Source organism: Haliotis asinina, chromosome 11, assembly GCF_037392515.1.
Source record: "Haliotis asinina isolate JCU_RB_2024 chromosome 11, JCU_Hal_asi_v2, whole genome shotgun sequence".
Classification (NCBI taxonomy): Eukaryota; Metazoa; Mollusca; class Gastropoda; order Lepetellida; family Haliotidae; genus Haliotis; species Haliotis asinina.
The window spans coordinates 8,336,809-8,480,987 of record NC_090290.1 but is presented as its reverse complement, the minus strand read 5'-3'; the positions used below and the strand labels follow the sequence as shown (position 1 = coordinate 8,480,987).

Here is a 144,179-nt window from a genome sequence, read left to right as displayed (position 1 = left end):
CAAAGCCCTGTTTCACTAAATACTAATATGCAGGCTGTTGCAGTGAGAATTACTGTACATGTAGCGTTTACGCTATGCTCACTCTATATTTCGCCGTTTCGACATTTGCCAAAACTGATCTTCAAGCCCTGTATGACCAACTCCCGAAGCCCTGTATTATAATGGGAGATTTAAATGGGCACAACCCACTCTGGGGTAGTGTAAATACAAACACTACAGGCAAATTGTTGGAGGACTTTTGTTCTGACAATGACTTATGTATTTTTAATGATGGTTCCAACACATATTTACACCCTGGTACAGAAACCTATTCTGCTCTCGACTTGTCATTGACAAATTCGGAACTACAGAATGAATTCGAATGGTCAGTCCACGATGACCTCTGTGGAAGTGACCATTTTCCTACTATATTAAAAGCTGTAACCCCATCTGATGTTCGTCCATCATCACGACCGAATTTTAAAAAGGCTAACTGGGCTTTATATGAAACTCTGTGTGCTGAAAAACTTAAACCCGAACGTTTTATTGACGTTCCTGATGCTATTAAATCTTTTTCTGATGAACTGAATTCCATAGCTGATGAGTGTATACCAAAGTCCTCTGTAGTTCCACACATAAGAAAACCATGGTTCAACGATGACTGCAAACAAGCTAGGAAGGCAAGAAAAAGGCAGAACATTATTTCCGTCGCCATCCTATGGTGTATAATTTAAATAAATTTAAAATTTTAAATGCTAAAGAACGGCGTACTTTTAAACAGAACAAACGCCAATCTTGGCAAAATTATGTGTCCAAAATAAATTCTCGAACACCCATGTCCAAGGTATGGAACATGGTCCAGAAAATCAAAGGTAAAGGTACTAAATCTACTGTCCATCATCTTAAACATGGAGATCAATTGCTTACTGATAAATCAGATATTGCTAATAAACTAGGTGAAACCCTTGCTAAACACTCTTCCTCTTCAAATTATGTACCAACATTCCAGCAATATCAAAAACAAGAAGAAAAGAAAACTATTAATTTCAATTCTGATAATGGGGAAGATTATAATGAAACGTTTTCTATTCATGAGCTCCATACTGCTCTTGATCAAGCTCATGACACTGCTACAGGAGCTGATAACATACATTATCAACTCCTGAAGCACTTACCGGAATCCTTCCTAGAAACTCTTCTCAATATTTTTGATGATATTTGGACATCGGGTAACTTTCCTCCGTCATGGCGTGACGCAATAGTAGTACCAATACCTAAACCTGGACGTGATCATACGGATCCGTCCAATTATCGACCTATTTCACTAACTAGCTGTGTTTGCAAGACCATGGAACGCATGATAAATAATCGACTTGTTTGGTATTTGGAAACAAATAATCTTATCACAGATATACAGTGTGGTTTCCGTAAAAACAGAAGTACTGTCGATCACTTAGTGCGACTGGAATCACTTGTTAAAAACGCACTAATTAATAAACAACATGCTGTGTCTATCTTTTTTGATCTTCAAAAAGCATGACACAAACTGGAAACATGGTATTTTGAGGGATTTACATGACTTTGGTTTGCGAGGTCGTTTGCCCCAATTTATTGCCAACTTTTTAAACGACAGACAATTCCAGGTCCGTGTGGGTTCTACCCTGTCTGATCATTACAGTCAGGATCAGGGTGTTCCACAAGGCAGTATTTTATCTGTCACTCTTTTTAGCATCAAGATCAACAGTTTATCAAAAGTTTTAAACGATTCAATTGATGGATCGCTTTTCGTGGATGATTTTAATATTTCTTGCCGAGGTAAAAATATGCGTACTATTAAACAAAATAAATAAATGATGTCTTGAAAACGGCTTCAAATTTTCGAAGTCCAAAACTAATTGTATACATTTTTGCAGGACATATAAGCCACATAAGGACCCAGAACTATCTCTAGATGGCACTCCCATCAAAGTTGTAAAGGAGGCCAAGTTCTTGGGATTAATTTTTGACTCACATTTAACGTTTCTACCACATATCAAATCCCTCAAAACTAAATGTCTGAAGGCACATAACTTGTTGAAAGTCGTTTCAAATTCTAAATGGGGAGGGGACCAAGCTACCCTCCTGCAACTTTATCGATCACTGATCCGGTTAAAACTTGATTATGGCTCCATTGTATATGGTGGAGCCTGTAGAAGCAGCCTAAAACTTTTAGATTCTGTTGACCATCAAGGTCTAAGACTTTGTCTTGGCCCCTTTCGAACTTCACCTGTTGACAGCCTGTACGTTGAGGCCAATGAGCCATCTCTTGAGCAGCGACGTATCAAATTAGCTTTACAGTATGTAACAAAATTATATTCCAGTGAGTCAAACCCTACATATAACTGTGTTTTCAGTCCTCTGTTTTAGGACTTATACAATATGAAATCTTCGCTTGTACCGCTTCTTGGTTGAAGAATTAAACCATTCCTTGCTGCTACCGGCATTGAGCTGGAGAATATAGCTCCTTCCCGTCTTCTTTCTTCTTCTCCTTGGCAGTTGGTTAGGCCCCAAGTGGACCTAACATTGACCACATGTAAAAAATCAGAAACTAATGAATTACAGTATAAACAAGAATATAATGAATTGAAACATAAATATAGCAGTTATAAATCCTTATTTACAGATGGGTCCAAGGACGGTGGCGCAGTAGCTTGTGCCACTGTCATTGGATCGAGAACAATATCTTCTAGATCACCAGACAACAGTTCTATTTTTACCGCTGAGGCTAACGCCATATTAACAGCTCTTAAATATATTCAAAGACGCCATAAACATAAACAATATATAATCTATTCCGACTCTCTTTCTTGCCTTCAGGCGATAAAAAAATCTTTTTGTAAACATCCACTTTTAATAGAAATTATTGAATTATATAATGATCTTGCTACTGGCCAGTACGACATCGTCTTCTGTTGGTTACCCAGCCACGTTGGCATTTCCGGTAACGCAATGGCCGATCTTGCTGCTAAGAAAGCACTCAACAAATCTGTAGGTATAAATAAACTACATGAAGTAAAACCCTACATTGGTTATACATACTTGGGTTGTCAGTCCAGATTTGAAGAAGTCATTTTGCGACGATGTCGTATTGGCCATACCAGATACACTCATGCACCTTTAAAAGGTGAGGATCCTCCGTTTTGTATCCCTTGTGATGAAAGAGTCACGGTCAAGCATATCCTGCTTGACTGTGTTGAATTTATCCATCATGAGGGATAAGTATTTTTCTGTAAAAACTGTTAATGATCTTTTTAAGACAATCAGTGCTCATTTAATTATTGGTTTCTTAAAGGAAATTGATTTCTTGGCTGAATGATGAGTAATATGTTCTGTATATAAATGTATTTTAATGATTGGTAGTTTAGGTTAGGAACTAGAATTGTTAGTGGCTGTACCCTCAAAGGGTGTTGAAGTATTGTAAAATTATTGTCCTCCTGAGAGGGTACGTAAGTCCACAAACATTCCATGTAAATTTAAATCTACCAGGTTTTTAATCGTTGTATTCTTGTTGTTGTAATTTTGGCTAGCATATTGTACACTCGCCAGCAGCTGAAGGGATGGTGTAAATCCAACTAGGGTCCATGCAGGTAGCAAAGGTACTGTAAGTCCCCATGGTCCCTAGTTTGGTGATCTACCTTCAGTTGTTGGCGATCTATAGCCTGATTTTATAGTGTATTGTCCTAATGGTGATGTTGTTTTTAACTTTCCATGCTAGTTTTAATTCCATTTGTGATATTCTAGTTGTTTTACTGTCCTTCGTTGACAGGTTGTATAGTAGACATATAATTAATTTTGATATTAGATGTTCTCGTCACGATATGGCTGAGATATTGCCGATGTGACGTTAAATTTTAACTCACTCACTCACTCCTGTATTTTAAACGCTAACCATATGCTACCTGTTTCAGGCGAACGATTAACTTTGCTGTTGCATGTCTTTCAACATGCGTCTCTCATAAAGACATAGTCTGAGCATAATGCAATAGAGACTGGGACACATGAACATGCTGTACATCGATCTGCGCAATTGGGAACCGATGGCATGTGTCAACCAGCTTGGCGAGCCTGACCACCCGATTCCGTTATTCGCCTCTTACGACAAGCTTAGTCACCTTTTATGGCAAACATGGGTTGCTGAAGGCGTATTCTACCCCGAAACTTCATGGGTCATCAAGATGGAAGTGTAACGGAAAGAGAAATAAAACATCAGGATACTTGATCATTAAAAAGCACAGTAGTTATAGAACATCCACTGAGTGAGTGAGTGAGTTAATATTTAACGTCACATCGACAATATTTCAGCCATATCGTGGCGAGAACATTTAACAATGAAAAGGACAATATGTGTATTGTAAAAACTTTCAACGAAGGATAGTAAAACAACTAGAATATCACAATTACAATTAAAACTAGCGTGGAAAGTTCAAAGTAATGTCACTATTCGGACAATACAATATAAAAACAAGCTATAGCTTGCCAACAACTGAAGGCAGATCACCATACTAGGGACCATGGGAACTTACAGTACCTTTGCTTCCTGCATGGAACTAGCTGGATTTGCATCATCTCTTCAGAATTTAGCAATTTTGTCACATAGCCACATATTAAAAATACACATATACTACGATTAAAAACAATGGAAAGTCTAAATGCACTTGGAATGTTTTTGGACTTATGCACCCTCTCAGGAGGACGATAATTTTACAATACTTCAACACCCTTTGAGGGTACAGTCACTAACAATTCAAGGTGCTAATCCAAACTATCAATCATTAAAATACATCTACAGAACATATTACTCTTAGTTCAACAAAGAAATCAATTTCCTTTATAAGTTAATGTAAGCTAACTCTCTTAAATAGATCCTTAATTGTTTTAACTGTACAATACTTATCCCTTGTGATAGAGAATTCAACACAGTCAAGCAGGATATTCTTGACCATGACTCTCTCATCTCAAGCAATACAAAACGGAGGAACTCCACCTTTCAAAAAGTATGCATGAGTATATCGTGTATGGCCAATACGACATTGTCGTACAATAAACTCTTCAAATCTGGACTGACGGCCCAAGTAGGTGTAACCAATATACGGTTTTATTTCATGTAATTTATTCATACCTACTTGATACCCACTTATTCTGCATCAGATAACGGATCAACGTTCTAATGCAAGCTTTGTAATCTGAATATGGAATAAGAAGTGGTGTCACAGATTTGTTGAGTGCTGCTTTTGCAGCAAGATCGGCCATCACATTCCCAGAAATACCTACGTGACTGGGTAACTAACAAAAACAATGTCGTATTGGCCAGTAGCAAGACTATTATACAGTTCAATAATTTCAATTAAAAGTGGATGTTTACAAGAAATATTTTAATAGCCTGGAGGCAAGAAAGAGAGTCGGAATACATTATATACTGTTTATGTTTAGGATGTCTTTGAATATATTTAAGAGCCGTCAGTATGGCGTTAGCTTCAGCTGTGAAAATAGAGCTGTTGTCTGGTAATCTAAAAGATATTGTTCTGGATCCAATGACAGTGGCACAAGCCACTGCGCCACCGTCTGTTTTAATTTACCATGCTAGTTTTAATGCTACTGGATATATTCTGGTTGTTTTACTGTCCTTCCTTGGCGGTTTTATGAAATACATATAGTCTTTTTCATTGTTAAATATTCTCGTCACGATATGGCTGAAATATTGTCGATGTGACGTTAAATTTAACTTACTCCCTCACTGCATAAACGAACACTTACTCGAACTAGGAAGTATCGTCTGATTATACATAATGTCGGATACTTTAATGTCTCATCGCTTCAATACTTTTCAAACATTCGTTGTAACTGGCTTTTATGATGAAATTAATGCTTAATGCCTACTTCCGTGGTAAAAGAAGGGGGGAGGGGGGAAAGTAAGACAATGTTGCATTAAGATGTACATGTATAGCAGTGGATCTGTTATCTTCAGTACAATATACATACATTCCCTACTACCACAATCATATGCACACAACTGTGTTGCAATTCGGTCTGTAGAGATGTAGGATACGTCGGTTTTTAAAGAATGAGAATATAGAAAAAACTCTGCCGGAAACAAAAATGTATGTCGGTAATTCAGAGATGTTCGTATAATTCAGATGCCGGATTATCCAGAATCCACTGTAGATGTTTTCGTGCCGTTGCAACTGTAGATACATCGGTAAACACATACTTGGCCAAGTTTTTCTGCGTCGCCATCACAAGAAATAAGTATCCTAACGTCAGCTGTCACGGATCTGTTTAATAGGGTTCATTATCGTTTAATCATTGACTTTTTAAAAGAAATAGAGTTGACTGATAAATTTTGAACGATTTTTTGTGAATATCTAAATGTTGTTTCATAATCGGTAGGCAAAATCAGCAACTACGACAGTTAGAGGATGTATCCTCGGGGTTGAAGTACTGATTATCCTTTCGAGAGTGTACCTAATTCCCCAAAATTTAATTAGTTTAGCTCTACACACCTTTTATAGAATATTAGTTGTTTTATCATGGCTAAATATATGTACAATCGCCAATGTCTGAAGGGATGTAGACTAAGAACTGAAAAAGATAGCATAATGAAATGGAACAAGGGGACTTTCTTCATCTAAACTTTTTCGTGACGGGCTTTCGTGGACATGTTTGCCTCAGTGTCTGTACTCACTGATCTGCATCGGATCATGGATGCAAGTTATAGTTATACCTTTGTGTGGAATGAGAAGTGGTGTCGCAGATTTGTTGATCGTTGACTTAACAATCACATCGACCATGTCGCATTGTCTGTTAGCAAGATGACTATATAACTAAACGATTTCATGTTACAATTTTAGTTGGGAGAAGACAGGAAGGAGAGTCCGAAAAGATTATAAATTGTTTGTATGTAGGGTGTTTATTAACATATTCTAAGTCGGTTCATACGGGGCTCTCGTGCACAGTAGCAACCCCACGTAGTGCGTGTTGGGTAACGCGAATAGCTTTGGTCAACAGCCCCCAGTTATTGGCCGGAATAGGCGACCGAATTGAGTAACCTGTTTGCTGTGGGTTGCACCCGTGTGTCGGTGGAGGACAGGATTCATGTGTTTGAGGGCGAAAAAGCCAGTATTTAATTATCGAAATAGAGTTTGGTTGATGAATATATATACATATATATATTATTGCGGATAGTTCAAATTAGCAATATAGCTATAGACTGTTAGTGGATGTAAAACAAAAATGTAGTATTTGTGCTATTTTATGTCGTGGCGACATTTTCCTGCAATTGCCAGTGGCCGAAGGAATGGTTTATACGCGACTAGGATCAAAGTCCCCATGGTCCCTAGCATACTTCCTTCAGTTGCCGGTGATGTCCAGCTAGTGTTTATGCTGTTCTGTCCATAAATGTTCAATTTTATAGTTACATGGTAATTTTAGTTATGTTATTGTGATAATCTAGTTATTTAACTATCTTTCGTTGACAGTTTTTATTTTGTTTTATTTAATTTCTTTTTTTTTTGTTACATTTAATTGTGTTGATTTGGAATTCATAACTTTTGTACCGGGATGATATGGTTGAAATAATGAAGATGGTATTATAAGTCTAAATTCGCTCACACGCTCAAAAGTTACCAGGCGTTTTTTTTTTCTTTGAATTGTACAACAGAACATGACAGATAAACTGTTATGTTAAGCTGATGAATGAATTGGTAGACTGCACGCATTGACTGTTCAAAGATGCGTTCACTGAAACCCATGGAATCTTACTTGAAGTTTACCGAATATATTGCTTCGGCTAACAATGTATAGTATATATTATATACTACAAAAACTATGGGAACACCCTAGACTTCGACAGTCACATATTAAACATAAATGTAGTGTTTTCGTTTATAAGCAAAGATCCAACCTTTTGTATGCGTAATGGGCAAATGATGCAACATTTGTTGAGTGAAATGAAACACTGTCAAAACACCGAAATACAAAGGTGCTCAACAACAAGTTATTCAGTACAAGATGACATGGTTTTATTGTGCCCATAAATTAGATCTAGAGACCTCAGCCCCAGCCTCAGCGTGTCGCCCACGAAAAGGTCATTATGCTAACCTTAAACACGATGGCCTAGTTTCACTAGCGTTACGAACATAGCAGAGTTGCTTTCCGTCTTACTTCAGTCGTGAAACAACATCACAGTGCTCTGTGAAAGGAGAGGGGGTGCATGCAGTGAACTCATCCACTACCTACTGGATTGGTCGATTCGGTGTGTGTGTGTGTGGGGGCGGGGGGTTGTTGCAGATTTGAAAACGTGTTTTTTTTATCATTGCAGTAATAAAATAGCTCACGCAACAACTGCCAGTCGGAAAGTTGAAATTAAAACGTGCCTACAAACACATGATACAACTTTTACATATTTTAGTTTTATGTTGAAGGCTGAATTGCTTGTACTTGTGAAATCACTTAACCCTGTTTATCATGTCGATGAAATTCTGAAAACACATGGACATACTGTTCTCTGATTTCAATGCCATAGAATTAATATGGGTGAATTTGGAAAAAAATGGACTGGGTCCCAGAATTAGGATTTCAAAATTGCCTCTGTATAGAGGGCTTGCTAAAAACGGTTGTCATCTATTGGCCATAAGGAATGGTCAGACTGTTGCAGACATGTGATGGAAATTGAGGATCGTTACTGACACCGGGAAATTGCCCGAGGATGAAACGGTAAAACGTGTTATCGAACTTATCGTCTATACTGATGAGAGTGATGTCAGAGATATTGGTGACGAGTAGCAGATGCAAGCGCCTTACATGTGCCAAATTGCAAATAACCTGAGCAATCAAATTACTAAGCTTTGTTTATTTGATTTATTTATTAGTAGCCCCTTTTGAATTTACATAACCTTCTTTCATTCCCATCGAGGACAACACAGAAGCATTATCCATAACGTTTTCACACACACCGAGTCTGCCCTAGGACAGAAATGACCATTTAAGTGTGCTTTTTTGTATCGCTAAACTCACAAAAAATACCGGGTGTTGTATTGGGTTGTGTTGTGTATGGAAATCGTCAAAAATAGCAAATAGAATCCGTTCCAGTAGCGCGAGTACAGGCTTACACGCTTCACAGCATTTATCGTTGGTCTCTTAACGGTAAAATTGACTGCACCGCCATTCACATTCACGTGTTAAATAACAGGTCGGCAGTATTCTAGGTTCGTCTCAATGTAGTTACATGAGCTCAGTGTATTGGCGGTAAACAGTGTATGCTGTGTATCGGTCTGTGTTAACAATAGACACGGGACAAGCACACGCTGACAACAGATATCACAACTTATGATCTCTAGGAGTGTACTCTTTGTTGCTAGGTAGCAGTAGGTTACAGCAGCGCTATATCAACACATGTCTCACGACCTAGTACAAACATTTAAGGCTGCATAACATTTCCTTTCTGCCTTGCCGGGCTGCAATTGTTTCCCCACATCTCTCCTGCAGAGGACATGAGTTGATAAAATACAACGACTCCGACAACATGGCCTGCACCAACTGGTGACGCTAGAGCAACGAAGCTCATGTTAGGTTAACCTTTAAACCGGCATCAACTTAGCTTCAAGTTTATCCTAAAATTAATGCATTGTAGCAGTCTTGGTTGTATCAACGCAAAAAAATGGGTCAGCAATAAACATTGTTATTCGAACCATTTCGTGATGTATCTCCCTGCCTATTGGCAGTATACAATAGTGTTGTGACTTAACGTGTTCTGCTGAGAGGACGGATCTCAGAATGTTATTTCAATTTAATGACATATTTACCTCAGTTGCCTTCTTCCATCAGGACATTCCACAGGACAAAGTAGTCTTCCTGAGCAATATCTGTTACCCGTAACAGAAAGATATATAACACGTGCACAGTGCAGTGCAGCGTGATGCTGTGTTCCAGTCTTGGATTATGCCTGACAACCTGGTAGTGCATCCAGACTATATTAGTTCTCTCCACATTGATGGCATGTGGGAGCTGATCAACTTGTTCTGAATAGGTCCATTCAGGTTCTTCTTGTCGTAGTGCTTCATCCAGTGAGTGAGTGAGTAAGTGAGTGAGTGAGTGAGTGAGTGAGTTATTTAACGTCACATCGTCAATGTCTCAGCCATATCGTGACGAGAACATTTAGTACTGAAAAGGAATATATGTATAGTTTAAGAACATGTCAACGAAGGAGAGTAGAGCAACTAGAATATCACAACTGGGATTAATACTAGTATGGAAAGTTAAAACTGATATCACTATTCGGACAATACAATACAAAATCAGGCTATAGATTGCCAACAACTGAAGGCACATCACCATATTAGGGACCATGGGGAGTTACATGTACAGTACCTTTGCTACCTGCATGGACCCTAGTTGAATTTACATCATCCCTTCAGCTGTTTGCAATTTAGACACATCTAGCCAAAAATTTAAAAACCGCATTTGCTACGACTAAGAACAGTGGAAAGTTTAAATTTACTGTGAATGTATCTGGATTTGTACCCTCTCAGGAGGACAATAATTTTACAATACTTCAACACCCACTGAGGGTACAGCCACCAACAATTCAAGTTACTAATCCAAACTTCCAATAATTAAAATACATCTATTTACACAACATGGTATTAAAAATTCGACCAAAAAATCAATTTCTTTTAAAATACCAATAATTAAATGAGACCTAACGCTGGTAAAAAGATCCCTATTTGTTTTAACTGTAAAATACTTATCCCTTGTCATGGAGAATTCAACACAGTCAAGCAAAACATGCTTGACCGTGACTCTCTCAACACAAGGGATACAAAATGGAGGATCCTCACCTTTTTGCAGGTATGCATGAGTATATCGTGTATGACCAACACGACATCGTCTTAAAATAACCTCTTCAAACCTGGAATGACAGTTCAAGTAGGTGTAACCAATATACGGATTTATTTCATGTAATTTATTTATACCTACTTGAGTGTCCTACTTCTTCTGCATCAATCAGTGTATCGAATAAGAACTGGTGTAACAGATTTGTTTAGCGCTGCTTTGGCAGCAAGATCGGCCACTGCGTTACCGGAAATGCCCACGTGGCTGGGTAACCAACAGAAGACGATGTGATATTGGCCAGCAGCAAGAATATTATACAATTCAATAATTTCAACTAAAAGTGGATGTTTACAAGAAATATTGTCAATAGCCTAAAGGCAAGAAAGTGAGTGAGTTATAATTTAACGTCACATCGGCAATATTTCAGCCATATCGTGACGAGAATAAACATGATTATACAGAACATGTAGATATTATAAAACCCGTCATCAGAGTGCGGTAAAATAACAAGAGTATCACAATTCGAGTCTAAAACTAGCATATGAAGTTAAAACTACGGCACAATTTGGACAATACATAATATAAAAGTAGGCTATAGATCAACAACAACTGAAGGTAGATCACCATACTAGGAACCAAGGGGACTTATGTTACTATAGCAACCTCCATGGCCCCTGGCTGGATTTACACCATCCCCTCAGCTGCTGGCGATTGTAGGAAAATGTAGCCTAAATTTAAAATGACAAAAATATTACGTTTAAACAATTCGTCAGTTTAGATTTCACTTTGAAAGTTTGGGGACTTACGTGTCCTCTCAGGGGGACAATACTTTTACGCTACTTTAACCCCCTTTGAGGACACAGCCACTAACAATCGCAGTTGACAATTCTTACCACCATGGTTAAAATATCAACTTTCTATTTACAAAACATATTATTCAAAATTTATCTAATAATTCTATTTACTTTAAAAAATCAATGATTAAATCATAATTCACATTAAAAAGATCCTTCATTGTTTTGACATTAAAATATTTCTCCCTTGTGATTGCAAAATCAATACAGTCAAGCAAGATATGTTTGACCGTGATTCCTTCATCACAAGGGATACAAAACGGAGGATCCTCACCTTTAAGTATATATTCGTGAGTGTATCTAGTATGGCCAATAAGACATCGTCGCATAACAGCCTCCTCAAATCTTGATTGACAACCCAAGTAGGTGTAACCAATATAGGGTTTTATTTCATGTAATTTATTAATACCCACTTGGGTGTCCCACTTCTTCTGCATTAGATCACGGATATAAGATTTAATTGTAGCTTTATAGTCTGAGTATGGAATCAGAAGTGGTGTCACAGATTTGTTGAGTGCTGCCTTAGCAGCAAGATCGGCCATTGTGTTGCCAGAAATGCCAACGTGGTTTGGTAACCAACAAAAGACGATGTCGTATTGGCCAGTAGCAAGATCATTATATAACTCCATAATTTCTATTAAAAGTGGATGTTTTTAAGATACGTTTTTAATAGCCTGGAGACAAGAAAGAGAGTCAGAAAAGATTATATGCTGTTTATATTTAGGATGTTTTTGAATATATTTAAGAGCCGTTAGTATTGCGTTTGCTTCTGCTGTAAAAATAGAGCTATCATTGGGTATTCCAGAAGAGATTGTTCTGGATCCAATGACAGTGGCACAAGCTACTGCGCCACCATCCTTGGCCCCATCTGTAAATAAGGATTTGTATGTATTATGTTTATGTTTTAACTGAATAAATTCTGGTTTATATTGTAGTTCATTAGTATCTGATTTTTTAAACATCGTCAGTGTTAGGTCAACTTGAGGCCTCACCAATTGCCAAGGGGGAGAAGAAAAAAGCCGAGAAGGAGAAATATTCTTGCTGAATTCTTATCCCAAGAGGTGGAACAAGTGAAGGTTTGTTATTATACAAATCCTCATACGGAGGATGAAAAACGCAGTTATGAGCAGGATTGGATTCATTAGAATATAACTTTGTGACATATTGTAAAGACAATTTGATACGGCGAAGTTTTAAAGATGGTTCATCGGCCTCAACGTAGAGACTGTCAATGGGAGATGTTCTGAAAGATCCAAGACATAGCCTCAGACCTTGGTGATGTACAGAATCTAATAGCTTTAGGTTGCTTTTGCAGGCTCCACCATACACAATAGAACCGTAATCAAGTTTCGATCGAACCAGAGATCTATATAAGTGAAGGAGGGTAGTTTGGTCCCCTCCCCACTTTGAATTAGAAACAACTTTTAACAAATCGAGTGCCTTCAGACATTTGGCTTTGAGGTACTTAATGTGGGACAGAAAGGTTAGATGCGAGTCAAAGATGAGACCAAGAAATTTAGCCTCCTTCACAACTTTGATGGGTGTGCCATTTAATGATAATTCTGGGTCTTTATGGGGTTTGTATTTCCTACAAAAATGTATACAATTGGTTTTAGTTTTAGAAAATTTAAACCCGTTTTCCAGACACCATTTATGAATTTTGTGTAGACAAATTTGTAATTGTCTCTCAATAGTTCGCATATTTGTACCACGGCAAGAAATATTAAAATCATCCACAAATAATGATCCATCAATTGAATCACTTAAAACCTTTGAAAGGCTATTTATCTTAATACTAAATAGCGTGACAGACAAAATACTGCCTTGTGGGACACCCTGATCCTGATTATAATGATCAGACAGGGTTGAACCCACTCGGACTTGAAATTGCCTGTCGGTTAAAAACTGTGATATAAAGAGAGGCAAACGACCTCGCAAACCAAAATCATATAAATCCTTTAAAATGCCATGCTTCCACGTAGTATCGTATGCTTTCTCAAGATAAAAAAATATAGATACTGCGTGTTGTTTGGTGATAATAGCATTTTTGACAAATGATTCTAAACGTACTAAATGATCAATAGTACTTCTATTCTTCCGAAAACCACATTGAATATTTGTAATGAGGTTATTAGTTTCCAAATACCAAATTAATCTGTTATTTACCATTCGTTACATGGTTTTACAGACGCAGCTGGTTAAAGATATCGGTCTGTAATTTGATGGATCCGTGTGATCCTGGCCATGTTTTGGTATTGGCACTACAATGGCATTACGCCACGAAGGAAGAAAAAATATCAGACGTCCATATTTTGTCAAATATATCCAAAAGTGTGACCAGACATGGTTCAGGCAAGTGTTTCAATAGCTGGTAATGAATATTGTCATCACCTGCTACAGTATCATAAGCTTGATCAAGAGCCGTGTGGAGCTCATGTAACATAAACACTTCATTATAGTCTTCACCATTATTGGAATCAAAATTAACATTTGCCTTTTTCTGGTGTTTCTGATACCTCTGAAACCCAGGAACATAATTTGATGATGATGAGTTTTTGGCAAGAGTTTTGCAATGTCAGCTTTATTTGTTACTAATTTGTCACCATCTTTAAGATGATGAACTGCAGATTTTGAACCTTTGCCTTTTATGCGCTGAACCATGTTCCACACCTTCGACATGGGTGTACGTGAATTAATGTTTGAAACATAGTTCCTCCAAGATTGGCGCTTGTTTTACTTATACGTACGTCGTGCCTTAACACTAGTAATTTTAACATTGTTGAAGTTGTGAACAGTAGGATGTCTGCGAAAATATTTTTCTGCTTTCTTCCTACGTTTCCTTGCCTGTTTGCATTCGTCAGTAAACCATGGTTTACGAATATGAGGAGTTGCAGAGGAATTAGGAATGGTTTGATCAGCAATTTCATTCAGTTGTGTTGAGGACATCAAGATGGGATCTGGTACATTACTGAAATGATCAGGTGTTAATTTTTCAACGCATAATTGTTCATATAGAGGCCAATTTGCCTTAGTGAAATTCCACCGGTATGAAGGTGGAATGTCACCTGGTGTTGTAGATTTCAGGAGCGTAGGGAAGTGATCGCTTCCCCAAAGGTCATCATGTACAGACCATTCAAATTCATGGAGAATGTTCGACTCTGTGAGGGTTAGATCAAGTGCAGAGTACGTTCCAGTGGCTGGATGCAAGTAAGTATTGGAATCATCATTAAAACACATAAATCGGAAATAAAATCTTCAATTACCTTCCCTTTGTTGTTTGTGTTTGTACTACCCCATAGAGGGTTGTGCCCATTTAAGTCGCCCATAATGATGCATGGCTTTGGGAGCTGATCATACAAACTTTGAAGGTGAGTTTGACGAAGAACTGATGAAGATGGTACATACAGTGAGCACAAAGTAAGAGCAATGTGCAAGGTCAGCCGAATAGCAACAGCTTGAAGATTAGTATTCAGCGGAACGGCACTATGAACCATGTCCTGTCTGACCAGGATACTAGATCCTCCAGTAGCTTTGTCCCCATGGGGAGAAAATGATAACAACTATATTGTCTTAAGTTAAAAACATCAGTATGTTTAAGATACGTCTCCTGGAGACATAATGCTGAAGGTTTAAAGTCCTGTAACAATAGAAGAATCTCATTATAATTCTTCCTAAGTCCTCTGCAATTCCATTGTATTAGTGTATCCGTCATTTAGGATGTGTTATCGGTGAAAATTTACGACGCTTTTTCTTAGGAGAATGGCTCCGAGAGCGGGTTGTCAGAGGAGGTGACACCCCCATGTCATCTAAAAGATCAAATCTGTTTAAAAGTGACACAGGGCCTCTTTGTCCTTTCGGAAGACGGTCACTTGTATTTTGCTTCTTAGAGTAATCTACATTTACATGCTTCTTTTTGATAACCGGTGTAGTTTGAGTTTCAGAGGATTGTGACGTTTTTCGTGAGGATGAAACGGAAAGAAGATCCTGAATACTCATAGGTGTCTGAGCTGTCAGCCAAGTCAGGTTTGTGTGGCAATCAATAGCTTATGTTCTTTTCAGTTTTAATACGTTGGACACTCAGTTCAAACTGATATACCGGACACTCTTTAGAAGACGACATGTGAGATCCAGAACAATTTACACATTTGATTTCAGACGAACATGTGCTGCTGTCGTGATCTTTACCAGCACAGCGTGAACAAGAAGGTTGATTCTTACAAGTGTTCTGCCCATGGCCAAACTTCTGACAGTGAAAACATCTCAGTGGATTTGGAACATACATGTAAATGTTTATAGAGAAGCATCCAACTTTAATTGATTGAGGTAAACTGGGTGCATCAAACGTAAGCAAGTAAGTATTTGTGGGTACATATATTCCATCCTTTTTAAAACTGAATCGCTTAGCCTCGACCACTCCTTGCATACGCAACTGACTAACAATGTCGTCGGTTGACAGATCAACAAGACTCTTATGTCTGTCTCGGATGATTCCCTTGCTAAAATTTAAAGATTTGTGAGCATAGCATTTTACAGAGATATTTGCGAATGATTTTGCTTCCAGAATATTGGCCGCTTGCTCTCTCTTTAGACATTCTATGAGAATTGAGTGAGTGAGTTCATATTTATCGTCACAATATGAGAATTGAACCAGATCGAGTTTTAGTAACATTCTTGACAGCCCCAGCATTTCCTTGAATTGCTTTCTCTAGCAGAAAGGGAGAACAAGATGTTAACTTTTTCTCACTTGATTCAGCGACAATGAATCGAGGTCATGTGTTACGTTCAGAGTAACAGAGTCTGGTAATGACGTCAACCTCATCATCAATGTGATAACGTTTTTGCTTTTAGTGTTTTTTATTTGCCATGGTAACAGATTTGTGTTTCATCATCCTGGCTCCCCACCCACCACGGAGTGTTAACAAGGACGATGCCTAATGTCTGTTGGCCTCCAACAGGCGACACCAAGGATACCAAGAGGATATACTCAAGCAGTAGCATTATAGATATGTGCACCCGTGGCAAGCCACCTCCTTGTGGTGGGTGCTGCGTAACGCTAAGTGCTTGCCAACCCCCCCCGTTGTGGACCCGGGGGAATATTTGGTCCACCAACCTGTTGGCCGTGGGTTGCGCCCCTGTGTCGGTGGAGGACGGGATCCTGGTGGTTGAGGGCACTTGGACTAGGACCTTATGTTCCTGGTGCCTAACACAACCACTTTGGCCCTTACTTCACCTAGACGGGTGGTAGAACTGGCCCGGTTCTATCAATCGGCTGGTCACGCCATGCCCTGTGCATAGCATACTATTTGCACATATATATTTATGGGTATTGGTCCTTTTGATATTTAGCAAACAAATTTGATATATTTAATTGCCTATGGTACTATGCCAGGAGGCGGTGGCTCATGGGCGAATCTGGATATATAGACCTCTGAATTCCGTGCTCTTTGGAACTGTGTCACAGGCAGAACCAGCTTGACACATTTTCTTTAAGATATCGTGGCTTTTCAAGTCTGTATTTTCTGGAGTATAACAACCCTGTAGCCCTGGTACTGCAGTCTGGTTTCCACTGTATTACCGTCCTTGTTGACACGCGATGGCGGGTGGGGGGCAGGGTTGCCGAATTATATTTATCTACCATGGCTACTAACACTCCATCTGGCTCCGTCAAAACATCAAAACGCAGACATATGTCTTCTTCCTCTGATGAAGAGATAGCTTCATATGCCAAGGATTCCTGGCCAAGGTTTTTAGTGATAGAAAGTGCTGATAGGAGTCCTTTAAACATCAACCCTTTTGCCATCTCCAAGGGTATTCAAGGTATCTGCGGGGAGGTTAAAAATGTCACACGTCTCAGGAATGGTTCTCTCTTGATAGAATGTGTACGGAGGCAGCAGTCAGTCAATCTGCTAGGACTAAAACATTTTGTGAACAAACAGGTTGTTGTCTCGGAACATAAAACCCTGAACACTTGCAGAGGAATAGTTAGAGACAGGGCCCGCTGTCTCTCAGATATGACTGAAGAAGACATTTTGGCTTTATTGAAAGCGCAAGGAGTTACTGCTGTGAAACGTTTTATCAAGAAACAGGAATCAAATGTTATAAAAAGCAACACTTATCTTTTTACGTGTGGTCTGACTAATCTTCCAAAGTTCATTAAAGCCGGTTATTGCAATATTGGAGTGGAGATATATGTCCCAAATCCACTCCGGTGTTACAACTGCCAGAAGTTTGGACATGGTGCGAGGTCCTGTAGTGGTAGTCATGAGTGTACCGAATGTACCAATGCCATAAAGCGTGCTAACTGCAGTGGTGAGCATCTGGCGTCATCTAAGTCCTGCCCAAAATTCGAGTATGAAAGTAACATCCTCAAACTGAAATGTACACATAATATTTCATACTTTGAAGCTAAGAAATTAGTTCCTGCTCCAACAAGACCAAATACCAGCATAACGTATTCAGCCACTGTTTCTTCTCCTACACTAACTTCTGTTGTTAAACACACTTCTTCAGTTTCTTGTCAAACTGTGATATCTTGGGTCAATGAAGCTCAGTTAATGTTGGATGGCACAACTCAGACGTCACAAACATGTCAGCGCTCCTCAGCATCCCAGACTGAAGAGCCACAGACAGAAAAACTACCTGCGACTGTATCATCTCCAGATATTCAGGGTGCAGCTCATCTAACGAGTAAAGAAAAGAAAAAGTTAAAAAAGAAGACTAGGTCTCTTCAGCATATAGAATAGCCAGTGTCGGTTCAAAATGTATTTGAACCGCTTGCTATGGAGATCGCTCCTTCACACACAGGGTGTAGGAGTAGTGCTTCCGCGCACTCAGTTTCTACTGTTGAACCTCCATAAATGATTTTATGAACATAATACAATGGAATTGTAGGGGTCTTAGGAACAATTTAATGATGTTCAATTACTATCACAGGATTTCACACCATCAACCTTTTCTTTACAAGAGACATATCTCAAAAATGAGGATAAATTGGATATACGTCAGTACAACTCATATCACTCGTTTTCACCTCCGGGAAACAAAGCCACAGGTGGTGCATCCATTTTGATGAAACAGGGTGTCATTCATAGCCCTGTGCCTCTAAAATGCAACCTGCAAGCCGTCGCAGTTCGTCTTTCTTTACACATAACTTTCACTCTTTGCTCCTTGTACATATCCCCATCTTCTCCCATACAACAGTCCGATCTTCAGAATCTGTTTGACCAACTCCCGAGACCCTGTATCATCATGGGACCTAAATGGGCATAACCCTCTATGGGGAAGTAATACTATTAATGCCAGGGGGGAAATCCTAGAAGACTTTATTGCAGATAATAATTTATGCATATATAATGATGGATCAGGCACATATTTGCATCCTGGTACAGGCACGTACTCTGAACTTGATTTGTCGCTCTGCGACCCAAATGTTTATACTGAATTTGAATGGTCGGTCCATAACGATCTTTGTGGAAGTGACCATTTCCCCACAGTTCTCTCTGCTATAAATCCGACTGATGATCCACCGGCAACCAGGTGGAATTTTGCGAAGGCAAATTGGAATTTATTTAGGACACTTTGTACTGACGAATTAAAATCTGATTACTTTGTTAATGCTGTTGACCCTATTCGGTTGTTCTCTGATAAACTGAATCAAATAGCTGATGAAACTATTCCTAAGTCCTCTGCGACACCACACATTCGTAAACCATGGTTTACTGACGATTGCAAACAGGCCAGGAAGTGTAGGAAGAAAGCAGAGAAATACTTTCGCCGGCATCCTACCGTTCACAATTTAAATAACGTAAAAATAAATAGTGCCAAGGCTACACGTACGTTTCAGCAAAATAGGCGACAGTCTTGGAAGATCTTTGTTTCAAAGATCAATCCACGTACGCCTATGACGAAGGTGTGGAACATGATACAGAAAATTAAGGGTAAAGGTTCCAAATCTAGTGTTCATCATCTGAAAGATGGCTCCAATATAATAACCAATAAATCTGACATTGCAAATAAGTTGGGCGAAACTTTAGCTGCCCATTCTTCAGCATCTAATTATAATCCTCAGTTTCAAAAAATATAAAAATCAACAAGAAAAATTGAAACTTAATTTTAATTCTGACAATGGTGAAGATTATAATAAAGTATTTTCACTACATGAGCTTGATACTGCTTTAGCACAAGCTCATGATACAGCAACTGGAGCTGATAATATCCACTATCAGCTTTTAAAACATTTACCCAACTCATGTCTTGAACCACTTTTAAATATTTTTGATAATATTTGGACAACTGGACACTTTCCTCCGTCGTGGCGCAATGCCATTGTTGTTCCCATACCTAAGCCTGGCCGGGATCATACTGATCCATCAAACTATAGGCCTATTTCATTGACGAGTTGCGTTTGTAAAACCATGGAACGCATGGTCAATAATCGACTGGTGTGGTTTTTAGAAACGAATAATCTTATCACGAACTATTGACCATTTGGTTTGGTTGGAATCATTCGTTAAAAATTCCATTGTAAATAACCAACATGCTGTATCAATCTTTTTTGACCTGGAGAAAGCTTACGATACAACATGGAAACATGGTATTTTAAAAGATGTGCATGACTTTGGGTTGAGGGGCCATTTACCTAATTTTATATCTCAGTTTTTAGCAGACAGGCAATTTCAGGTTCAAGTGGGTACAACCCTGTCTGATCTTTACCATCCGGACCAGGGTGTTCCACAAGGCAGTATTTTGTCTGTTACATGAGGATCTATATAATAAAAAGTCTTCTCTGGTTCCGCCTTTGGGTGTAAGAGTGAAATCTTTCATATCTGCTGCTGGCATTGAGCTAGAATCTATAGCTCCTTCCCGTCTTCTTTCTTCTCCTCCTTGGCAGTTGGTTAGACCAGAAGTTGATCTAACACTGGCAAAATTTAAAAAAAAATCAGAAACAAATGACTTACAATATAAACAGGAATATAATCAATTAAAAAGTAAATATGGCAATTACAAATCCTTATTTACAGATGGGTCCAAGGACGGTGGCGCAGTAGCTTGTGCCACTGTCATTGGATCCAGAACAATAACTTCTAGGTTACCAGGCCACAGCTCTATTTTTATAGCTGAAGCTAACGCCATATTAACAGCTCTTAAATATATTCAAAGACATCCTAAATGTAAACAGTATATAATATATTCCGACTCTCTTTCTTGCCTTCAGGCTATTAAAAATATTTCTTGTAAACATCCACTTTTAATTGAAATTATTGAACTGTATAATGATCTTGCTACTGGCCAATGCGACATCGTCTTTTGTTGGTTACCCAGCCATGTCGGAATTTCAGGTAACACGATGGCCGATTTTGCTGCCAAGGCAGCACTCAACAAATTTGTGACACCACTTCTTATTCCATACTCAGATTATAAAACCACTATTAGGTCTTTTATCCGTGGTCTGATGCAAAAGAAGTGGGACACCCAGGTGGGCATAAATACATTACATGCAATAAAACCCTGTGTTGGTTATACCCACTTGGGTTGTCAGTCCAGAGTTGAGGAGGTCATCATGCGGCGATGTCGCATTGGCCACACAAGGTATACTCATGAATACCTATTGAAAGGTGAGGATCCTCCGTTCTGCATCCCTTGTGATGAAAGAATTACAGTCAAGCATATTTTGCTTGACTGTGTTGAGTATGCTATTTTAAATCACGAACTATGAAGGATCTTTTTAGTAACGTAAATTCTCATTTAATACTTGCATTTTTAAAAGAATTAGATTTGTTAAGTGATTTGTAAATAGATATATATTTTATGATTGGAAGTTTGAATTGGTAACTAAGATTGTTAGTGGCTGTATCCTCGAAGGGAGTTACAGTACTGTAAAATTATTGTCCCCCTAAGAGGATACGTAAGTCCCAAAACATTTGAAGTAGATTTGAACTTACCAGGATTTTTAGACGTAGTATTCCTGTCTTTTAAATTGTGGCTAGCATTTCTTACAATCGCCAACGGCTGAAGGGATGGTGTAAATCCAGCTGGGGTCCATGTAGGTAGCAAAGGTACTGTAAGTCCCCATGGTCCCTCGTGTGGTGATCTACCTTCGGTTGTTGGCGATCTATAGCCTGTTTGTATATTGCATCGTCTAAATAGTGATATTAGTTTTTATGTTCCACGCTAGTTTTATTTCAAATTGTGATAATCTAGTTGTTTTACTGTCCTTCGTTGACAGCTTTTTATAGTATACATATAGTCCTGTTCATTGTTAACTGTTCACGTCACGATATGGCTGCAATATTGCCGAGGTGACGTTAAATATTAACTCACTCACTCACTATAGATATGCACCACAAGATTGGCCCATGAGCCACCGCCCTTTGGGCATAAAAGTTCATGTAAACCAAATTATAGTTAAATAATATTATTTAAACCAAGGGCGCCAAGATCAAATTTTAAACAATTCCAAATCACAGTGTGCAAATTTAAACATAAATTCCATGCACAGGGCTTGGCGTGACCAGCCGATTGATTGAATCGGGCCCATTCAACCTCCCGTCTAGGTGAAGTCAGGACCAAAGTGGTGTGATGAGCAACAGGAACACGGTCACAGGCCCCTGTTACCCTCAACCACCAGGATCCCTTCCTCCACCGACACAGGGCCGCAACCCACGGCTAACGGGTTGGTAGACCAAATATCCCCCCGGGTCCACTACGGGGGTGTCGGCGAGCTCTTGGCGTTACCCAGCACCCACCACGAGGAGGTGGCTCGCCACGGGTGCCTAAAGGCAAGAAAGAGAGTCGGAAATAGATTATATACTGTTTATGTTTAGGGTGTCTTTATGTATATTTAAGAACCGTTAGTATGGCGTTAGCTTTAGCTGTGAAAATAGAACTGTTGTCTGGTAATCTAGAAGATATTGTGCTTCATCCAACCTTAGCTTGGAATGTTGTGCTCCTCATTGTTGATAGATTTTGTTCTAGAATGTTAGTTCAATGTAATGCGTAGCATGCAACGGCATTCATTCTTTCACTTCATACTTCGAGTCATATACCTATTAGAAACCCTCCCCAGTTTGTCCATATATGGGGATTATGTTTGTTGTCATAATGTTTGTACAATGCAATCAGTAACAAGATATTGGGGCTAACTGCAAAATAGCGGAAGCAGTTTCACGGACTACATTTTGGCCACCACAGAATAGCAAGTTCCACAATATTTATTACACACCTGGCTTGTAACTAGAGTCTCACCTCATTAGATCCTTATATCGTAGGTCTACATATGGTTTTATGTTTAGCTGAAAGATCGAAATCCCCGACAGTACTTTAGACATGTATACATTATTTTGCTCTCCATTGACGTCACCACGCCATTATCTGCCCTCATCGTAACGAAACGAGCTCGAGGTTACAGCCACTACCTCTTTAAGACCTCACTGGAAGATGCCATCAGTTAGCCGTGACTGTGAATTCAGACCACAAAACCCGTCGCTTTTCTGTTTATTTCTGGCTAGGTTAATTCATATGTATGTTACATTGGGCGTCTTAGATAAGGAATACAGTTCACCCTCACCCCCATTTATAGAGTTACAAATTAAGGACATTTTCCCCTGAACTATCGTAACGTTAAAGATCACAAATACTCTACGGGGAGCAAATGCATAAATCAGTCATTGACATCGCTATAAGTGAATCTTCGTCATCAAAACTGCTGATTGCGATCTGTAATTACCTTAAATCGACCTTCTTGACAACATATAGCACAATTCCTAACCGCAAACGAAATTTGCAGCGAAATCAGAGCGGCGCGTCAGCGTGACGTAACAGTAGCTATAGATATGAAGGTCTATGAAGAATTCATCTACATTGCGGGGTGGAGGGGGTGGGAGGGCTAACTATTTCGTTTACAGGTTTGTACAAACCTGAAATCACGACAGCTGTTGTGTAAATGAAAGCTATATGTTCTCACGATCATTTAGTTTTGTCTCCTGCTTTGCCTAGTTTTCGAGTTACAACCCTTCTTTTCATAGACGATTCTGTCAAAATAACTTGGTGTCGCTAGGTTGTAATCCGTGTTAGGTGGTATAAAATTACACGTCATTTGTCATCATTCACTTGATGCTCAGTTAATTTATAACAGGTATAATAATTAGTTGTAACTAAAATTAGTTTACCCGACAAAAGTTCCGAATTTGTGTCTGGATTGATCAAAGGATTAACCGATAACACGTTCATTGATTTAAATTCGCATTTAAATGGGAGATTTGAGAAAAGGTAGTGTTTATGTATGTACATTAACCAATCTATACTAATTTACACTCTGTCTGTGTCTATGTAGAAGCAACACCCTATAAAGGATTAACCACCAATACATTGATTGGATGCTCACTATTGGCTAAGTAACTTACGTTTTTAAAAGAATGACGCACATTATGCAATTAGTTGCAGGCGTGCTATCTTGGGTGACCAACGAGGCTATACAACAATGTGAAAAACCTGAAACGATACATCACGTTTTTTGTATATTAGACTGTTATAAGACACATCACTTGGGAAATCTGCAGATGAATTATACATCACTTTTTGCGAATATTCATGAATACATTCTTCGAACAAGGTAATATAACTTTAATTTTGATATTTGCATTTGGTTTTTATTAAGTTGTTGTAGCTTTCAACAGAATCATTGTTTTCGTCGTGAAGTGTAATGATGCTGACGACATACACTAGGGCGTGCGTGCGAATTATGATTCATATGGGCAAACTATAAAACGTTTAGATATTACATTCCTATTATACATTCGCAGATCGATTCTTTTTATTAAGTTTCAAAATGTATACAAGTATGATTATAAAGTAATTAAGATTATGTGACCAAATATAAAGACGCATATTGACGAATGTCTACATACTGGTGAGTGAACGGTACAACCGAAGTACATTTAGCAAGTGAAGAAATTATCACGCAGTATTTTCACTTCGACACCGACCTCGCTTAGGTTATGTTACATTTTGTGTCATGCAAACTCCTTTTGGTAATGATTCAAATACATATTTAACTACTAGCAGAAAGTAATATTTATTTTCTAACTTGATGAAAACAAACCATGATTTCATTAATTCAAATGGATTTGACTTCACGATTTTCGCACACACAAACACACAATTTAAGTGAGTGAGTGAGTTAACATTTAACGTCACATCGGCAGTATGTCAGCCATATCGTGACGAGAACATTTAATTCTGAAATGAACTATATGCCTATTATAAAACCTGTCGACGAAGGACAGTAAAACAACTAGAATATCACAGAGTAGAATATAAAACTAGTAACTATACCTAAAACAATTTATCTATAGAGGACAATACAAGATAGAAATGGGCTATAGATTGCTAACAACTGAAGGTAGATCTCCATACTAGGGACCATGGGGACTTACAGTACCTTGGCTACCTGCATGGACCCTAGCTGGATTTACATCATCCCCTCAGGAGTCAGCAATTCGGGAAATCTAGCCATTCAGTAAAAAGACATTTATTCTACGATTAAAAACATGGAAAGTTTGAATTTACTTTGAATGTTTGTGGACTTACGTACCCTCTCAGGAGGACAATAGTTTTACAATACTTCAACCCCCTTTGAGGATACAGCCACCAACAAGCACAGTTACGAATTTAAACTTCCGATAATAAAAATTATCTATTTACAATTCATTTAATAAATCTAATTCTTTTAAAAATCCAATAATTAAATGAGAACTGATATTAGTAAAAAGGTCCTTCATACTACGTGATTTAAAATAGGTATCCCTTGTGATGGAATATTCCACGCAGTCAAGCAAGACATGCTTGACCGTGATTCTTTCATCACAAGGGATACAAAACGGAGGATCCTCACCTTTCAAAAGGTATTTATGCGTATATCTGGTGTGACCAATACGATATCGTCGCATAATGACCTCTTCAAATCTGGACTGACAGCTCAAGTAGGTGTAACCAATATACGGTTTTATTTCATGTAATTTATTTATACCTACTTGGGTGTCCCACTTCTTTTGCATCAGATCACGTATATAAGTTCTAATATTCGCTTTGTAATCTGAGTATGGAATAAGAAGTGGTGTCACAGATTTGTTGAGTGCTGCCTTGGCAGCAAGATCGGCCATTGTGTTCCCTGAAATACCTACATGGCTGGGTAACCAACAGAAGACGATGTCGCATTGGCCAGTAGCAAGATTATTATACAATTCAATAATGTCAATTAAAAGTGGATGTTTACATGATAAATGTTTAATCGCCTGAAGACAAGAAAGAGAGTCTGAATAGATTATATATTGTTTACGTTTAGGGTGCCTTTGAATATATTTAAGAGCTGTTAATATGGCGTTATTTGGTAATCTAGAAGTTATTGTTCTGGATCCAATGACAGTAGCACAAGCAACTGCGCCACCGTCCTTGGACCCATCTGTAAATAAGGATTTATAGTTGTTATATTTATGTTTCAATTGATTATATTCTTGTTTATACTGTATTTCATTCGTTTCTGATTTTTTAAATGTGGTTAATGTTAGGTCAACCTGTGGTCGAACCAATTGCCAAGGAGGAGAAGAAAGAAGACGGGAAGGAGCTATATATTCCAGCTCAATGCCGGCTGAAGAAAGAAATGGTTTAATTCTTAAACCAAGAGGCGGAACATGAGATTTCTTTTTGTATACATCCTCATACAGAGAACTAAAAACACAGTTATATGCAGGGTTTGACTCACTAGAATATAATTTTGTTACATACTGTAAAGCTAGTTTTACACGTCGCTGCTCTAGAGATGGCTCATCAGCCTCAACGTACAGGCTGTCAACAGGTGAAGTTCGAAAGGAGCCAAGACAAAGTCTTAGACCTTGGTGATGAACAGAATCTAAAAGTTTTAGGTTGCTTCTACAGGCTCCACCATACACAATGGAGCCATAATCAAGTTTTGACCGGATCAGTGATCGATAGAGCTGCAGGAGGGTAGCTTGATCCCCTCCCCACCTAGAATTTGAAACGACTTTCAACAAGTCAAGTGCCTTCAGGCATTTAGTTTTGGGGGATTTGATATGTGGTAGAAACGCTAAATGCGAGTCAAAAATTATTCCCAAGAACTTGGCCTCCTTTACAACTTTTATGGGAGATCCATTTAGAAACAGTTCAGGATCTTTATGCGGTTTATATTTTCGACAAAAGTGTATACAATTAGTTTTGGATTTAGAAAATTTAAAGCCGTTTTCAAGACACCATTTATTTATTTTATTTAAGCACAACTGCAGTTGCCGTTCAATGGTATGCATATTTTTACCACGACAAGAAATATTAAAATCATCCACAAATAACGATCCATCAATTGAATCGTTTAAAACTTTTGATAAACTATTTATCCTGATGCTAAAAAGTGTGAGTGACAGAATACTGCCTTGTGGAACACCCTGATCCTGATTGTAATGATCAGACAGGGTAGAACCCACTCGAACTTGAAACTGTCTGTTATTTAAAAAGTTGGCAATAAATTGAGGCAAACGACCTCGCAAGCCGAAGTCATGTAAGTCTCTTAAAATACCATATTTCCAGGTTGTGTCATATGCCTTCTCAAGATCAAAAAAGATAGACACAGCATGTTGTTTATTTATCAGTGCATTTTTCACAAATGATTCCAGTCGCACTAAGTGATCGACAGTACTTCTGTTTTTACGGAAACCACACTGTATATCAGTTATAAGGTTATTTGTTTCCAAGTACCAAACAAGTCGATTATTTATCATGCGTTCCATGGTCTTGCAAACACTGCTAGCTAACGAAATCGGACGATAATTGGATGGATCGGTATGATCATGTCCAGGTTTAGGTATGGGTACTACTATGGCGTCACGCCATGATGAAGGAAAGTTACCCGATGTCCAAATATCATCAAAAATATTTAGGAGGGTTTCTAGGCAGGATTCTGGTAAGTGCTTCAGGAGTTCATAATGTATGTTATCAGCTCCTGTAGCAGTATCATGAGCTTGATCAAGAGCAATATGGAGCTCATGAATAGAAAAAGTTTCATTATAATCTTCCCCATTATCTGAGTTGAAATTAATAGTTTTCTTTTCTTGTTGTTTTTGTTTTCTCCTCCTTGGCAGTTGGTTAGACCAGAAGTTGATCTAACACTGGCAAAATTTTAAAAAAAATCAGAAACAAATGACTTACAATATAAACAGGAATATAATCAATTAAAAAGTAAATATGGCAATTACAAATCCTTATTTACAGATGGGTCCAAGGACGGTGGCGCAGTAGCTTGTGCCACTGTCATTGGATCCAGAACAATAACTTCTAGGTTACCAGGCCACAGCTCTATTTTTATAGCTGAAGCTAACGCCATATTAACAGCTCTTAAATATATTCAAATACATCCTAAATGTAAACAGTATATAATATATTCCGACTCTCTTTCTTGCCTTCAGGCTATTAAAAATATTTCTTGTAAACATCCACTTTTAATTGAAATTATTGAACTGTATAATGATCTTGCTACTGGCCAATGCGACATCGTCTTTTGTTGGTTACCCAGCCATGTCGGAATTTCAGGTAAGACGATGGCCGATTTTGCTGCCAAGGCAGCACTCAACAAATTTGTGACACCACTTCTTATTCCATACTCAGATTATAAAACCACTATTAGGTCTTTTATCCGTGGTCTGATGCAAAAGAAGTGGGACACCCAGGTGGGCATAAATACATTACATGCAATAAAACCCTGTGTTGGTTATACCCACTTGGGTTGTCAGTCCAGAGTTGAGGAGGTCATCATGCGGCGATGTCGCATTGGCCACACAAGGTATACTCATGAATACCTATTGAAAGGTGAGGATCCTCCGTTCTGCATCCCTTGTGATGAAAGAATTACAGTCAAGCATATTTTGCTTGACTGTGTTGAGTATGCTATTTTAAATCACGAACTATGAAGGATCTTTTTAGTAACGTAAATTCTCATTTAATACTTGCATTTTTAAAAGAATTAGATTTGTTAAGTGATTTGTAAATAGATATATATTTTATGATTGGAAGTTTGAATTGGTAACTAAGATTGTTAGTGGCTGTATCCTCGAAGGGAGTTACAGTACTGTAAAATTATTGTCCCCCTAAGAGGATACGTAAGTCCCAAAACATTTGAAGTAGATTTGAACTTACCAGGATTTTTAGACGTAGTATTCCTGTCTTTTAAATTGTGGCTAGCATTTCTTACAATCGCCAACGGCTGAAGGGATGGTGTAAATCCAGCTGGGGTCCATGTAGGTAGCAAAGGTACTGTAAGTCCCCATGGTCCCTCGTGTGGTGATCTACCTTCGGTTGTTGGCGATCTATAGCCTGTTTGTATATTGCATCGTCTAAATAGTGATATTAGTTTTTATGTTCCACGCTAGTTTTATTTCAAATTGTGATAATCTAGTTGTTTTACTGTCCTTCGTTGACAGCTTTTTATAGTATACATATAGTCCTGTTCATTGTTAACTGTTCACGTCACGATATGGCTGCAATATTGCCGAGGTGACGTTAAATATTAACTCACTCACTCACTATAGATATGCACCACAAGATTGGCCCATGAGCCACCGCCCTTTGGGCATAAAAGTTCATGTAAACCAAATTATAGTTAAATAATATTATTTAAACCAAGGGCGCCAAGATCAAATTTTAAACAATTCCAAATCACAGTGTGCAAATTTAAACATAAATTCCATGCACAGGGCTTGGCGTGACCAGCCGATTGATTGAATCGGGCCCATTCAACCTCCCGTCTAGGTGAAGTCAGGACCAAAGTGGTGTGATGAGCAACAGGAACACGGTCACAGGCCCCTGTTACCCTCAACCACCAGGATCCCTTCCTCCACCGACACAGGGCCGCAACCCACGGCTAACGGGTTGGTAGACCAAATATCCCCCCGGCTCTTGGCGTTACCCAGCACCCACCACGAGGAGGTGGCTCGCCACGGGTGCCTAAAGGCAAGAAAGAGAGTCGGAAATAGATTATATACTGTTTATGTTTAGGGTGTCTTTATGTATATTTAAGAACCGTTAGTATGGCGTTAGCTTTAGCTGTAAAAATAGAACTGTTGTCTGGTAATCTAGAAGATATTGTGCTTCATCCAACCTTAGCTTGGAATGTTGTGCTCCTCATTGTTGATAGATTTTGTTCTAGAATGTTAGTTCAATGTAATGCGTAGCATGCAACGGCATTCATTCTTTCACTTCATACTTCGAGTCATATACCTATTAGAAACCCTCCCCAGTTTGTCCATATATGGGGATTATGTTTGTTGTCATAATGTTTGTACAATGCAATCAGTAACAAGATATTGGGGCTAACTGCAAAATAGCGGAAGCAGTTTCACGGACTACATTTTGGCCACCACAGAATAGCAAGTTCCACAATATTTATTACACACCTGGCTTGTAACTAGAGTCTCACCTCATTAGATCCTTATATCGTAGGTCTACATATGGTTTTATGTTTAGCTGAAAGATCGAAATCCCCGACAGTACTTTAGACATGTATACATTATTTTGCTCTCCATTGACGTCACCACGCCATTATCTGCCCTCATCGTAACGAAACGAGCTCGAGGTTACAGCCACTACCTCTTTAAGACCTCACTGGAAGATGCCATCAGTTAGCCGTGACTGTGAATTCAGACCACAAAACCCGTCGCTTTTCTGTTTATTTCTGGCTAGGTTAATTCATATGTATGTTACATTGGGCGTCTTAGATAAGGAATACAGTTCACCCTCACCCCCATTTATAGAGTTACAAATTAAGGACATTTTCCCCTGAACTATCGTAACGTTAAAGATCACAAATACTCTACGGGGAGCAAATGCATAAATCAGTCATTGACATCGCTATAAGTGAATCTTCGTCATCAAAACTGCTGATTGCGATCTGTAATTACCTTAAATCGACCTTCTTGACAACATATAGCACAATTCCTAACCGCAAACGAAATTTGCAGCGAAATCAGAGCGGCGCGTCAGCGTGACGTAACAGTAGCTATAGATATGAAGGTCTATGAAGAATTCATCTACATTGCGGGGTGGAGGGGGTGGGAGGGCTAACTATTTCGTTTACAGGTTTGTACAAACCTGAAATCACGACAGCTGTTGTGTAAATGAAAGCTATATGTTCTCACGATCATTTAGTTTTGTCTCCTGCTTTGCCTAGTTTTCGAGTTACAACCCTTCTTTTCATAGACGATTCTGTCAAAATAACTTGGTGTCGCTAGGTTGTAATCCGTGTTAGGTGGTATAAAATTACACGTCATTTGTCATCATTCACTTGATGCTCAGTTAATTTATAACAGGTATAATAATTAGTTGTAACTAAAATTAGTTTACCCGACAAAAGTTCCGAATTTGTGTCTGGATTGATCAAAGGATTAACCGATAACACGTTCATTGATTTAAATTCGCATTTAAATGGGAGATTTGAGAAAAGGTAGTGTTTATGTATGTACATTAACCAATCTATACTAATTTACACTCTGTCTGTGTCTATGTAGAAGCAACACCCTATAAAGGATTAACCACCAATACATTGATTGGATGCTCACTATTGGCTAAGTAACTTACGTTTTTAAAAGAATGACGCACATTATGCAATTAGTTGCAGGCGTGCTATCTTGGGTGACCAACGAGGCTATACAACAATGTGAAAAACCTGAAACGATACATCACGTTTTTTGTATATTAGACTGTTATAAGACACATCACTTGGGAAATCTGCAGATGAATTATACATCACTTTTTGCGAATATTCATGAATACATTCTTCGAACAAGGTAATATAACTTTAATTTTGATATTTGCATTTGGTTTTTATTAAGTTGTTGTAGCTTTCAACAGAATCATTGTTTTCGTCGTGAAGTGTAATGATGCTGACGACATACACTAGGGCGTGCGTGCGAATTATGATTCATATGGGCAAACTATAAAACGTTTAGATATTACATTCCTATTATACATTCGCAGATCGATTCTTTTTATTAAGTTTCAAAATGTATACAAGTATGATTATAAAGTAATTAAGATTATGTGACCAAATATAAAGACGCATATTGACGAATGTCTACATACTGGTGAGTGAACGGTACAACCGAAGTACATTTAGCAAGTGAAGAAATTATCACGCAGTATTTTCACTTCGACACCGACCTCGCTTAGGTTATGTTACATTTTGTGTCATGCAAACTCCTTTTGGTAATGATTCAAATACATATTTAACTACTAGCAGAAAGTAATATTTATTTTCTAACTTGATGAAAACAAACCATGATTTCATTAATTCAAATGGATTTGACTTCACGATTTTCGCACACACAAACACACAATTTAAGTGAGTGAGTGAGTTAACATTTAACGTCACATCGGCAGTATGTCAGCCATATCGTGACGAGAACATTTAATTCTGAAATGAACTATATGCCTATTATAAAACCTGTCGACGAAGGACAGTAAAACAACTAGAATATCACAGAGTAGAATATAAAACTAGTAACTATACCTAAAACAATTTATCTATAGAGGACAATACAAGATAGAAATGGGCTATAGATTGCTAACAACTGAAGGTAGATCTCCATACTAGGGACCATGGGGACTTACAGTACCTTGGCTACCTGCATGGACCCTAGCTGGATTTACATCATCCCCTCAGGAGTCAGCAATTCGGGAAATCTAGCCATTCAGTAAAAAGACATTTATTCTACGATTAAAAACATGGAAAGTTTGAATTTACTTTGAATGTTTGTGGACTTACGTACCCTCTCAGGAGGACAATAGTTTTACAATACTTCAACCCCCTTTGAGGATACAGCCACCAACAAGCACAGTTACGAATTTAAACTTCCGATAATAAAAATTATCTATTTACAATTCATTTAATAAATCTAATTCTTTTAAAAATCCAATAATTAAATGAGAACTGATATTAGTAAAAAGGTCCTTCATACTACGTGATTTAAAATAGGTATCCCTTGTGATGGAATATTCCACGCAGTCAAGCAAGACATGCTTGACCGTGATTCTTTCATCACAAGGGATACAAAACGGAGGATCCTCACCTTTCAAAAGGTATTTATGCGTATATCTGGTGTGACCAATACGATATCGTCGCATAATGACCTCTTCAAATCTGGACTGACAGCTCAAGTAGGTGTAACCAATATACGGTTTTATTTCATGTAATTTATTTATACCTACTTGGGTGTCCCACTTCTTTTGCATCAGATCACGTATATAAGTTCTAATATTCGCTTTGTAATCTGAGTATGGAATAAGAAGTGGTGTCACAGATTTGTTGAGTGCTGCCTTGGCAACAAGATCGGCCATTGTGTTCCCTGAAATACCTACATGGCTGGGTAACCAACAGAAGACGATGTCGCATTGGCCAGTAGCAAGATTATTATACAATTCAATAATGTCAATTAAAAGTGGATGTTTACATGATAAATGTTTAATCGCCTGAAGACAAGAAAGAGAGTCTGAATAGATTATGTATTGTTTACGTTTAGGGTGCCTTTGAATATATTTAAGAGCTGTTAATATGGCGTTATTTGGTAATCTAGAAGTTATTGTTCTGGATCCAATGACAGTAGCACAAGCAACTGCGCCACCGTCCTTGGACCCATCTGTAAATAAGGATTTATAGTTGTTATATTTATGTTTCAATTGATTATATTCTTGTTTATACTGTATTTCATTCGTTTCTGATTTTTTAAATGTGGTTAATGTTAGGTCAACCTGTGGTCGAACCATTTGCCAAGGAGGAGAAGAAAGAAGACGGGAAGGAGCTATATATTCCAGCTCAATGCCGGCTGAAGAAAGAAATGGTTTAATTCTTAAACCAAGAGGCGGAACATGAGATTTCTTTTTGTATACATCCTCATACAGAGAACTAAAAACACAGTTATATGCAGGGTTTGACTCACTAGAATATAATTTTGTTACATACTGTAAAGCTAGTTTTACACGTCGCTGCTCTAGAGATGGCTCATCAGCCTCAACGTACAGGCTGTCAACAGGTGAAGTTCGAAAGGAGCCAAGACAAAGTCTTAGACCTTGGTGATGAACAGAATCTAAAAGTTTTAGGTTGCTTCTACAGGCTCCACCATACACAATGGAGCCATAATCAAGTTTTGACCGGATCAGTGATCGATAGAGCTGCAGGAGGGTAGCTTGATCCCCTCCCCACCTAGAATTTGAAACGACTTTCAACAAGTCAAGTGCCTTCAGGCATTTAGTTTTGGGGGATTTGATATGTGGTAGAAACGCTAAATGCGAGTCAAAAATTATTCCCAAGAACTTGGCCTCCTTTACAACTTTTATGGGAGATCCATTTAGAAACAGTTCAGGATCTTTATGCGGTTTATATTTTCGACAAAAGTGTATACAATTAGTTTTGGATTTAGAAAATTTAAAGCCGTTTTCAAGACACCATTTATTTATTTTATTTAAGCACAACTGCAGTTGCCGTTCAATGGTATGCATATTTTTACCACGACAAGAAATATTAAAATCATCCACAAATAACGATCCATCAATTGAATCGTTTAAAACTTTTGATAAACTATTTATCCTGATGCTAAAAAGTGTGAGTGACAGAATACTGCCTTGTGGAACACCCTGATCCTGATTGTAATGATCAGACAGGGTAGAACCCACTCGAACTTGAAACTGTCTGTTATTTAAAAAGTTGGCAATAAATTGAGGCAAACGACCTCGCAAGCCGAAGTCATGTAAGTCTCTTAAAATACCATATTTCCAGGTTGTGTCATATGCCTTCTCAAGATCAAAAAAGATAGACACAGCATGTTGTTTATTTATCAGTGCATTTTTCACAAATGATTCCAGTCGCACTAAGTGATCGACAGTACTTCTGTTTTTACGGAAACCACACTGTATATCAGTTATAAGGTTATTTGTTTCCAAGTACCAAACAAGTCGATTATTTATCATGCGTTCCATGGTCTTGCAAACACTGCTAGCTAACGAAATCGGACGATAATTGGATGGATCGGTATGATCATGTCCAGGTTTAGGTATGGGTACTACTATGGCGTCACGCCATGATGAGGGAAAGTTACCCGATGTCCAAATATCATCAAAAATATTTAGGAGGGTTTCTAGGCAGGATTCTGGTAAGTGCTTCAGGAGTTCATAATGTATGTTATCAGCTCCTGTAGCAGTATCATGAGCTTGATCAAGAGCAATATGGAGCTCATGAATAGAAAAAGTTTCATTATAATCTTCCCCATTATCTGAGTTGAAATTAATAGTTTTCTTTTCTTGTTGTTTTTGATACTGTTGGAATGTAGGTAAATAATTAGAAGAGGAAGAGTGTTTAGCAAGGGTTTCACCCAGTTTATTTGCGATATCTGATTTATCAGTAAGTACTTGATCTCCATGTTTAAGATGATTGACAGTAGATTTAGTACCTTTACCTTTAATTTTCTGGACCAAATTCCATACCTTGGACATGGGTGTCCGAGAATTTATTTTAGATACATAATTTTGCCAAGATTGGCGTTTGTTCTGTTTAAAAGTACGGCGTGCTTTAGCATTTAAAATTTTACATTTATTCAAATTATGCACCATAGGATGGCGACGGAAATGATGTTCTGCTTTTTTCCTTGCCTTCCTAGCTTGTTTGCAGTCATCGTTGAACCATGGTTTTCTTATGTGTTGAACTGCAGAGGACTTTCGTATACACTCATCAGCTATGGAGTTCAATTCATCAGAAAAACATTTAACAGCATCAGGAACGTCAAAAAAACGTTCAGGTTTAAGCTTTTCAGCACACAGTGTTTCATGTAAAGTCCAGTTAGCCTTTTTAAAATTCCGTCTTGATGATGGAGGAACATCAGATGGAATTACAGCTTTTAATATAGTAGGAAAATGGTCACTTCCACAGAGGTCATCGTGGACTGACCATTCGAATTCATTAAGTAGTTCTGAATTTGTGAGTGACAGGTCAAGAGCAGAATAGGTCCCTGTCCCAGGGTGTAAATACGTATTGGAGCCATCATTATAAATACATAAATCATTGTCAGAACAAAAGTCCTCCAACAACTTACCTTTAGTGTTTATATTTACACTACCCCAGAGAGGGTTGTGCCCATTTAAATATCCCATTATAATACAGGGCTTCGGGAGTTGGTCATAGAGAGCTTGCAGATCAGTTTTGGCAAACGCCGAAGACGGCGAAATATACAGCGAGCATAGCGTAAACGCTACATGTAAAGTAATTCTCACAGCAACAGCCTGCATATTAGTATTAAGTGATACAGGTCTTTGAATAACGTTTTGTCTGACTAGAACGGATGACCCGCCAGTGGCTCTATCACCCGGATGTGCAAAAGAATGATATGCATTAAAATGACGAAGGTCAAATGTATCTGTTTGCTTTAAATATGTCTCTTGGAGACATATTTGCTGAAGGTGTAAACTCTTGGACTAATAGCTGTAATTCATGTAAATTAGTCCTCAATCCTCTGCAGTTCCACTGTACAATATTACTGGAATAAACTATCTTTTGGGGGGATTTATTGGGGATCTACCCCATACTCTTTTGTAGGGCGACAAGCTATGTGCCCTAGAATGGACGTTTTCAGAAACGTCCATGTCTTCAAAAGACCCATACTTATTAAGCAATTGAATTTTATTTTGTGACCCTTTAGGAGCTCTGCCACTTTGTTGTTTTGAAGCATCAGGCTTAGGCTTAGATTTACCTTTAGCAGTTTGTTGTCTATCGGCTGAAGATTGAGATTCAGTGCGTGACTGCGAAGATGATTTATGATCAGAAGAAGACTTTGAGGTTCCAGGAAGTGATTCCTCAGTCTGGGATGACATAGCTGGGTATAGAAGTTGTGGAGAGTCACTGTTGACCCAAGTCAAGGTAGTTTGGCAGCTTGTAGATGATTTTGTTATTTTAGGGCTACGCACAGATGCTTTTGCTACTGTAGCATAACTTTCTGTAAGGTCAGATCTCTTTACCAGTTTTTTTGCTTCAGAAAAAGAGATATTTTGTGTATACTTTATTCTGTTTATTTCCATATCCTCTCTCCAGATTGGACACTGTTTCGATGAAGATGAATGGTCGCCTGAGCAGTTGGTGCATTTTTTAAAATCACTGTCACAATCTTCTGTTGTGTGTGTCTTCTCACCACAGTGAGCACACACAACAGACAATGTACAGGTAGATACACCGTGTCCATATTTCTGGCATTTAAAACACCTTAGAGGGTTGGGGATGTATGTCTCAACTTGGATGTTACAGTAACCTGCCTTCACTGACTTGGGAGCATTTGGAGAAGAAAAGGAAAACAGATAGGTATTTGTTTGGATTGTCTCATTACTTTTCCGTGTTGAAAAACGCTTTACATAAAGCACACCCTGATCTTTCATTTCGGATGCTATGTCAAGTTCTGACATATCAGCAAGCAACCGATCACGATCTCTGACAATACCTTTACTTGTGTTCAGGGTCTTGTGAGCAGAGACCGTGACCGGAATGCCCACAAAAGAATCAATACCCATCAGAATGGTTGCTTGCTGCTTTTTCCCACACTCAACGAGCAGGGCACCCGAACGTAAGCGTCTAAGATTCTTCACATCTCCAGCAATACCTTGAATACCCTTAGATACTGCAAAAGGGTTCAATTTTAATGGTGTCTTGTCAGGAGTTTCAATTACAAGGAAACGTGGCCAGTACTCAATCGATAAAGACGGTCTATGGTCAGTATCAACAGGATCAATTTCAAGTTGACGTTTTCATTTCTTGGGGGGGGGGGGGGGGGGGGGGGATTTCATAAGCCATGGGTAATGTAAATTGGTAATGTAAATTGTGATAATCTAGTTGTTTTACTGTAAATTGGAGCTCCCCACCCACCACGGAGTATCACAAAGGACAATGCTAAGGCAAGCGGGCCTCCAGCTTGCAACACCAAGGATACTCGGATGATATACTCAAGTAGCACAATTTAAGCACAAACTACGGGGTCCAGTGGAAATCTGTGCATAGTGACACCATCACCCGACAACAAGGAGAAATTGACGGCAACACAACAATTCGGCCTATCTTTTGTGACGTCGAGAAATCAGCAAAATGACGAGCTTCCTACACATGTTTTGTACAACTAACTGAAAATCGTTCCTTCTATGACGTCACTGCAGGGCTCTGGCGACAGAGTTACGTAACCTGTCTCTAGTTTCGTTTGCGGGCGAGAGAGAAGCAGAGCACTCTGCACTCGGTATTAATTAACAACAAGGTCTTTGGAGTTTTTTTTTGTTTTTTTTTAAAAAATGGTGTTCCCTTTGTGATTAACCAGAAGTCTTTCATGTGCAGTGGTAAAAAGTGTACAAAAATTGGATTTATTCGTTCTTTAAAGCACTCAGGCTATGGCGTCTTAGTAACTTTTAACTACAATAGTTTATGATCGTATAATGATTTACTAATTATTACACGTTCTAAGAGGATTTGCTAAAAGATTAAATGTGCCGACAGTACTTTATCAGGTGAGAAAGGACACCTTTTGCATGACGTTACACGGTATTGACGTCACTACATTCCCGTCTCTCCCCTCGCTATGAAACGTACGCTTTGTTATCAAGGCCATGATGCATGCCAGTTGTCCTGGCCTGGACCAGCCTCTTGCTCCTCAGCACCGAGTTTCTTGGTTTAATGTTGCTACACTGACTAACATCACTGGTCCAAACATCAACCGGACGTCAGAATACTGCCATGAGATTACACCGTTGTATGCTGATAGTGACACCATTGCATGGGCATTGTTGAAAGAACTCTTGCAATGCCTACATCCGAAGGAAGGCTTTCAAATGCATATTGTCGCAGAAAATAAACCAATGATGGAGAATATTGGCCAAGCTCCTCTGACAAGCGTTGTTACACTTCATAAAATATACGCTAAAATGCAAGTGCCACAAAAACTTGAGCAGCTGTATTCGTTGTCTGCAATTTCATTATGTGTTTTGTGATACGTTTCCACAGATCACATCAGTTGTTGGCGGTCTATAGTCCGTGTTTAATATCGTATCATCCTCTTTAATTACAATGTTTTAGTTTTCAATGCTAGTTGTATGCTCCTATCTTTGGTAGCCTAGTGTTTTTACAGTCACTTGATGACAGGTTTTTACATTTTCAATTTATTGTTTTCAATATTGGTTTTTACATTTTCAATTTATTGTTTTCAATATTGATATAAATTAAATTGTTCTCGTCACGATATCGCTGCAGTATTGCCGGTGTGATGATAAATTCTAACTCCCTCACTCCACGGATCACAACCAGATCTGTGTAGCTACACGTTTTCTGAACCAATATAAATCCAAAGGGACTGATCATTAGTGATTTTATGTTGCGATTGCAATGCTTATCACGTGTAAACCAAACGGCAGTGTGTAGACATTTTGAAGTTATTTCTTTGCACCATTTGTTATTCATTCTCATGTGTAAATAAATCTTAATCGTTTCCAAAATAATAATTTCATCAGGGTTCGACTCGGTGGTAACACACATTTTTGATGTAGTGACATGTATTCATAGCGTAGTCTTTTACAGTTACGTTTGTTAATAAAAACATGATCTGAGTGATGCACTGTCCATTCTAAAATTGTAAACAAAAAGTCACTGTATTCTGTCATCTGACAGGTCGAAAAACATGATTACATGGTATTTGATTCCCGGAAACTGCATTTCCCATTCTCTGTCGATTGACATGAGTGTAGAAACATCGCAAACGATTGTTTTGTTGTGCCATCGACACTGGTGACGTCTTTCAAATCTTATTGTGACGCAAAGTCCGAATGACGTCACAAATGAGCAGCTACAGATGCTACCATGGGAAGCAGCTGAAACGACCAACTGATGACACTTCACTGCTGTACCCCGTACTCGATGTAAACGAGTGCAGACAGTAAAACCCTTTGGTTTACTTTTTTTGTTTACAATGTCGATAAACATCATGTGTTGGCCAATTTCCGGGTGTTATTGAGTATTCCAAATGTATTCCTATGCTTCAAATACTCAATAATACCCGGAAATTGGCCAACAGATGTACATGATGTTTATCTCCTAATTAACCACCTAGAGAGTTAGATCCGTTTCTTTAAAAAAAAAACCCTACCAAATGAGAAATAACATGGTAAAGGAGCTCCGAGATACACGAAACAAATGGTTGGATTGTGTAATAGAAAATCATCAGACATGCTTGCCCGTTATTATCTTAACTAATCCTCACGTTTTAACATATATTCATGTGTACATCTGGTTGGGTCAGTACGACATCATCGTAAATTGACCTCTTGTGTGCATGAACGATGATAAGGGAATGCCTGTTCGAATTGGCTGATAGGAAGGTTCGTGATTCTGATTTTCTGATAGCAAGGGGCGTGAATCTGCTCGGTTAATCTCAATGAATAAGTCCCCCATTGTCCCTAGTATGGTGATCTGCCTTCAGTTGTTGGAGATCTATAGCCTGTTTTTATATTGTTTTGTCCAAATAGTGATATTAGTTTTAACTTTCCACAACAGTTGTAACTGTGATATTCTAGGTGTTTTACTGTCCTTTGACGACAGGCTTATTTCTGAAATACATATCTTCCATTTCAGTATTAAATGTTCTCGTCACGATATGGCTGAAATATTGCCGATGTGACGTTAAATATTTACTCACTCACTTTAACTTTCCATGGTAGTTTTAATGCTACTTACGATATTCTGGTTGTTTTACAGAGTGAGTGAGTTAATATTTAACGTCACATCGGCAGTATTGCAGCCATATCGTGACGAGAACATTCATAAAAAAGGAATCTATGTATATGATAAAAACCTGTCGACGACGGACAGTAAAACAACTAGAATATCACAATAAGAAATAAAACTATCACGAAAAGTTAAAACTAATATCCCTATCTCGACAAAACAATATAAAAACAGGCTATATAGATCACCAACAACTGAAGGTAGATCACCATACTAGGGGCCAGTACTTCTGCTACCTGCATGGTCCCTAGCTGGATTTACATCATCCTCTCAGTTGATGGTGATTGTATGCAAGATTAAAATGACAGAAATACTACGGTTAAGAAAAAGTGGAAGATCAAATTTGACTTCAAATGTTTTGGGACTTACGTACCCTCTCAGTAGGACAATGATTTTACAGTGCTTTCACCCCCCCTCGAGAATACAGCCACTAACACTCTAAGTTACTAATTCCCCTCAGCTGCTGGTGATTGTATGCAAGATTAGCCACAAATTAAAATGACACATATTCTACGGCTAAGACAAAATGGAAGATCAAATTTGACTTCACATGTTTTGGGAATTACGTACCCTCTCAGGAGGACAATAATTTTACTGTACTTTAACCCCCCTCGAGGATACAGCCACTAACACTCTAAGTTACTAATTCAAACTTCCAAGCATAAAATATTTATCTATTTAAAATCCATTTAGCAAATGTAATTCTTTTCAAAATGCAATAATTAAATGAGAACTAACATAATTAATAAGATCCTTCGAAGTTCGTGAATTAAAAAAATTATCCCATGTGATGGAATATTCAACACAGTCAAGCAGGACATCCTTGACTGTGATTCTTTCATCACAAGGGATACAAAACGGAGGATCTTCACCTTTTAATATATAATCGTGAGTATACCTCGTATGGCCAATGCAACATCGTCGCATAATGACCTCCTCAAATCTGGACTGACAACCCAAGTAAGTATAACCGATATAAGGTTTTATTTCATGTAATTTATTTATACCTATCTGGGTGTCCCACTTCTTCTGCATCAGATCACGGATTTAAGATCCTATTGTAGTTTTATAATCTAAATATGGAATAGGAAGTGGTGTCACAGATTTGTTGAGTGCTTCCTTAGAAACAAGATCGGCCATTGTGTTACCAGAAATGCCGACGTGACTAGGTAACAAACAAAGGACGATGTCGCACTGGCCAGTAGCAAGATTATTGTAAATTCCATAATTTCTATTAAAAGTGGATGTTTACAAGAAATATTTTTAATCGCCTGAAGGCAAGAAAGAGTCTAAATAGATCATATACTGTTTATGTTTAGGGTGTCTTTGTATGTATTTAAGAGCCGTTAGTATGGCGTTTGCATTAGCTGTAAAATAAAGCTATTATCTGGTAATCTAGAAGATATTGTTCTGGATCCAATGACAGTGGTACAAGCCACTTCACCACCGTCCTTGGACCCATCTGTAAATAAGGATTTATAATTGCTATATTTATGTTTCAATTGATGATATCCTTGTTTATATTGTAATTCATTCGTTTCTGACTATTTTAAATGTAGTTAATGTTAGGTCAACTTGTGATCTAACCATCTGCCATGGAGGAGAAGAAAGAAGACGGGAGGCAGCTATGTTTTCCAGCTGAATGCCGGCCGAAGAAAGAAATCGTTGAATTCTGTGTCCTAGAGGTGGGAGAAGAGAAAAAAATTCTGTTGTATAAATCCTCATAAAGTGGATTGAAGACACAGTTATGTGCAGGGTTAGATTCATTAGAGTGTAATTTAGTAATGTATTGTAAGGATATTTTAATACGACGTTGTGTAAGAGATGGTTCATCAGCCTCAATGTAAAGACTGGCAATAGGGGAAGTTCTGAAGGAACCAAGACAAAGTCTTAGACTTTAATGATGGACAGAATCTAATAGTTTCAGTTTGCTTTTGCAGGCTCTACCATATACGATGGAGCCATAATCAAGGTTTCAGCGGATCGTGATCTATATAAGTGAAGGAGGGTAGTCTGGTCTCCTCCCCACTTTGAATTAGAAACAACCTTTAATAAATCGAGTGCCTTCAAGCATTTGGCTTTTAGGGATTTAATATGGGGCGAAAAGGTCAAATGTGAATCGAAAGTAAGTCACACGAACTTAGCCTCCTTGACAACTTTGATAGGGGTGCCACTTAGACATAGTTCTGGATCTTTATGAGGTTTATATATACGGCAGACGTGTATACAATTGGTTTTGGATTTGGAAAATTTAAAGCCGTTTTCAAGACATCATTTATCTATTTTGTTCAAACACGTCTGAAGTTGTCATTCAATATTATACATATTTTTACCACGACAGGAAATATTAAAATCATCCACAAATAACGATCCATCTATTGAATCGTTTGAAACGTTTGATAAACTGTTGATCTTTATACTAAAAGGTGTGACTGATACAATACTTCCCTGTGGAACACCCTGATCCTGATTGTAATGATCATACAGGGTATAACCCACGGGGACTTGAAATTGTCTGTTATTTAAGAATTTGGCCATGAATTCAGGCAAACGACCTCGCAAACCGAAATCATGTAAATCTCTTAAAATGCCATATTTCCAGGTTGTGTCATATGCCTTCTCAAGATCAAAAATGATAGACACAGCGTGTTGTTTATTAGTCAGCGCGTTTTTAACAAATGGTTCTAAACGCACTGAATGATCGACAGTACTTCTGTTTTTCCGGAAACCACATTGTATATCTGTTATGAGGTTATTTGTTTCCAAGTACCAAACAAGTCGATTATTTATCATGCGTTCCATGGTCTTGCAAACACAGCCAATTAACGAAATCCGAAGATAATTGGATCCATCCGTATGATCACGTGCAGGTTTAGGTATTGGTACTACTATAGCATCACGCCATGAAGAAGGAAATTTCCCGGAAGTCCAAGTATCATCAAAAAATTGATAAGAGCGTCTCTAAACAGGTTTCTGGTATGTGCTTCAAGAGTTGATTATGTGTGTTATCAGCTCCTGTAGCAGAGTCATGAGCTTGATCAAGTGCAGTACGGAGTTCATGATTAGAAAACGTTTCATTATAATCTGCCCATTATCAGAATTGAAATTAATAGTTTTCCTTTTTTGTTGTTTTTGATACTGCTGAAATTTAGGTACATAATTAGAAGAGGAAGAATGTTGAGCATGGGTTTCGCCCAGTTTATTCGCAATATCTGATTTATCAGTAAGCAATAATTATTGATCTCCATGTTTAAGATGATGGACAGTAGATTTACTACCTTTACCTTTAATTTTCTGGAGCATGTTCCATACCTTGGACATGAGTGTCCGAGAATTTATTTTAGATACATAATTTTGCCAAGATTGGCGTTAGTTCTGTTTAAAAGTACGGCGTGCTTTAGCATTTAAAATTTTAAATGTATTTAAATGATGCAGCATTGGATGGCGACGGAAATAATTTTCCGCCTTTTTTCTTGCCCTCCTAGCTTGTTTGCACTCATCGTTGAAGCATAGTTGTGGAATAATAAGCATAATATGTGGAACTGCAGAGGTCATCGTCGACTGACCATTCGAATTCATTTAATAGTTCTGAAGTTGTGAGTGACAAGTCAAGAGCAGAATAGGTCCCTGTACCAGGGTGTAAATATGTGTTGGAACCATCATCATAAATTAATGAATCATTATCAGAACACAAGTTCTCCAACAATTTACCTTTAGTGTTTGTAGTTACACTACCCCAGAGTGGGTTGTGGCCATTTAAATCTCCCATTATAACACAGGGCTTCGGGAGTTGGTCCTATAGTGCTTGAAGATCAGTTTTGGCAAACGTCGAAGACGGCGAAATAGAGAGTATGGCGTAAATGCTACATGTAAAGTAATTCTCACTGCAACAGCCTGCATATTAGTATTAAGTGAAACGGGGCTTTGAATAATGTTTTGTCTGACTAGAATGGATGATCCGCCAGTGGCCCTATCACCCGGATGTGCAAAACAATGATATTCATTAAATTGACGAAGGTCAAATGTATCTGTTTGTTTCAAATAAGTCCCTTGGAGACATATCGCTGAAGGTGTAAAATCTTGAACTAATAGCTGTAGTTCAAGTAAATTAGTCCTCAATCCTCTGCAGTTCCACTGTTGGGGTTCTTCCCCACACTCTTTTGGAGGGCGACAAGCTGTGTGCAATAGAATGGACGTTTTCAGAAACGTCCATGTCTTCAAGAGACCCATATTTATTGAAAAATTGAATTCTCTTTTGTGACCCTTTAGGATCTCTGCCACTTTGTTGTTTTGAAGCATCAGGCTTTGGCTTCGGTTTACTTTTCACCGTTTGTTGACTATCAGCCCTCGATTGAGACTTTGAGTGTGATTGTGATGATGATTTATGATCAGAAGAAGACTTTGAGGTACTAGGAAGTGATTCCTCAGTCTGTGATGATATAGCAGGGTACAAAAGCTGTGGAGAATCGCAATTGATCCAAGTAAAGGTAGTTTGGCAGCCTGTGGTTGATGTTGCTTTAGAGCTATACCCCGATGATGTTTTTGCTACCGTGGGATAACTTTCTGGAAGATCAGATCTCTTTACCAGTTTTTTGGCTTCAGAAAAAGAGACATTTTGAGTGAATTTTATTTTATTGATCACCATTTGCTCTTTCCAGATTGGACACTATTTAGAAAATGAAGAATGGTCGCCTGAGCAATTGGTGCATTTTTTATAATCACTGTCACAATCTTCTGTTGTGTGTGTCTTCCCACCACAGTGAACACACACAACAGACAGTGTGGAGGTATTTACACCGTGTCCACATTTTTGGCATTTAAAACACCTTACCGGGTTGGGTATCAACTGGAATGTTACAGTAATCTGCCTTCACTGATTTGGGAGCATTTGGACATGAAAAAGTACGTATAACAGGTACGTATTCGTTTTAATGGTTTCGTTGTTTCTGAGAGTTGAAAAGTGCTTGACACAGAGCACACCTTGATCCTTCATTTCAGATCCTATATCAAGATCCGACATATCATCAAGCAATCGATCCCGATCTCTCACGATACCTTTGCTTGTGTTCAAGGTTTTATGTGGAGAGACCGTGACCGGAATGCCCACGAAAGATTTAATGTTAATGTTAAAGATTTAATCAGGTTGGTTGATTGTTGTCGTTTTCCGCATTCAATTAACAGTGCACCCGAAAGTAATCGTCGAATGTTCTTAACGTCCCCAGCAATACCTTGAATACCCTTAGATACTGCGAAAGGGTTCAGCTTTAATGGTGTCTTGTCTGGACCCTCAATAACAAGAAAACTTGGCCAATACTCAATAGAGACGGTCTGTGGTCAGTATCAACGGGATCAATTTCAGGTGGACGTTTTGTTTTTTGGGGGGTTATGTCATAAGCCATGGTTAGTGTAATATGGTTCATCATCCAAGCTCCCCATCCACCACGGAGTATCACAAGGACAGTGCTAAAGCAAACGGGCCTCCAGCTTGCAGCACCAAGGATACCCAGATGACATATTCCAGTAGAAGAATTATAAATAATTAGTGTACCAGATTGGCCCATGAGCCACCGCCTTCTGGCACAAGACTCTAGGCAAAGTTCATATGATCATAATTTGGATAATTCACAATCGAAAAAGTTACAGATCAACAGTAGTGCCAAAACCAAAATTCACAATAATTCCAAATCAAATTTGTGCAATGACGCATACATAGTCCATGCACAGGGCTTGGCATGACCAGCCGATTGGTTGAATCGGGCCAATTCAACCACCCGTCTAGGTGAAGTAGGGGTCGAAGTGATGTGTTGGTCAAATGGAACGCAGTTAAAAGCCCAGCTGCCCTCAACTACCAGGATCCTGTCCTCCACCGACACGGGAGGCAACCCACGGCAAACAGGTTGCCCAATTTAGTTGCCTCTTACGACAAGCAATGAGGTGTTGTGGACACATTCTGTCCCGGGTCCACACGGGAGAAGAGCACTTAGCGTTATCCAGCACCCACCAGAAGGTGGCTCTTCATGGGTGCCGGTTGTTTTACTGTCCTTCGTTGACAGGTTTTATGATATACATATAGTCCTTTTCAATATTTATGTTCTCGTCACGATATGGCTGAAAAATTGTCGATGTGACGTTAAATATTAACTCACTCACTCACTGAAAACATTGACGTCACGGTAAAAATAGATATCCGCAAGGTTCTAATTATTGTGATACCGTGGGCAAAATGGTGACAAAAGTACATATACTTTATACATTCTTACATGGAGTATTGAAGAGAATTACTCTTTACAAGAGTTACGTGTTTATAACATATACGCATTTGTAAAATGCGTATAGTCTGTGCATAGTTAGAAATTTGTGAAACTATTATTGTTCACATGAGAGTTAAATCAGCTGATATGGCGAGGTCGTGGGTAAATTCAGCAATATCTACAATGCAGTAAGGGGAATGCCCATGCTTGAAATAGATCACTATCACCTCTAAAGCTGCTGTGACGGAAATGAACCAACAGGACTCGTCAACTGTACAGGGGAGTTCAGGGAACAGTAAGGTTTAGATATAGTCATTAGTGCAAGCTTGACCTGACATGTCTCCCCACCACTTACTACACTGTTATGTCAATGGTTATGTAAATATACTACAAACGAAATGTATGGAATCACCTGAAGTGTATATCAAGTCTATGTCCCTCGTAATATTAATTATTTCACGACTGACATGCACTTGATATGGAATGCGAACGAGTTTTGTATCCTATTTGTTATCCACGTTCTAAAAATGAAAATATTGTTAAAATAAAGCAATATTTTGCTTTCCTATATAGAACCATGAAACGCGGATTAATTCATGATTTTGGTGATTGGAATGTCAACGGCTTCACTCCAGGAAAACGTACGCTGCGTAGAGGCAACGCATTTCCTATACGGCGGCTAATCACAAGAAAATAAACAAATTAAGACAGAATCAAGTCGTAATCAAACTTTAATTTTTTTCGGTTGGGGATTTGTTTTCAAAAGCAATAATGTAATTCATCAAAACAGTTGTGAAGTGTAAATATTTTGAACTTGACTGCGTGACCTAAATTTTGCCTGAACGTCAGTCGGTTATCATTGTCGGGATAGTCGTCATGTTGAGAAGTGTTCACATAGAAGAAGATTAATATTATAGGGAGCATTTAATTAGCATCGGCAAACTCAGCAGCAAAGATGAATATGAATAACAGGGAAATGTATGTCTCAAATAGTTGAGCTTAATGTTCTTCATCCGAGGACGAGTTACTGTAAATAATTCGGCGACGCTTTGCGCAGGATGCGTTCTCGTATCGGCTTGGAATTTCCACTTGTGGACATTCGATGAAGACTCCACCAAAAATTGGGTCTGAAAACACAGCCTACAACCTCGAACGAAGACGATTTCAAGCCTATTGTGTTCGGATTCTGGGACGTGCTTTTGACCCCTACATAAGAAACCGCGGGAGGCATGGCAGTGACAATATGTTTGTGCGGGAGGACGCGAATGGATGCGGCTGACAGTGGCAGTGATAGAGATACAAGAGTGCCGCTCGTCTTTTGATGTTGTGTGTTACTGTGCTACACTGTGTGTTACACGCAGAAGGTATTCAATCTCTTGATAACATTCAAAACTCTTCCAACCAATTGTCCGTCAATTTTGACGAAGTCAATAACTTTTATGGGCGACGCCATAATTGTTTACACTCATCAGAGGCCTTCTAGACGTATTTGTTTACGTATTTTTATAGATCACTTGAGTTATCATAGAATTGAAAATAATGCTAGTAACCACACTAAATGAAATAAATTTGATCTAACTCCATAGAATTATTATCGTTTTAAATGCTCGCTTGTGTGAAAACTTGAATGAAAATCATGAATGGAATGAGTGATGAAATTAGTACCAGTAATGTCAAAGTTGACTTATTAACCAATCAAATCACTCGAAGGTGTTATGACACATATGTGTCATAAGACTTTGTTATGAAACACTTTTACGAAGTACCACGTGGGTAATAAGTATATATATTTTATATATTACCCACGTAGTACTTCGTAAGGTTGTACTATATATATATATATATATATATATATATATATATATATATATATATATATATATATATATATATATATATATATATATGGTGAGGTCATTTAACCTAAGGTATATGCCACTTTGTGCGCGCTCAATTGACACTGTACACGAGATGTTAGGACTGAAGCAACTGGTTCAATAATCATTTAGTTGAAATGAACAGCGGACACCATCGGTGCTGAAACACTCCAGCACCATGTTTGATTACAACAACCAGACACAACAGCCTATTGTATGTGGAAGACATGCTTTCAATCCAGCTTTACTGATGTAAATATAGGTAGTATTGTTTTTAGTACGTGTATGTATTCCTACATGTACTGTTAGTGCTATTGAGTATACTTTGATGATAGTTTTTAAAACAATGTTTATCATGAATAATCATTCATGTGCACGTATGGTAATCACTGCATGCTAATAACTAAAGCCAAATATAGCCACACAGATTCTGATGGACTGAAACTTATGGAATATGGTTAAGGTGATTAATAGAAACGGAAATCAGTGGCAAACCTAATTAAATTAAGTAACTGAAACCAACTGAAAGTAAAGGATAGCGGACACCTTTGGAATCTGGGCAATTGAAACCAAGTGGAAACTTACAGGAATCTGGGCAACAGAAACACACTGGAGTGAGTGAGTGAGTTAATATTTTACGTCACATCGGCAATATCGCAGCCATATCGTGACGAGAACATTTAAATGAAATATATGCATGTGGTAAAATCTGTCAACGAAGGTCAGTAAAACAACTAGAATATCACAATTTCAATTAAAACTAGCATGGAAAGCGAACACTAATATCACTATTTAGACAATACGATACAAAAACAGACTCTACATCGCCAACAACTGAAGGTAAATCACCACACTAGGGACCATGGGGAAACCCACTGGAGCCTTACAGGAATCTGGGTAAAACCCACTGCAGCCTTACAGGAATCTGGGTAAAGGAAACCCACTGTAGCCTTACAGGAATCTGGGTAACAGAAACCCACTGGAGCCTTACAGGAATCTGAGTAAAGGAAACTCTCTGGAGCTCAACAGGAATCTGGATAATGGAAACACACTGGGGCCTTATAGGAATCTCGGCAACAGAAACACACTGGAGCCTTACAGGAATCTGGGTAACGGAAACCCACTGGAGCCTTACTGGAATCTGGGTAACAGAAACACACTTGAGCCATACCAGATTTTGGGTAACTTGTGACTTTCCGTTTTCCTGAAACTTAAAGGAAACCCACTGGAGCCTTACAGGAATCTAGGTAATGGAAACACACTGGAGCCCATACTGGAATCTTGGTAACGGAAACTCACTTGAGCCATACCAGATTGTGGGAACTTGTGAGGTTCCGGTGTCCTGAAACTTGAAGGAAACCTAACTGAAACTTAAGTTTCCATTTTGTGTCTGTTAGGTTTCCGGTGTCTGGAAACGAACTTATTTTTGTCGTGAATGTCAGTGGGTGAACGTTCGTTCTGAGATCTACGAGGTCTTCCACAAGTTCATGTAAATGACCAGATAACGATACGTTTGTTTGAAAGTAAAGTATCTGCACATAGTCGCCTTGAGTGTTCGTATTACACTCTTTGTGCGACGTAGTAGGTAATACCCTTGCTGGCTAAATATAATCTCACTTTCTTGTTCTCAAATTCACGACCTGTGTCAGATCTTTTAATTTGTGGTAGAACAGCACGAGAGAAGATCTTGTTCACACCTCAAAAACAGTGTCTGGTGTTTTATTCTTAAGGGGCCCCACTGGTAAAAAGCTTGAGTGAGTGAGTTAATATTTAACGTCACATTGGCAATATTTCAGGCATATTGTGACGAGAACATTCAACAATGAAAACGGCTATTGTGTACCTTATGAAACTTGTCAGTGAGTGAGTGAGTGAGTAAATATTTTATGTCACATCAGCAATATCTCAGCCATATCGTGACGAGAACATTCAACAATGAAAAAGGTCATAGATTAGATTATCGTTATTTCCTCCAAGTGTATGAAGATTATTACAAATTACAAGATTTTGCCAAGTTAAATATACAACGAATCAATAAACAGTTAATTGTACAGATATTTTAGAGTAGCAGATAGACATAAAGTCTATTACTAATAACATTACATTTTCCCACCCTGTCACATTTGACTTACCAAGTGTTGTACAAGATCCACCAAGCAAGTCAGCAATAATTACATCATCATCATTTTCCCAGAAATCAACAATATCAGATATTGGTAAAAAATCACATATCCTTTCAAACATTTCATTTCTCAAATCATTAAGATGTGTACAGGACATAATAACATGTTTAACAATACCACAGGCTACTATTCCGCATATACACTCTCTGAATTTAATCTTTTTACTGCCAATGTGAATAATATGAGATATTTTGTAAAATTTGGGCTGATTAATCTGGGCTAGCTCCCACAGTCTACTTGGATTAAAAGGTTCACGGATAAGGCAATATCTGGAGAGATCCTCTCTCACTACTATCTGATGACACAGCAAACTCTCATAAGCGTTACAGATTCTGGATTTGACAATATCATTCCATTTCGCTTTGGAGCATATAACGCCTGTTGTGATGTACGTATTAATTACGTCAGACAAACCATGTACAGGATAGGTGACGGGGATTTACCGATGGTCATACATCTGGATTCAAATAGACGGTGGAGAAATAATTGCTTAACAACATAGGCATTGTTTAGACGGCAGATTCTACCAAACATAGGCAAACAAGATTTTTCTATACACCCTTGAATTGGTAATTGACCCAGGGTATCTATAACCACAGGAGAAGCAGTGCGTTTGGGCAGGCCTTGTACCTTTCTACAGAAATAGAAACCTTTGCGTTGACTCCAACATCCCCGATTCTTTTGATGTTAATCTGCTCCAGACAGTGCAGCCGTATAAAGCACATGGTAAAATGACATTGTTCCAAATACGACCAGCACAAACAGGTTTGCGTGAACCATAACACATGCCAAGGTCATGATACATATTAACTAGTTTACGGGCTTTTTCACATGATGACATTGTTCTATCACATGATTTATTACGTGAAGACAGCTGAACTCCAGCATACGTAACAGACTGCATGAGAGGTATGGCAGCAGAACCAAGGTACAGACTAACTGGTGAAAGAGTGAGTGAGTGAGTTAACATTTAACGTCACATCGGCAGTATTGCAGCCATATCGTGACGAGAGCATTCTTAAAAAAAGAAATCTATGTATATGATAAAAACCTGTCGACGACGGACAGTAAAACAACTAGAATATCACAATAAGAAATAAAACTAGCGTGAAAAGTTATAACTAATATTCCTATTCAGACAATACAATATAAAAACAGGCTATATAGATCACCAACAACTGAAGATAGATCACCATACCAGGGGCCATGGGGACTTACAGTACTTCTGCTACCTGCATGGTCCCTAGCTGGATTTACATCATCCCCTCAGCTGCTGGTGATTGTATGCAAGATTAGCCACAAATTAAAATGACACATATTCTACGGCTAAGACAAAATGGAAGATCAAATTTGACTTCACATGTTTTGGGACTTACGTACCCTCTCAGGAGGACAATAATTTTACTGTACTTTAACCCCCCTCGTGGATACAGCCACTAACACTCTAAGTTACTAATTCAAACTTCCAAGCATAAAATATTTATCTATTTACAATTCTTTAAGCAAATCTAATTATTTTTAAAATACAATAATTAAATGAGAGCTAACAGAATTAAAAAGAGCCTTCAAAGTTCGTGAATTAAAATATTTATCCCTTGTGATGGAATATTCAACACAGTCAAGCAGGACATGCTTGACTGTGATTCTTTCATCACAAGGGATACAAAACGGAGGATCTTCACCTTTTAACAAGTACTCATGTGTATACCTCGTATGGCCAATGCGACATCGTCGCATAATGACCTCCTCAAATCTGGACTGACAACCCAAGTAAGTATAACCGATATAAGGTTTCATTTCATGTAATGTATTTATACCCACTTGGGTGTCCCACGTCTTCTGCATCAGATCACGGATATAAGATCTTATTGTAGCTTTATAATCTGAGTATGGAATAAGAAGTGGTGTCACAGATTTGTTGAGTGCTGCTTTGGCAGCAAGATCGGCCATTGTGTTCCCTGGAATGCCAACGTGACTAGGTAACCAACAAAGGACGATGTCGCACTGGCCAGTAGCAAGATTATTGTACAATTCCATAATTTCTATTAAAAGTGGATGTATACAAGAAATATGTTTAATCGCCTGAAGGCAAGAGAGAGAGTCTGAATAGATTATATACTGTTTATGTTTAGGGTGTCTTTGAATATATTTAAGAGCAGTTAATATAGCGTTTGCTTCTGCTGTAAAAATAGAACTATTATCTGGTAATCTAGAAGATATTGTTCTGGATCCAATGACAGTGGCACAAGCCACTGCTCCACCGTCCTTTGATCCATCTGTAAATAAGGATTTGTAATTACTATATTTATGTTTTAATTGATGATATTCTTGTTTATATTGTAAGTAATTAGTTTCTTATTTTTTAAATGAAGTTAATGTTAGGTCAACTTGTGGCCTAACCAACTGCCATGGAGGAGAAGAAAGGAGACGGGAGGGAGCTATGTTTTTCAGCTCAATGCCGGCCGAAGAAAGAAAGGGTTTAATTCTGTGTTCTAGAGGTGGAACAACAGAAGACCTCTTGTCATACAAATTTTCATAAAGAGGATTGAATACACAGTCATAGGCTGGGTTAGGTTTATTAGAATACAATTTAGTAATGTATTGTAAAGATAATTTTATACGGCGTTGTGAAAGAGATGATTCATCAGCCTCAACATAGAGACTTGCAACAGGTGAGGTTCTAAAAGATCCAAGACAAAGTCTTAGGCCTTGGTGATGGACAGAATCTAATAGTTTGAGGTTGCTCTTACAGGCTCCACCATATACAATGGAGCCATAATCAAGTTTAGATCGTACCAATGATCTGTATAAGTGAAGGAGGGTAACTTGATCCCCTCCCTACTTGGAACTGGAAACAACCTTTAACAAATCTAGTGCCTTCAGACATTTAGCTTTAAGGGATTTAATGTGTGGTAAGAACGTTAAATGAGAATCGAAAATTAAACCCAGGAACTTGGCCTCCTTTACAACTTTGATGGGAGTGCCATTTAAAGATAGTTCAGGGTCCTTATGCGGCTTATATTTTCTACAAAAATGTATGCAATTAGTTTTGGATTTAGAACATTTGAAGCCATTTTCGAGACATCATTTATTTATTTTGTTCAAACATAACTGCAGTTGTCTTTCAATAGTATGCATATTTTACCACGACAAGAAATATTAAAATCATCCACAAATAATGACCCATCAATTGAATCATTTAAAACCTTGGATAAACTGTTGATCTTAATACTAAACAAAGTGACAGACGAAATACTACCTTGAGGGACACCCTGATCCTGATTGTAATGATCAGACAGGGTAGAACCTACTCGGACTTGAAATTGCCTGTCTTTTAAAAACTCTGATATAAAAAGAGGCAAACGGCCTCTAAATCCAAATTCATCTAAATCCCTCAAAATACCATGCTTCCAGGTCGTATCATAAGCTTTCTCAAGATCAAAGAAAATTGTTACAGCATGTTGTTTATTTACTATTGCGTTTTTCACGAAGGATTCTAAGCGTACCAAATGATCAATGGTGCTGCGATTTTTCCTGAAACCACACTGAATATTTGTGATAAGATTATTGGTTTCAAGATACCAAACTAATCTATTACTCACCATACGTTCCATGGTTTTACAGACACAGCTAGTGAGAGATATCGGTCTGTAATTGGACGGATCTGTATGATCCCTGCCAGGTTTTGGTATTGGGACTACAATGGCATTACGCCACGAAGGAGGAAATGCTCCAGACGTCCATATTTTGTCAAAGATATCTAAAAGTGTGACCAGACATGGTTCAGGCAAATGTTTCAGTAGCTGATAATGAATATTGTCATCACCTGCTGCAGTGTCATGAGCTTGGTCAAGAGCTGTATATAACTCATGTAATGAGAAAACTTCATTATAATCTTCACCATTATTTGATTCGAAATTAAATTTTTGCTTTTCCTGTTGTTTCTGATATTTCTGAAACTCAGGGACATAATTTGCCGATGAAGAATTTTTGGCAAGTGTTTCACCAATGTTATTTGCAATATGAGACTTGTCAGTAATTAAATTATCACCATCTTTGAGATTTTGAACCTTTACCTTTAATTCTTTGAACCATGTTCCATACCTTGGACATTGGCGTGCGCGAATTAATCCTGGAAACTTAGTTCCTCCAAGATTGCCGTTTGTTTTGTTTGAAGTTCAGTACGACGGGCTTTCGCAATGAGGATTTTAAACTTATTCAAGTTGTGGACAGTTGGATGACAGCGGAAATAATTGTCAGGCTTTTTCCTCGCTTTTCTGGCTTGCCTACAACCAGAATTGAACCATGGTTTCCGTACATGTGGAGCAGTAGAAGACCGTGGTATATACTCATCAGCTATTTCATTTAAAGTGTCAGAAAAAAGCCGAATAGGATCAGTTACATCACTGAAACAATGCGGCCGTAGTTTAGCTGTGCATAACGTTTTAAATAACGACCAGTCTGCCTTGGAAAAATTCCATCTTGTATAAGATGGAGAATCAGATGGGTTAATTGCTGATAAGATAGTTGGAAAGTGGTCACTTCCACAGAGGTCATTGTGGACTGACCACTCAAATTCATTTAGTAAAGAAGGGTCTACAAGAGACAAATCCAGAGAAGAGTAGGTGCCAGTTGCAGGGTGCAGATAAGTGCTTGAATCATTATTGTATATACACAAGTCATTATTGGCTATAAAATCTTCCAGTATTTTACCTTTAGAGTTTGTATTTGTACCACCCCAAATCGGGTTATGTCCATTGAGATCACCCATTAAAATACAAGGTTTAGGAAGCTGGTCATAGAGAGCTTGAAGATCAGATTGCTGGAGTGCTGAAGAAGGTGAAATATATAAAGAGCATAGTGTAAAGGTAACGTGAAGAGTTAGTCTCACTGCAACAGCTTGGAGACTAGTTGTGAGTGTTACAGGACTATGGATAACATCCTGCTTTACAAAAATTGAAGACCCTCCAGTGGCCCTATCACCTGGAGGTGAAAAACAATTAGATGCAATTAACTGACGTAAATGAAAAGTGTCTGTCTCCTTCAGATAGGTTTCCTGGAGACAGAAAGCCGATGGTGTAAAATCCTGGACAAGCAGCTGTAACTCGTTGAAATTGGTCCTTAGGCCTCTACAGTTCCACTGTACAATATTTTTGGAATGGATTATCGTTTGGGCGGGTTGATTGGGAATCTACCCCGTACTTTTTTTGAGGGCAACAAGCTGTGCGCCCTTGACTGGACGGTTTCGGACACATCCATGTCCTCAAGTGATCCGTATTTGTTATAAAGCTTAATTTTGTTTGCAGACCCTTTTGGGGCTCTGCCACTTTGCTTTCCTGAAGAATCAGACATAGGTTTAGTTTTTCCTTTAGGAATTTGTTGGATATTTGACGAAGATTGAGACCTTGCAGGTGGCTGTGATGATGAATCATGATCCGAAGCTGGCCCTGATTGACTTTGCGACATGCGAGGAAGAAGCTCAGCGGTCTGAGTGGAAATAGCGGGTGAAAAAAACTCTGGGGAATCAGTGTGCACCCAAGTCAAGTTTGTTTGAGCAGCTGAAGAAGACTTAGATGCCTTAGAGGATGGTTCAGATGATGGTTTTGTTTTAGAAGCATATGTTTCTTGTGGGTCGCATCTTTGAACAAGTTGTTTCGCTTCGGCAAAGCTGATATTTTGAGTAAATTTTAGTTTGTTTATTTCCATCTGGTACTTCCAAATCGGACACTCTTTTGAGAAAGAGGAATGGTCTCCTGAACAATTGGTGCATTTTGCCTCAGAGAAAGAGGTAGATATTTTGAGTAAATTTTATTTCATTGATCTCCATTTGTTCTTTCCAGATTGGAAACTGTTTAGAAAATGAAGAATGGTCGCCTGAACAGTTGGTGCATTTTTTAAAATTCACTGTCACAATCTTCTGTTGTGTGGGTCTTCTCACCGCAGTGAGCACACACAACAGACAATGTGCAGGAATTTACACCGTGACCGTACTTTTGACACTTGAAGCATCTGAGTTGATTAGGAATAAAAGTTTCCACTTTGATGCGACAGTAGCCGGCCTTTATTGATTTTGGAGCCGTTGGAGTGGAAAATGAAAATAAATAGGTGTTGGTTTGTTGGATCTGGTTGTTTCTTCGGGTTGTGAATCGTTTGACAAATAACACATCGTGGTCCTTCATCTCAGCGGCAATGTCAATTTCCAGCATATCAGCAAATAGTCTATCACGGTGTCTCAGAATACCCTTACTAGTGTTAAGAGTACGGTGAGGAGAGACTGACACTGAAATGCCTACAAAAGATTTTGTTGAAAATAGATTTTGTTGCCTGTTGCCTCCTATTGCACTCAACACGCAAAGAACCTGTTCGTAAACGTCTAACGTTTCTTACATCACCTGCAATGCCCTGTATGCCTTTTGATACCGCAAAAGGGTTCAGCTTTAACGGAGTGTTGTCAGTGGTCTCAATTACAATAAACCGTGGCCAGTAGTCAATGGATGTGGCCAGTCCTTGGTCTTCAACATCAGGATCAGTAGTATCAAGAGGACGTTTTGGGTTTTTTTTAGGGGAGTTTCGTAATCCATGGTAAATTTATATTGTTTCATCATTCGAGCTCTCCATCCGCCACGGAGTATCACAAGGACAATGCTAAAAGCAGGCGGGTTTCCTGCCTGCAGCACCAAGGATACACGGATGATATACTCAAGCAGAGTAATAAAAAAGTAATTATTCCACTTGATTGGCCCATGAGCCACTGCCTTCGGGCATAGGACTCTAGGCAAGTTACGAAATGTGAATTGTACAATCGAAATGCAAATGAATCATCATGAAGCCAAGACAAAAAATTAAATATTTTCTCAAATTTGTGAAACAACATTTACATGTACAGGGCTTGTCATGACCAGCCGATTGGTTGAACCGGGCCCATTCAACCACCCGTCTAGGTGAAGTCATGGCCAAAGTGGTGTGTTGAGCAATAGGAGCAATGGTCCTGCTCCAATGCTCTCAACCACCAGGATCCCTTCCTCCACCGACACAGGGCCGCAGCCCACGGCAAACGGGTTGGTGGACCAAATATCCCCCCGGGTCCACTACGGGGGTGTCGGCGAGCTCTTGGCGTTACCCAGCACCCACCACGAGGAGGTGGCTCGCCACGAGTGCCACTGGTGAAAGAGATCTGTCTGTATTGAATATAAGCAAGGCGCTTTTGCTGACGTTATACTTCAACTTCCACTTCGCACCATAATCATAAACAACTTCAAGAAGAATTTGGGAATTACGTGGATTGCTGGAGGTTAAAATAGTATCGTCAGCAAGAAGAATACCTGGACAGTGTCCCCATGGAAGCTGGAGACCTAGCCCTGAGTTATCTAAACTCTGTATTAGATCTTTGAAGTATAGGCTGAATAACCAATCTGAAATCACTCTCCCCTGCCCTACACCTTGCCTAATTCTAAAGACATCAGACAGGAGACCAGCGTCGGAAACACATGATTGCATGGACAAGTACGACATTCGAAGTAGTCTCCACATTTTACCTCTTATCCCATGGTTATACGGTTTACGAAACAATCCAGCCAGCCAAACACGGTCAAAGGCCTTTTCATTATCGAGCAATACACAAAAGACTGGAAATTTTCTTTCTCTGTACTAAGATATGGTTTCTATCAAGGTCAGTGCGGCTGTATCAGCTCTAAGATTTTTCTGAAACCCAAACTGGAGGCGGTGTGGATAGTTACTTAGCTTAAGTGAAGCCCATCTTTCACGATTTCATCACTTGTAAATGGAGTATCCAATATCCAATATCTTGCTTGTTGTGAAAAATAGCAGAAATTTCCTCACAGACACCCTTTTCAAAGTCATGATCATAGTCGTCTAGTTCAGAAGGTGTTGCTAGTTTATTGAAATATTGTGTTACATATCTCTTGAGAAGTGCTGCTAATTTGAGATTCAAAAGTTAGGATTCTTATGTGCCCGTTTTTATTTTTCAATCGTTTGGATGTTCTAAAAAAGTCGTTTATGTCCAATTCAGCAGCATTATAAACTTCTTGTAGCTTTTCATTTTCAGATTTTTACTTAGATGTTCTAAACATTCTTCTGAACATAGACTTGTTTATATTATACATATTTAACATCATCTTTTGAGCGTGGTTTACCATTTTCTACCCAAGTCTTACGTTTTCTTCGCATATCAACATGAAGGGGTTTGATGTTGTCTCTTGGGGTTAAGATATGGTCGAAAAGACGTTACTGGAACGTTACTGGACGTTACAGCTGCTGCTAGAAGACACTGGATAATGTGCTCATTGTGTGCTTCAATACAGTCACTTACACATGAATAACTATCAAGGGTAAAATCTAGTTCACGGGAACAATTTTCTGTTTCAGAGCGGTAGAGAGTCTTTTCATCACAGCTTGCTTTACGCCAGTTCAGTCTACATCCACTAGAACGAGCCGGTTCAGGTAGTACATTGGAGGTCATCACAGGTAGGTGGTCCGATACTGAGAATGGAGCACTACAAAAATGACTTGGTTTCCAGAAACCTGGAAACCATCCGTAATGTGGGTAATTGCGGAATCCAGTTGGTAACTGAGTTTCCAACTAGATTCCATTTTGGAAATGTGATTTTCGTATTTCTGTAAATGGAAACCAAAATGAAACTAAGTTCGGGTGTTTCTTGTTGCTTTCCATGCCTGGAATTTGCAACTCACAGATCTCACTAAATGGAAACCAACATAAAAGTAGAAAATGTAGTTTCATGTTGGTTTCCATTGCGCTGTTTTGAACTAAGTAACATAAAATGTGTAATTGTTTACCATCCTGACATCCAGTTGGTAACCATTCAGTAAAACTGGGTGACCTAGTGTCCAAATAGAATCCATAATGGATACTCTAAGCTCCGGTGCTGGAAACTGACACAAAGCAATGGTCATGTGTTGGTTTCCATTCCTGACTGAAACTTAGCTTTCACGAGGTGTTATAATTCAATCTGAATGTGCCTGGGGAAGGAATAGTAGATTCGTATCATTGCTTAGATGAACAAGACAACAAAAGTAAATTGTTGACGCATCATTCTGTGGATATCACAATATTAAATGTGGCTTCAAACTGATGATACAAGAACAAACTATACACTTTTTCCCTTCACATTCTTGTTTATGCGTAATGTAATGAAGCATCATATTCCAACTACCATGCACTTCACAATAACCGTACTAAACATGCAAATGGTGAAAGGACGAATGGCTATAAATGACCTTTGCCCAGCTATGTGCGTGAGGCACACTTAGTTCCGTTTCTCTAGATTGGGATGAATGGGGCAAGTCCAGGTTTCGGTTGTCTGCTTTGTCAAATTGAGGATCAGACGCTTTCTTTATCTGAAAAGAAATAATAAAACAGTGATATCTATATACAAGAATAAAAGGTGAGTTGACTCTGCATAGAAACATTGCTCAAACTTTTATTATATATTAATTATAACTTATTGGATCATTGAGTTGAAACCTACAATAAACTCGTACATGGAAACCAACTGGATCCTGCTTGGAGGAGTTGGTAATGAAACGAACTGGAAACCATCCTGAAATGGTGCAGTTTCAGTTGCATGGAAACCACAATGAAACTATAGGAAACTCCCTGGAAACCAACTGGAAATGTTGGTTTCCATGACGTTTCTTCTCGGTTTCAGTGTTCCGGAAACCAGCTTATTTTTGCTGTGGAGCGTTGGTATCTATGCAGTGGGTTACCACACTACTCATGTTGTCCTCTCATGAATATTGACAGTTCCACTTTTGTTGCTGTCGGAGTACGCCATGTTGTCATGTAGAGGTATAACAGAAGAAAGATGTCTCTCGTTCACAGCTCGCCACAGATGTCTAGCACGTAGTTTCAACGCACTTTTTTGCCGTAGGTCAGCATTAAACTCTCCTATAATTATGGTTGTGCCAACCTGAGAATAAATGTCATACAGTGCCATGACGTCATTAAAAGCTTCTGTATAAGCACTATCTGGAACACTGGACGACGGGACGTGGGTACCCAGTAAGAATAAGCTTTGTGAGGTAAACTTGATTTCAACTGCTACTATCATGTCAGTCGGTGTGTCAATCTGTCGCATAGACTGACATATACCAGAGCGTATGAGGAAGCATACGCCGCCAGATCCACGTCGATTACCTTCATGTTGTTGTGAGCATTTAGAGAACACATTAAATCGTCGTTTATGGATTCACGGAAATGTTCATTATGCGATTGCAGCCAGTGTTCACATACAAAGACAAACTCACATTTTCTTACTTGTTCTGTAAGATACTTTGTTCCGTACATAACTCCTCACATTCCACGTAAGTAATTGGAAGGTCATGAGAAGGGAAGTCAATTTTATAAAAAATACCATGTTCATATTAGTCATGTCGACGTATAATCATTTCCGTGCCATTCTCTGCATGGAATCCATTCTCTGCATCTGACTCCATCTGGCCCAAACTTGCTGTTTTCAGTTATCTTTCTGGCATCGTCTTCAGATGCGTTGATACGGATGGTAAAGGTCGGGTTATATCCCTTCCAATGTTTCAGAAGCTGCATGTGGGTAATGGTAACGCCTCGTTGTTTTGCACAATCACAGATGGCATCTCGCACTGTTTCAAACTTTTCATCAGCGCTGACATATGATAACACTAGTCTCTTATTCTTCATTTTATCTGAACCACGAAATGCTCTTTTCCAGTGTGTATCGAAGACAACGCGACGTTGGAAGAACCCAGTTTCGCCTCTGTTCGAGCATGTTGATTACTTGCATGTACCTGGAGTGGAGGTGTCACGCTTAGTTTGACATCACTGTCTGAGGAAACAATAGGTTGGTCAGGGTGGACATCAATGTGTAAAAACTCGGGGTCGGGCTAGCAGATAATTGGACCATTGTTGCATATGCAGATGTAAGAATATCCAACTGTGATGATAAATGGTGATTTCCATCTAACTGGCGTTTCACTTCATCGGTTTTTGTTGCCCATGAAGCAATGAGTTCAAGCATGTCTGATGTGTATCTATCGTAGAACTTCTCAAGAGTCGTTTGTAGATATACTACTTTGCTTACGGTTTCTTCATGCATATTAATCATTCGTGTGAACATCATAGAGAGCACATCTTTACACTCTTTCGTACTTGATTTGTCTTTGTACAAATCGACCAGCTTCATCTCTGCTGTAAGTTATTCACACCCAATATTAAGTTCAACGAGGTCCTTGAACATTTCATGATATCTCACATCAGTAGATTGTGTATCATAAATAATGTCAGACGCATTCATCTTGGCACATACCTTGCTAATGCCCCCAAAATCAAAGACTGTTTATCCAGGTGTATCCAAATCACAAGTTCAGACAGTACTCACAAACATGTGCAGCATTGCGTTGATTCTCCAGTAGGCTTTGTGCATGTGGAGGTACGAGAGACGCGCAAAACAAGTCCGACCCCGACGGACGCTCAATTTCTTTTTAAAAAAAACAATGATTAAATGAGAACTAACTCTGGAAAAAGATCCTTGTAAGTTTTGACATTGAAATTTTTATCCCTTGTGATGGAGAATTCAACACAGTCAAGCAGGATATGCTTGACCGTGACTCTCTCATCACAAGGGATACAAAACGGAGGATCCTCACCTTTTAACAGGTGTGAATGAGTAAATCTAGTATGGCAAATACGACATCGTCTTTAAATAACCGGCACCCGTGGCGAGCCACCTCCTCGTGGTGGGTGCTGGGTAACGCCAAGAGCTCGCCGACACCCCCGTTATAGACCCTGGGGGATATTTGATCCACCAACCCGTTTGCCGTGGGTTGCGGCCCTGTGTCGGTGGAGGATGGGAGTCTGAAGGGTTGAGGGCACTGGGAGCCTGTGAACGCGTTCCCTTTGCTCAACACACCCCTTCGACCCTTACTTCACTCAGACGGTGGTTGAATGGGCCCGGTTCAACCAAGCCCTGTGCATGAAATCTATGTATATTCATCATTGCACAAGTATAATTTGACATTGATGTAATTTTGGTCTTGGCTTCATTTTGGAATTGAATTATGACGTTTAGAACTTTGCCTAGAGCCTTATGCCCAGAAGGCGATGGCTCATGGGCCAATCTGGTGGATCAATTATTCATAATTGTTCTACTGGAGTATATCATCCGGGTATACTTGGTGCAGCAGGCTGGAGGCCCGCTTGCTTTAGTATTGTCCTTGTGATACTCCGTGGTGGGTGGGGAGCTCGGATGATGAAACCTAAATAACTCACCATGGCTTACGAAACCCCCACTAAAAAGAGCAAACGCCCCCTTGAAAATGACCCTGTTGATGACCTCAGACCGTCTAAACACATTGACCACTGGCCACGTTTTATCGTCATCGAGCCCACAGATAATGCACCTTTAAAGTTAAACCCTTTCGCGGTGTCTAAAGGTATCCAAGGCATTGCCGGTGATATAAAGAACATTACAAAATTGCGTTCTCGTGCACTGTTGATCGAGTGCGCCAAAAGGCAACAGTCAACCAACGTTTTGAACATCGACACTTTCGTTGGCACTCCGGTTACCGTCACGGCCCATAAAACACTGAACACGAGTAAGGGAATCGTACGTGATTGAGATCGCTTGCTGGCAAAACATGTCTGAATTTGATATCGCTTCCGAAATGAAAAATCAGGGTGTATTATATGTCAAACGTTTCACAACCCGTAAAAACAACACAACTATTCAAAACTAATACCTATCTGCTTTCTTTCTCATCACCTACTGTTCCAACATCACTTAAAGCTGGATACTGCAATATCAGTGTGGAAAAGTACATTCCTTCGGTGTTTCAAATGCCAAAAGTTCGGCCACGGTGTCAATACTTGCACATTGTCTGTTGTGTGTGCTCACTGCAGTGAAAAGACACACACAACAGAGGATTGTGAAAGTAATGTCAAAAAATGTACCAACTGCTCAAGAGACCATTCCTCATTTTCTAAAGAGTGTCCTATTTGGAAATAGCAAATGGAGATAAACAGAATAAAGTTTACTCAAAATATCTCCTTTTCTGGGGTCAAAAAACTGGTAAAGAGATCTGATCTTTCAGAAAGTTATGCTACAGTAGCAAAAACATTATCGGAGTCTACCTCTAAACTTACAAAATCGTCCACAGGCAGTCCGACTACCTTGACATGGGTAAATTGCGATTCTCCACAGCTTTTGTACCCTGCCATACCATCTCAGACTGAGGATTCACTTCCTAGTACCTCAAAGTCTTCTTCTGATCACAAATCATCATCATCTCAGTCACACGCAAAGTCTCAATCGACAGCTGATAGTCAACAAACTGTGAAAAGCCAAAGCCTGATGCTTCAAAACAACAAAGTGGCAGAGCTCCTAAAGGGTCACAAAACAAAATTCAATTGTTTAATAAATACGGGTATCTTGAAGACATGGACGTTTCTGAAAACGTCCATTCATTCTAGGGCACATAGCTTGTCGCCCTCCAAAACAGTGTGGGGTAGATCACCAATAAATCCCCCCAAAAGATAGCTTATCCCAATAATACTGTACAGTGTAACTGCAGAGGATTAAGGACTTATTTACATGAATTACAGCTATTAGTCCAAGATTTCACACCTTCAGCGTTATGTCTCCAAGAGACATATTTGAAACAAACATATATATTTCACCTTCGTCATTTTAATGCATATCATTGTTTTTTACCTCCAGGTGATAGGGCCACTGGCGGATCATCCATTCTAGTCAGACAAAATGTTATTCAAGTGAGTGAGTGAGATAATATTTAGCCATATCGTGACGAGAACATTTAATACTGAAATGAAATGTATATCTATTATAAAACTTGTCAACGAGGGACAGTAAAACAACTAGAATATCACAGAGTAGAATATAAAACTAGTAACTATACCTAAAACAATTTATCTATAGAAGACAAGACAAGATAAAAATGGGCTATAGATTGCTAACAACTGAAGGTAGATCACCATACCTTTGCTGCCTGCATGGATCCTAGCTGGATTTAATCATCCCCTCAGTCGTCAGCAATTTGGGAAATCTAGCAATGCAAAAAAAAGACACTTATGCTACGATTAAAAACGTGGAAAGTTTGAATTTACTTTGAATGTTTGTGTTTGAATGTATCCACTCAGGAGGGCAATAGTTTTACAGTACTTCAACCCCCTCCAAAGATACAGCCACTAACAAGCACAATTATGAATTTAAACTTCCAATAATAAAGTATTTATCTATTTACAATTCAGTCAATAAATCTTTTTTTTAAAACAATGCAATGATTAAATGAGAGCTTGTGTTATTTGAAAGATCCTTCAGAGTTCGTAAATTACAATACTGATCCCTTGTCAAGGATATGTTTGACTGTGTTTCTTCCATCACAAGGGATAACGGAGGATTCTCACCTTTATGCAAATATTTATGTGTATATATTGTGTGGCCAATACCACATCGTCGCATGATGACCTCCTCAAATCTGGACTGACAACCCAAGTAGGTGTATTCAACATACGGTTTTATTTCATGTTATTTATTGATGCCTACTTGAGTGTCCCGCTTCTTCTGCATCTGATCACGGATATACGTTTTAATTCAAGCTTGGTAATCTGAACATGGAAGAAGAAGTGGTGTCACAGATTTGTTGAGTGCTGCCTTGGCAGCAAGATCGGCCGTCACCTTCCCAGAAATACCTACGTGACCGGGTAACCAACAGAAGACGATGTCGTATTGGCCAGTAGCAAGAGTATTATACAGTTCAATAATTTCAATTAAAAGTGGATGTTTACAAGAAACATTTTTAACAGCCTGAAGGCAAGACAGAGAGTCGGAATATATTAAATACTGTCTATGTTTCGGGTGTCTTTCAACATATTTAAGAGCCGTTAGTCTGGCGTTAGCTTTAGCTGCAAAAATAGAACTGTTGTCTGGTAATCTAGAAGATATTGTTCTGGATCCAATGACAGTAGCACAAGCAACTGCGCCACCGTCCTTGGACCCATCTGTAAATAAGGATTTGTAATTGTTATATGTATGTTTCAATTGATTATATTCTTGTTTATACTGCAATTCATTCCTTTCTGAGTTTTTAAATGTAGCTAATGTTAGGTCAACCTTTGGCCTAACCAACTGCCAAGGGGGAGAGGAAAGAAGATGGAAGGGAGCTATATTTTCCAGCTCAATACCACCAGCAGCAATAAACGGCTTTATTGTGAGCCCAAGAGGTGGAACACGAGAAGACTTTTTCCTATATAAATCCTCATAAAGAAGATTAAAGACACAGTTATATGGAGGATTAGATTCGTTAGAGTATAGTGTTGTGATAAATTGTAAAGATAATTCGATACGGCGTTGTGCAAGAGATGGTTCATCGGCCTCAACGTAAAGACTGTCAATAGGTGAAGTTCTGAAGGACCGAAGACAAAGTCTTAGACCTTGGTGATGGACAGGATCAAGAAGTTTATGAACTGCTTTTGCAGGCTCCACCATAGACGATGGAGCCATAATCAAGTTTAGAACGAACGAGTGATCGATATAGTTGGAGAAGGGTCGCTTGATGCCCTCCCCATTTTGAATTTGACACCACTTTCAACAAGTCAAGTGCTTTCAGGCATTTACTTTTAAGTGATTTAATATGTGGTAAAAACGTTCAATGTGAAAGAAAGATTAGACCCAAGAACTTGGCTTCCTTCACAACTTTAATGGGCGTGCCATCTAGAGACAGTTCAGGGTTTTTATGTGGTTTGTATTTACGACAAAAAAGTATGCAGTTAGTTTTCGACTAAAGAAATTTAAAGCCGTTTTCAAGACACCATTTATTAATCTTGTTTAAACACAACTGCAATTGTCGTTCAATGGTATGCATATTTTTACCACGACAAGAAATATTAAAATCATCCACAAATAACGATCCATCAATTGAATCGTTTAAAACTTTTGATAAACTGTTGATCTTGATGCTAAAAAGAGTGACAGACAAAATACTGCCTTGTGGAACACCCTGATCCTGATTGTAATGATCAACCAGGGTAGAACCCACACGGACCTGGAATTGTCTGTCATTTAAAAAAGCTAGCAATAAATTCAGGGAAACAACCACGCAACCCGAAGTCATGTAAATCTCTCAGAATGCCATATTTCCAGGTTGTGTCATATGCTTTTTCGAGATCAATAAAGATAGACACAGCGTGTTGTTTAATAATTAGTGCGTATTTAACAAATGATTCCAGTCGCACTAAGAGCTCGACAGTACTTCTGTTTTTACGGAAACCACATTGTATATCTGCTATGAGATTATTTGTTTCCAAGTACCAAACAAGTCGATTATTTATCATGCGTTCCATGGTCTTGCAAACACAGCTAGTTAATGAAATCGAACGATAATTGGATGGATCCGTATGATCACGTCCAGGTTTAGGCATTGGTACTACTATGGCATCACGCCATACCCAGTGTCGAAATATCATCAAAAATATTTAGGAGCGTTTCCAGACAGGATTCTGGTAAATGTTTCAGGAGTTGACAATGTATGTTATCAGCTCCTGTAGCAGTATCATGAGCTTGATCAAGAGCAGTATGGAGTTCATGAATAGAAAAACGATTCATTATAATCTTCCCCATTATCAGAATTGACATTAATATTTTTCTTTTCTTCTTTTTTTGATATTGCTGGAATGTTGATACATAATTTGAAGAGGAAGAGTGTTTAGGAAGGGTTTCACCTAGTTTATCCTCAATATCTGATTTATCAGTAAGTAATTGATCTCCATGTTTAAGATGATGGACATTAGATTTAGTACCTTTACCTTTGATTTTCTGGACCACGTTCCATACCTTGGACATGGGTGTCCGAAAATTTATTTTGGATACATAATTTTGCCAAGATTGGCGTTTGTTTTGTTTAAAAGTACGCCGCATTTTAGCATTTAAAATCTTAAATTTATTGAAACTATGCACCATAGGATGGCGACGGAAATAATGATATGCTGTTTTCCTTGCCTTCCTAGCTTGTTTCCAGTCATTGTTGAACCATGGTTTTCGTATGTGTGGAACTACAGAGGACTGTGGTATACACTCATCAGCTATGGAATTCAGTTCACCAGAAAAGCATTTAGTAGAATCAGGAACGTCAATAAAACGTTCAGGTTTGAGTTTTTCAGCACACAGTGTTTCATATAAAGCCCAGTTAGCCTTTTTAAAATTTCGTCTTGATGATGGAGGAATATCGGATGGATTTACAGATTTTAGTACAGTAGGAAAATGGTCACTTCCACAGAGGTCATCGTCGTCTGACCATTCGAATTCATATAGTAGTTCTGAATTTGTGAGTGACAAGTCAAGAGCAGAATAGGTCCTTGTCCCAGGGTGTAAATATGTGTTGGAACCATCATTATAAATACATAAATCATTGTCAGAACAAGTCCTCCAACAATGTAACTTTAGTGTTTGTAGTTACCCTGCCCCAGAGTGGATTGTCCCCATTTAAATCTCACATTGGAATACAGGGCTTCGGGAGTTCGTCATATAGAGCCTGAAGATCAGTTTTGACAAACGTCGTTCTAAAATGACGAAGGTCAAATGTATCTGTTTGTTTTAAATATGTCTCTTGGAGACATAACACTGATGGTGTAAAATCTTGGACTAATAGCTGTAATTCATGTAAATTAGTCCTTAATCCTCTGCAGTTCCACTGTACAATATTATTGGAGTAAACTATCTTTTATGGGGATTTATATGGGATCTACCCCACACTGTTTTGGAGGTCGACAAGCTATGTGCCTTAGAATGGACGTTTTCAGAAACGTCCATGTCTTCAAGAAACCCATGTTTATTACACAATTGGTTTTGTGACCCTTTAGGAGCTCTGCCAATTTGTTGTTTTGAAGCATCAGGCTTACTCGTCGGTTTACTTTTAACAGGTGGCTGACTATCAGCTGTCGATCGAGACTTTGAGTGTGACTGAGATGGTGATGATGATGATTTGTGATCGGAAGACGATTTTGATGAAGGAGGTACAGTCCTTTGTGTAGTCTGAACTGTATCTGTCTGTGTAGACTGTTCTGAGATAGACTGTGGAAGATCAGGTGAGATAGACTGAGGAATATCTGAATGTACCCATGTCAGGTCAGTCTGACATGAGCTTGACGAAGTTATTACTGGCGTAGTCGTTCCTTTTGATAAGGTTTCAGATGTTATTGTAACAGAGGCGTAAGTTTCAGTGTGCTCAGTAGATTGTACAATCTTTCTTGCTTCAGCAAAAGTGACGTTCCTGGAAAATTTGATTTTGTTAATTTCCATTTGCCTTTTCCAAATGGGACATTCTTTCGAAAAGGATGAATGATTTCCTGAACAGTTTGCACATTTTGTTGTGAATACTGTCACATTCTTCGGGTACATGTGTATTTTCAGCACAGTGAGCACATGTAACAGACAATGTGCAAGTATTAACACCATGTCCGTACTTTTGACACTTGGAGCAGCGCAGAGGATTTGGAATCTACAAGTCAACATTCAGATTGCATTATTTTTCCGTGTTGTGAAATAATCCATGATTATTGGTATACTGGTTCGTCATCTAATCTCCCCACCCACCACGGAGTATGACAAGGACAATGCTAAAGTAAGCAGGCCTCCAGCTTAAAGGAGCAAGCATACTCGGATGATATACTCCAGCAGGAGAATCAAAAGATTAATAATTCCACCAGATTGGCCCATGAGCCAACGCCTTGTGGGCATAAGACTCTAGGCAAAGGTCAGAACAACGTATTTCAACTTAAAAATGTTTTACACAATAACGCCAAGACCAAAGTACACCAATTCCACATGATATTTGTGCAATGATAAATATAAATATAATCCATGCACAGGGCTTGGCTTGACCAGCCGATTGGTTGAACCGGGCCCATTCAACCTCCCGTCTAGGTGAAGTCAGGGCTAAAGTGGTGTATTAGGCAATAGGAACATAGTTGCAGGCCCCTAATGCCCAACCACCAGGATCCCTTCCTCCACCGACCGTATTCCACTCATGTACGAGATCGGTTCATCAGGGTCACCCGTCTAAGGAAGAGAACTCAGGCAGCAAAAGTGAAAGCAGCCTTTAGTTCATGGGTCAAAGTGATCCGTGTCCAGCGATACGATTACTCACCATCATCGGGCTGGAATCCATTGCCGCGGCACATGAGTGGCAGATTTGATATGTCAACAACGCCAGCGACAATCATAGCCCTCACACAACAAAGGTGTGGTTCAGGACAGCATTAGCGTTCTTCAGCGAGCGTCTCTTTCCATTAATGTGGTTCCCATTGAAATTTCTGAGCCGACATTGGACGTAGGATTGCTGTCGGTAGATAGCCATTTACACGTGTACAGTTAGAACTGAGATTGGCGTTTGAGGGGAACCACGTGCCACGGGCATTCAGACTCTAGTGAAGTCATTGAGGCGAAGTTTGCTTAAGTTGGCTACACGCCCTGCTAAAGTGACCGTCATTTTTGCATTCAGGGTTGTCTCCATTTGACTGACTATGATCAATCTGAACCTTTTACAATTCAATGTCAGTAGCAACATCAATGGCTTCAGTTAGATTAATCAATCAGATTCCCATCTCTTTTCCACTAAGCACACGAGCAGCACGTCCCTTCCAATTAGCCAATCAGATGCACGTGACTTTCTATCAGCCATTTAGCATCACGCGCTAATATCTATTATAACGTGACGTCACTGGCTTCTGTTACATTGAGCAATCAGATTTACGCCCCTTCCGATCAGCCAATCAGGAACACGTTCCTTCCAATTAGCCAATCAGAAGCACGTCCTTTTCTGTCAGCCATTCAGAATCACGTCCATGCATAACTGGTATTTCCTTATATTAATTATAGCCAAAGCAGAGATAAACCAAAACCTTTGACTTAAAATGTTTGGCCACGTGGGCAAACGGACAATGCGTGTTGCTGACCACCAGATTGAGTAGTACATACTCGATTATGTACAGACCGACACAATATAGCTAGACAAGTGTGGCTATTGAAAAAGAAAAAAAACCCAGAAGTATAAACCAAATCAAGAATACGTATGTTTATTGTATCCAGAGTCAATTCAGATCCCTGCACTCGACATATGCAACATCACATCCTTTGGGATAATGTTTAATTTTGTTGTTAAACCACAGCTATCACTAATAGCGAGAGATGAAACCAGTGCTGTACCAGTGCAAGCTCATCTACAACTTCTATATTGTTGGTTAAATGTTTATGCAAAGGGTTCATTCAAACATCTGCAAAGTGCAGGGTACTGTTAATTAGTAACTTGAGAACTGTGATATTTCAATTTTCAATTTCATTCAACCAGACAGTTTATTTTTCTGCTAAATTTAATATAAAAACATACTTCCTATCATATCTCTATCTGTAATTAAGCACTTATGTTAATTTGTTATCACGAACACAAAATATATCTTTTTACGTATTCGCACCAGTGGATGCGGCTATTGTAGGCTGAAACGTGTGTAGATCATTGTTATCTCTATAATATTACTTTGTGTTCCTCATGAAATTACATATCTACTGCGCCGACATGTGTTAATCATATCCACAAACGTACTTGAGACTCACGACGTAATGTGTCGGGGCAAAGTATCACTCAGCACAGTTGACAAGCTGCATGTGCATTAAGTCACCTAGCCTGTTATGTTACAGTCCTGAGCCTAGATGTTCGAACCTCTCTTAGCGCTAAGATAACCGTAATTGCCATATTTTAACTTGAGACTGTCTCAGCGTTAAGGCACCCGTGGCAAGCCACCTGCTAGTGGTGGGTGATGAGTAATGCTAAGAGCTCACTAACCCCCGTTGTCGGCCGGGGGCAAATTTGGTCCATCAACTCGTTTGCTGTGGGTTGCGGCTCTGTATCGCTAAAATGGATATAATTATAATTACGACTCCCCCACGTCATCAGAAATGAGCGGACCACTGTAACTTGATAATGCCCGCAAAATGCTTGATGACGGGCCATAGCATGTCCGTTGCTAGGTGACGTCTGAAGAAGGTTAGCTGTTGAAGTTCAATCATCTGCGGCTCGTTCGAACTTGACCTCATTATTGACGATGCATCTGCATCACATTCGTCACATGCACCTGTGTCATAATGCACTTTCTTGCCTGTGCCAACCATAACAATTCTGCCATCTATTACAACATACAGCATTGAAAATATTGACTGGAACTCCACCTTTGTTGAACACTGGAAACAATGGCGGCTGATAGTATGGGCAAATGTCATGGTCGAATGTCGTCACTCTCAATAGTGACGACATCGGTTTTGTTCTATGTCGCGTCTATATTTGTGTAATGTGTGTCAGTGACCGACGTCATTTGGTGCTTCTAAACCGGAGCCTTTGGTCATTCAAATGCCCTCCATTGGCAGGCAGTTAATGAGAGACATCAGTCGTCTGAGAATGATAATGCCCTGATGACCTAAAAAATAGTGGTATCCTTATAGTGTCAGTGGAGGAAGGGACCATGGTGGTTTAGGGCCTGGAACCGTGTTCCTATTTCCCAGGTCAACCAGTTCGGCTTGTCATTCCAGACTCCGTGCATGGACGGTATACATGGTGATGCACAAATTGGATTTGGACTTTCGGTATCTCCACATGGAACTTTAAACACTAGCAAAGGAATTGTAAGAGTGAGTGAATGAGTCAATATTTAACGTCACATCGGCAATATTGCAGCCATATCGTGACGAGAACATACGTGACAAAAAAGAATATATATGCATATGAAGACCCTGTCTACCAAGGACAGTAAAACCACTAGACTATCACAGTACTTAAAACTAGCGTGGAAATTTAAAAAATGATAGTATCACTATTTGGACAGTACAATAGAAGAACAGGCCATAGATCGCCAACAACAGAGGGTAGATCAACATACCAGGGACCATGGGGACTTACGGTGCCTCTGGTACTTGCATGGTCCCTGGCTGGACTTACACAATCCCCTCAGCTGTTGGCGACTGTATGCAACATTAGCCACACATTAAAATGACACATATTCTACGATTAAAACTTCTTTTGCATCAGATCACGGATATATGATCTAATTGTAGCATTATAATCAGTGTATGGAACAAGAAGTTGTGTCACAGACTTTTCAATACCAGCAGCAGCAATAAACGGCTTTATTCTGAACCCAAGAGGTGGAACAAGAGAAGACTTTTTGCTATACAAATCCCCATAAAGAGGATTGAAGACACGGTTATATGGAGGATTAGATTCGTTAGAGTATAGTTTTGTGATATATTGTAAACATAATTTAATACGGCGTTGTGCAAGAGATGGTTCATCGGTCTCAACGTAAAGACTGTCAATAGGTGAAGTTCTGAAGGACCCAAGAAAAAGTCTTAGACCTTGACGATGGACAGGATCAAGAAGTTTATGAACTGCTTTTGCAGGCTCCACCAAAGACGATGGAGCCATAATCAAGTTTAGAACGAACGAGTGATCGATTTAGATGGAGAAGGGTAGCTTGATCCCCTCCCCATTTTGAATTTGAAACCACTTTCAACAAGACAAGTGCTTTCAGGCATTTAGTTTTAAGTGATTTAATATGTGGTAAAAACGTTAAATGTGAATCAAAGATTAGACCCAAGAATTTGGCTCCCTTCACAACTTTAATGGGCGTGCCATCTAGAGACAGTTCGGGGTCTTTATGTGGTTTGTATTTACGACAAAAAAGTATGCAGTTAGTTTTCGACTAAATAAATTTAAAGCCGTTTTCAAGACACCATTTATTAATCTTGTTTAAACACAACTGCAATTGCCGTTCAATGGTATGCATATTTTTACCACGACAAGAACTATTAAAATCAACCACAAATAACGATCCATCAATTGAATCGTTTAAAACTTTTGATAAACTGTTGATCTTGATGCTAAGAAGAGCAGACGAAATACTGCCTTGTGGAACACCCGGATCCTGATTGTAATGATCAGACAAGGTAGAACCCACGCGGACCTGGAATTGTCTGTCATTTAAAAAGTTGCCAATAAATTCAGGCAAACGACCTCGCAAGCCAAAGTCATGTAAATCTCTCAAAATGCCATACTTTCAGGTTGTGTCATATGCTTTTTCGAGATCAAAAAAGATAGACAGAGCATGTTGTTTATTAATTTAACAATTTTTAACAAATGATTCCAGTCGCACTAAGTGATCGACTGTACTTCTGTTTTTACGGAAACCACACTGCATATCTTTTATGAGATTATTTGTTTCCAAGTACCAAACAAGTCGATTATTTATCATGCGTTCCATGGTCTTGCAAACACAGCTAGGTAATGAAATCGGACGATAATTGGATGGAACCGTATGATCACATCCAGGTTTAAGTATTGGTACTACTATGGAGTCACGTCATGAAGGAGGAAAGTTACCCGATGTCCATATATCATAAGAAATATTAAGGAGAGTTTCCAGACAGGATTCTGGTAAATGTTTCAGGAGTTGATAATGTATATTATCAGCTCCTGTAGCAGTGTCATGACCTTGATCAAGAGCAGTATGGAGTTCATGAATAGAAAACGTTTCATTACAATCTTCCCCATTATCAGAATTGAAAGTAATAGTTTTTTTTCTTGTTGTTTTTGATATTGCTGGAAGTTTGGTACATAATTTGAAGAGGAAGAGTGTTTAGCAAGGGTCTCACCCAGTTTATTAGCAATATCTGATTTATCAGTAAGCAATTGGTCTCCATGTTTAAGATGATGGACAGTAGATTTAGTACCTTTACCTTTGAGTTTTTGGACTATGTTCCATACCTTGAACATGGTGTCCGAGAATTTATTTTAGATACATAATTTTGCCAAGATTGGCGTTTGTACGGCGTGCTTTAGCATTTAAAATCTTAAATATGATAAATGAGAAATCTTTCCTAATACAGTAGGAAAATGGTCACTTCCACAGAGGTCATCGTGGACTGACTATTCGAATTCATTTGGTAGTTCTGAATTTTTCAATGACAAGTCATGAGCAGACTAGGTCCCTGTCCCAGGGTGTAAATATGTGTTGGAACCTTCATTATAAATGCATAAATCATTGTCAGAATAAAAGTCCTCCAACAACTTACCTCTAGTGTTTGTAGTTACACTACCCCAGAGTGGGTTGTGCCCATTTAAATCTCCCATTATAATACAGGGCTTCGGGACTTGGTCAATAGAGAGCCTTAAGATCAGATGGCGAAATATAGAGTGAGCATAGTGTAAACGCTACATGTAAAGTAATTCTCACAGCAACAGCCTGGATATTAGTAATAAGTGAAACAGGGCTTTGAATAACGTTTTGTCTGAGTAGAATGGATGATCCACCAGTGGTCCTATCACCCAGAGGTGAAAAACAATGATATTCATTAAAATGACGAAGTTCAAATGTACCTGTCTGTTTTAAATATGTTTCTTGGAGACATATCGCTGAAGGTTTAAAGTCTTGGACTAATAGCTGTAATTGATGTAAATTAGTCTTCAATCCTCTGTAGTTCCACTGTACAATATCGTTGAAATAAACTATCTTTTGGGGGAATTTATTGGGGATCTACCCCGCACTCTTTTGGAGGGCGACACGCTATGTGCCCTAGAATGGACGTTTTCAGAAACGTCCATGTCTTCAAAAGACCCATATTTATTGAAAAATTGAATTTTGTTCTGTGACCCTTTAGGAGCTCTGCCACTTTGCTTTGTGAAGCATCAGGCTTAGGCTTAGGTTTACTTTTCACAGTTTGTTGACTATCAGCTGTGGATTGAGACTTTGAATGTGACAGAGATAATGATGATTTGTGATAAGAAGAAGAGTTGGATGTACTATGAAGTGATTCCTCAATCTGAGATGATATGGCAGGGTACAAAAGCTGTGGAGAATTGCAGTTTGCCCAAGTCAAGGTAGTCTGACAGCCTGTGGACGATTTTTATATTTTAGAGGTAGACTCCGATGATGTTTTTCCTACTGTAGCATAACTTTCTGGAAGATCAGACCTCTTTACCAGTTTTTATGCCTCAGAAAAGGAGATATTCTGGGTAAACTTTATTCTGTTTATCTCCATTTGCTCTTTCCAAATAGGACACTGTTTTGAAAATGAGGAATGGTCGCCTGAGCAGTTGGTGGATTTTTTTACATTACTGTCACAATCTTCTGTTGTGTGTGTCTTTTCACTGCAGTGAGCACACACAACAGACAATGTGCAAGTATTGACACCGTGGCCGAACTTTTGGCATTTGAAACACCGAAGGGGATTCGGAATGTACTTTTCCACACTGATATTACAGTATCCAGCTTTAAGTGATGTTGGAACAGTAGGTGATGAAAAAGAAAACAGATAGGTATTAGTTTGAATAGTTGTGTTGTTTTTACGGGTTGTGAAACGTTTGATATATAATACACCCTGATCTTTCATTTCGGAAGCGATATCAAATTCAGACATGTCTGCCAGCAAGCGATCTCGATCACGTACGATTCCCTTACTCGTGTTCAGTGTTTTGTGGGCCGTGACAGTAACCGGAGTACCAACAGAAGTGTCGATGTTCAAAACGTTGGTTGAGTGTTGCTTTCTGGCGCACTCAGTCAACAGTGCACCAGAACGTAATCTTCTAATGTTCTTTAGTTCGCCAGCAATGCCTTGGATACCCTTAGACACAACAAACGGGTTCAGCTTCAAAGGTGTGTTCTCTTTGGTCTCAATGACAAGGAGACAAGGACACGTGGCCAGTAATCAATCTGTTTGGACGGTCTGAGGTCCTCAACGGGATCATTTTTGAGAGGACGTTTACTCTTCTTAGTGGAGGTTTCGTAAGCCATGGTTAGTTATGTAGATTTCATCATCCGAGCTCCCCACCCACCACGGAGTATCACAAGGACGATGCTAAAGCAAGCGGGCCTCCAGCTTACAGCACCAAAGATACCCGGATGATATATTCCAGTAGAAGAATTATAAATAATTATTCCACCAGATTCGCCGATGAGCCACCGCTTTCTGGGCATAAGACTCTAGGCAAAGTTCAAAGCAACATAATTCAACATCAAACATGTTTTAGACAATAAAGCCAAGACCAAAATCAATCAAAATCAATTCCAAATCATACTTGTGCAATGATAAATAAATTTATAATCTATGCGCAGGGCTTGGCATGACCAGCCGATTGGTTGAACCGGGCCCATTCAACCTCCCGTCTAGGTGAATTAAGGATCGAAGGGGTGTGTTGAGCAAAGGGAACGCGGTCACAGGCCGTCAATGCCCTCATCCCCAGATTTCCGCCCTCAACTGACACAGGGCCGCAACCCACGGCAAACGGGTTGGTGGACCAAATATCCCCCTGTGTCCACAACGGGGTTGTCGGTGAGCTCTTGGCTTTATCCAGTACCCACCACGAGGAGTTGGCTCGCAGCGGGTGCCCGCGCCCCCAAGATATACTCATGGAAACCTGTTAGGAGGTGAGGTCCCCTGTGATGGGAGAGTCACGGTCAAACATAATCTGCTCGTCTGTGTTGAATTTTCCATCAGAAGGGATAAGTGTTTTACTGTAAAAGCAGTTAAGGATGTTTTTAACACAGTTAGTTCTCATTGTATTAATGGCCTTTCAAGGGAAATCGATTTCATTGTTGAATTTTGATGATTATGCTCTGTAGATAGATGTATTTTACTGATTGGTCGTTTAGAATAGTTTAGACTTGTTAGTGGTTGTATCCTCAAAAAGGGTTTAAGTATTGTAAAATTGCTGTCCTCCTTAGAGGATAAGTAAGCCCCAAAACATTCGATGTAAATTTACGTCTACCGAGTTTTTAATCTTAGTATTCTTGTTACTTTAATTTTGGCAAGCATTTCATTCTCTCGCCAGGTGCTGAAGGGATGGTGTAAATCCAACAAGGTTCCATACAGGGTATGTCCCCATCTACGTTCGTTGTTGGCGATATAGCCAGGTGTCATTTTGCACTGTCCCAAGAGTGCTATTACTTTTAACATTCCACTCCTGTTTCCCGTTTTTGATATTTTGGTGGGTTTACTCTCTGTCGTTCATAGTTTTTTTTTGTTGTTTTGTAATATTCATATATTTCTTTTTGTGTCAAGAATCCTCTCGTAACGAGATGGTTCCGATACTACCGATGTGACGTTAAATATTAACTCACTCACTTAACGCTAAGAGAGCTTCGAAAATCTAAGCCCTGACTGGGCTGAAGACTGCTTTTTAAATGATGCATTTACAAATACATTTCTTACAAAATCTTACTTGAAAATGGGCGGATATGTTGCTTCCCACAATGTTCTCAAATTACAGGGTAAGAAAGGAAAAGTAGTTATCAGTACAAGGTAACATGTTTTTTATGTGACGTCCCCCCGGACACGAGCCGACATAACGTCTCGTTGTTGCCCTGAAGGTAGGTCAATGTGTCAACCATAAATAGAGAAGCCTAGTACTGATAGCGTGTGAGCGTGACTAAAACGCTAGCACGGCCTCGATTTTTTCCGTCCTCCTTTAGTCGTGAAGAGGTCACATTACTCTTCGTTCCCATCTGATATCCCTCCAATACTGACATGTCTGCTGTTGTTCCCAGGTACGTAGTGAGGAAGGCAACCCGAGATGACATTGGACCAATTAAAACCCTGACGGACGCAGAGGACTGGGAGATACCCCTCGACTTATTGTATTGCGTGTTTGATATGGATTCAAAGGCTTGGTTCGTAGCTGAAACGGGCACGGGTGAAATAATCGGTGAGTGACAGAACGAAATTGTTGAACTGAATCTATAGATCTCTGTAACGTCACATCGGCAATATTTCAGCCAGGTCGTGAAGAGAACCGGCACTATTGTACATAACAGTGAATGGTAAATGGGGAAAAATCTGTCAACAAAGGACAGTAAACTACTACATTATGGCAGATAGATATATAAAGCTAGTGAATATATCTAAACAGTTTAACTACAGAGGACGATACACTATAAAAAAGTGAAGTTAGACCATATCGGTATTCTATGAGCACTCTCCTTGCTTGCGGGAGGCTGATCCACCTGCCCGGAACCACCACCATCATTAAAGTCATTACATTTCATCTACTGGTCAGAGAGCCCCTCCTAGCAACCCTGGGATGCTGTGCTTCTCACTATAAGAAGACATATTCTCCTATATAGCTAACGAATAAATTAAGCAAGACAATTTTTAGTCTTTACATTTTCATTTTTTGAAAATCATGGAATTGTGCAATAGAAAGGTTCAACATATGTGCACACGATTAGCAAAATGCAGTTGATCATCAGAAGCATGTACCCGTTAAACAGTCGTGCAAATATGCTTCACTGATGGATCGAAATGCTAAAATTAAAGTTTAGGTCAGTTTTGGACTTCGATGCCGTTTCCGGTAATGCGTATAACCACCATGAGCCCAAGCTTCTACACGTATTTGCATTGACCAAATGAATCTTTTAAGTTGCTGTTAAAATGAAACGTTCTGCCATTCAATCTATAACGCTAGGTAAAGTTAATCTAGAGTCATAGGGTTAACTTGGTGACCGTAAACACGACTTCGAATAATGCCCCAAGCATGTTCAATGGGATTATGTTCAGTTGACGTTGCCGGCCAGGCCATATATGGGATGTTGTTGAGCTAATGAACATCATTAGCAACTCCTTTTACGGGCATTGTCATCCGTAAAAATGAAATTTGTAGCAGAGGTGTGATTGCAAGTGGCCTATTGGTAGGTGTTAACCGATCAGACTGTATGTGTGAAGTGGAGCACATTCATTCCATACATTTTGTATGCTGTTTCTTAGGGTGCCTATTTTCGGGGATGATATCGATGTTAACAGATAAATCAGCTTGGTGGTTACTAGGGGTTATGCATGCTTAAATATTTACCCAAACAGTAACATGCCGTCAAAAATCGCTGTCGAGATCGTTCTTTTTTTTCTTTTTTTTTTTATTTTTGTTCGTTTTTATTTTTGTTAGGAGTATACTTCCATGTAGAATTAAACTGAAATATCTCCCTTGCATGCTAATTGTTGTTGAATAAATCAAATGTCTTGCCTTGCACGCAAGGACACTTCACTCTTGCTCACTCAAGTTATATTGCCTATCTGGTTTAATAGGAGCAACAGAATATGAACGAGATGTTGAGAACCAGAGCTCAACATATGCTACAACTATACTCTAGGCTAGTGACAAGACTCTAACACCTTTAGCTCCTATACACCATAGATCGTCAGCTGTTTGTTTTCACAAAAATGGTATAGACGTTATGAATGAAATTTATGTGTTTTCAGGTTCCTCTTGCCCACTGTGTTCTTAATAATGTCCATCCTTTTTTCCCTCAGCGTTTCGGGCCTTTGTCTATTTCAATGAAGAGACAGCGGAAGGTGGCCTCTATGTCGTCAAAAAAGACCTCAGAGGCAATGGTATTGGACGAGATGTGAATCGTCATGGTCTAACAGCACTTGGTGACGCAAACATCACTCTCTCGGCAGGCGTGGTCAGCCTTTACGACAGCCATGGCTTCACGTTCTACTATGACGTACACCAGAAACGTGGACCAGTGGAAGTCATCCTGAAGGCGATTCCTGATGCAGATCTGAGTTCGGGTATTAGTCTTGTCTCTTATGAAGATGCCATGTTTACGCAGCTGAAGGCATACGACGACAAAATATGTGAAAGTGAGAGGGACTATTTCTTGAAAAACTGGATTATGAGTCATGCAAAGAATATCCTCATTGCTTGCTCACAAACCGGACGTGTTGTAGGATATGGGTGTTTGGGGGTGACAGAATACTGCAATGAGATTGCACCATTGTATGCTGATAGCGACACCATAGCATGGGCACTGTTGAAAGAACTTTTGCAACACCTGGATCCGAAGGACACCGTGCATCTCTTTATCATATCTGAAAACAAAGCAATGATGAAGATTATCGGCAGTCTTCCGCTGAAAGAAGTTGATTTGATTCATAAGATGTATTCCAAAAAACCAGTACCCCAGGCCCTTGGGCGGTTGTATTCCTTATCTGCCATAACGTTCTCGACTGTCTGATTGATACAATGTCTGATTACACAATTATCTTCAAACAGTTCCAAAGCTGTGCCTTTCTGCAGAAACAAAGTGCAACGTGTAAACATTTACACCACCATGTAGTGGTAAAGCATTGTTCAATGGGGCAGAGTACAGAGATTTTTATTTCGGTATAAAGGCCATTGGCCCATGTACAGTGAATAAATGCAAGGTGATATATGATGTGTTGACAATATGGTTTACAGATATACATCAGAGTAAACATGTATGTCTCGTTTATCTCTGGATACAGTTCCTTTTATAAAGAGCATGTTAAATAAACAGAGCAATTTTTATAAGTAGATTCTTATCTTTACATACATGTTACCAACTTATAATATTTGAATACGGTAGATGGACAAATTAGTTCTGGTAAATATTTGCTTCTTAAATGGGAATATGCATCACAAACAATTAGAAAATGTGGTTCATCTTCCAAACTATTACTGTTACACATTTTACATATTGTGCTGGTTCCACTGTCATCTTTAAATCTTACATTACATAGGATTGGCAATTGTTGAATACGTAATAAGCATAAATAACGTCTGTGTTCCTTCAGATGTACATTGGAGATATAGTACTCCACATCCAGTAATGACTGTAGTGATTTATAATAAGATAAATGAACTGACTCATTTATTTTGATGAACATATTTTGCTTTGCAGAATCTATAAGTCTTTGTTTAAATACAGCTAGAAAGTCATTGCCAGTACCAACTGCTTGGCTTACCCAAACAAAACCAAAGCCATACATGTTTAACAATGTCCTAATATAAGATGCCCAGGTAATTATGTTACAATTATCAAGTTTTTTCATAAGAATATAGGCTTGTTTGAGATACCTATCAGTAGGCATACATAACAGTTTGCACCAGTACCGAATGCATTTAACCTGATACTCTATACTAATACGATATCGACCACATTCTGCTAATATACTGCGTTACTAGACACATACTTACCTACTCCGAGTACAAATTTACAAAAATTAGAGTGGAATTTGTTAATAACTTCTCTGTCCTAATACCCCATACTTCTGCACCGTAAAGTAGTATTGGTTTTATTGTACTGTCGAAGAGCTTGAAAAGAACACTTGCAGACGTATTTGGATATTTGTAGGAGAACCGTTTGATAGCCATTAAAGCCTTAGTAGCTTTACTGGTAAGGGTCTCAGTACATTTAGTCCAAGACAGGCGAGTGGAAAACGTTATTCCGAGATAGTGATAATATGTTGAGCATTTTATCTGTGATCCTTGTAAATACCATTTCTCAGAATTACGTAAGAATCCTCCGTTTCGAAAGACTAATATTTCGGTTTTATTCATGTTGATTTCCACTCCCCATGCCACACAGTAGTTATGTAGAATGTCTATTTTTCTTTGAAGACCAATTACCGAATCGTCGAAGATACATAAGTCATCAGCAAAAAGTAACAGAAAGAGCTCCATAAATTCAGGATCGACGAATATTCCTCTAAGGTCGGCATTTTCCATCATGACTTGTAATTCTGAAATGAATATTGTATAAAGGAAACGACTACGAGCGCACCCTTGTCAAACGCCACTCAAACATTGGAAATAGTCAGAAATTGAGTGAGTACCTATTCTCACAGCTGACTGTATTTAAGCATACATATTTCTTAACACAGTTAATATTCGGCCATGGATATCGTTTCTTATTAGTGAGTACCAAAGAAGCTTTCTATTAATGGATTCGAAGGCATTTTAAAGTCCACAAATATGCCTCTATAATTATTCACATCGTTGACGTCACCTTTCTTGTGAAGAGGTACGATTATACCCTTGGCCCACTCAGTGGGGTAGTTTCCGGTAGCTAATATCTCGTTAAAAATGATCGTAAGATAAGGAGTAAGTCATTACAACATTTTACCATCTCTGTCTTTATAATTCAAGCCTTCTTAACGAATTTGAATGGTCAGTTCATGATGACCTCTGTGGGAGTGACCATTTCCCAACATTACTAAAACCTGTGAATCCATCTGATGTTCCTCCATCATCAAGATGGAACTTCAAAAAGGCTAACTGGCGTTTATATGAAACTCTGTGTGTTGACAGGCTTAAACCTGAACTTGTTGATAATGTTCCTGATGCTATTCAACGTTTTTGTGATGAAATGAATGTTATTGCTCATGAGTGTATACCAAAGTCCTCTGCAGTTCCACATATTCGCAAACCATGGTTCAATGATCAATGTAAACAAGCTAGAAAGGAGCGGAAAAAGGCAGAACACTATTTCCGTCGACACCCCATGGTGCATAATTTGAATAAATTTAAGATTGTAAATGCTAAAGCACGGCGTACTTTTAAACAAAGCAAACGCCAATCTTGGCAACGATATGTATCAAACATTAATTCACGTACACCAATATCTAAAGTCTGGAATATGATCCAAAAAATCAAAGGTAAGGGCTCCAAATCTAGTATTCACCACCTTAAAGATGGAAACCAGTTATTAACTAATGAAACCGATATTGCTAATAAACTTGGTGAAACTTTGGCAAAACATTCGTCCTCGTCAAATTATGAACCTAAGTTCCAGACATATCAAAAACAGCAAGAAAAGAAAACTATTAACTTTAATTCAGATAATGGGGAAGACTATAATGAAACGTTTTCGTTACATGAGCTTCATACTGCTCTTGATCAGGCTCATGATACTGCTTCAGGAGCTGATAACATACATTATCAACTCCTGAAGCACTTGCCAGATACATGCTTAGAGACGCTGTTACATATTTTTGATAATATTTGGACATCTGGACAATTTCCTTCGTCGTGGCGTGATGCTATCGTTGTTCCCCTTCCTAAACCTGGACGTGATCATACGGACCCTTCCACTTATAGGCCAATTTCACTTACTAGCTGTGTTTGCAAGACCATGGAACGCATGATAAATAATCGACTTGTTTGGTACTTGGAAACAAATAACCTAATAACAGATATTCAGTGTGGTTTCCGCAAAAACAGAAGTACAGTCGATCACTTAGTGCGTTTAGAATCTTTTGTTAAGAATGCCATAATTAATAAACAGCACGCAGTGTCGATCTTTTTTGATCTAGAAAAAGCAGATGACACCACTTGGAAACATGGGATTTTAAAAGATTTACATGACTTCGGATTGCGAGGTCGTTTGCCTCAATTTATAGCCATGAGCGCTGATAACATACATTATCAACTCCTGAAGCACTTACCAGAATCCTGTCTTCAAACTCTGTTGAATATTTCGATGATATTTGGACATCGGGTAACGCTATAGTAGTACCAATACCTAAACCTGGACGTGATCATACCGATCTGTCAAATTATCGACCAATTTCACTAACTAGCTGTGTTTGCAAAACCATGGAACGCATGATAAATAATCGACTTGTTTGGTACTTGGAAACAAATAACCTTACAATCGATATACAATGTGGTTTCCGTAAAAATAGAAGTACTATCAATCACTTAGTGCGTTTGGAATCATTTGTTAAAAACGCTCTAATCAATAACCAACACGCTGTGTCTATCTTTTTTGATCTTGAGAAGGCCTATGATACAACTTGGAAATATGGCATTTTAAGAGATTTACATGACTTCGGCTTGCGAGGTCGTTTGCCTCAATTTATAGCCAACTTTTTAAATGATAGACAATTTCAAGTCCGTGTGGGTTCTACCCTGTCTGATCATTACAGTCAGGATCAGGGTGCACCACAAGGCAGTATTTCGTCTGTTACACTTTTTAGCATCAAGATAAACAGTTTATCAAAGGTTTTAAACGATTCAATTGATGGATCACTTTTTGTGGATGATTTTAACATTTCATGTCGAGGTAAAAACATGCATACTATTGAACGGCAAATGCAGTTGTGTCTGAACAAGATAAATAAATGGTGTTTGGAAAACGGCTTTAAATTTTCTAAGTCTAAAACTAACTGTATACATTTCTGCCGTAAATATAAACCACATAAGGACCCTGAACTGTATCTAAACGGCACACCTATTAAAGTTGTTAAAGAGGCCAAGTTTCTGGGTCTTATATTTGACTCCCACTTGACGTTCTTGCCACATATTAAATCCCTTAAAGTTAAATGTTTGAAGGCACTCGACTTGTTAAAAGTTGTTTCCAATTCAAAATGGGGAGGCGATCAAACCACCCTACTTCACTTATACAGATCACTCATTCGCTCCAAACTTGACTATGGTTCCATTGTATATGGTGGAGCCTGTAAAAGCAGTCTCAAAATGTTAGATTCTATCCATCATCAAGATCTAAGATTATGTCTTGGATCTTTTAGAACGTCTCCCATTGACAGTCTCTATGTCGAGGCAGATGAGCCATCTCTCACTCAGCGACGTATAAAATTATCTTTACAATATGCTACAAAACTATACTCTAACATATCTAACCCGGCATATAACTGTGTTTTCAATCCTCTCTACGAGGATTTATACAACAAAAAGTGTTCTCTTGTTCCACCTCTCGGACACAGAATTAAACCCTTTCTTTCTTCGGCCGGCATTGAGCTGGAAACCATAGCTCCTTTCCGTTTTCTTTCTTCTCCTCCTTGGCAATTGGTTAGGCCACAAGTTGACCTAACATTAACATCATTTAAAAAATGAGAAACAAATGACTTACAATATAAACAAGAATATCATCACTTAAAACATAAATATAGCAATTACAAACCCAGATAACAGTTCTATTTTTACTGCAGAAGCAAACGCCATATTGACAGCTCTTAGGTATATTCAGAGACACCCTAAACGTAAACAATATATAATCTATTCAGACTCTCTTTCTTGCCTTCAGGCGATTAAAAATATTTCTTGTAAACATCCACTTTTAATAGAAATTATTGAATTGTTTAATAATCTTGCTACTGGCCAATGCGACATCGTATTCTGTTGGTTACCCAGCCACGTAGGTATTTCCGGTAACGCAATGGCTGATCTTGCTGCCAAGGCAGCTCTCAACAAATCTGTGACACCACTTCTTATTCCTTACACTGATTACAAAGCTAGCATTAGAACCTACATCCGTGATCTGATGCAGAAGAAGTGGGACACCCAAGTAGGTATAAATAAATTACATGAAATAAAACCGTATATTGGTTACACCTACTTGGGATGTCAGTCCAGATTTGAAGAGGTTATTTTAAGACGATGTCGTATTGGCCACACACGATATACTCATGCATACCTATTGAAAGGTGAGGATCCTCCGTTTTGTATCCCTTGTGATGAGAGAGTCACGGTCAAGCATATTCTGCTTGACTGTGTCGCATTCTCCATCACAAGGGATAAATATTTTAATGTCAAAACTGTCAAGGATCTTTTTACTAACATTAATTCTCATTTAATCGTTGGTTTTTTAAAAGAAATTGATTTTTTGGTAGAAGTTTGAATAACGTGTTCTGTAAATAGATGTATTTTAATTATTGATTGTTTAGATTTGCAACTAGGATTGTTAGTGGCTGTACCCTCAAAGGGGGTTGAAGTATTGTAAAATTATTGTCCTCCTGAGAGGGTACGTAAGTCCAAAAACATTGATAGTAAATTTAAGTCTACCAGGCTTTTAATCGTAGTATTCCTGTTGTTTTAATTGTGGCTAGCATATTGTACACTCGCCAGCGGCTGAAGGGATGGTGTAAATCCAACTAGGGTCCATGCAGGTAGCAAAGGTACTGTAAGTCCCCATGGTCCCTAGTATGGTGATCTACCTTCAGTTGTTAGCAATCTATAGCCCATTTTTACATTGTATTGTCCTGTATAGAGAAATTGTTTTAGGTATAGTTACTAGTTTTATATTCTACTCTGTGATATCCTAGTTGTTTTACTGTCCTTCGCTGGCAGGTTTTATAATAGACATAAATTTCATTTTAGTATTAAATGTTCTCGTCACGATATGGCTGAGATATTGCCGATGTGACGTTAAATATTAACTCACTCACTCACACTGTCTTTATACCATCTGGACCTGGTGCTTTACCGTCCTTTAAGTTCCAACTAGCTGTCTCGACCTCTTGTCCGGATTTGTCTCTATTTAGCAGATGCATAATGTCGTCGTCCTAACATATCTCACATAACAGATTGCAGTGGTCGCGTAGAGTTTCCTCTGCGTTGTCGAGATGAAGTTGATCTACCGAATTACCTATTATATTCAAAATTTCCTTGAAATATTCGGTCCACTCGTTCTGGCCTATAGATGTTTTTACTTTCCTATTGCTTGACATTTTCTTTACTTTTTGCCAGAACTCCCTGTTGTTGATATCCACATCCGTTAATTCATTTATCTGACGATCTTGGTATTGTTGTTTCTTACTTCGACACATGCATCTGTACATATGTCGGAGCTTAATGTATTTAGTCAGTAGTTGTTTATCACCGGTAATTCTAAATTTGTTCATAGTTTGAACTTTTTGTCCTTGAGATTTTTACACTCATGGTCGTACCATGTGTTGTTCACTCGTTACTGACATCGCCTGCCCAACATACCACATGCTACAGCTGCATTCTGAATAGTTAGGGAGACATCACTGACAATCTGATCTATATTATCCACCTGATTCGGAAGCAATAAGTTTCTATGCAAGTCATTCAAGGAGGAAGATACAATGTTCCTAAATGTTGCTGAGTTAGCTTCCTTCCATGCGAATCTGGGGATACTGGTTCCATTCGTGTCTACATCCGTGCTGTGCCTAGATGCAGTGCCAATGTTGAATTTAACACACAAAGGAAAGTGATCTGACTCGCTTCGCGTGCACACAGCAAAATCTATAATTCTCTCAAAACTTTTTGATGAACACAGTACATAATCAACCAGGCTTGCTCCACTCTCTTTGAAACACGTAAATGCACCATTTCTGTCGCCCGTGAATCTACCATTGAGCATATGAATTCCATATGTACAGCATAAATCGATAAGTTCTTTGCCATAGTCATTAATTACATCATCACACGACTGACGTCGCATAGTGAATTCATCTATTTCATAGTCAATATCTTCAAGACTTGGTATATAACGGTTACTATCATCTGTGATGAAATCATTCATATCTCCTGTACGAGCATTAAAATCTCCCATCAAGATTATGTCGCAATCTGGGCATTCAAACAGCACCTCCGAGAGGGAACGCTCCAGATAGTCAACACCTTTCCAAGGCCTGGTGTCGGTTAACACAGAGGAGGTCGCAGGGTGAATATACACAAAGCCTAGTATCACATCACGTGCTGTAGCAAACATGGTCCTATGCAATACAATAAATATTATGTCAGTGTATATTGTAAACACATGCTTTAAGTAAGAAATGAGAGTAGAATGAATACACACAGAGACACCACCTCTATCGTTAAACTCCCGGTAACTACAAAATACGCGATAGGCTGGAAAGGCAAGTTCAATAAGTCTTTCATACAATTATTCCAGATTTCAAGTAACCCAAAAATATTAAAGATAGCACAATATTCTTTGAAATCGTCAACGCACAGTTTATATTTCAATCCATTGACATTCCAACACATGAGGGAAACACGCTCAATAGTGTCTGCGTCGTTGTCGATTTCGTTGTCAATTTCACTGTCTGTCAGAGCCGGGCCGCATTCCTATCTTCGGTCACGTGTTTTTTTGTTGACATCTGACGTCATTTTAGCACGTGGATTTGTGGGCGTGCCGTGTGTCTCCTTCAACACAATCAGTTTGTCGTTTTCTAGATCGTATGTATACACGCGGTCGGGAGTAATCAGTTTGTCAAACCGTAGATATGCTCGTTCATCCCTGTCCCTGGCATCCATCATCACTGGCTTCAGTTTTCTTCTTTTTTCCCGGACTGTCTTCGAGAAGTCTTCACTGATCCACGCATCTGTGCCCTTCAGTTTCTTGGCTGATGTGAGTATGCTTCGTCGATCATGGTCATCGGGTGCAACTATCACTTTCCCGTTGATTATTATGTGTGCGCGATTGATACAAATATTTGAATCATCGAGCTCAAGGTCGTTTTTCATGATGTTTCTCACAATATCTTGCAGAGTTGTTAAATGCATGTTGTTATACAAGGTTGTAATTCTCCAAGGAGTATCAACAGACGATGATAAATGCATAGCCTTTGAAAAAATTAATCCCTCTCCCCATATGGGCATCAGAATATCAATTTACAGCTTGTGGTCAAGTCCTCATTTGAACACTGGTACACTGACTAGTCCCACAAATGAAGGAGGCTTATTTAACCATTCTACATTAAGGGGCATTTCAGACGAATTCCAAAGTGCAATCGCATTCTAAGGAACAAAATGATATCTGGGTAGGTGTTGATATTTCTCCTGTTAAAATATTCCAAATATGAAGTGCACGTATTTGTTTGTCTTCTTATTATTATAGTAACATTTTGTATTGTGCTGATATCCAGTTCAGCTGCTCAAAGGCGCTATGTTTTCCACTCGATTTGACACTGGGTGTCAATCTAAACGGCACATCGTATTAACAATCTCCAATTCCTAGGGATGATATAACTCTTGCATCAACAAGTCGAGCCGAGTTAATGTGGTTTTCCCATCCTTGCGAGGTACCCATTCACAGTTTGATGGACTATAGTCAGTACCTTGTCCAGGGTTATTGTACGTTTCTGTACTTGGACAGTTTGCATACAGTTTGCAAGTTCACAATGAGGATTTTACACCCGTTCCCGGATGGGCTCGATCTCGTCACCTAAAACTGGTTGAAACACTAGCCTGGCGCCTTAGACAGGTCACCCACCATACCAATAAATGATAATTTGTACTAATATAATTAATGTGTAAATTCTTCAGAGGGTTGTTCACATTTGTGAGGCAGTGGGTTAGCCTAATGGTTAAGCCGTTTGTTCGTCAGGTCGATGATTCGGGTTCGATTCCTTTACGGTACGTCCCAACACATTCAAAGTCAAATCTAGTCTTCCACTTTTTAGTTGTAGTATTATTGTCATTTTAATTTGTGGCTAAATTTGCATGCAATCGCCAGTAGCTGAAGGGACTGTGTACATCCAGCTAGGATCAATGAATGAAGCAGAGGTAGTCCCAATCGCCCCTAGTATGGTGATGTACCGTCAATTACTGGTGATCAGTAGGCCATTTTTACGTGGTCTTGTATAAATTGTTTTCTGCGTTTAAAATACATGCTGGGTAGTTTAACTCTTTGGTGGTACTGTAGTGATTTACAGTCCGACTGGTTCTGTAACTAATTGTATTTATTGTGTACCTACAATATTTCTCGTCACAGGACAGGCAACTTCTTTATAGCAACGAGAGCAACGTTTCGATTTACTATTAACACCGTCATCAAGCACGTGTGCCAAAGTACATTTCATATGAGTTTGCCCACAATCGCCAGCAGCTGAAGGGATGGAGTAAATCCCGCTTGAGTCCATGCTGGTAGCCGAGGCACTGAAAGTCCCCATGGTCCCTAATATGGTGATCTGCTTTCAGTTGCTTGCGATCAGAAGCCAATAGTTACATATTATTCTCTGAAATAGTTTTCTACTTATTTTATGGCACCCGTGGCGAGCCACCTCCTCGTGGTGGGTGATGGGTAATGCCAAGAGCTCGCCGACACCCCCGTAGTGGACCCGGGGGGATATTTGGTCCACCAACCCGTTTGCCGTGGGTTGCGGCCCTGTGTCGGTGGAGGACGGGAGTCTGGGGGTTGAGAGCACTGGGGACCTGTGACCGCGTTCCCTTTGCTCAACACACCCCTTCGACCCTTACTTCACCTAGACGGGAGGTTGAATGGGCCCGGTTCAACCAATTGGCTGGTCATGCCAAGCCCTGTGTATGGACGGTTTACATGTCAATGCACAAATCGTATTTGGAATTGTTTGATTTCGGACTTGGACTTATTATTACAGTGCAATGATTTGGAATTGGAAAAATGTTAATATGTATTTAAACTTTGCCTAGAGTCTTATGCCAGAAAGCGGTGGCTCATGGGCCAATCTGGTGGATTAGTTATTTATAATTCTTCCGCTAGAGTATATCATCTGAGTATCCTTGGTGCTGCAAGTCGGAGGCCCACTTGTTTTTAGCATTGTCCTTGTGATACTCCGTGGTGGGTGGGGAGCTCAGATGATGAACCATACTAAATTACCCATGGCTTACACAACCCCCCTAAAAAGAAACAAACGTCACCTTGACTATGATGATGATGATGAACCTCGACCGTCCAGCTCAATCGAATATTGGCCACGATTTCTCGTTATGGAAACTCTTGACAAATCACCTATTAAATTAAATCCTTTTGCAGTATCAAAAGGTATACATGGTATTGCGGGTGAGGTCAGAAATGTCAGGCGATTACGTTCAGGCTCTCTCCTTATAGAGTGTAATCGGAAACACCAATCCACCAACCTGATGTCTACCGAGTTGTTCGTTGGAGTTCCGGTCTCAATTTCCCCTCACAGGACTCTGAATACGAGCAAAGGGATTGTCAGAGACAGAGATCGACTGTTTTCTGATATGTCAGAACTTGATATAGCGGCAGAAATGAAAGAGCAAGGAGTGATTTTTGTCAAAAGATTTACAACACGAATAAACTCTGAAACAAAACCTACTAATACTTATCTTTTCCATTTTTCTTCACCAACCATTCCAAAATCAGTTAGAGCAGGATATTGCAATCTCAGTGTTGATACCTATATTCCCAATCCACTGAGATGTTTCAAATGTCAAAAGTATGGACACGGTGTCACTACATGTACTAACTCGGTAACATGCGCTCATTGCAGTGAGAAAACTCATGTTACTGAGGATTGCAATAACAACATTAAAAAATGTGCAAACTGCTCTGGGATACATTCATCTTTCTCGAAACAATGTCCCATCTGGATTCAACAAATGGAAATAAACAAAATTAAGTTCACGCAAAATGTTAGTTTTGCTGATGCCAAGAAACTTGTTCTTTCCCCAACAGACCAGACCACTTCTTATGCCTCAGTTACGAGAATACCCTCTGCCGCCAGTCACAAAGCAATTGTATCCACTTCGTCAATGGAGTGCCAGACTGATCTGACATGGGAGGATACAGAGAAACCTGAAATATACACACCCAACCACGCTAAATCACTTCCAAAAACACTTGCTCCATTTCAGTCACGGTCATCTTCTCAAGAACAATCGTCCTCATCATCACAGCCTATGCCTAAGCCTCAATCAAAAGATAATGGGAAAGTTATTACCAAAAATAAAATCAAAACCAAAAATGACATACAAAAATGTCAAAGTAGCAGAACCTCCAAAGGTTCAAATGACACCATCAAACTTTTTAATAAGTTTGGATCCTTAGAGGACATGGATGTGTCCGAAAACATCCAATGTAGGGCACATAGCTTATCGCCCTCAAGGAAATCAAGGGGTAGATCCCCAATAAATCCCCCCAAGAAATAGTTTCTTCATATATTATTCAGTGGAACTGCAGGGGCCTAATGACTAATCTTAATGAACTTCACCTATTAGTCCAAGACTTTACACCATCAGCATTCTGCTTGCAAGAAACGTATCTAAAGCAGACAAATACGTTTAACTTACGTCAATATAATGCATATCATCACTTTTCCCCACCTGGTGATAGAGCCACTGGAGGATCTTCAATCCTTGTAAGACATGATGTTATTCATAGTCCTGTAAAACTCAAAACTAAACTTCAAGCCGTTGCAGTGCGAATGACTTTGAACATTACGCTTACTTTATGTTCATTGTACATTCCGTCTTCATCAACTCTTATGCAGGCTGATCTACAAACTCTCTACGATCAATTACCCAAACCATGTATACTCATGGGTGATTTAAATGGGCACAACCCACTTTGGGGTGGTGTAATCACGAACACTAAAGGTCAGCTTCTGGAGGATTTCATTTCAAATAATAATGTATACATAATGATGGTACCAATACATATTTACATCCTGGCACAGGAACATATACAGCTCTTGATTTGTCATTAACTGACTCCAACTTACTAAATGAATTCGAATGGTCAGTCCACAATGACCTCTGTGGGAGTGATCATTTTCCTACTATACTGAAATCTGTAACTCCATCTGATGTTCCTCCATCATCAAGATGGAATTTTAAAAAGACTGACTGGCCTTTATATGAAACGTTGTGTGCTTCCAGGCTTCAACATGAATATTTTATTGATGTTCCTGACGCTATCAAAAGGTGTTCTGATGAACTAAAATCTATAGCTGATGAATGTATACCAAAGTCCTCTGCAGTTCCACACATAAGAAAACCATGGTTCAACGATGAGTGCAAACAAGCTAGGAAGGCAAGGAAAAAGGCAGAACATTATTTCCGTCGCCATCCCATGGTGCATCATTTAAATAAATTTAAAATTTTAAATGCTACAGTACGGCGTACTTTTAAACAAAATAGACGCCAATCTTGGCAAAATTATGTATCCAAAATAAATTCTCGGACACCCATGTCCAAGGTATGAAACATGATCCAGAAAATCAAAGGTAAAGGTACTAAATCTACTGTCCATCATCTTAAACATGGAGATCAATTGCTTACTGATAAATCAGATATTGCTAATAAACTAGGTGAAACCCTTGCTAAACATTCTTCCTCTTCAAATTATGTACCAAAATTCCAGCAATATCAAAAAAAAGAAGAAAAGAAAACTATTAATTTCAATTCTGATAATGGGGAAGATTATAATGAAACGTTTTCTATTCATGAACTCCATACTGCTCTTGATCAAGCTCATGACACTGCTACAGGAGCTGATAACATACATTATCAACTCCTGAGGCACTTACCAGAATCCTGCCTAGAAACTCTTCTAAATATTTTTGATGATATTTGGACATCGGGTAACTTTCCTCCGTCATGGCGTGACGCCATAGTAGTACCAATACCTAAACCTGGACGTGATCATACCGATCCATCTAATTATCGTCCGATTTCGTTAACTAGCTGTGTTTGCAAGACCATGGAACGCATGATAAATAATCGACTTGTTTGGTACTTGGAAACAAATAACCTTATAACTGATATACAGTGTGGTTTCCGTAAAAACAGAAGTACTGTTGATCACTTAGTGCGTTTAGAATCATTTGTTAAAAATGCACTAATCAATAAACAACATGCTGTGTCTATCTTTTTTGATCTCGAAAAAGCATATGACACAACCTGGAAATATGGTATTTTAAGAGACTTACATGACTTCGGCTTGCGAGGTCGTTTGCCTCAATTTATTGCCAACTTTTTAAATGACAGACAGTTTCAGGTTCGAGTGGGTTCTACCCTGTCTGATCATTACAATCAGGATCAGGGTGTTCCACAAGGCAGTATTTTGTCTGTCACACTTTTTAGCATCAAGATAAATAGTTTATCAAAAGTTTTAAGCGATTCAATTGATGGATCGTTATTTGTGGATGATTTTAATATTTCTTGTCGTGGTAAAAATATGCATACTATTGAGCGGCAACTGCAGCTTTGTTTAAACAAAATAAATAAATGGTGTCTTGAAAACGGTTTTAAATTTTCTAAATCCAAAACTAACTGTATACATTTTTGCAGAAAATATAAACCACATAAGGACCCTGAACTATCTTTAGATGGCACTCCCATCAAAGTTGTAAAGGAGGCCAATTTCTTGGGCCTAATCTTTGACTCGCATTTAACATTTCTGCCTCATATCAAGTCCCTTAAAACTAAATGCCTGAAAGCGCTTGACTTGTTGAAAGTCGTTTCCAACTCAAAGTGGGGAGGGGATCAAGCAACCCTCTTACACCTATATCGATCACTCGTACGTTCGAAACTCGATTATGGCTCCATCGTATATGGTGGAGCCTGCAAAAGCAACCTTAAACTTCTTGATTCTGTCCCCCATCAAGGCTTAAGACTTTGTCTTGGGTCTTTCAGAACTTCACCTATTGATAGTCTGTACGTTGAGGCCGATGAACCATCTCTTACTCAACGTCGTATAAAATTGTCTTTACAATACATTACTAAATTATACTGTAATGAATCTAACCCTGCCTTTAACTGTGTGTTCAATCCCCTTTATGAGGATTTGTATAACAAAAAATCTTCTCTTGTTCCACCTCTTGGGCACAGAATTAAACCATGTATTTCTTCGGCCGGCATTGAGCTGGAAAGTATATCGCCTTTCCGTCTTCTTTCTTCTCCTCCTTGGCAATTGGTTAGGCCACAAGTTGACCTAACATTAACATCATTTAAAAAATCAGAAACAAATGACTTACAATATAAACAAGAATATCATCAATTAAAACATAAATATAGTAATTACAAATCCTTATTTACAGATGGATCCAAGGACGGTGGAGCAGTGGCTTGTGCCACTGTCATTGGATCCAGAACAATATCTTCTAGATTACCAGATAATAGTTCTATTTTTACAGCAGAAGCTAACGCCATATTAACAGCTCTCAAATATATTCAAAGACACCCTAAACGTAAACAATATATATTCTATTCAGATTCTCTTTCTTGCCTTCAGGCTCTTAAAAACATTTCTTGCAAACATCCACTTTTAATTGAAATTATTGAATTGTATAATGATCTTGCAACTGGCCAATACGACATCGTCTTCTGTTGGTTACCCAGCCATGTAGGGATCTCTGGTAACACATTGGCTGACCTTGCTGCTAAGGCAGCACTCAACAAATCTGTGACACCACTTCTTATTCCCTACACTGATTATAAAGCTACCATTAGATCTTATACCCGTGATCTGATGCAGAAGAAGTGGGACACCCAAGTGGGTATAAATAAATTACATGAGATAAAACCTTACATTGGTTATACCCACTTGGGCTGTCAGTCCAGATTTGAAGAGGTTATTTAAAGACGATGTCGTATTGGCCATACTAGATATACTCATTCATATCTTTTAAAAGGTGAGGATCCTCCATTTTGTATCCCTTGTGATTAGAGAGTCACGGTCAAGCATATTCTGCTTGACTGTGTTGAATTCTCCATCACAAGGGATAAATATTTCAATGTCAAAACTGTACAGGATCTTTTTACAAACATTAATTCTCATTTAATTATAGGTTTTTTAAAAGAAATTGATTTTTTGATTGAATTTTGAATAACATGTTCTGTAAATAGATATATTTTAATTATTGGTTGTTTAGATTTGCAACTAGAATTGTTAGTGGCTGTACCCTCAAAGGGGGTTGAAATATTGTAAAATTATTGTCCTCCTGAGAGGGTACGTAAGTCCACAAACAGTGAAAGTAAATTCTAAATTTCCAGTTTTTTAATCGTAGAATAAATGTCCTTTTATTGTATGGCTAGATTTCACAAATTGCTGACGGCTAAGGGAATGATGTAAATCCAGCTAGGGTCCATGCAGGTAGCAAAAGTACTGTAAGTCCCCATGGTCCCTAGTATGGTGATCTACCTTCAGTTGTTGGCAATCTATAGCCCAGTTTTACATTGTATTGTCCTGTATAGATAAATTGTTTTAGGTATAGTTACTAGTTTTATATTCTAATCTGTGATATCCTAGTTGTTTTACTGTCCTTTGCTGACAGATTTTATAATAGACATATATTTCATTTTAGTATTAAATGTTCTCGTCACGATATGGCTGAGATATTGCCGATGTGACGTTAAATATTAACTCACTCACTCACTCTACTTATTTGATACTACTTTTATACTCAAAATACATTCTAGCTGGTTTTAACGCCTTTCGTGATACAGTTAGTTTACATTCGATGGCTGATTCTCTAAGTGCTTATATATTGCCTGAAATATTGCCGATGTGACGTTAAATTTTAATTGGAGCAGAGCTTCAAAACTTTTCAGTATTCTCCTTCCACTTTGCCATACACATACCAAAACATTTGACATCATCATGACAAGTAAACATACTCATGAAGGGTAATTATCCATTGGGGCGGGTACTGAAAGCTATTTCTTCTTGTTTTCCTCGAAACTATTATTACCTGTTTTCGATTATTTCATTTTGGAGTACATATTATTTTACGCTGATTACCTTGTCGGGTATGAACATCACTAATCATTGCATTACAAATATCTGCTACCGAGTATACCAGCTGAGTGGATAGATGGACAAGTGTTCTTGTCATGACACATTAACAGCATGTACAAGATGACGTGCAAACATATGATGTTTATTCCCGCTACAGAAGTGAACGCATCTATCTCAGATGTATTTCACACTTTGTTGCAGTCTTTGACTCCAAATAAAAACATGATTATAACTGTATCAATTCTGAAAGAAAGTATGGCCTTTGCATGCTGAAACAGACTCATTGTAACACGTCACATTTGCGTTCCATCAAAGGGAAAATCAACGCTGCTCTTGAAACGAACACTACAGTCCGTTTTAGTCAAAATCTCCCTGCCGAGTGAGTGAGTGAGTTTAGTTTTACGCCGCACTCAGCAATATGCCAGGTATGTGACGGCGGTCTGTAAATAATCGAGTCTGGACCAGTTAATCCAGTGATCAACAACATGAGCATCGATCTGCACAAGTGGGAACCGATGACACGTGTCAATCAAGTCAGCGAGCCTGACCACCCGCTCCCGTTAGTCGCCTCCTACGACAAGCATAGCCACATTTTATGGCAAGCATGGGTTGCTGAAGGCCTATTCTACCCCAGGACCTTCACGGGTCGCAATGCAAAAGTATCAATATCATTTTGTCACTTACCGATTATTTCACCTGAGTCCGACTCAGCTACGAACCTATTGTACCCCGGGTCCTCCCTACCGAACTGCACTCTATAAACGAAAGACACATTGAATGAACACCATCAGCTTTATGACAGCGATCATGAAATTCCACGTCTACGAACACCTTTGATCATCAGTTGATTGTGATTTACGCACGGTTGTAGTTGGAATCGTACTACCGACTTTTCCTATAGCAAATAGTGAGTGAGTTAATACTTAACGTCACATTGGCAATATTTCAGCCATATCGTGACGAGAACATTTTGATACTGAAATGAAATATGTATACATTACAAAATCCTGTCGTCAAAGGACAGTAAAACTACTAGAGCATCACATTTACAATTAAAACTAGTGGGGAGAGTTAAAACAATTACCACTATTCGGACAATACAACATAAAATACGGGCTGCAGATCGCCAACAACTGAAGGTAGATCACCATACTAGGGGCCATGGGGACTTACAGTACCTTTGCTACCTGCGTGGACCCCAGATGGATTTACACCATCCCCTCAGCCGTTGGCGATTATACTGAAAGTTAGCCATTATTAAAAACAACAAATATACTACGATTAAAAGTTTGGTCGTACTAAATTTACATAGAATGTTTTGGACTTACGTACCCTCTCAGGAGGACAATAATTTTACAATACTTCACCCCCCCTCGAGGGCACAGCCACTAACAGTGAGTGAGTTAATGTTTATCGTCACATCGGCAATCTTGCAGCCATATCGTGACGAGAACAAGTAATACTGACATTGTAGAATGAATGATATAAGAAAATAAAACCCTGTTGACAACGAACAGTAAAAACACTAGTAAATATCACAGATATACATTTAAGACTAGTGATTAGATCTAAAACAGTTTAACTATAGTGAACAAGACAATATAAAAATGGGCTATGGATTGCTAACAACTGAAGGTAGATCACCATACAAGGGACCATGGGGACTTACATTGCTTTTGCTACCTGCATGGACCCCAGCTGGATTTACACCATCCCCTCAGTCGCTAGCAATTTAGGCACATATAGCCATAGATTTAAAAGAACACATATACTACGATTAAAAGAGCGGAGTGTTTGAATTTACTTTGAACGTTTGTGGACTTACGTACCCTCTCAGGAGGACAATGATTTTACGGTACTTTAACCCCCCTCAAGGATACAGCCACGAACAATCTTAGTTACTAATTCAAAATTCCAATAATAAAATATTTATATATTTACAATTCATTTAACAAATCTAATTCTTTTAAAAAAGCAATAATTAAATGACCACTGTTATTGTTAAAAAGATCCTTCATAGTTCGGGATTTAAAATAGTTATCCCTTGTGATGGAATATTCAACACAGTCAAGCAAAACATGCTTGACCGTGATTATTTCATCACAAGGGATGCAGAACGGAGGATCCTCACCTTTCAATAAGTATTCATGAGTATATCTCGTATGGCCAATACGACATCGCCGCATGATGACCTCTTCAAATCTGGACTGACAACCCAAGTAGGTATAACCAACAGAAGGTTTTATTGCATGTAATTTATTTATGCCCACCTGGGTGTCCCACTTCTTCTGCATCAGATCACGGATATACGATCTAATGGTAGCTTTATAATCAGTGTAGGGAATAAGAAGTGGTGTCACAGATTTGTTGAGTGCTGCCTTGGCAGCAAGATCGGCCATCGTGTTACCAGAAATGCCAACGTGACCGGGTAACCAACAAAAGACGATGTCGTATTGGCCAGTTGCAAGTTCATTATGCAATTCAATAATTTCAATTAAAAGTGGATGTTTGCAAGAAGTGTTTTTAATTGCCTGAAGGCAAGAAAGAGAGTCGGAATAGATTATATACTGGTTATGTTTTGGATGTCCTTGAATATATTTGAGAGCCGTTAATATGGCGTTAGCTTCAGCTGTAAAAATAGAACTGTTGTCGGGCAATCTAGAAGATATTGTTCTGGATCCAATGACAGTGGCACAAGCCACTGCGCCACCGTCCTTGGACCCATCTGTAAATAAGGATTTATAACTGCTATATTTATGTTTTAATTGATTATATTCTTGTTTGTATTGTAATTCATTAGTGTCTGATTTTTTAAATGTAGTTAATGTTAGGTCAACTTGTGGCCTAACCAACTGCCAAGGAGGAGAAGAAAGAAGACAGGAAGGAGCTATGTTTTCCAGCTCAATGCCAGCAGCAAAAATAAGTGGTTTTATTCTTAAACCAAGAGGCGGAACAAGAGAAGATTTCTTATTGTATAAATCCTCATACAGAGGATTGAAGACACAGTTATATGCAGGATTTGACTTATTCGAATGCAGTTTTGTTATATACTGTAAAGCTAATTTTATACGTCGCTGTTCAAGAGATGGTTCATCAGCCTCGACATACAGGCTGTCAACAGGTGAAGTTCGAAAGGAGCCAAGACAGAGTCTTAGACCTTGATGATGGACTGAATCTAATATTTTTAGGTTGCTTTTGCAGGCTCCACCATACACAATGGAGCCGTAATCAAGTTTCGAGCGAACCAGTGATCGATACAGGTGTAGGAGGGTAGATTGATCCCCTCCCCACTTGGAACTGGAAACAACTTTTAATAGATCTAGTGCCTTCAAGCATTTATTTTTTAGGTATTTAATGTGTGGAAGAAAAGTTAAATGGGAGTCAAAAAGTATACCCAAGAACTTTGCCTCCTTTACAACTTTGATGGGAGTGTCATTTAAAAATATTTCAGGGTCTTTATGTGGTTTGTATTTGCGGCAAAAATGTATACAATTAGTTTTGGATTTAGAAAATTTAAAGCCGTTTTCGAGACACCATTTATCTATTTTATTTAAACATAATTGCAGTTGTCGTTCAATAGTATGCATATTTTTTCCACGACAAGAAATATTAAAATCATCCACAAAGAGTGATCCATCAATTGAAGCACTTAAAACCTTTGATAGACTGTTAATTTTAATACTAAAGAGTGTGACAGACAAAATACTGCCTTGTGGGACGCCCTGGTCCTGAGTATAATGATCAGACAGGGTAGAACCCACGCGTACTTGAAATTGTCTGTCAGTTAAAAACTCGGATATAAATTGAGGCAAACGACCCCGTAAACCAAAATCATGTAAATCTTTTAAAATGCCATGCTTCCATGTCGTATCATAAGCTTTTTCTAAATCGAAAAAGATTGACACTGCATGCTGTTTGTTAATGATGGCGTTCTTAACGAATGATTCCAGTCGAATTAAATGATCTATGGTACTGCGGTTTTTACGAAAACCACATTGTATATTTGTGATTAAATTATTTGACTCTAAGTACCAAGTTAGTCGGTTATTGACCATACGTTCCATGGTTTTGCAAACGCAGCTAGTCAAGGAAATAGGCCTATAATTAGAGGGATCTGTATGGTCACGGCCAGGTTTAGGTATGGGTACAATAATGGCATTACGCCAGGATGGAGGAAATTTACGAGATGTCCAAATATCATCAAAAATATTCAACAGTGTCTCTAAACAGGATTCAGGTAAGTGTTTCAGGAGTTGATAATGAATGTTATCAGCTCCTGTAGCAGTATCGTGAGATTGTTCAAGAGCAGTATGAAGCTCATGAATAGAAAATATTTCATTATAATCTTCCCCATTATCTGAATGAAAATTGATTTTGTTCTTTTCCTGCTGTTTTTGATATTTTTGAAATTTTGGAACATAATTAGACGAGGAAGAGTGTTGGGCAAGAGTTTCTCCCAGTTTGTTTGCAATATCAGATTTATCTGTTAACAACTGATCCCCAGTTTTGAGATGATGTATGGTTGATTTGGTACCTTTACCTTTTATTCTCTGGATCATGTTCCATACCTTGGACATCGGCGTTCGCGAATTTATTTTCGAAACATATTTTTGCCAAGACTGGCGTTTGTTTTGCTTAAATGTGCGCCTTGCTTTAGCATTTAACACTTTATATTTATTTAAATTATGCACCATTGGGTGGCGGCGGAAATAATGTTCAGCTTTTTTCCGTGCTTTCCTAGCTTGTTTACATTCATTAGTAAACCATGGTCTACGTATGTGTGGATTTATAGAGGACTTAGGAATACATTCATCGGCTATTTTGTTGAGCTCATCAGAGAATAATTGGACTGAATCAGGAACATCAATAAAACGATCAGGAATTAATTTGTCCTTGCAAAGTAGTTTGAACAAAGGCCAGTTAGCTTTACTGAAGTTCCATCTTGACGATGGAGGGATATCGCCTGGAGCTATTGCCTGAAGAATGGTCGGAAAATGATCACTGCCACACAGATCATTGTGAACTGACCATTCGAATTCATTTAAGAGATCTGCATCAGTGAGTGACAAATCAAGAGAAGAATATGTACCTGTACCAGGATGTAAGTACGTTTTTGAATTATTGTTGAATAGACATAGTTCATTGTTTGAAAGAAAATCTTCTAATATCCTCCCATTTCTGTTTGTATCAGAACTACCCCAAAGTGGATTATGGCCGTTAAAGTCACCCATAATGATACATGGCTTAGGGAGCTGGTCATAAAGAGCCTGAATATCTGTTTGTTGTAGAGTAAAAGACGGTGATACATAAATTGAGCACAAAGTGAAAACAATATTCAAAGTCAGCCTGACAGCAACAGCTTGAAGTGGTGTATTCAGGGGGACAGGGCTATGTATAACACCCTGCCTCACCAAAATTGAAGAACCCCCTGTAGCTCTAGGTCCTGGAGGAGAAAAATAATTATAAGAATCATATTGCCTTATATCCATAAGGTCAGTGTCTCTAAAATAGGTTTCTTGCAAGCAAAATGCCGATGGTTTGAAGTCCTGTATCAGTAACTGTAAATCATTTAAATTGTTCCTTAGTCCTCTACAATTCCACTGGATGATGTTAGTTGAGCGGCTCATGGAGGTTCAATTGGAGTTCGTGATTTTGAGTGGGGTCTAACTCCACTAACTGGGAGTGACGGATTGACCTCCATCTCTAAAGGTTCAAATTGGTTGTGAACCGTGATAGGGGAAGACTCTGAGGAAGGCACCTCCAAATGCTGGATGGTTCTGGTCCTTTTGGATTGTTTCTTTTCCTTTTTGCCATTTTTTGAAGATTTATTCTGACTCTGTGATCTCTCCTCTGCGATACATTGCGCTGCTGAAGATAAATCTACCGACGGCAGTGATGCTACATCCTCTGTCTGAGAAGTTGATGTAGATACGTCAATCAGAACCTGAGAAGTCTGAGTAGTGTCACTGATTATGACTTGTTGATTGACCCAAGATAAGGATGTTTGACATGATTTTGATGTCATAGAAGGTCTGGAAACAAGAGCTCGAGAAGAGACTGCATTTGAGTATAAAGTTGATGAAGTGGTAGAAAGGGGTACCAACTTTCTTGCAGAAGAATACGAGATATTGTTAGTGTGTTTGATATGTTGAATTTTTGTCTCGCGTTCATAAAAAGGACAGGATTTAGATGAGGCTAAGTGGTCTCCATCACAGTTAGCACACTTAATGCCATTCGCACACTCAGAAAGTTCGTGTGCACTACCACAACGGGAACATACCGAGCTGTTGCGGCAGAACTTTGCCCCATGACCAAATTTTTGACATTTGAAACATCGGAGAGGAGACGGTACATACACCTCCACCCCAATGTTGAAATATCCAGCTTTTACAGATTTTGGAAGGACGGAATGTGAAAACGTGAACAAATACGTATTGAGTTTGATTGTTGTGCCATCGTCTTTCTTTTTGGAAAATCGCTTTACAGCGATGACACCTTGATTGTGAAGCTCAGTAACAATGTCCTCCTCAGTCATGTCAGAAAGACAATGAGCCCTATCTCTGACAATGCCTCTACATGAATTCAAAGTTCTGTGTACAGAGGCAACAACGGGTGTATTCACAAACTGTTTTACTTTCAACAGATTGTCCGATTGTTGCTTACGCGCACATTCCACCAACACAGAGCCATTTCGAAGTCGCGTTACATCCTTAACTTCTCCACAGACACCGTGAATGCCCTTGGAAATAGCAAAGGGGTTCAATTTGAGAGGGTTTTCATCAGCAGATGAGATGACAATAAATCTCGGCCATGAGTCAACTAAGTCAGATGAGCCTTCATCAGATGACGAAGATTCAACATACCGGCGTTTATTCTTCGATGAACCAGAAGGAATGGAGGTAGCCATTATGTAGGAAAAGTGTTCGACAACCCTGCTCCCCACCCACCATGGAGTGTCAACAAGGACGGTGTTACAGCGGAAACCAGTCTGTTACACCAGGGCTACAGGGATGTTATACTCCAGCCAATAAAAACTTGAAAAGCTGTTGAATCAAACAGAACAAATGCCAGGCTGGTTCGCCCTCGACACATTTCTGAAGAAACACAGAATTCAGAGGTTAATATTGCCAGATTGGCCCATGAGCCACCGCCTTCTGGCATGGGACTCTAGGCACATTAGTACACATAAAATTGTACATTGAAAGCCAAAAAAGCCAAGATCATATAATCAAAGTACTACGTGCAAAAGTATTCACCACGCACAGGGCTTGGCGTGACCAGCCGATTGATTGAATTGGGCCTATTCAACCTCCCGTCTAGGTGAAGTTAGGGCCAAAGTGGCGTGTTGAGCAACAGGAACACGGTTGCAGGCCCCTGTTACCCTCAACCACCAGGATCCCCTCCTCCACCGACACAGGGCCGCAACCCACGGCTAACGGATTGGTGGACCAAATATGCCCCCGGGTCCACAACGGGGGGTTGGCGAGCACTTAGCGTTACCCAGCACCCACCACGAGGAGGTGGCTCGCCACGGGTGCCCCTATAGCAAATATATCCTGTGAATTGTAAGGTTGTGTTGTTACTCAAAATAGTCCAAAGTAAGCTCAGAGTAAGCTCCATTGGTCAAAACCAGTATTCTGGAGGAAAATCTGAGGGTGATGGGTGGTAGTTTATTTTCTATTTATTTTTCCCCTTCTTATTTGTCGATTAATCAGTGTTTATCAGACGTTTGTGTTGGTGTCTCAACCTTGGCAGTCATTCATGTCACTGGAGTTGGAGTAATGAGGTTATCTGACTTGACCGTAGTATAGAGTAATAACCGAGACTGCTAGTGACTGTACCTCCAAAGGGGGTTGAATTATTGTAAAATTATTGTCCTTCTGAGAGAGTACGTAAGTCCTAAAACTTTTGAAGTAAATTTAAACTTTCCAGGATATTTAGACGTAGTATTTTAATTGTGGCTAACATTGATTACAATAGCCGGCAGGTGAAAGAATGGTGTAAATCCAACTAGTTCCATGCAGGTAGCAAAGGTACTGTAAGTCCCCGTGGTCCCTGGTGTGGTGGTCTACCTTCAGTTGTTGGCGATCTATAAGCTGTTTTTGTATTGTATTGTCCAAATAATGATATTATGTTTAACTTTACACGCTATTTTTAAATCTGTTTGTGATATTCTAGTGGTTTTACTGTTCTTCGCCGACGGTTTGTTATAATATACATGTGTTCCATTTCAGTGTTGGGTGTTCTCTTCGCGATATGGCCTAAATATTGCCGATGTGACGTTAAATATTTACTCAATTACACATCCTGCGTCAGCGTACGATAACTCCTACATACGGCCGATATTTCACGATCCCTTTCTTTATTTCCGGCTTGATATGGTTGAACTAAATCTGAAACCAGAGCACCACTACAAAGGATCATTTCAGTTGCCATGTACAACCATCCTCAATGGGTTTGTGCTATCAGCATATTGAATTTCTGGCCAGCTCTGTCGAAATACCGCCGAGTTGTTCCTATGTTACTGTGGACTGCGGCTTTGAACAACTCTAGACCATTAAAACGCAACTGTTACATTATGTTTAACTACCCCTGGTAACGAGTTGCTCGAGATTATTGTTCATAACTTGGGATTTGTTGTGTGTGCAGGATCCTTATCTGTGCGAGTCCAGGGTTTGATTTTGTGTAAATCACAAGTTCTGCATCTGCATTCCCTGTTCACGTGCCCTTCAAATTCATCCGCTGATTTACAATCAATCACTTGGGTAAAATGCCACTTAGGTAAAGTTCCAAGACAATAGAAATCCGGCTGCTGGAACGCTGAACTAAGGTGCTGCATAGGTGGATGTCATCCGACACTTTTATGAACACCCGTCCCACTGGGACAGATACTGACCATCTCCAATCTGGTATGCCACCCGTCTTTGTTGAACCGGGGCTCAAAACCGTCACATTGTTATCAGCACGTGCAAAGCAGACACCTATATTTACCAAAAGAGGACATTTGGGACGCGACAAAGCGTGACTCGTTTGGAGATACGGTGCCATCGAACCTATCAAGGTCAAACACTTCTGCACCTATTATTGACACTATCGTCACAGGTGCCACCTCCTTGGACACTCCATTTGGAGCAAAGGTTTAAGTTTAGTTGGACTTTACGTCACATCAGCTTACTTCGAACCATAAAGCAATTAGATCAAGTTAGTTTTCATAAACACTTTATGTTCAAGATTCAGATGAGTTCTGCCTTCAAGGCAAACACTTTCATCACATTATTGTTCAAAAACAGAAGACCCGTGAAGGTCCCGGGGTAGAATAGGCCTTCAGCAACCCACGCTTGCCATAAAAGGCGACTCAGCTTGTCGTAAGAGGCGACTAACGGGATCGGGTGGTCAGGCTCGCTGACTTGGTTGACGCGTGTCATCGGTTCCCAATTGCGCAGATCGATGCTCATGTTGTTGATCACTGGATTGTCTGGTCCAGACTCGATTATTTACAGACCGCCGCCATATAGCTGTAATATTGCTGAGTGCGGCGTAAAACTAAACTCACTCACTCACTCAAAAACAGAAAATGTCAGAGCATCATAATAAGACCCCAAAATAGTTTTTGTTTGTCGAATTGTCGACAAACAAAAGCAAATGACCTGTGAGAATGATTGCATTGACGGTTTGTCCGGTGCTTATATGGAGCTTTCTCTCTGTCCTGAATTCTCGAGGGAGAGTTATTGTCATTCGTAGAACTTCCTTTGTTAACGTATTTTCCACTTGTTTACCAAAACAAACATCTGCCTCAAAGGCATCAGTGGCACTGCAAACTACATGTGTGGTGCAACGTCAAAGGAAATATAATACTAGAATATTTTATTACAGCAATGTCATAATGTGAATACCCATGCAGGTTGGGGGGAAGAATTTTATGCAAAATCATTTTTACTTCATAACATCAGCGGTCAAAGGAGGGCTAGAGAACTATTTCATCGTTTTTTATTGCAAATACCCTCAGCACAAAGATCCCTTTCCAACACAGAGTTACAACACCGTAATTGGAAATAACATACGGCTTTCTCAGAGTTCCTTTAAAAACTGCGCTCAGTGTAATAAAACGGATCACATCTAGTGGCTATGTGGGTACTCAAGTCTGTGCCCATGTTAAGCTGTTACATGCGTAAACACCGAGTGTTTCAACCACACATACATGATTGTCACTGCAGTTGTGCACATAACAACACACTCCTGCCGAGGATATCGATCAGGTGCAGAATAGGCAACCTGTTTGCGGTGGGTTGCGATCTTGTGTCGGTGGAGGACGCTATTCTAGTGGTTGATGGGACTGGTTCCTAGAACCGCGTTAGCGTAAGTTTGCCCAACACACCATTTCGATACTAACTTTACCAAGATGGGTGATAGAATGGGCCCGGTTCTAACAGCCGACTGGTCACGCCAGATTCTGTGCATGATGAATAATTTTGCAAATTGACTTCATTATTGGGTCTTGGCCAGTGTCCAAATAGTTGATGCCAAAGGTCCAATGCCAGACGACGGTGGCTCATGGGTCAGTCTGGTGATGTTGACGTCCTAGACATCATACCGAGACATTTAATTACAGACAAATATATTTAACGAGTTACGTTTTAGGGCCATGGAACGAATGGTAAATACATTATGAATGCTGTATATGGGAACCAATAATTTAATAACGAATATAGAATGTGGTTTTCCTAAAAATCGAAATACTGTGAATCATTCAGTACTCTCGGATACCCGTGTTAAAAATGCAATTGTAGCTAAGCAACTTTCTTTCATCTTGAGAAAGGATACAATTCTAAGTAAATCATTTTCTTAATACAATTTTGGTTTCAAAGTTGGTATGTTACAGTCCGCATGAGACTGTCAACTTCAGGTCTAAGTGTCAATTTCAACGAGGATTAGCCACATCGGTAGTATATATAGTATTCGTAGTATATATCGGTAGTATATAAATACCAAACCAATCTATATACAGAATCAGGGCATGTTTTTTTTAGAATGAATACAGATTACCTGTACATTCAGTGCACGGTTTCAAGCAGTATATATAATCTGGCTCACTGCCAGAATCATTTGTATTTACATGTTGTTTATACTCAATCAGAGCTTTAGGGCACTGTGTTTGATCTATGCGCATTCAGACAGTAACAGGAGAGATACAGGCGAGTGGCGCAGCAAGGTAGGAGTCATTGTATTGTGTTTTCCACTATAGTGGCAGCATGGTAAAGAATATGTAGAGAATATGTAAATAAATTTGCCATTCACTTGATTTTGAGATCTAGAAACATTTTGTGTATAAACGTGACTGAGAAACTGTTTTTGTGCAGCCGGTTTCATTTCTGTTTTAAATGAAACGCGTTTTACCATATTGTGGAAGACCTAAGGGCAAATGGACGCTGGGCCTGCAGATCTACCATTATTTGTATTCAACAACCCAAGAAAGAATAATGTGTTGCTGAAAGTAGAGGGTAAATGCCTCTTCGAAGTGGTGGTACAGCGAAAAGGTCTTAACAATTAGGAACACACAAGTGCCTTGATCATTCGTCGTAATATAAGACACCCGAGAGCCTTATGACTAAATATGGCTGGGGTAGATTTCATTGCTTCGAGGGTATATACAAATGTACACTTTATAACCACTTCTGTTTATAGCTTTAGAACAAAGCAAAACGTTAAATTCCAGTGTGTGAGTGAGTAAGTAAGTTAATATTTAACCGTAATCTGGAAGAAAGTGTTCAGTGTAAGAATTGTCTAGACCTGTAAACAACACAAACAGCAAAGATGCAAGCATCTGCATACATATGATTGTTATTTCACGGTACATACGCCACTGGATTTAAATAAATACCCAAAAAGGAAGTTTCTGTCATAAACTTGAACATAAGGTACCTGATAAGTAACATAAATGACAATATGAAGCATTTTTCTCCTTTATATTTCTTAAACACACAGCTCACATTCAACTTAGAACGACGGTCTTGTTTGGAAGGCCCCGTTTGGTATCGTGTTGTTCACCATACATGTTGCAGTATGTATGAAATGATACTGCCGATAATTGGAATATTTTTAATAACATGTGATGAAATCATTGAGATAGTTGAGTGCAACAGTTATATGTTCAAGTGACTGAATCGAAAGTGTTTTCAGAATGGTTCTAAAGATTTCGGGTGTGACTGAAGAGCTTCAAATATATCATCTCAAAGTCGAATGAGTCTGATGGAGTGACTGAGTTAGGACTCACTATTACCTAAGATAAATATACAACAGCCTTTACAATAGCATTCGATGCGTTAAAGGAACTGCTTTTGAAATCGAATTTACGAATGCCAGAATATATCAATGCGAAATCACAAGGTTTTCAAGGTTTTGCAAGAACTTACACGAAACTGGGTAATTTCAGAGTCATGTAGTTGGTAGCTCACGTAAACCGATAGTTTCCTGTTTCCTGTTGCTGAAACTAACAAGAGAGATTTCAGCGACTGAAAACTGCCTTAAACCAACATGGATAGCTTCCAGAAATGGAAAATCACAGTAAAGGATCATTGTTAGTTTTCCCTGCATAAGGAACTGGAAATCATCATTAGTGAGAACTTGAGTGAATCGATCGTAGAAAATGCTCATTTGTCCAGAAACCTACATTAACTACGTTGAACTGTCAATGTATTATATAGGTTTTGGTTGTTTAGTGATCTCATAGAATGTGTATGGTTTCAGACAATTCTAAACCACATCATGACCAACAAAGAGGAAGACGAGTCCCTTCACGCATTCCCTATGATTCAGATGCATTCTGATGGGGAAAAATATGAGGTTCCACATCAAAGACAAACATGGAGTAGACATCTAGATTACCTGCTGACTATGGTTGGCTACTGTGTTGGATTAGGTAACCTGCTGAGGTTCCCATACATCTGCAGCAGGAACGGCGGTGGTAAGAATCCTATGCTAAAATCGTTTCAGCAATATGAGTATGAGAACCACCGACGATTACATATCACCCTGGGCACATTTCACACGATCCGAATGCCCTGATTATTGCAGTGAATTTCGAAATTTGCAGTGTATTATAAGGTCCTAATAATGATGGTATATTTGGGATTCAATGGGAGTCTGTGAAGTTTGTGTGAATTGTGACGCTTAGAATGTGTGTTCTATTGCATAATAGCGAATATTTTGCCATACACTGACTACTGCCTATTGGCTTTAAAGTTGCTGTTACAGTAGTATCAGAGTATGCATAAATTTAACAGCAGCTAAAACACTAAGTGCTTAGCTGCAACTTTGGGTGCAACCATTTCATATTTGTGGTGGATGGGTGTTAGGGTATTTTCTTCAAAATTACAAGATCAGTTTCCTATTTTGATTGGGTTTAAAAAACGAAATCTATCCTTGGTCAGTTAATATCTACAAGCTTGAAATGTGCACATTACTTCAATATTCCATTATGAGTAAATTCACTTGAACAATACTTTTGACATACATGTTTGGGAGCATGATTTCTCTCTAACGCTGTCTTGCACAGTGTCCTGAGGATAGGTGCCAGCCTATCTTTTCTGAAACCCTTGAGCGCAGGAATGGATGGACCACAGGACATGTCCTTCTATTCCGAAAATAGGTTTTGTGTTAGTTTTCATGTATCTTGTCAAAATGTGTATTGTTCTATCTGGCGATATGGTGTGTGTTTTTTCATTGTGTGTTTTTCCGGTTCTACCTTAATATCTGTAATATTCTAGCAGCATTACTGTCTATCGTCGGCAGGTTGTTTTTTTTCATTTTTTTCCATCTTTAATTTATAAAATGTCCTCGTCATAACGTGGGCGCAATATTACCGAGGTGCCGATAAATATCAATTCACCATTTCCTCCAAGTGTTACTTCACATGTTCCCAACAATGTCCCCCAAAATGACTGAATGGAACACAGTGGTGTACTTGCAGGTGCTTTCTTGTTACCTTTCATCTGTTGTCTTCTGATCACTGGGTTCCCAGTGTTCTTCCTGGAGTCGGCGCTCTCTCAATTCTCGGGAAAGGCTTCACAACAAGTTTGGAGCTTTTGCCCGCTGTTTAAAGGTCAGTATACATTACTTTACTTCACACACACACACATCTATGTTTATCCATTATTGATGTGATATGTGACTGTTTTGTGAATGTATTTTTGTGTGTAATTAGCATGCACATTTGTGGTTATGTTCTAATATAACAGTCAAACACCGTTCGTCATGAATAACATTCATATGTTGATTTTTAAATATGTATGTCATGTTTTTTTGCGATGAACAGGTGTCGGAATTGGGGCTGTTGTTCTTACATCCATCTTCACGTCCTTTTTCAACATGTATCTGGCCTGGCCGATCTATTACATGGTGAAGTCCTGCTCCAGCATCCTGCCCTGGACAACATGTGGCAACACATGGAACACCGATCTGTGTGTGGAAACAGTGACTAGTGCTCACAACACCAATATGACGACTCCATCAATCAATGCATCCGATACAATTACTGAGTTGTGGGAAAATGTGACCTTCGCTCACTCACCAGCAGAGGAATTTTGGCAGTAAGATATCAACCATGATGCCTTGCATCCAGACAAAGCGCCGTATGCACACAGAATATCCATGGGATACTCGTATATATTGCATATATTTGGAACATGAAAAGAAAATTATTCTCTCCTTCAAGAAAGGGGTCACAATGTTATGTCGGCAGTTTCAGAAACAGGAACATGCACAACCTTGTCTTGTAATTAGAATGTTCTTCTAGGGCCAAACGTCGTTTGAAATGTCGAAAATATGAGGTACATTCGCACACTGTCAATATTCCTTGGATAGGCTAGTCTTGCGATACCCTGGTTGTCATATCAATCGATATATGGCGTGAGGAATGTGCTCACACATAACTTTATTGAGTACAATGCCCTGTGCCTTATATCGTTGAAAATGTTCCTGTGACTTTCTCTGTTATGCAGGTACAAAGTACTCAATGTCTCGTCCGGATTAGAGGATGTAGGATTTGTACAGTGGCATATACTGGGATGTTTGTTTGGGTCAGTTGCTATTATCTTCCTGTGCCTTGTCCGTGGAGTCAAGTCTTCAGGCAAAGTAAGTTGGCGGAAGAAGTTACCAAATAAGAAAATCACTAACCTAACACAATAAGAAGCTTGACATCGCATGTAGCAATAATAATTTATGAATGCAGGTATTTCCATATTCACCAGTTCCGAACTAATTTGTGGTCACAGGTGTTGAAATGTGCACTGGGCGCTGAAATTGTAATTTGTTTGAAATCGACGCAACATTCAGATATTACGCTGGAGTTTTTCCCCTTTCTTGAAAAATCGATTCGGCTGTAGGTTTCATAAATTGCAATGTGTTTATTTTAAATAGCTTCATGAATTTGTTATAAATAAACCGACTATATTACTTTCAGAAAATTGTCATTGTTAAATTATTGACCTATATCTAGAACGAACGAATTTGATTTCTATGTCGTCAGTGATGTCAAATGACTTTACGTAAAGATGCTTGTAGTAAACTACTATTAACAGAACTTCATTCGAAAAGGCAAACCGTGACATAATAGTTCTTCGGATAAGAATAAGGGAATAGGTACATATAGATTGCCACTGATAGTCTTAGACACGTCAGTGCATGGAGATTATGAAATATCCAACACATTACACTCAAGTGTAACGAAGTGCAACATATAACAGTGAACTAACTCCAAGGTGTAACATTAGAGCAAACTGAACGCGACGTAGTACACTACAACAGTCGGTCCAACACATGACAGTAACGTCCAATAAGCAGTTAAACATATAAGGCAAATGGTGACGGAAACAGTAGACACTTATGGTAAAGGACACACATAATAGTACAATCTGATGGTAAATATTACACATAACTGTAGACTCTAAAACTCAATGAAACACTATGACTGAACAATTGTCAGAAACAGTGAATCAGGAAATTGATTGCGTGTCTGGGGATATAAGTCAACCATTTCAGATTAATGCATTCTAACATATACCCTTAAAAGATAGGGGAACCTGAACTTTGAAGCCTGGTAGAAAGAAAACCCACTGAGGTACGTTACAATGACATTCATCTTGTGAATGCAGCTTCATTTCACCTTATCAACACACACTAACACAATGCATGGGAAGCACGTGCACAACGTGGTAGCCTCCTACACGTGCATGGTGTGCCGTTATGAATCTTGCCGTTTTTCAGGCAGGTTGGTAAATCACTGTAGACCATATTTCCGATAACTGTGCATCTGTGCATGATCGGCGTTTTCAGGGTCAAATCACACACTATTGACTGAAAAGTGTAAACCTGAAATGTTCATGACATACTCCAGTCACCTAACAAGGGGAATAACTGAACAAACAACTTTGCTTTGAATGAATCAATTTAGTGATGCATTCTCAAGACATCCATTATCATTGTATTGCTATTGATCCAATCCCATATATCTCCCAATTTCGACAATCGTGCGTTGAAAATACAGTTCCCCTTCTTCTTTTGATGATTATATATCAATCATTTCCTACAGGAGATACTGTGTTGGAGATAGTAAGCCATACGTAGGACATAGGAGATAATAAGACCAGTGTCTTATTACGGTTCTACTACAACCTGCATCTGGCCTGGACAATCTACTACATGGTGAAGTCCTGTTCCAGCGTCCTGCCCTGGACAACATGTGAAAAAGCGGTTGTTTACATGCGACAATTTTGAGAGCCAGAATTCATGAATTATATACGAAACACGATTGGTATATTTAGACTGTTTATTGTTATGTGTAAGAGCTGTTATTATGCCTTAAGCCTCCGCCGTGAATATGGAGCTGTTATCTAGTAATCAGGAATTACCCTAGATGTGGTGACGGTGGCGTAGCAAGTGCTTCACCATTATTGTATTCATCTGTAAATATATGTATGTGCCCTAAAGTGTATTATTGGATTATGTCTTCCCACCAACAGGTTGTCTATGTGACCGCACTTCTGCCGTACGTACTCCTTACCTGCATCTTCATAGCCACTCTGTTTCAACCAGGTGCCCTTGATGGAATAATCTTCTACCTCGTACCTGACTTCGCAAAAATACTTGACTTGCAGGTGGGAAAATGATGATAACATCCTTAAATCAGTTCAAACATGTACTTCCGTAAATCCACTCCTTAAATACGTAATTCAATACTTTTGATTCGAATCCTTGAACTATTACCATCATCAACAATGTTATTACAAAATGCATTATGCACGCGAATCAACACAAAAGTGTGTAACGTTATAGCAGTTGCGAAACACAGCTGAGCCGTAATTAAATGGCTTTATAATCACCCGTGTCTCGGTTGAATAAAAACTTGAGTAAAGTACATTTCAGTGATCCATTGCTATAAAATATCACCGCTACTTTCTCGCTCTTCTATCACAGGAAGAATCTAGCTAGTCATGTCTGAGTGATATTTAATTTAGGTATGGCTAGAGGCTTCCCTGCAGGTGTTCTACTCGCTGGGACCTGGCTACGGGGCAGTTGGAACAGCTGCAAGCTATAAAACGTTCCATCTACCATGTCTCAGGTGAATATTTGAATGTGTGAAAGAGTAAGTCAGTAAGTGTTGTTTCTCGGTACTTCAGACATTTGCCACATGTATGAGTCCTTGAATTATGAGCTTTAGTCAGATCGGCAATGTTTCAGCCACATAGCTGATTTTACATAATCCCCAGCTGTGGACACGTGCACACATTTTCTGTGAATGTTTTGGGACTTACGCACCCCTTACGAAGACAAAGCGTTTGCATTCCCTCATCCCACATTTTTAAAAATATTTTGTTTAAATTCAAAATACGTAGAATACGTTACAGATACCTTCTTACTTATAACCACTTCTGCAGACCTTTTCTCTTGTGTCTTGTTGCAGTTTTACACATGCCCTTTTGCAGATTACACTGTGTCAATGAATGTAACGTTTTATTATTTTGAATCATTATTTCTACTTACAGAGATTGCTTGATATTGTCCATAGTATCAGAGGGAACTAGCATCTTGTCTGGCCTGGTAACGTTTGCTGTTCTAGGGTCGATGGCACAGAAACTTGGTGTTCCTATTGCAAAGGTAGTTTCAACAGGTAGGGGATACATAGTCATGTAGACAAGTTACAATCACTGCAATGATATGACGGAGAGTATATCCTTACTCTACGAAGACCGAAAAAAATCAGGAAGCTAAAAATTTAGGCTTTTATCGTATTTTATAGTACAACATGACAAACAAACCTAGTAGAGGCTGCATGTCATGCGGCTTATTAGATACGTGTTGATTCCATTGTTCTTGCTACACATATGTGACGTATTGTCAAGAGAGCATTATCTATGGTGAACTGATTCACCGGAAAGCCCCAGTCTGTTCTGTCAAAACGGAACAGGCCAATTCTTTTGCTGGAGGAAATGTACATTCCAAGGAACCAAGCCTCCATAACACTGATGCTGGTGTACATAACATTCAAAAGGATAAGACGTCAGTTCAGAAACTGCAACTTGGTAACTAGAAAATACCCCTAAGCAAATACACCCGTTCAGTTTTGTTGGACATACAATTATGTGCAAAAAAATGTCATTTTTGTAGGTCCAGGTTTGGGATTTGTAACTTATCCAGAAGCACTGGCCCAGCTTCCGCTTCCTCAGCTGTGGTCGTTCTTGTTCTTTCTGATGCTCCTGATGGTTGGTTTGGATTCGCAGGTACAAACTCAGGTGTTCAACGTTTCACAGGACAGAGATTGATTTATGTATCACCACTAGTATGGACATATTGTCCTTTACTCAATATGTCTAGCACTGACAAAGCAACAACACAATCCTCGTTTTACAAGCACTTGGTGTCTTGATGCATTACTGTACAGTACAGTGAAAGCAGTGGAAGATGTAAAACTGTTTATCCCACTTACCAGTGCAACATACTGAGATTCATCGTTGGGAGAAAAAAAACAACAACTATGTAGTTAGCATTTTTACTGAATTTTAAAGTACACTGCATTTAGAAGCGACGTCACCACGAGTATTTAAAAATTTTACCTACTACAGTTCCTGGGAATGGAAGTAGTCATAACTGCTCTGGTCGATGGGTATCCGCGGCAGCTGGGAAGGAGGAGGCTACTTGTTACAGGAGGATGTTGCCTGACACTCTTTTTCTTTGGAATCATCTTCTGCACACAGGTGACCTTTATTCAAAACACTCATTTTTGAAAAACACACCAGGTTGATTTTTTTTCTTTTCTTCCTAAGGTTTTACTGTATAGTTGTGGAACGATAACCATTGCATACCATTTCCAGCAGTAGCTAACAATGGGAAGCAGTGACCACAATCATTAGTAATATGTGTAACAGTAGTGATCAAATATAACGTTTAGGGGCACCCATGAAGAGCCACCTCCTCGTGGTGGGTGCTGGGTAATGCTAAGTGCTCTTCTCCCGTGTGGACCCGGGATAGAATGTGTCCACAGCACCCCATTGCTTGTCGTAAGAGGCACAAATTTTATTTAGACTTTTAATTTCGGTCTTGGCTGAATTATTCATCGACTTTTCTGATTTTGGAATGTATTTGAAGTTCTGAATATTGCCTAGAGTCTTATGCCCAGAAGGCGGTGGCTCATGGGCCAATCTGGTGGATTAATTCTGTATAATTCTTCTACTGGAGTATATCATCCGAGTATCCTTGGTGCTGCAAGCTGGAGGCCCGCTTGCTTTAGCATTGTCCTTGTGATACTCCGTGGTGGGTGGGGAGCTCGGATGATGAACCATATTACACTAACTATGGCGTATGAACCCCCCCCCCCCCCAAAAAAAAAAGACAAAAAAAGACAAAAAACGTCCACTTGATATTGACCCTGTTGATACTGACCATAGACCGTCTGCATCGATTGAATATTGGCCGCGTTTCGTTGTTATTTAAACTCCTGAGAAGACACCGTTAAAGTTGAACCCCTTTGCTGTATCCAAGGGTATTCAAGGTGTTGCTGGAGAGGTGAAAAACATTAGACGCTTGCGTTCGGGTGCCCTGCTAGTCGAATGCGGGGAAAAGCAACAAGCAACGAACCTGATGAACATGAAATCTTTCGTGGGCATTCCCGTCACGGTCTCTGCTCACAAGACCTTGAATACTAGTAAAGGTATCATCAGAGATCGTGATCGATTGTTTGCTGATATGTCCGAAATTGACATAGGATCAGAAATGAAAGATCAAGGTGTGCTGTATGTGAAGCGCTTTTCAACCCGAAAAAACAATGAAACATTCCAAACAAATACCTATCTGTTTACTTTTTCATGTCCAAATGCTCCTAAATCAGTGAAGGCAGGCTATTGTAACATACAAGTTGATACCTACATCCCCAACCCGCTCAGGTGTTTTAAATGCCAGAAATATGGACATGGCGTGAATACTTGCACATTGTCTGTTGTGTGTGCTCACTGTGGTGAGAAGACACACACAACAGAAGATTGTCACAGTGATTATAAAAAATGCACCAATTGCTCAGGCGACCATTCGTCCTTTTTGGAAAGAGCAAATGGAAATCAATAAAATAAAATTTACTCAAAATATCTCTTTTTCCGAGGCCAAAAAACTGGTAAAGACATTTGATCTTCCACAAACTTATGCCACAGTAGCAAAAACATCATCGGGATCTAAATCTAACACTACATCAACCACAGGCTGCCAAACTACCTTGACTTGGGTAAATTGCGATTCTCCACAGCTTTTGTACCCTGCTATATCATCACAGACTGAGGAATCCCTTCCTAGTACCTCAAAGTCTTCTTCTGATCACAAATCATCATCTCAGTCAAACTCAAAGTCTCAATCCACAGCTGATAGTCAACAAACTGCGAAAAATAAACCGAAGCCAAAGCCTGATGCTTCAAAACAACATAGTGGCAGAGCTCCAAAAGGGTCACAGAACAAAATTCAATTGTTCAATAAATACGGGTCTCTTGAGGACATGGACGTTTCTGTGAAAACGTCCATTCTAGGGCACATAGCTTGTCGCCCTCCAAAAGAGTGCGGGGTAGATCCCCAATAAATCCCCCTAAAAGATAGTTTATTCCAATAATATTGTACAGTGGAAATGCAGAGGATTAAGGACTAATTTACATGAATTACAGCTATTAGTCCAAGATTTTATACCTTCAGCGATATGTCTCCAAGAGACATATTTAAAACAAACAGATACATTTAATTTTCGTCAGTTTAATACATATCATTGTTTTGCACCTCCGGGTGATCGGGCCACTGGCGGATCATCCATTCTAGTGAAACAAAACGTTATTCAAAGCCCTGTTTCACTTAATACTAATATGCAGGCTGTTGCTGTTAGAATTACGTTACATGTAGCGTTTACGCTATGCTCTCTTTATATTTCTCCGTCTTCGACGTTTGCTAAAACTGATCTTCGAGCTCTATATGATCAGCTCCCGAAGCCCTGTATTATAATGGGAGATTTAAATGGGCACAACCCACTCTGGGGTAGTGTAACTACAAACACTAAAGGGAAATTGTTGGAGGACTTTTGTTCTGATAATGATTTATGTATTTATAATGATGGTTCCAACACATATTTACACCCTGGTACAGGGACCTATTCTGCTCTTGACTTGTCACTGACAACTTCCGAACTACTAAATGAATTCGAATGGTCAGTCCACGATGACCTCTGTGGAAGTGACCATTTTCCTACTATGTTAAAAGCTGTAACTCCATCCGATGTTCCTCCATCATCAAGACGAAATTTTAAAAAGGCTAACTGGGCTTTATATGAAACACTGTGTGCTGAAAAACTTAAACCTGAACGTTTTATTGACGTTCCCGATGCTATTAAATGCTTTTCGGATGAACTGAATTCCATAGCTGATGAGTGTATACCAAAGTCCTCTGTAGTTCCACACATAAGAAAACCATGGTTCAACGATGAGTGCAAACAAGCTAGGAAGGCAAGGAAAAAAGCAGAACATTATTTCCGTCGCCATCCTATGGTGCATAATTTCAATAAATTTAAAATTTTAAATGCTAAAGCACGGCGTACTTTTAAAAGAGAACAAACGCCAATCTTGGCAAAATTATGTATCTAAAATAAATTCTCGGACACCCATGTCCAGGGTATGGAACATGGTCCAGAAAATCAAAGGTAAAGGTACTAAATCTACTGTCCACTCCTGAAGCACTTACCAGAATCCTGCCTAGAAACTCTCCTAAATATTTTTGATGATATTTGGACATCGGGTAACTTTCCTCCGTCATGGCGTGACGCCATAGTAGTACCAATACCTAAACCTGGACGTGATCATACGGATCCATCCAATTGTCGTCCGATTTCATTAACAAGCTGTGTTTGCAAGACCATGGAACGCATGATAAATAATCGACTTGTTTGGTACTTGGAAACTAATAACCTTATCACAGATATACAATGTGGTTTCCGCAAAAACAGAAGTACTGTCGATCACTTAGTGTGTTTAGAATCATTTGTAAAAAACGCACTGATTAACAAACAACACGCTGTGTCTATCTTTTTTGATCTTGAAAAAGCATATGACACTACTTGGAAATATGGCATTTTACGAGATTTACATGACTTCGGGTTGCGAGGTCGTTTGCCTAAATTTATTGCCAACTTTTTAAATAACAGACAATTCCAGGTCCGCGTGGGCTCTACCCTGTCTGATCATTACAATCAGGATCAGGGTGTTCCACAAGGCAGTATGTTGTCAGTCACTCTTTTTAGCATCAAGATCAACAGTTTATCTAAAGTTTTAAACGATTCAATTGATGGATCGTTATTTGTGGATGATTTTAATATTTCTTGTCGTGGCAAAAATATGCATACCATTGAACGGCAATTGCAGTTGTGTTTAAACAGGATTAATAAATGGTGTCTTGAAAACGGCTTTAAATTTTCTAAATCGAAAACTAACTGCATACATTTTTGTCGAAAATACAAACCACATAAAGACCCTGAACTGTCTCTAGATGGGACGCCCATTAAAGTTGTGAAGGAAGCCAAATTCTTGGGTCTAATCTTTGATTCACACTTAACGTTTTTACCACATATTAAATCACTTAAAACTAAATGCCTGAAAGCTCTTGACTTGTTGAAAGTGGTTTCAAATTCAAAATGGGGAGGGGATCAAGCTACCCTTCTCCATTTATATCGATCACTCGTTCGTTCTAAACTTGATTATGGCTCCATTGTCTATGGTGGAGCCTGCAAAAGCAATCTTAAACTTCTTGATCCTGTCCATCACCAAGGTCTAAGACTTTGTCTTGGGTCCTTCAGAACTTCACCTATTGACAGTCTTTACGTTGAGGCCGATGAACCATCTCTTGCACAACGCCCTATCAAATTATCTTTACAATATATCATAAAACTATACTCTAACGAATCTAACCCTGCATATAACTGTGTCTTCAATCCCCTTTATGAGGATTTGTATAGCAAAAAGTCTTCTCTTGTTCCACCTCTTGGGCTCAGAATAAAGCCGTTTATTGCTGCTGCTGGTATTGAGCTGAACAATATAGCTCCTTCCCGTGTTCTTTCCTCTCCCCCATGGCAGTTGGTTAGGCCACAGGTTGACCTAACATTAACTACATTTAAAAAATCAGAAACTAATGAATTACAGTATAAACAAGAATATAATCAATTGAATAATACATATAACAATTACAAATCCTTATTTACAGATGGGTCCAAGGACGGTGGTGCAATTGCTTGTGCCGCTGTCATTGGATCCAGAACAATATCATCTAGATTACCAGATAATAGTTCTATTTTTACAGCAGAAGCTAACGCCATATTAACAGCTCTTAAATATATTCAAATACACCCTAAACGTAAACAGTATATAATATATTCCGACTCTCTTTCTTGTCTTCAGGCTATTAAAAACATTTCTTGTAAACATCCGCTTTTAATTGAAATTATTGAATTGTATAATACTCTTGCTACTGGCCAATACGACATCGTCTTTTCTTGGTTACCCAGTCACGTAGGTATTTCTGGAAATGTGACAGCCCATCTTGCTGCCAAGGCGGCACTCAACAAATCTGTGACACCACTTTTTCTTCCATATTCAGATTACAAAGCTTGCATTAGAACGTATATCCGTGATCTGATGCAGAAGAAGTGGGACACTCAAGTAGGTATCAATAAATTACATGAAATAAAACCGTATATTGGTTACACCTACTTGGGTTGTCAGTCCAGATTTGAGGAGGTCATCATGCGACGATGTCGTATTGGCCACACAAGATATACACACAAATATTTGCTTAAAGGTGAGGATCCTCCGTTTTGTATCCCTTGTGATGGAAGAATCACAGTCAAGCATATCCTGCTTGACTGTGTCGAGTATTCCATCACAAGGGATCAGTATTTTAATTCACGAACTCTGAAGGATCTTTTTAATAACACAAGCTCTCATTTAATCATTGCATTTTTAAAAGAATTAGATTTATTGTCTGAATTGTAAATAGATAAATATTTTATGATTGGAAGTTTAAATTCAGAACTGTGCTTGTTAGTGGCTGTATCCTCAAAGGGGGTTGAAGTACTGTAAAACTATTGTCCCCCTGAGAGGGTACGTAAGTCCACAAACATTCAAAGTAAATTCAAACTTTCATGTTTTTAATCGTAGCATAAGTGTCTTTTTATTTGCATGGCTAGGTTTCCCAAATTGCTGCCAGCTGAGGGGATGATGTAAATCCAGCTAGGGTCCATGCAGGTAGCAAAGGTACTGTAAGTCCCCATGGTCCCTAGTATGGTGATCTACCTTCAGTTGTTAGCAATCTATAGCCCATTTTTATCTTGTATTGTCCTGTATAGATACATTGTTTTAGGTATAGTTGCTAGTTTTATATTCTCATCTGTGATATTCTAGTTGTTTTACTGTCTCTTGTTGACAGGTTTTATAATAGATATATATATGTTTCATTTCAGTATTAAAGGTTCTCGTCACGATATGGCTGTGATATTGCCGATGTGACGATAAATATTAACTCACTAACTAACTAACTATAACGTTTAGGTGTCAGGTAAAACATTGGTAGTAAATGTTGGTATTTGTCGTCGTGGCAGTAGTATCAGTATTTCTGACGGTATATTACAGGGAGGACCCTACATGTTCCAACTGATAGATTGGTATGTAGCTTCTCTGGGACCAATGGTGTTCTGCACACTGGAGTGTGTTGCCGTGATGTGGATATACGGTTGGTATATACAGCTTCAACCTGCAAAGTGTTATTTCAAAGCGACAAATACATCACGTCTTAGAAATCTATGTAAAGGTAAATATCATGCATGTGTGGACCTAATTTGTCAAGGAGAATATGTGTCTGTTTCAGGTGCAAAACGATTCAGTAGTGATATTGAGATGATGACTGGAAAACATCTTTCACAGGCAGTTAAGGTTCTCTTGGCGCTTATTACGCCGGCAATCTTGTTGGTAAGAAAGCTAGTACAGAGAGTGAGGTAGTTGTTCTGCTTTAAGCAACATTCCTGCACTATCAAAGCATGAGCATCAGACATCTTACCAATCTGCGTATATTTATGGAGAACGATAAGGTACAGCTGTACAGAAATAAAGCATGATTTTGAACATTTTCGGACACAGGCATGAAACATAACAAAGAGATTTACTAAACTTATATATGTTGATTAAATCAAACTTTTCCTTTATTACGGATGGGGCCTTGAACGGTGACAGGCTGTAATCCTCACGACCCGTGAAGGTCCCGGGGTAGAATAGGCCTTCAGCAAGGCTTGTTGTAAGAGGTTACTAATTGGATCGGGGTGGTCAGTCATCGGTTCCCAATTGCGCAGATGTATATATATATATATATATTTGTGTGTGTGAGAGAGAGAGAGAGAGAGAGAGAGAGAGAGAGAGAGAGAGAGAGAGAGAGAGAGATACTGTTGATCACTTGATTGTCTGGTCCAGACTCGATTAACTGGAACATTGCCGAGTGCAGCGTGAAACTAAACTCACTCTTCCACTCAGTTGCTAGAGGGATGATGTAAGAGCTGAAGGTAATGTAAGTCCTTCCGATCCCATATCAGGTGATCTGCCGTTGAATTTGGCACGGTATTACCTGTGTCATTTAAACTGATAATAAGTTTCCACAAAGCGGTTTATGTTGGATTGCAAATAACGCCACACAATACAAATGCGTTCAGACTGAATTTGGCATTTATGTTTCAGGTAGCTTTCAGCCTTACAGTTATCAGCTACCAACCACCGACCTATGGCAAGTACGTCTTTCCCACCTACGCCAACATAATCGGTTGGTGTTTCGCTATGGTGCCTCTTCTCCCTCTACCAGTCTTCATCGTCATTGCTGTCAGAAAGCAGACGGGGAAGAGTTCTCTAAAGAAGGTACAGCGTGTTTTTACTTTGTCAGTAACCAAAGATAAACTGCATTCCATGGCGTACCTTCAGTAAAAGTACATACACATGAATAATATCCGTAATGCAATATCGCCTAAGTACACCTGGCCTTGGTATTATTTCAGTTCGTAGTAATCGGAAACGTCGAAGTGCCACAGATTGAATTTTTTTATCTCCTAATTAGGATATAACATTTCCTAATTAGTACTTATTATTATCCTAGTTAGGACTTAATACTTCCTAATTAGGACTTAGTATCTCCTAATTAGTACACAGTATCTCTTAATTAGTACTTATTAGATTTAGAGGTTTGTCCTGGACCGGAGCAAGATGGATGGTTGCTTTCGTTGTCTCAACCTTGATTGGAGTCTGCATATACCAACTAAATATAGGAGATAATAAGGACTAATTAGGAAATATTCAGGCCTAAATAGGAGATAAAAAAAATAGGCTGTGGCACTAGGACTTTTCCGTAATTGCCCATTTTTTGCATTGTATTGTCAAAACGCAGCTTTCTACTTTTTAAGATATTTGACAGCTAGCTTTAACTCGTTTTGTGATAGTCTAGTTATGTTACTGTCCATCTTTGAATCTTATACATGACATGTATTATTGCAAATCTAATTTTAATCATCTAAGTCTATATCTTGTTTTAATCACGATATGGCTGAAATGTTGCCCATGTGACTTTAATTGTAAACTCACTCATGATGATCTACCTTCGGTCGTTCGTAATCTATAGCCCAGTTATTGTAATGTCATGTATAGTTAAAAAAGTTTAGTTAAATAACAGTTAAATAATATCAATTACTAGTTTTTACATTGTATTTATATATGTGATAAACTAATTGTTTTACTGTTTTTTGTTGATAGATTCACCTATAATGATTAATATGTTAATAACTCGATTTAAGTCAAGACGACATGATGCAACATGATGTTACACAACAACAAAGAACAAACTACGTCACCCCAAAAGTAAATTGCTTGAAGCATAGCTAGTAAAATATTCTTCTACCTATTTGATGTTTAATACAAAGATGCCAGTATATTTATTACAAATGTATATGGTACTTTTATTTACTCATAAGTTGTCGCATCTGTTTGCGGCCTTGATAAATATAGATATATGAGCAAGATAGTTGGGCCGTGTCTCATTTTTTTAACAGTGTAAAGGGTGTACACCTTGGTGACCGTCGTCAGATGGTCCCATGTGGATTTGATATCAACGTTAGTGCCTAGATGATGATTTGATCTTTCTTTCACTTTTAATTCTTCATAATTTGCGTGATTTACCAGCCATGCCCATTCCGCTTTGTTCCTGGTAACTGGAACTTTTGGAATCGTATCCACATTTGCATGGACAGTCTAGCCTTTAGCTCAGATGACAGATGACCTAACGTAACATCTGAGTCAGCTGAAGATGTTGTTAAGTTTGCATACTACTATTCCATATATTATAATACTCCATATAAAATCTCTGTATTTCATAATGAAACATATCCATGAAATACTAGCAAACGTGTTCCATATTTCAGAGGGTGAAACTGGCCTTGAAGCCTGATAAGGATTGGTGCCCTGCAGATCTCAGCTACAAGGAGGCACATTTGATAAACCAAAAGACACAAAGACAAACGTTCAAGGACAACGTCTTTTACGTGTTTAAGTAACCCGCTACGAACGCTCTGACCTTAAAATAAATATGTCCAATATCGTCCACTAATCGTAAATTAGACTTCGTAACTGATCAACAGCTCTATTATAACTTTAGATATGTTTATGACTATGTGTGTGTGTGTGTCCATCTGTCTCTCTGAGCGAGCGATATTCTGGAAACTTTTAAGTAAGTGTTCTATGTACGATTATCATTCATCCAAAAAGAGTGATCTGCACTCGTGTTATTGGCATGATTATCGAAAAAATGTAAAGCTAATAGTTTACGTACGTGGGACATTTACTTTATTTGAGAGTTTGTAGACGACTTTGGTGTTGAATCCAATATATCCAGATATTATTTTTGGCATAGACAAGATATTTTTAAACTAATCTGATGTTGATATTTCATGACTGTAATAGCTATCGGTCCTGTTCTTGGCAGGCCGAAAAACTGACAGACAAACAGACATTGAAACCCAGCCATATAGTGTCTATGGCATAGCTCATCACATAATGCTCTGTGTGCATTACTAGACCTGAATAAATCAAGTACACATTCTCATAAAAAGGTCGGTCTACTTTTAAGTTTGGTACCAGAGAAGGAAGTTAAGAGTATATATAATTAAATACTATATGTTTTATCTATGAGGCACATACATGTACTCTTTCGTTGCCATGGAAAAACAGCAACTCGCATACTTTTGAACACTTCAGAAAATGAACAAGTGTCTTCTGGAACAACTTTTTTTCTAGACACATCCCAGAAGTTCTATTTTATTGACAAACGTCAACGAAGGTAAATGAACAAGAACACGAATGAAGCCCCCTACAAACATCGTGGCCTGCTGCTGTTGTATGGATGTAGGAGGTCACCGATGGCGAAATCGAGGCAGCTACCTTTGTTCAGTTCACTCCTTTGTCACGTGTCCACTATGTTTCAGTCGTCATGCTGAAGACCCAGGTCCAATTCCCCACACAGATAAACTTTGTGAAGCTCATTTCTGTTTTTGCCGGTGTAGGTTTTGCAGTGTACAACATATTAAATAACTTTCCCTATACCCTGTTGTGTTGTTATTCCCGTTGCCCATTTAGGCATTACACGCCACACTACAGTGGATGAGTGGCAATATTTCAACCATACCGTGCCTAAAACAAGAACTGAATGTATAATAATTGAAAATATATGATAAATGCTTGTCAAAGGGCAGTAAAACAACTAGATTATCAAAGATATATTTTTAAAACTAGTAATTAAATCTTAAACACATATATTCTACGATTAAGAAATTTGAAAGTTTAAAACTGGGTCTTGTTTCCCTCTCACGAGGACAATAATTTTCTAACGCTTCAGCGGTGTATAATGGTAAAGCTACTAACAGTTTAAGTTAATGATATAAATACTATTCATTGAAATACATCTATCTACAGAACATATTAGTCAACCAGTAACTACAGACATCACCGTAGAAACTAACTCTTAGAAGTTTTGAACTAAATTGTACCTATAACCGGTATGCATCCAGTATTCATCTTCTTGTTTTGTAATGAATACAAAATATACATATTTTTAAATATTTATACCAGTGGCTGCGGCTTATGTACGATGCAAATATATTTGAATCATGTGTAGATTTTTATTATCTCTGTAATCGTGCTTAGTTTTCCTGAAAATTACTTACCTACTGCACCTTCAGTTACAGCTTTCAGAAATGATGAGATTAACCATATCCACAAACGTACTTTGTAAGCACGACATTATGAAGTTGGATAAATCGATAGTTGACAGGGTTCCTGTAGATTAAGGCCACGTATCTGTTGTTATGTCCTGGCTTGACTGATAGACTGAACTTGACTGTTCGACGATGCATTTACACAAAAACACATGAAGTCTACCTTCAAAGGTAGCGGATATATTGCCTCTTCTCATGTTCATTTTGTCATTTTAAAATTCACAGGTATGTATTCCCACAGATATGAACGGAATACATTCATTAAGTACAAGGTAACATTGTCACCTCTGCCTGTCGGAATAACGTTCTTGTTAGCATTAGGTCCCGTCCGTCCGTCCGCCCGTACGTACGAACTGGAATATCGTCAGAACCATTCACCAGATTCTTCTCACATTTGGTACCTTGGTTCATCAATGTAAAAGACAGGTCTCGGTTGGGATTGGTAGTCTTTACCTTCATTCAAAGCTCACAAGGGGACTTTAACCTTTTACACTTGTCAGCGAGATATCTCAAGAACCAGGCACCCGTGAACGGCCACCTCCTCGTGGTGGGTGCTGGGTAACGCTGAGAGCCGTTCACCTCCGTCGTGGACCCGGGTGGATATTTGGTCCACCACCCCGTTTGCCGTGGGTTGCGGCCTTGTGTCGACGGAGGAGGGGATCCTGGTGGTCGAGGGCAATGGGGGCCTGCAGCTGTGGTCCTGTTGCCTAATGCCCTGACTTCACCTAGACGGGTGGTTGAATGGGCCCGGTTCAACCAATCGCCTGGTCATGTCCAGCCCTGTGCATTACTTGTATTTGCACAACAACTTATACTATGAATTAACTGTATTGTTAATTTTCGGCTTCGACTCTTTGTATTTGTCAAACATAACTTGAGTAGAAATATGTCATATATAAATGTGCCTAGAGTCTACATTCCCAGAAGGCGATGGTTCATGGGCCAATCTGGTAGGATTTATCTTTTGGGGATATTTTCCTGCTTGAGTATACCCTCCTAGTATCCTCGGTGCCGTGTGTTGGAGACCCGCATACAGTAGGCATCGTCCCCGTTGACACTCCGTGGTGGGTGGAGAGCTAGGAGGGTGAATCATATTCAGTACCACCATGGCACCCCCACTGAAAAAAACGTTCGTATGAATCTGATGATTCACTATCTTCTGATCGAGTGTGAAAAGGAAAGCCAGTCACAAATACTTCTGTCAACCAAATCACTGGCTAATGTTCCTGTGGAGGTGTCCCCTCACAGAACACTCCTAGTATCCTCGGTGCCGTGTGCTGGAGACCCGCATACAGTAGGCATCGTCCCCGTTGACACTCCGTGGTGGGTGGAGAGCTAGGAGGGAGAATCATATTCAGTACCACCATGGCACCCCCACTGAAAAAAACGTTCGTATGAATCTGATGATTCACTATCTTCCGAGGATGGAATTCAAGAAGTACTCCCAAATCCTGATCATTGGTCACGCTTTTTGGTTATGTCAGCACCAAATGATGGTCGACTAAAATTGAATCCTTTTGCCATTTCAAAGGGTACAGAAGGTTTAGCTGGCGATGTCAAGGAAATCAAGAAGCTACGTTCTGGATCTCTTCTGATCGAGTGTGAAAAGAAAAGCCAGTCACAAATACTTCTGTTAACCAAATCACTGGCTAATGTTCCTGTAGAGGTGTCCCCTCACAGAACACTCAATAGTTGTAAAGGCATTGTCCGTGATGTGGGACGTTGCCTTTCAGATATGGATGAGGGTGACATCATTTCAGAATTACGTTCACAAGGTGTAACTGCTGTTGAGCGGTTGACTACCAAAAGAGAAAATGACATCATAATGACCAATACCTATTTATTTACATTTGGTCTTCCAAGACGTTCGGAATCATTGAAGGCTGGTTATTGTCACTTAATGGTTAATACTTACATCCCAAATCCCCTGAGATGCTACAGAAGTCAGAAATATGGCCAAGGCTCTAAATCATGCAGCAGCCCAGCTGCTTGTCATCAATGCAGAGGCACCTGTGAAGACGGTAAACTCTGTGATAAACCTCCAGCGTGTGTAAACTGCTCTGGAAATCATCCTTTGTCATCTAGAACATGCCCTACATGGGAACTCCAGTCACAAATTTTGAAAATAAAACATGAACGTAATGTCTCTTTTTAGAAGCAAGGAAACTTGTACTAGCTCTTGAAAAACCAGGCCCATCTAATGCAGCTGCTGCTTCAGTCTCAACTCCAACTTCTAGACCGGTTTCATATCAGTCAGTATGTTGTCATCTGATTATACATGGATAGAATCTTCTACTCCGATCCGGCACCCGTGGCGAGCCACCTCCTCCTGGTGGGTGCTGGGTAACGCTAAGAGCTCGCCAAACCCAGGGGGATCCGGGGGGCATATTTGGTCCACCAACCCGTTTGCCGTGGTTTGCGGCCCTGTGTCGGTGGAGGACGGGAGTTTGAGGGTTGAGGGAACTGGGAGCCTGTAACCTTTGCTCAAGACACCCCTTCGTCCCTTACTTCACCTAGACGGGTGTTAGAACTGACCCGGTTCTATCAATCGGCTGGTCACACCAAACACGGAGCATAGTAGATATATTATTTGCACATGTCCTTATTTTTTGGGTATTGGATATTTTGATCTCGCAAAATACATTTATTGATTACTATAAATTGCCTAGAGTCCTATGTCAGAAAGCGGTGGCTCATAGGTCAATCTGGCAATGTTGACCTCCAAATGCAATATGTGTCCAATTACTTGTCACGGGCAGAACCACCCGGCATTTAATTTGGTATACAAGTATTGCTATTTGCGTCATAATTGCTGGAGTATAACATTCCTGTATCCCTGCTGTTAGCATCTTGGAGATCCGGCGCTATTTGACACCGTCCTGGTTGACACTCCATGGTGGGTGGGGAGCAGGGGTGCTGAATACTCTTCCTTTCATGATGTCTTCCCAACAAACTGGTTCATCGCGCTATGAGAAAAAAGAGGCGTCTGGATGAAACAAACTGTACACTTGAAACTGTTCCTGTGAATGTCGATTCTTTGGCTCGATTTTTAGTGATTGAGTCTATGGACTTTCTACCGATCAAACTCAATCCCTTCGTAATTTCAAAAGCTATCTCTGGAATTTGTGGTGAGGTAAAGAAGGTTTCCCGTCTCCGTAGTGGCTCGCTTTTGGTTGAGCGTGTACGGAGACAGCAATACCTCAATCTGCTGTCTGAAAAGAACTTTGCTAATATCGGGGTTGCTGTGTCTGTGCACAGGACATTGAATTCCTGCCATGACATCATACGGGACAAAGCTCACTGTGTCTGTGATATGTCAGAGGATGATATAGCTCTTGAACTTTGAGTTACAGCGGTGAAACGTTTCACTTTCAAGAAAGATGGTAATATCACTCCAACATATACTTACCTCTTAACCTTTTCGCGATCTTCTCTTCCACAGTCACGAAAAGAAGGGTCTGTTAACATCGGGGTGGATGTGTATGTCCCCAATCCACTATGGTGTTATCAGTGTCAGCATTGCGGTCATGGGTCTAACTCCTGTCGAAACTCTGTGGTGTGTCATCGCTGTGGTGACCATCATGAGGGTGCAGACTATGAGCATGACTTAAAATGCGCAAACTGTGAAGGCCCACATGCAGCATCATCCAGGTCCTGTCCTGTTTATATACGGGAATCTAACATAATGGAAATCAAATGCGAAAAGAACATTTCATACCTTGATGCCAAGAAACTGTTTACTAGTCAAACTTCAGAGGCACCCGTGGCGAGCCACCTCCTCGTGGTGGGTGCTGGGTAACGCTAAGAGCTCGCCGACACCCCCGTAGTGGACCCGGGGGGATATTTGGTCCACCAACCCGTTTGCCGTGGGTTGCGGCCTGTGTCGGCGGAGGAAGGGATCCTGGTGGTTGTGGGCAATAGGGACCTGTAACCGTGTTCCTGTTGCTCAATACACCACTTTGGCCCTGACTTCGCCTAGACGGGTGGTCGAATGGGCCCGGTTCGACCAATCGGCTGGTCATGCCAAGCCCTGTGCGTGGATTATTTATGTAATTGCACAGATTTGATTTTGTACTGTTTCAATTTTGGCCTTGGATTTTTCATTCACATAAAACTGTTAGATTTGAATACTGATGTTCTGAACTTTGCCTAGAGTCTTTTGCCCAGAAGGCGGTGGCTCATGGGCCAATCTGGTGGATCGATTAATTTTGAATTAATCTTCTGCTGGAGTATACCATTCCAGTATCCTTGGTGCTGCCAGTCGGAGAGCCACTGGTATATAGCATTGTCCATGTGATACTCGGTGGAGGGTGGGGAGCTGGGATGGTGAACTTTCTATTATTAACCATGGCTCAACCCAAAAAACACAAACGAGCACTAGATGAGTGTTTGTCCTCTGACGAGGACAGTGCTACAAACAGATTACCGGATACATGGAGTAGATTTTTGGTTGTGTCTTCTACTGACGGTGAACCTCTAAAACTCAATCCATTTGCCACATCAAAAGCAATTTATGGACTTGTTGGTGATGTACAAGCTGTAACAAAAATTAGATCTGGGTTTCTCCTCATAGAGTGTAAAACAGCGAAACAATCAGCTACCCTCATAGGTACAAAACAGCTTGCAAATACTGCAGTATCTGTTTCTCTACATAAGTCTTTAAACAGCAGCAAAGGCATCTTGAGAGACAGAGACCGGAGGCTTGCCCACATGAGTGAAACAGAAATCGCCACTGAACTACAAAATCAAGGAGTCACTCATGTCAAACGATTCACTTTTAAGAAAAACAGAGAAACTTTCAATACAAATACTTTTTTTATTTCTTTTTCACAACCGAAACACCCAAAGTATATCAAAGCTGGATATTGTAATATCGAAGTGGAGCAATATATTCCAAATCCACTTCGTTGTTACAAGTGTCAAAAGTTTGGTCACGGTGCCCAATCTTGCAGGAATCGTGCAACATGCTACAGATGTGGTGAAGAAGATCATGAAGGTTCTGACTGTTTGTCTTCTCCAAAATGTGTTAATTGTCCTGGAGACCATATGTCTTCATCAAAGTCATGTGAAATCTGGAAACGTGAATATGAAATTATCAAAATCAAAACTCAAAAGAATGTCACCTATCATGAGGCAAAACGTTTAGTAAATGCAGCCTCGCTATCAGTCATCAAGTATAACATACTCTGCTGTCGTTGCTTGCCCTCATGCTAAATCTGTTCAGTCTGTTTCATGTCAGACAGATATCACCTGGTTTAAGCTGACAAACATACTTTAAGTACATCAGATTCTGCTGTTGATAAGAATCATGCAACATTAGCTTGTCAGACTGACTCACAAACAGTATCTCCTGCAGTGAAATATCCTTGTCATAAAGTAGATTATAGACAAAAATCTGATCGAGTACAAAAGGGATCACGTGATCCTGTACAAGTCTATAACAAGTTTCAACTTTTAGAAGACATGGACGTCTCGCCTCATCCCCGTGCGCGAAATAGAAGCGGTTCGCCTCGGAAGGGGAAAAGTCGGTCCCCAGTACTACCACCTGCTATTAAATGAACAGTAATTCCTTAATCCAATGGAATTGCAGAGGACTTAGGACCAATTTTAATGAAGTACAACTACTAGCACAGGATTATAAACCATCAGCATTTAGTTTTCAAGAAACATACTTGAAACAAACTGATAAATTCGAATTGCGTAAATACCATTCTTATCATTCTTTTTCACCCCCTGGTGACAAAGCCACTGGTGGATCTTCCATATTGGTGAGACATGGTACTATTCATAGCCCTGTTCCACTTAAAACCAATCTTCAGGCTGTTGCTGTTCGTCTTACTTTACATATAACCCTTACCCTTTGTTCCTTGTATATCTCCCCTTCTTCCATTCTCCATCAGAATGATCTTCAAGATTTGTACGACCAATTACCAAAACCCTGCATCATAATGGATGATCTCAATGGACATAACCCATTATGGGGAAGTCCTGATACCAACAGTAAAGGGAAAGTTCTTGAAGAGTTTATATCTGATAATAATTTATGTAAATTCAATGATGGTTCTGACACGTATTTACATCCTGGAATGGGAACATATTCGTCTTAAGACCTGTCACTCACTGATTCAAACGTTTATAATGAGTTTGAATGGTCAGTCCATAATGATCTTTGTGGTAGTGACCATTTTCCTACAGTACTTACAGCAATTAACCCTTCCGATGATCCGCCTGTAACAAGATGGAATTTTTCAAAGGCCAATTGGTCATTATTTCAGGCCACCTGCGTTATAGAACTTAAACCAGACCTTTTCATGGATGTACCTGATCCAATTAAAATGTTCTCAGACAAACTAAAACATATAGCTGATGAAACTATTCCTAAGTCCTCTGTAAATCCGCACATCCGTAAACCATGGTTTAATGATGAATGCAAACAGGCTAGGAAAAAGAGGAAGAAAGCAGAGAAATATTTTCGTCTTCATCCCACTGTTCATAACTTAAATAATGTAAAAGTCAGTTACCCTAAAGCTCGACGAACGTTTAAACACATTAAACGTCATACTTGGAAAAATTTCGTTTCCAAAATACATTCCCGTACTCCTATGTCAAGGGTATGGAATATGATCCAAAAAATTAAAGGCAAGGGTTCCAAATCCAGTAGTATTCAGCATCTCAAAAATGATAATAGCATACTAACTGAAAAATGTGATATTGCAAACAAGTTGGGTGAAACTTTGGCTAAACATTCGTCCTCCTCAAATTATCATCCAAAATTCTAGACTTATCAAACACACCAAGAGAAGAAACCAGTAAATTTTAAATCTGATAATGGTGAAGACTATAATGAGGTATTTTCATTACATGAACTTCATACTGCATTATCACAGGCTCACGATACTGCAACAGGACCTGATGATATCCATTACCAACTCTTAAAACACTTGCCTGAATCATGTCTCGAAACGTTACTTGGCATTTTTGACCATATTTGGATAACACAACATTTTCCCCCTTCATGGCGAAAAGCCATAGTTGTTCCTATTCCAAAGCATGGGAGGGATCATACAGATCCATAAAACTACCGACCTATTTCCTTAACTAGCTGCGTTTGCAAAACCATGAACCGAATGGTAAATAATCGCTTAGTTTGGTTTTTGGAACCCAACAATCTGATTACTGATATACAATGTGGTTTTCGTAAAAACCGAAGCATAATTGACCACTTGGTTCGTTTGGAATCATTTGTAAAAGATTCTTTCATTAAAAAACAACATGCAGTATCAATTTTTTTTGATCTCGAAAAAGCATATGATACTACTTGGAAGCATGGTATTTTGAAAGATTTACATTCGTTTGGGTTGAGAGGTCGCTTGCCTCAGTTTATATCTAATTTTGTAAATGACAGACAGTTTCAAGTACGTGTGGGATCAACCCTCTCAGATTCTTTTCATAAAGATCAGGGTGTTCCACAAGACAGTATTTTGTCTGTGACTTTATTCAGTATTAAAATCAATAGTCTTTCTAAGGTTTTAAGTGATTCAGTAGATGGATCACTATTTGTGGATGATTTTAATGTTTCTTGTAGAGGTAGAAATATGCATACAATAGAGAGGCAATTACAAATTTGTCTCAATAAAATTGTTTGCATTTCTGCAGAAAGTACAAACCGCATAAAGATCCAGAACTATTTCTGAATGGCACCCCCATCAAAGTAGTAAAGGAGGCCAAGTTCTTGGGTCTTATTTTCGACTCACATCTAACTTTTCTACCCCACATTAAATCCCTTAAAACTAAATGCCTGAAGGCACTTGATCTGTTAAAAGTTGTTTCCAATTCAAAGTGGGGAGGAGACCAAACTACCCTACTCCATTTATACAGATCTCTCATCCGTTCGAAACTTGATTACGGTTCCATCGTTTATGGCGGAGCCTGTAAAAGCAACCTCAAACTATTTGATTCTATCCACCATCAAGGTCTAAGACTATGTCTTGGGTCATTCAGAACTTCTCCTATTGACAGTCTTTACGTCGAGGCCGATGAGCCATCTCTTACTCAACGACGTATAAAACTCTCCTTACAGTATATAACAAAACTATATTCTAATGAGGCAAATCCTGCATTTAATTGTGTTTTTAATCCTCTTTATCTATACAATAAGAAGTCTTCTCTTGTTCCGCCTCTGGGACTTAGAGTAAAACCTTTTCTGTCTGCTTGCGGCATTGAGCTAGCCAATATATCTCCTTGGCAGTTAGTTAGACCCGAAGTTGACCTAACACTGACGAGGTTTAAAAAATCAGAACCAAATGAATTACAATATAAACAAGAATATAATCAATTAAAAAGTAACTATAATACATACAAATCTTTATTTACAGATGGGTCCAAGGACGGTGGCGCAGTAGCTTGTGCCACTGTCACTGGATCCAGAACAATATCTTCTAGATTACCAGACAACAGTTCTATTTTTACCGCTGAGGCTAACGCCATATTAACAGCTCTTAAATATATTCAAAGACGCCATAAACATAAACAATATATAATCTATTCCGACTCTCTCTCTTGCCTTCAGGCGATTAAAAATTTTTCTTGTAAACATCCACTTTTAATTGAAATTATTGAATTATATAATGATCTTGCTACTGGCCAGTACGACATCGTCTTCTGTTGGTTACCCAGCCACGTAGGCATATCTGGTAACACACTGGCTGACCTTGCTGCTAAAGCAGCACTCAACAAATCTGTGACGCCTCTTCTTATTCCATATTCAGATTACAAAGCTTGCATTAGATCTTATATCCGTGACCTGATGCAGAAGAAGTGCGACACCCAAGTAGGTATAAATAAATTACATGAAATAAAACCGTATATTGGTTACGCCTAGTTGGGTCGTCGGTCCAGATTTGAAGAGGTTATTTTACGACGATGTCGTATTGGCCACACTAGATATACTCATTCATACCTGTTGAAAGGTGAGGATCCTCCGTTTTGCATCCCTTGTGATGAGAGAACCACGGTCAAGCATATCCTGCTTGACTGTGTTGAATTCTCCATCATAAGGGACAAATATTTCAATGTAAAAACAATTAAGGACCTTTTTAACACCGTAAGTTCTCATTTAATTCTTGGCTTTTTAAAAGAAATTGATTTCATCACTGAATTTTGATTATTATATTCTGTACATAGCTGCATTTTAATTCATGGTAGTTTAGATTAGTAACTTGAATCGTTAGTGGCTGTACCCTCAAAGGGGGTTGAAGTACCGTAAAATTATTGTCCTCCTGAGAGGGTACGTAAGTCCCTACACATTTCCTGTACGTTTAAACTTCCAGTGTTTTTAATCGTAGCATATGTGTATTTTTAATATTTGGCTAGATGGGACTAAATTGCTAACAGCTGAGGGGATGATGTAAATCCAAAGGGTCCATGCAGGTAGCAAAGGTACTGTAAGTCCCCATGGCCCCTAGTATGGTGATCTACCTTCAGTTGTTAGCAATCTATAGCCGGATTTTATGTTGTATTGTCCGAATAGTGATATTAGTTTTATCTTTCCACGCTAGTTTTAATTTAAATTGTGATATTCTAGTTCTTTTACTGTCCTTCGCCGACAGATTTTATAATATACATATAATCCTTTTCTTTGTTAAACGTTCTCGTCACAATATGGCTGAAATATATCCGATGTGACGTTAAATATTAACTCACTCACTCACTCAAACTTCAGCTACGCTGAATATCTCTTATTCTGCGGCAGTCACCCGCACTGTAGCTACATCCTCGACTGCTTGTCAGACTGACTTGACCTGGGTTCAGTCAGAAAGACCTATTAATTCAGCGGAAACACTTACTTCAGCAGTTACCCAGTCTACTACCAGGTCTCAGACTGAAATTCAGCCTTCAGTCTGCTTCACAACCAGCTCATTCAAAAACAGCAACTGACCAAACAGGAAAGAAGAACGGAAAAAGGTTAAATAGAAACTATCCACCTATTGTCCTATTACCTTCTGAGGTCCCTCTACAAAACTAGTTTGGACCTCTGGATATGGAGGTTACTCCTTCCTCACAAGGCAGTCGGAGGAACAGCTCCTCCTCAAAAACCCGTGAACGATCACCAATTGAGCCACCATGACATGATTCAAAGAATAAAGGGCAAAGGTTCAAATTCTACTATTCACCATCTGAAAGATGGTTGCATTTATTAACAAATAAATCTGACATTGCAAGTAAACTTGGGAAATTTTCGCCAAGCAATCATCTTCATCAAATTATGTGCCTCAGTTTCAAAAGTTTCAGAAACATCAGGAGAGGAAAAGATTACATTTTAACTCAGAAAACGGTGAGGATTATAATGAATTATTTTCAATACATGAACTACATACTACCCTTGAGCAAGCTCATGATACAGCAACAGGGGCTGACAATATCCACTATCAGCTCCTGAAGCACTTGCCCGAATCGTGTCTGAAAACACTGCTAAATATTTTTATTCAGTATGGATTTCAGGGAAGTTCGCATCTTCCTGGCGTAATACCATTGTAGTCCCCATTCCAAAACCTGGTCGGGATCATACTGATCCATCAAATTATAGACCAGTCTCTTTGACGAGTTGTGTCTGTAAAACCATGGAACGAATCGTAAACAATAGATTAACTTGGTATCTGGAATCCAATAACCTTACAACAACTATTCAATGTAGTTTCAAGAAAAATCGTAGTACTATTGTCCATTTGGTACGTCTAGAATCCTTCGTCAAAAATGCAATAGTCAATAAACAACATGCAGTATCAATATTCTTTGATTTGGAGAACACATACGATACCACTAAGAAGCATGGCATTTTAAAGGATTTACATGACTTCGGTTTAAGGGGTCGTTTGCCTGAGACAGGCAGTTTCAAGTCCAGGTGGGTTCTACAGCATCTGACCATTACAATCAGGATCAGGGTGTCCCACAAGGCAGTATGTTGTCTGTAACACTCTTTAGTATCAAGATAAACAGTTTATCCAAGTCTTTAAATGATTCAATTGATGGATCATTATTTCCGGAAGAATTTAATATTTCCTGTCGAGGTAAAAATATGCATACACTCGAACGGCAATTACAATTGTGTTTAAACAAAATAAATAAATGGTGTCTGGAAAACGGCTTTAAATTTTCTAAGTACAGAACTAACTGTTTACATTTTTTGTAAAAAAAATATAAGCCGCATAAAGACTCTGAACTATTTTTAAATGGCTCTCCCATCAAAATTGTAAAGGAGGCCAAATTCTTGGCTCTAATTTTTGACTCACATTTAACCTTTTTACCACATATTAAGTCCCTTAAAACTAAATGCCTGAAGGCCCTTGACTTATTGAAAGTCATTTCTAATTGTGAGTGGGGAGGGGATCAAGCTACCCTCCTGCAACTTTATCGATCATTGATACGTTCAAAACTTGATTACGGCATCGGCTATGGTCGAACCTGCAAAAGCAACCTTAAACTTCTTGATTCTGTCCATCATCAAGGTCTGAGACTTTGTCTTGGGTCCATCAGAACTTCACCTGTTGACAGTCTCTATGTTGAGGCTGATGAACCATCGCCGTATAAAGTTAGCTTTACAGTACATTACTAAATTATACTCTAATGAATCTAACCCTTCCTATAACTGTATTTTCAATCCCTTTTTTTGAGGATTTACACAACAGGACATCTTCTCGTGTCCCGCCCCTAGGACATAGAATTAAACCATTTATTTCTTCGGCCGGCATTGAGCTGGAAAACATAGCTCCCTCCCGTCTTCTTTCTTCTCCTCCTTAGCATTCGGTCAGGCCCCAAGTGTACCTAACATTGACTACATTTAAAAATCAGAAAATAATGAATTACAATATAAACAAGAATACAATCAATTAAAACATAAATATAGCAATTATAAATCCTTATTTACAGATGGGTCCAAGGACGGTGGCACAGTGGTCTGTGCCACTGTCATTTGATCAAGAACAATATCTTCTAGACTACCAGACAACAGCGCTATTGTCACAGCAGAAGGAAACGCCCAAAACATAAAGAGTATATAATCTATTCGGACTCTCTGTCTTGTCGTTAAGCAAACAAAAATATTTCTTGTAAACATCAATTTTATTAGAAATTATTGAATTGTATAATGATCTTGCCACAGGCCAGTACGACATCGTCTTTTGTTGGGTACCCAGTCACGCTGTAATCTCTGGTAACACAATGGCTTGCTGCTAAGGCAGCACTCAACAAATATGTGACACCACTCCGTATTCCATATTCTGACTACAAAGCTAGCATTAGAGCTTACACCCGTGATCGAATGCAGAAGAAGTGCGACACCCAAGTTGGTATAAATAAATTACATGAAATAAAACTGTTTATTGGTTACATCTACATGGGTTGTCAGTCCAGATTTTAAGAGGTTATTTTAAGACGATGTCGTATTGGCCACACAAGATATACACATAAATATTTGCTTAAAGGTGAGGATCCTCCGTTTTGTATCCCTTGTGATGAATGAATCACAGTCTAGCATATCCTGCTTGCCTGTGTTGAGTATTCCATCACAAGGGATCAGAATATAATTCACGAACGATGAAGGATCGTTTTGGCAATAATAGTCCTCGTTTAATTATTTCATTTTTAAAGGAATTAATTGAATTGTAAATAGATACATATTTTATAATTGGAAGATTAAAGTAGTAACTCAAATCGTTAGTGGCTGTACCCGCAAAGGGGGTTGGAGTACGGTAAAATAATTGTCCTCTTAGAGGGTAGGTAAGTCCCAAAACATTTCACGTAAATATACTACCGACAGAAAATAAGGGAACCAAGAAATTGAATGTAGATGACTTTGACTGTGACAGGGTCGTGGCGTATCTCCCAAACGCAACATCCAATGACAATGGAATTTCGCATAGTGCATGCCCAGCACGTGCAACACGTGCATACAGAAGTTAACTCCTGTAAATGTACTGGAGAAGTCGCAATCACTAATGCAATAGAGATTGACACTTACTGACAGAAATGCCTTCGAGGCAGTATCTCGGTGAAGCAACAAAATGGAGAATTGTGGGGATGATAGAGGGAGGGGGGACATCATTATGCGAAGTTGCCCGGCAGATGGGTAAATCCAAAAGTGTAATTTCACGCCTGTGGGATAAGTACCGTCAAACGGGTGGGGTTACAACGAGACCTTGTCGTGGTAGACCAAAATCAACGACACCACGACAGGATCGTCTCATTACGTTAATTGCTCTAAGCGGTAGGTTTAAATCGGCCCCTGCCATCAATAGAGAATCCCGCACACTCACTGGAAGACGCATTTCAACCTCAACCGTTAAAAACCGATTCTATCAAGCTCGTCTGAAAGCAAGACGGCCTTTTAAGGGTGTCACCCTTTCAGCTCACCATAAGCGCCAAAGATTGGCATGGGCTAGGCAGCATCAGGGACGGGCTATGCGACACTGGCGTTACACCATGTTCTCTGATGAGTCAAGGTTTTGCCTACGATTCACAGATGGCAGAAAACGTTGTTGGCGTCGGAGCGGGGAGCGATATGCCAGAGCAGCAATTCTTGACCATGATCGATATGGAGGTAGTAGTGTCATGGTGTGGTGTGGGATTACACATGACAGACGATCAGATTTGGTCATCATTAACGGAGTCATGACTGGTCAGTGATACGTTGACCAAATATTGCGTCCTGTTGTGGCTCCATTGGCTAGAGTTATTGGCCGAAATTTTGTATTTCAAGATGATAATGCCAGGCCACATCGGGCCCGAATTGTCTCCGATTTTCTCCTACAAGAAGGTATCCAGACATTGGACTGGCCCTCTAAGTCCCCAGACCTGTCCCCAACTGAACATCTCTGAGACGTTCTTGGTCGAAGGGTGTACGCCAGGGACCCAGGACCCGCCAACCTGGCCCAGCTTGGTGCAGCTCTCCAAGAGGAATGGCGGGCAATACCACGGGCAACCATCCGGAAATTGATTAACAGCATGCCACCAAGGTGCCGTGAATGTGTTGCTTAACATGGTGGACACTCCAGATATTGAACTTGACGCCTAAAATTGATTTAGTGGATATTTAAAGCAGTTTCAAATTCGCTATTATTTCATTAGTTCACTTATTTCTTGTCGGTAGTATATAAGTTTTCCAGGTTTGTAATCGTAGAATAAGTGTCCTTGTATAGCTAGATTTGTCTAAATTGCTAACAGCTGAAGGGATGGTGTAAATCCAGCTTGGGTCCATGCAGGAAGCAAATATACTGTATCCCCATGGTCCCCATGGTCCTTAGTATGGTGATCTACCTTCAGTTGTTGGCAACCTATAGCTCATTTTTATATTGTATTGTCCTCTATAGATACATTTTAGGTATAATCACTAGTTTTACATTCTACTCTGAGATATTCTAGTTAGTTGTACTGTCCTTTGTTGACAGGGTTTTACAATGTATGTGCTATTAGCCCATTTGTATGTTTATAATTAATCGTTCTCGTCACAATATCGCTGCAAAATTGCCGATGCCGATTAATTATTAACTCACTTTAGCGACTCTGCCTGTTTCCGACAACATGAAGTGGATTAGAACTAGGACAATACGTCCCAAACTCTTCTGTCTTTATGTATTTCCAGTGTTGAATACCTCATTTTCATTTGGCATGTATTTTTCAACTAATATCCTAGAACTTGTTCTATGCTTTTTCAAAGCCCTTCAGTATACAATGATGATGTTGGCCACTGGATAATGTTCAGCAGCCCCTTTCTTTCTCTCGCGTTCAAAGCGGCTTGTACAGACAAGATTTCATTCACGGATGAATGTGAAAATTCATTGATTTCGTCGCTGGAACCACCATCCAGATCGGCCTAGCAGCTTCATTCCCTTTACAGAAGTGTAAACTGTCCATCCACACACAAACATACACACACAGACACACTGTGGGCAAATCCTTTCAGCGCTGACACCGATCCAAGTGATATTAGAGTTAATCTGTGCACTTGACCATAGCATGTGTTGTATTAAGCCGCAGTTCTTAAGGGATGTACTTTCGTTTTGTAGCCAGAAAAGGTGACACAGCGATGGACCCTGTCGTCCGTTTCTCGATTCATCAACAATCATGCACAGGTTAGCATGTTCAGCTTAGCATCTCTATTCGACAGTACTGAGCCTTACAGCAATTGCTAGATCTGTCAGTCAATATTAAGTATACTGAATTATGGATCGCTTATAAGAGGTACTTTATATGGGAATTTTGTTTCATCTCAAAATCATTTATTAAGTGTCACCATTTGATTAGTTTAAGGGGAACGGTCTTGCAATGAAAATGTGTTTTATTTTAGGAAACACTCACTCCTACTTGTCATTTCTATCACAGTTCCGCCAGAACTAGCTTACGTGACCAGACTGCACAGGCATCACAGAACGTGTAACGTGTGCCGATGGCAGGTAACTGAAGTGAATATTATGACGTCGTTGTCTGCATAAACACAAGGTAAATATATGTTCGTGGGTATTGGTTAGTATCGAGGTGTATTTGGTAATATTGAGGTATTGGGTGTTTCAGGATATGTATTTCGCATGTATAATGTGCTGTGTGTTCGTGAGCATGATACGCGCAGTAGTATAACGTGACAGAAAATAGTGGGTGGCCAAAAAATACAGAAAATACGGTATGGCTAGGAAATACGGTATGCCCGAAAATTACGGCATGACAAGAAAATACCGTATGGCTAGAAAATACGGTACGGAAATAGCCCACTCTGTCAAAACTACAAGTGCCAAGATTTTAGCGAAGATTTTAGCTTGAAAGCTGTACAAGTCATTATCCATAAGTCATATGCTTTAATAGTGACTAGCCAACTTCTAGAAAGCCGATAAAACAATGTTTACAAGTTTGTTATTCGTTTTTAAGTTGCGATGCCACCTCGCCCATTCTGTGCGAAGATACGATCGAATCTTAAATTCGACATACGTCCAATATTTCACGAAACCTTGCTTGGTTTCCGACTTGATATGTTTAATATACCTGGCATCAGAGCAGCGCTACACAGGATCATTTAAGGTGTCAGTACAAACCCCCCAGCATGGATGTGTATATCAACATATTGTATGTTTGGTCAACTCTGTCGACATACGACCCGTGAAGGTCCCGGGGTAGAATAGGCCTTCAGCAACCCATGCTTGCCATAAAAGGCGACTCAGCTTGTCGTAAGAGGCGACTAACGGGATCGGGTGGTCAGACTCGCTGACTTGGTTGACACATGTCATCGGTTCCCAATTGCGCAGATCGATGCTCATGTTGTTGATCACTGGATTGTCTGGTCCAGACTCGATTATTTACAGACCGCCGCCATATAGCTGGAATATTGCTGAGTGCGGCGTAAAACTAAACTCACTCACTCACTCACTGTCGACATACCGCAGAGGTGTTGCAATGTTATCGTGGACTGCGGTGTTGAACAACAACACATTCAATAATATACTCTAGACCATTAAAACGCAACTACTGTATTACGTACAACTACCTCTGGCAGCGAGTTGCTCGGGGTAATAGCTCTTAACTTGGGTTACATTCTGTTTTGTGGATCCTCATCTGTGGAAGTCTAGGGTTTGAATCCCAGGTCAGTTCACTGTCTTGTTGAGAACGCAACATTGTGTGTGATTTTAGGTGAACATTTTCCGTTCCGCACGTGCATTCCCTTCTCTCGGGTCCTTCAACTTCATCCGTTACTTGGGCAAAATGCCACGCCTCACGTCAGACAACAGAAATCGGGCTATTGGAACGCTGAACCAAGGTTCTGCACAGGTGGATTTCATCTAACACTTTTATGAACACCCAGAGACTTTGTTTCAACACCACTGGGACAGGTACCGACCATCTCCGATCTGGCACGCCACCCGTGACAAGGTTGAACCGCTGCTCTAAACCGAAAGATCTACCATCAGCACCTGCAAAGCAGATTCCACACACCTAAATTTACCGAAAGGAGGACATTTAGGATGCGACAAAGCGTGACTGGTTTTGGGATACAGTGCCATCGAACCCATATTGGTCACATTCTTCTGCACCTCGAACAGAGAGCAAATATTGACGCTAAAGTCACATGTGCCACCTCCCTCGACACTCCATTTGGAGAAAAGGTTCGAGTTTAGTTGGACTTTGCGTGACATCAGCTTTCTTCCAGCCATAAAACTATTGGATCAAGTTTGCATTCATGAAAGAAATTAAATCCATCTTCTCTCTTAAGAGCATACTCTTTCCTGACATTTTGCGTAGAATTGTATCCTAACTCCAGATCAGAAAGGTTATACGTACTTCGGCTGTACTTATTTAAAGAAGTTATTTTACGACGATGTCATGTTGGCCATGCAGGAT

The 144,179-nt window shown here is 39.2% G+C and overlaps 2 protein-coding genes across 3 annotated transcripts; both read left to right on the top strand.

The window, feature by feature from the left end:
* Window positions 1-78,443: 78,443 nt before the first annotated feature.
* Window positions 78,444-80,929, top strand: LOC137255272 (uncharacterized). The gene is made up of 2 exons (XM_067792724.1): window positions 78,444-78,621; window positions 80,220-80,929. The coding sequence occupies exons 1-2, from the start codon at window positions 78,444-78,446 to the stop codon at window positions 80,927-80,929; spliced, it is 888 nt and encodes a 295-aa protein (XP_067648825.1).
* A 7,820-nt stretch (window positions 80,930-88,749) lies between these two features.
* LOC137255617 (sodium-dependent proline transporter-like) lies at window positions 88,750-126,079 on the top strand. Of its 2 annotated transcripts, none has more exons than XM_067793068.1 (14): window positions 88,750-88,837; window positions 109,697-109,913; window positions 110,919-111,050; window positions 111,264-111,537; window positions 111,949-112,081; window positions 113,968-114,102; window positions 114,463-114,566; window positions 114,991-115,115; window positions 115,613-115,725; window positions 116,068-116,199; window positions 122,140-122,239; window positions 122,375-122,475; window positions 123,232-123,405; window positions 124,956-126,079. In XM_067793068.1, the coding sequence occupies exons 2-14, from the start codon at window positions 109,715-109,717 to the stop codon at window positions 125,085-125,087; spliced, it is 1,854 nt and encodes a 617-aa protein (XP_067649169.1). In that variant the 5' UTR covers window positions 88,750-88,837; window positions 109,697-109,714; the 3' UTR covers window positions 125,088-126,079. The 2 variants fall into 2 exon arrangements, with proteins under 2 accessions (XP_067649169.1, XP_067649167.1); XM_067793066.1 differs by lacking the exon at window positions 88,750-88,837 and adding an exon at window positions 108,092-108,161.
* Window positions 126,080-144,179: the final 18,100 nt, after the last annotated feature.

Bases quoted from the DNA above. Each gene is read 5' to 3' on its own strand.
- LOC137255272 (XM_067792724.1), top strand. From the start codon at position 78,444: ATGTCTGCTGTTGTTCCCAGGTACGTAGTGAGGAAGGCAACCCGAGAT. The intron at 78,622-80,219 runs GTGAGTGACAGA...TTTTTCCCTCAG, and splicing joins GGGCACGGGTGAAATAATCG to CGTTTCGGGCCTTTGTCTAT.
- LOC137255617 (XM_067793068.1), top strand. From the start codon at position 109,715: ATGACCAACAAAGAGGAAGACGAGTCCCTTCACGCATTCCCTATGATT. The intron at 109,914-110,918 runs GTAAGAATCCTA...GTGTACTTGCAG, and splicing joins CTGCAGCAGGAACGGCGGTG to GTGCTTTCTTGTTACCTTTC. The intron at 123,406-124,955 runs GTACAGCGTGTT...TCCATATTTCAG, and splicing joins GGAAGAGTTCTCTAAAGAAG to AGGGTGAAACTGGCCTTGAA.